Source organism: Nelumbo nucifera, chromosome 2, assembly GCF_055504915.1.
Source record: "Nelumbo nucifera cultivar China Antique chromosome 2, China Antique-T2T, whole genome shotgun sequence".
Taxonomy (NCBI): domain Eukaryota; kingdom Viridiplantae; phylum Streptophyta; class Magnoliopsida; order Proteales; family Nelumbonaceae; genus Nelumbo; species Nelumbo nucifera.
The window spans coordinates 13,314,583-13,458,761 of NC_142650.1; the positions used below are offsets into that span (position 1 = coordinate 13,314,583).

The window sequence follows — 144,179 nt, forward strand, 5'->3', positions numbered from 1 at the left end:
CACCCCGCTTAATTCTTCAAATTTTCAAACTAAAGACTTTTATTTAACCCTTAAATTTACTCCCAATGGAAGGGTGGTTTTATTAATCAATATAAATACATTAATGGAATCTAATAGTACATTTTGCTTTTAATCACATTAATGGCATTCTTTTTAATTACAAGAATGCCACTCTCTCTTACCAATTCTTTTTCTTACTTTTTTTTCTTTCAAATTACAAGAATGTCACTCTCTTTTACTTTTTTTTCTTACAAATTACAAGAATGCCACTCTCTCTTTTTCCTTACAAATTACAAGAATGCCACTCTCCTATCAACTCTCTCTCCTTATAAATTACAAGAATGCCATTCTCTCTCTTGCCATCTCTCTCTCTCTCTCTCTCTCTCTCTCCTTATAAATTACAAGAATGCTACTCTCTCTCCAACTGAGGGAGACCTCAGCTCGGCATCTCGACTACTAAGGGACCTACAATCAAAGGTAGTCGAGCTCGAGCTCAAGTCTCTAATTCGAATCGAGCTCGAGCTAGAGGACACCTTGACCAAGCTAGACAACACCTCGGCCATTGAGGGAGACCTCGACTCAGCACCTTGACAACTGAGGGAGACCTCAGTTCGACACCTCGTCAACTAAGGGAGACCTTAGCTCGACATCTCGCTTGCTAGGGAAACCTCAACTCGACACTTCAGCAACTGAGGGAGACCTCGGTTATTGAGGGAGACCTTGGCTCGACACCTCAGCTGCTAGGGAGACCTTTGAGACCTACAATCAAAGGTCTCATGAACCTGATCGAGTGTGTACATAGGGTGTTACCTCGGCTCGGCACCTCGGGCATTGAGGGAGATCTCGACTCAGCACCTCGACAACTGAGGGAGACCTCAACTCGACACCTTGTCAACTAAAGGAGAACTCAGCTCGACACCTCGCCTGCTAGGGAAACCTCAACTCGACACTTTAGCAGCTGAGGGAGACCTCAGTTTGGTACCTCGACAATTGAGGGAGACCTCTGCTTGGAACCTCGACTTGGCACCTCGGCTGCTTGTGACCTGCAATCAAAGGTAGCCAAACTTGAACTTCCGAGCTTTTGGCTCGAGCTCAAAGTCTCTAATTTGAATCGAGCTTGAGCCTAATAGTTTATGAGCGAGCCCCTGCAATGCAAGGGCCCCTCTGCTAGTAGTTCTCAAAATTAAAAAAAAAAAACTATGGGGAGTGGGGGGCCATAAATACCTAACCCCTCTAGAAAAACTATATACAAAGAGATCCAACCCATCTATACTATAAACAATTGAACAAAGGACAAAGGGTAGAGGTTTTAGGGTTAATGATATGGTAACGCTTTTCCAAGGAATTGGTTTTAACATCCACCATGAATTAGACCATATAGGAGCAAAAATCAGTTTGGGAAAATAATCAATTGAATCTCAATACTTTGAACTATGAAGTTTTCACCAAACATTGTCTTTTAACAGGTTTTCTGCATGAACTCTACCTCCTACAACCAAAAACAGCAAATGAAAGCCCTTCTGGATGGACTCTACCTCCTAAAATCGAAAACATCAAATGAAAGCCCATCAAAGGGGCACTTCATATGGAGTTGGGATATGCTGATTATAAACACATTCCTGACCACATTCATCTGGCTGCACATTGGGAGCATCCTTGTACTTTGTATCAATATTGCAATTTGTGGTCAGTAGATTCAGACTCCATGTAAGTGGAGTTGGTTGATTGAACACCTTTTGTTAAGTCAACTATCACAAGGGTTGCATTTTTACTTAACAAATACTAAAACCTCTCCTATTAGCGAGGTGAAGTCATTGGATAAATATTACTACTACATATTATGTGTTTGGTTTCCTTTATGCTTAAGTAAACGTTTTGTACTTGTATGACTATAAAACTGAGAAAAGTAATTAATAAGGGCGTTTATAATACATAGGCACCATTAGGCACCACATCGGTAAAGGTTCTTATGTGGCAACATTTACTCAATAAACGTAAACGAAACTAAATACATACTTAATCTCCCATCATGATTTGTTTGGATGTGATGTCTTTGTCTTTGGTATTATCAAGGTTCAAAATATCGATATGCCCAATACGTCGGTATGGGCATATCGGGCGAATCGATAAAGCTTTTGGTACTTTTTTTTTTTTTACATTTGGTTCAAGGGAGCCGGTTTAGGCCTCCTCTACACCCTGAATTGGTCAGACCCCCGATACACCCACTGTAGAAGCATATTGAAGGGGTCCCAGAACGATACGTATCAACCGATATAGACTGATACATGTCGATACTTTGAACCTTAGGTATTATTTTGAAAACCCAATGCTCAACAATATTTGGATAGAAGATGACTATTGACTGTTTACTGTAAGATGATGATCCATCTTGAAGATGTGAACAACTCATCCAGCAATGCAATAAAGCGATGATAGATAATTATTCTCTTTATGTAGCATATTCTCATATTTGGAGGTAAGGAAACCAGCGGCTGACTGGCTTGCAGTTGCAGACTTGGGAGTTCATAATAGTGTAATTTTCTTTAAAGATGTTCCGTGGGACCTTTCCTACATATGTACCATGAACATATGGGGAAGGGCTTCTCCTCGTCAAGTACAAGATTAGAAATTGTAAAGTTAAATAATTTTGCATTTTTATGAATCAGATATATTTGTATTTGCATTGAACATTTTTTTTTGTATTTGCATTCTTTCCAAATGGAGCCACAATTGGTCCCTTACAATAAAAAAAAGGGTTAAATACTTAAAGTACTCCTATGGTTTAGCAAATAGATAATAATTTATCCTAATGTTTGAAGAATTACTTAAAATACCTTAAGTCTTCTAACATTTGACATTGAACAACAAAAAAAAGAAATATTGAATTTATCTTCCATTATTTCTCAAATTTTCAAAATAAAATTCAATTAACAAAAACTGTACACCGTTAATAGAAAAACACAAGCTATTTTGCAAATCTGATAGCAGGGAAAATCTATGATGTGAAAAAAATATGGTATGGAAAGAGTTTTGACCAATCAAAACCCACTCATGAATTTTGATAAATAACACCTGATTGGCTATCACGTTTATGATTCCAGTTGACTAATCAGAAATTTTTTAGATATCATATACAGCCAAACTGGACTTGAAGTATTAGGCCCAGGCCCAACAGGGACTAAACACAAAACCTATGCCGAAGTCTGGCATTTCTAAGCCGAGCTTATCTACCCTTAGGCTGAGTTTGGAAGGAGTATAAATGCAATTTGTATTTACGCTGTACATATTTATATTTATACTCCTTTTAAACTGAACCTAATAATTCCAAGAGTGGCAAAATTAAAAATATTAAATAATATGTGGGTTAAATACTTTAACGATACCAGTTGATTGATTATGGTGTCTTTCGGGTGGTATCATAGTGGAACTGGAACCCTTTAAAAATAAATATCTTCAAGTTTTCTCCAATAGCACAGATACTTCCCATCCATTAGTTCTCCCGCATTTCGTTCAAAAAATATTTTATTCTATTTTTTCTTCACCATCTCTAACCAATGAAACCCATCTTTGCTATCACTTGCATCTCCTATTTTCCACCACGTGATTTATAATATTTTCTTTCCCGTATTGCGTTTTGTTGCTGTAACAGTGAGGGGGCAACCGTAAGGAGCATAGATATCTGGCAAGGCTTTTAAAACCGATTCGGACACTGAATCGGTCAGGGGTTTGGTTCCTGGGTTGAATGGTCCAACTTTTGAATCAAATGGATGGCCTGTTCTGAGAAAAAATTAATTTTTTTGTAAAAAATAGGTCAAAACTATTGAACGATTCGAACGGTTTAACTGCTTGGATCAGTGATTTATTGACCAAATCAACGTTTTTTTTTTCTGGCAAAAATCTGGTTTTGGTGAAAAGCAGAACCAGTCACCTGACCAGTTCCCCGTTTTTCTGGTCCGACTATCCGGTCCGGTCTGATTTTGAAAATCATAATATCTGGCTTCCAATTTGAAACCACCCAAACCCTCAATAATGTAAAGTTAATTTAAAAATTGCAATTAACTCCAAGATAAAAATGAAATAAACAAATGAGAAGGATAAGCGATTAAAACTAACAAAGCATGGCGTGTTATATCAGCCTCTAAAATTTTAAGAGACTCCTTGAATGAAGACTTGGCAAGCTGGTTATACAAGAATCTTTTTATCTCTGGGTTTCTTCAAAGAATCCAATTACTAGCCCGTGCAAAATGAATGTGCAAATCAAGTATGATAAAGAAAATATAATTTGGTATAAAAATATCGACTTGACCCCAAGTTGGGAAGGACTTCCATTTAAGCCATTAGAAAGTGTGGTTTGATTGATATTTGATAATTTATGATTATTTCTTTGCTATTACTTTTTCATCCATTTGTATGTGTATTCTCAATTATCTTTCATGCCCTTTTTTAAATTGTCTCTAATTTGCACTCTTCACTACTTCATCACAAAACATAATTCAACAATTTGTAATTTACAAACCATAAGTCAAAAAATTGAAAAAAAAATCTTAAAATTTTATTCTATATGAATTTTGATGTATACAATTGTTTATATATAAAATAATAAAATGAAAATAAAAAATTAAAATAAAATAGTACAAATAAAAATAAAAATTAAAGTATATATAGGGGTGGAAAATGGGTGTGTTGGGTTGGGTGAGGGTTGAGTATCAACCCACCTATATTGACTCACTAATCCTTTTGTCACCCATGTTAGAGGGTCAGAGTGGGTCACAATTCACAACCCACTTTGACCTTGACCCACCCTAACTCATCCATTTGATCCTTGTAATTCAATTATTCAAATCAGACCTTTTTTTTAACCTTTTCTCTATTCCAATTGCATAAAAAATACTATAAAGACAAAAAAATTATTTTTTTTCAAATAAAAATAAAATTCAAAATTGTAAATATATAGTGTAAAACATCAGAAAATGTAAAAAAAATTAGAAAATAACAAAACAGTTAAATAAAAGTATAAAATAGAATTTGTAATAAACATAGAAATTGAAGAAAATACAAAAGATTGCATTGAAGTATAAAAAATTGCAAGAAAATGCAAAAACAAATTGTAGTAAAATGCCAAAAAGTTACATAAAATGCACAAATTGATGGAAATTACTAAAAACATATAAATAATAAAATTATCAAAAAAATATATTGTTTGGCCAAAAAACAAAAAATTGCAGAATAATAAATAAAATAATAATTCAAAAATTTACATATTTCAACTAAAAACAGTAATCACATAAAATAGAAAATGATAATAAATATTTCTAAAAATTATATGTTTTAGGTAAAAATATAAAAAATTACTGAAAACACGAAAAATGATGGAAATTTTCAAAAAAATATATATTCAGTCAAAATTAGAATAAAAACATTATTGAAAATAATCACAAAAAATGATAAAATAATAATCATCGCTCCTCATTATATATATTAACTAAAAATGATTTATCAAAAAAAAACTAAAACACAATAATCATATAAAATATACAAAAATGAAAAAAAAAAACTCAAAAAATTGGTTGGGTTGATGCCTCCTGGATCAGATGGTCCCGTCTCACTTGCTGGCATCCGTTAAATCGTTAGTGCCTTTGTGTTTCTCTTCCATCAGTTAAATCACTAGCATCCTCTCCTCTGTCCAATCGTTGGCATTAGTTTGTTGAATGCAGGGAGAATGGATTGAGTGAAAAGCAATGACTTGAGCAAGGAAAATGTTGGTGGCAAGAGTAATCGTTGATGATCCTAAAGCTTCCTTTTGCATTTGAGCAAAACCCTACACAGAGGAGAGGAAGAAGAAACTGTCGAAGTTAAAAACTCTAAGAATCCGTTTGGTTTGTGGGATAGGGATGAGAAATAGAGGGAAATATTCTAAGAATATTCCTTTTTCTCTTATTTATTTTGAGGGAAATAGAGGGAAGGGATGAAAAAATGGTGGGATGCGAGATCCCAAAATCATGGAATCGGGGTCACACTGTTTTGGTGCGACCCTGGTGGAAAATCTCGAGAAACCATTGTTTTCTTCATTCGTGGGATGGACCTTCTTCTTCAACTGTACTAAGTAGATGAACCAGTGACCACGAACAGCAAAGGATCCAGTGACGACGAGCGGTAGAGGATCCAATGATGACGACGAGTGGTAGAGGATCCAACGATAACGACGAATGGTAGATGACTATGAACGGTATACAAACCGGGTTGTGATGACTATGAACGGTATACGAACCGGTGACGATGATGAACGACGACGAACAATGCCTTCCCCATTCGAGAAACCACAATTTTCTTCACCATATACCGGCAAAGAACCACTGTTCATTGCCTTCTCCATTTGAACAGAGGAGGTGGTGGTGGCACGAGGAGCAGTGGCAATCTGCTACCATGTTCTCTATCTCTCCCTCCATCTTCCTCCATCACCTTCAAACAATGCCTTCCCTATTCTCTGTCTCTCCCTCCATCTTTCTCTTCTCTCTTCTCCCTCACCTTCTTCTTCTTCTTCTGATTCTTCCCGTCTTCCTCCCATCTTCATCTTACATGAATCAGGCGAATAACCAAGTCATAATAGTGCTTTTCCTATTATTTTCCCATATATAAAACCAAACAATTGAAAATTAAATTTTTACACTTTCCCATTCCATCTTTTCCCATCCCACCCAAATCTTCCCACAAATTAAACGGAACCTAAGTGAAAGGGAAGAAGAAACTATTGAAGCTAACAACGTTTTAAGTAGGATCAAAGGGCAACCCTCAACCCAACTCACCCAACCCCACCTTGACCCTTTTCCTCAAACCTTAATGGGTCATCCGACCCATCTTGACCCAACATTAGAATGGGTGGGTTTGGAAGTGGGTGGGTCAATATTGGCACACGAGCCTTAAAACCCATGCATTTCATAGCATGAGGATATGAAACAACCTAGTTGCTACAGTGGTGGACCATATCGGGCATGGCCCACTTTAGGGTTCCACATTTATGAGAGATCAAACATTGGAATAGAAAAAAAAATGATAAAGATAAAAATTGGAAGGATATAACTCTGGTTGACTAGTATGTTAATAGTTTGTGATGAGGGTGGATTTGGCCCTATAGTGGCATCATGACACATGGCATTTCGGAACCATTGGATGACACTCAGACACCACCTATGTGATGGCTTGCCTTAGCCAAAGTAATGGAGTCCGAACTGGTGACCTACCTCCCCCGCCAATCTGGAGACCTGGAACCTAGTGGAAACCTAGTTGGAGATCACGTCCACAACTCAGGGTGGCTAGTAGTACCTCGTCTAGGGCCAACCTGTGGCACCTCGACACCAGCCGAAGTGACCTCGACATGAGGAGTGACCTCCTTCGAGGGCTTGCCGGTCTAATTGAGGTCCAGGTAGTGACCTACAAGACGTGCTTGCTAACCAATTCTACATGCATATCCCGTCACTCTCAAGTTTCTCGGAAGTTGGCCCCTACACCGAATGTTCCAGAGGAAACCGAACAAGGCGCGAAGATTGGTTTATGTGCACGGCTAACTCCGAGGACTTCAGACCAGTTAGGCATGACCTCCCGGAGATCTCAAACGCGATGCGAGAAGCCCATGCCAAACAACGCCTATATATAGACCTCACCTCCAACTTCACAAGGAGGTACGGATTATTGCTCACAAGCTTAATAGCATATTAGCATTCAATTTGCACAACTCAATACTAGCTTAAGCATCGGAGCGCCCACGCCAGGTAAAAGCAACCTGGACACTAGCATTGTTTCCTTGCGGTTCTCTCTAAAGAACTACATAGCTTGGAAATCCTCTAGATCGACATTCGAGTTACCAACAAACTGGGAGTTGTCAAAATGCCCATCATCAATTGGTATCGTTTGTGGGAAATGCAACAAAAAGCTTAAGTTCTCACCTCCTAATTTGCTAAATTCACACCTTCTAATTTTCACATTTATCAACTCATTGGCATTTTTGAGCAACACCTACATCAACAACGAAGTATCAGTCACTAGGGGGCAAGAGCATCCATGACGAACCCTGAGAACCCCTCTGTGACAATCAGGCAAGTTCAGTGCTCCTAGCACTTCCTAGAATAGCAACCGTGTTGAACCCAGCACTCCCATTACCCCAGATGAATACACCGCTACCTCATGTGAACGCCCCTCTCCCCGCGGTAGAGCCATCAACACTTCCCACCGGGATTGAAGCGTGATAGTTTTATGAACTAAAGCATGAATCTCCAGATGTGGGCATGGGAGGAGAAGTTCGATGCATTCATGCCACCACAGAATAAGCAACAATAGAATGACCTCAACAACTAGCAGTCCGGCGACAAGCACCTTAGAGTGAGGCTGCCCCCGCAAGTCAAGCCCTTCGTGGTTCTCGCGGGACTTAACGGCCAACTGATTGCGGAGTAGCCCCACCGACCTCAACTCATTCTATATTCATTTTCAACAACAGTCAGCCCGGACGAAGCCTCATCAGCTATGTTTTGTGAGGTCGCCTCTATAGATCGAGCCCTTCGTGGCTCCCACGGGAGTTGGCGGCCAACGAACCGTGCGAACGCCCTTGCGAGTCGAGCTTTTCAAGGCTCCCATGCAAGTTGGCGACCTATAGTTAGTAGAGATGTCCCCGCAGGTTAAGCTCCCTGTGGCTTATCGTAAGAGTAGATGACCAGCGTCTCCGAGGGCTGATGCAGTGTAGCCGTGGCATCCATCCAATGCCGACAACAACATACATATCAACAAAACCCATGAGTAGGACCAAATATGAATGACCAGCCTGGATGAGTTTCAAGCGATTTGGCCCAGATTGTCTCCTAGCCTGAACTTCAAAGACCCACTACTGATTGAGTTCTGTATGACTCCTATGAGAGTTGAAAGTGAACTAAATGTGGAACCGGCCTCATAGGTCGAACCCTGTGGTTTCCATGAGTAGGCGACCCACAGACAGCACAACCACCCCCTCAAGGTGAGCCCCCCACAACTCCAGTAGGAGTGGGCGACCAGTAGTTCTGAGAGAAAATGCAGTACATGTATGTCATTGACCCGTAAGTGCAGACCCAGGAGAGTCAATTCCACGTGATGGCATAAATGCAACCACATTTAAAGCTACTACAGAACGACCATCCGCTTTGGTGACCTGGTCAAATTGAGGTCTAAGGGAAAGCCATACCACTTTTTAGCTAAGGCGCCCTCAAGGCAACTTCAAAACACAATGGCAACAGGTATACCGATCTAAGCAGGTCGGCCCCCCATTTATCTAGCTCGGCAACATGCTTAAATCAATCTCAAAGGATGTCGGCATTTCACCGCCGACCCTAAAAAAAGTAGAGAAAAAGAAGCAAAGGGAAGATTAGTTCACTTTCAACACCGTGGCAGACATGCAAAATTGGTCAATCTCTTCACAACCGACCTCCACCTCGATTTTAGGCTCCGCATAGACCTCACCAGCTACTCTTTTGAGAACCGGCTCGAGAGATGTTGTAGCTACTTGAGTGGAGCGATCTAACAAGGTAGTCACGCAGTTGGAAGCCCCTCTTGAATGGCATGGCGAACTTTGCTCTTGAGGTATTAGGTTGAATTGCAAAACTCTTTGATGGTTGCATCCCTAGTAAGGTAGATGTCCTCGAGGTGCTTACTTCGCCTCTCCTCGAGCGAACGAATTCGCTCTTGTGCACCCATAATCAAGATGGTGAGGTCCTGCATAAGGTTGCACTTAGACTCTTCTGACTTGAGGAGAAAACTAGACCAACATCTATGCCTACGAGCTCATCAAACTAGTCACTCCGAGGCCAAAGGAACAAGCTACTCCCTTCGCCAAGCTGACCACAGCTCGGGAGAGGGGGGCAATTGATGAGGGCAGATTTGGCCCTCCAGTAACATCATGACACATGGCATCTTGGAAGTTGGATGACACTCAAACACCATCTATGTGATGACTTGCCTTAGCCATAGTAATGGAGTCCAACCTGGCGACCTGCCTCCCTCGCTAACCTAGCGACTTGCAACTTGGTGAAAACCTATGTGGCGACCTCGTCCACAATTCAGGCGGCTAGCAGCACCTCGTCTAGGGCCGCCCTGTGACACCTCATCACCAGCCGAAGTGACCTTGATGTGAGGAGCGACCTCCTTCAAGGTCTTGTCAACCTGATTGAGGTCCAGGTGGCGACCTGCGAGACATGCTAGCTGACCAATTCTACATGCGTATCCCGTCACTCTTGGGTTTCTCGAAAGTTGGCCCCCGCACTGAATGTTTTGAAGGAAATCGAACAAGGCACAAAGACTAGTCTACGAGCACGACTACCTCTGAGGACTTTAGACCGGTTAGGCACGACCTCCCGGAGATCTCAGGCGCAATGCATGAAGCCCACGCCAAACAGCACGTATATATAGACCTCACCTCCAACCTCACAGGGAGGTATGATTTATTGCTCACAAGCTTAATAGCATATTAGCATTCAGTTCGCACAACTAAGTACTAACTCAAGCATTGTTTCCTTGCAGGTCCCTCTAAAGAACTACATAGCTTGAAAATCCTTCCAGCTTGGCATCTGAGTTACCTACAAACTGGGAGCTGCCAAAATGCCCATTATTAGTTTGTATACTCATTTTTATTGTAGAAACTTTGGTTGATAGTGTATGGTCCATTTAATGATGGTTTAAATAAATATATTAGAAAACAAAAAAACATAAAGGGTAAAAAGGAAAATGAAATCAAGCTTTTTGATGAAAAATTGTTACCATCCTCTTATATTGTAAGGCATGAGAAGAGCAATTAGGGATATAGACTCGACAGTATTTTGTCTTTGTTAGTCATCATTGAAAATGTTTTCTTGGACCCTAATAAGGAAGAAACCAAAATTTGGACTCCTTCCTCAAGTACTTTCCCTTGTGCTTCTTTTTTTAAAACCTTAATTCAACCTCCTGTTCCTCTTGGGTTGTCCTTCTCTTTTAAAGAGATTTGAAGCAAAGCCCATTCCTCCTCAAGTTTGTAATTTGTATTAAGAATCTTTCTTAGAAAGAATTAACACAAATGACTTGCTTCAGAAAAAGAGACCCTATTCTTATTTATATCTCAATAAATGTACTCCCTACAAAGTTGATGGGAAACCTAATTACCACCTTATGATTACTTATCTGGTTGCTAAAACTGTATAGGAGTAGGCTTTCTCCCTTTTTAGGTGTATTTGAAATCTCCCTTGTGTAAAGTTTGCTCTCTCCTTCGTTCTTCAAATGACCTAAAAATAAAAAGAATATTATGTGGAGAAGCATTAAGGCATGTGTTGGTCCTTGAGGGAAGAAAGAAGCTTATGAATTTTTTCAGATAAAAAAAAAGAACCATGGAAAACTAATCATAACTGATACACTTAAGGGTAACCCATTGGCTGAATGATGTTCTCAAAGTATTAAGTGATCGACTTGTTGAGAAATTTCAAAGAGATAACTACCTTAGATCAATGTAAGAGGACTCTTAGTCCCCTCCTCCCGCTGGATTCATAAAACTGAATTTTGATGGTAATAACTTAAGGAATCTAGAGCCTTCTGAGATTGAAGGAGTGTTCAAAAAGAAGATAAGAGTTATATTCCATATTTTCAGGCTCATTTGGAAAAGGTGACTCTCTTAGGGCTAAGATTATTGTAGTTCTGGAAGGAATTTAAAGAGCAAGAGAATTGAACATCAAACATTTAGTCCTTGACATTGATTTTGAGGTAGTTATTAGATAGCTAAAGGAAAACAACAATAGTCTGTAAAGCTACAACAATGAAAGGAAATAATTCAATAAAGATATTGAGGTGTAATACAACTAGATGAAGAGAATTGCTAATTCATTTGCCGATGGTTTAATCAAGCATGGGGTGAATAGGAAATCTTTGCTTTGGGCTAATTTTTAATTTTCTTCCATGTTAGTGGGGAGTTAAGACATTTTACCTCCCCCTAATTTAATTTAAGTTACACAAAGTTTCACAGTTTATTGTTATTGATCAAAAAAATTTTTATTATATTCTATAGGTATATCCTTGACCTGGGTGGGACGGCTATAGGAATTAAGAATTTGTTGCCTCTTGTTTTGCTCAAACAGAATTTGTTGCCTCTTGTTTTAAAAACGTTCTAAAAATTTAAAATGATTAATGGTTAAAAAAGCTTTCCATCTTTCCGTCCATACAAAACAGCAACTGCCCCTTGGAATACCATCATTTTTCAAATGTCAATGATATAGTCGGTGAATTTCGAAAAAATTAAGTATTTAACCCAAATTATGCCGATAGTTGGTTTCTGTGCAGGCGACAAGCCCAAGGTTCTAAGTATCCATACACCAGAAGTCCAGAACGCACATTTTTTTTTTCATATTTTCACCCTGGGGGTGGGGGTTAAAATTATTATTTATCACTTAAAAGGAAGACTTTGTAAAAACTAAAAAGACTTGAAAACAGTTTTTCGAGGAACCGACCAATATAATACATCACCTGATACCGGACGTTTCGTAAGTATGCCTGATAACGGACATTTCGAAAATTTGAATCTTGCTATCATATTGTGCTGTTAATACTTTCAAAAGTAGTTCAAATATTTTGTTTTGATCTTTTAAATCCAATCAAGACATTTAAAGTACAGTAAAAGCAAATTTAAAATCTGAACATATTTACAATTTTTTTTTTTGTTTTTATCCAATTATGGATATCCTTTTTAGGCAAGAGAACATAAACTGTAACTTGATTTCTTACTGAACCAGAGTGAACTGTACAATCTGGAGCCTTGAGGAAAAAACAAAGCAGTTATGAACCTGTCAATCCATGGAAGAGGTTTCAGATAACAAAACAAACGTATTCTAAGCAAGTTAATTTCAGCTCACACGTCTGCAGGAGTGTTTCTGTGGTCAATGAGATGATCCCACAACAATTGAAGTTTCCTTCATAATCAGAGGTGGGCGACTTTTTTATGTGGGACCATCTCATTGGTCTAATGAGGAAACATTCTTACAGACATATCAACCATCTTTGCTCGTAAGATAACGTCCATTCTTGCTCCTTGTCTCTCTATTTTGACATACGTGATCAAACCTCACCATTTAGAAGACAAATAGCTACCCCTATTTGATGACCGTAATGGTCAAATAGCTGGCCACCATTGCCTTCTTCGACAAGGACGCCTCCTGTAACAAAATTGGAAAAGTGGGGGATACCAATGCTAATTAAACCAAAAAAAGAGAAAGGCAAACATACTAACCATAATATGCTGCACAGCACTGCTTTTTTTTCCAGGACGCCAGAATCTCAGATCCATGTGCCTGAGCTATGCTAAAAATATACAGACAAGTAGATTTTTCAGCACCAGAACATCCACTCTCCATTCTTAGTTGATCTGGCACAATTTCACCCTTGAAATATGCACACCAAATGCTCAGAAACCAGCATCTCCGCTGAAGATTGAAACCCCGCCTCAATAGAGAGCCTTGAATATATTCTCTTAATAATCTTAAATAATGAAAGGTATATCGATAGTTGTTTGACGAAGGACTTCAGAACTCCGATCAAGGCCATGAGATGCCACCTATCATGCAGGATCACAAATAATTGAATATAAAGTAAGTGCATACAATTTGACCATCAAAACAAGAAAAATCAAACACATTCAAAAGTCCCCCTTCACTCAAAGCATGTATCTGTGAGAGAGTATATCCTTCAAGTAAACAATTTGCTAGTTGAAGTTGCTGGAATCTGAACAGCCGAGCCAAGTAGTGGCTCCGAAGAGCTCAACTTTAAACCATCAAGGTTTGGTTTCTAGAAGCACAAAATTGTCAAAATAAACCATAAATGCAAGGGAAAGATGATCTACTTACCATATAAGTAAGAGCTGAATAGCGTTCCTCACTCAAATACAGTGGCTTCCCTCTTACAATTTCATGATCCTACAACAAGAAATTTAGACAATGCACGTAAGACAGTTACACTGAACAGAAAGGAATAGCAAAGAAGGATTTGTGTAGTCAAACCCTTATAGTTTGAACAAGGCTTAGATGATGATATACACCAAATATAGTAATTGTGGCACTTATAAGTTAAACCATATGAAATAGGATTACCCAAAGCAGGTCATAATGGACCAAAGCAGTAACCAAAATAGCTGTTACAATGCATATATACACTAAAATGTTATCTCCAAATCTAAAATTTTAGACCATATATAAGTAGTTAACTATTAATAGTGTTACTGATACAAGACATTTATAACATAACATTTCTTAAAACACATAATGTTGACTTCATATCTTAAATGAACCGGTATGGAACATTTTAAGGGGATTTGAAGTAATCCCAGATACACACACACACAAATACACATACACATACTAAAACCCAGATGTCATTGCAATTAAATGATAATCATCAGATGGGAGAAAAGCAGAGCTTGGAACCAAATCCCAATGGTCTATTTACAGTTTAGTCCTTTTCTAGAGCAATGCCAGAAGGGAATAATGTATATTTCCCTTGGTACTGGATTTGGTCTTGGGCTGACAAGCATGAGAATGCGGGTTCAAGTCTGAGAGCACCCACTTTGTGACCAAATAAATAAATCCCAAGGTAAGGTCCATATCCAGTCTACCCCTCCCAAGACCCCAAGATAGCTGGAAACAAGATTGGGCTATGTTTTATATCGCAACAAAGGTGTGTTTTCATTTAGACAAGCATATCTCAAAAATTCTCACAATTGACCATCTGATTTTAAGGGAGATTAAGAATGAATGCATCCTTGGTGGTTCTTAATGTAGGACAGATAGGGAATACTACAACTTTCAGAACAAGTGGTGGGATGAATATCTCAGATTCAATGGTTTCTGTATTTCAGATCCGGAATCAGATAAATAACACGGAAGAAGAAATATGTTTGTGGAAACACCAGATAGAGAGAGAGACCTCCCAAACATACCACTTCCCAAGCATAACTACAACATAGAAAGAATGTACAGTGTGCACACACAGTATTACACCAAAACTTACTAAGTCAACAACAAAATTTTATGGAGCAGCTCAATGTTTTTTTTTCTTTTTTTTAAATAAATGAATAAACATTTTATTAATCCAGTAAATTAGAGTTACAGGCAACCCAAGAGAGGCACAAAATGCGATCTTTCCTTAAAGATTGATCACAGCATTACAAAACCAGATGAGCATAATTACAAGGTGCCCAAAATAAAGAATCCTGAGAGACCCCCTGTTTAGCAATTGACTCAGCCATCGAGTTTGACTATCATATTTCTTGTTTAGCCATTTGACTTTTTCTAAAAGATCTCTATAGCCCCAAATCACAGAGTCCAGATTCAGCAACCATCCCACCACCACCTGAGAGTCCCCTTCAACAAGCAAATGTTCTATCCCTAGCTGGTTTGCAAGATGGATTCCTTGTACAGAAGCAAGCAGTTCAGCCCTTATAGTCTCCCATACCCACAGGACCTGAATATAAGGAGATGATAATACCGTCTTTATTTCCCAAAATTCCTCCTATACCCGAAGGTCCAGGGTTACCTCCGCTACTCCCATCAAAGTTCAGCTTAATAAACTCCTCCCCAGTTGCCATCCACTGTACCAAAGGTCTGTTCTTCCTGGTAGAAGTATTAACAACTGCTAACCAACTCCTCCAATGATCATCAAAGGAATAACTATTGTTAAAATAATTTAGTTATTTGTGTTAGGGTCTGTTTGGATAGTTAAAGCGTTTTATATTTCTGTTATGACTGTTCACTTACAGCAGGGGCACAAGGGTCTTTTCCCTTCTTATTTCTGCCGCCCTATATAATATAATAAAAGCTGGCGCCGCCAGTACTGTTCTATTGCTCCGAACTTTTTCTTCTTCCTTCCTTCTCCTTTCTCTCTTCTTTCCTTCTCTTCTCTACTTTCTCATATTTAAATCAGATTTATTGTCAAGATGGTATCAGAGCAAGGCTGTTGAATCTGGGCGATCAAGTTTTCTCCCTTCAAGTTGCTGAATCATAGGCGGAACAGAGGACTGAATCTGGGCTGATCAAATCAGATCTGCAACTGGTACAACCCTAAAGTTTTCTTTCTTCCTTTATTTCTTTCCTTGGTCGTGTACCAAGTGGAGAGCGAATGAATCCAAACCACTGAATGTCGGCAGACTTTTGTGAGGGTTATATCTTTTTATTTGTTGGATCGTGTGATCCTGTAAATGTCAGCAGACTTTTGTGAGGGTTATATCTGTTATTTGTTGGATTGTGTGATCCTGTACCTATGAAAAGGTGACTGCAGGTCGTAGATGACCTGTTTTCTCCACTCGTTAGTCTGATTTCATGTGTGTTAGGATCTCTCTTATTGATTAATGCTGTGGTGGAACTTACACGTTATTGATTAATGCTGTGGTGAAAATCAGTCTCGTCATAGTTCTTCTTCGGAAGTTGGTGCTGTTTGTTTTTTCTGTGCTCAGATTAAGTCCAGAACTGAATTGTTGTGTGTGGAGTTTTTTGTCGATATAAGGAGGGATCCTAAGTTGAGAGTTCAGATAAAAAAAACTTGTGCTTACCATGTCGTCTGAGAATTCTGCTACTTCAGAGATTCCAGGGAGCAACAATGGAGTGAGTGGGGGAATGGATATGAGTTTCCCCATGGCTGTTATTCCCTTTGATGGTCTGAACTACCTTGAGTGGTCTAGGGGAATAAAACTCTGGGGAAAATAGGATACATCAATGGGAGAGTGAAGGAACCGAAGTACGGAAGTGCTGAATATGATAGATGGAACCAAGAGAATAGTATGGTGATATCATGGCTCTTGGTTTCCATGCTGCCACAGGTAAGGAAGACTTTTATGTGGGCTGAAACTGCTTGTGAGATATGGGAACAAGCAAAGTCCACCTATTCAGAGCAGAGACACTATGCCAAGATATATCAACTGCAAGCTGAATCCTCTACTTGCAAGCAGGGGGAGAAGAGTCTCTCAATGTACTATTCTGATTTGGCATCGATATGGAAAGAACTTGATCGCTACCAGAATGTGAATTGGAAGTGTGATGAAGATGCAAAGGCGTATAAGTCACTTGTATCTCAGCAACAGGTATTTGCCTTTCTCCTAGGGCTGAATCCTTCATATGAGTCCATCAAGGTGCAGATCTTGGGTAATAAAGACTTGCCATCAGTTCAGGAGGTGTATGCCTTAGTGCAGTCAGAAGAGAGTAGAAGAAGTGTGATGAATTGTGTAGAGGGGGAGTCAGTTGCCCTAGCTGTCCGGGGAAATTCAGATACAAATGTCAGAGGTGCTTTTAAGAAAGGTGACTCTCAGAAAAGAACAGATGATAAGAGTAAACTTTGGTGCACTCACTGCCAGAAGACACAACACACGAGAGATACATGTTGCGATCTCCATGGAAAACCTAAATGGGCACAGGATTTGGGTAAGAAGTCAACACCTGATCAGGGCAAGAAACCAAGAATCAGAAAAGTATAACTCAGCTAATATGGCATTGACAAAGACTAGTCCGTTGGTAACTCAAGAGAGGCATCCCAGTTCTGACCCTAAGGAAGAAATTATCAACTCCTTTCGTGACCATTTGGAATTGTATGGTAGGACTCTCCACCAGATGGATTCTGGTCCTATTCCCTCTACCTGTTTCGCGTCGACATCAGGTAATGCTGCCACTGCCTTCCATGTGTCATCTCATACCACTAATTCTCCTTGGGTTATTGACTCCGGAGCCTCAAACCACATGACAAGTAAGTCAAATTTATTTCAAACATCTAACCTTCTCTCTGGGAGAGATAAGGTGAGACTAGTTGATGGTTCTTTCTCTACCATAGCTGGCCAAGGTACCATACCTCTCCCACTCGGCCTTACCCTTTCTAATGTACTGCATGTTCCAAAACCACAAAGACCGGTAACTCACTCATTGAACTGTTCAGTCACTTTTTTTCCATCTTCATGTGTGTTTCGGGATTTGGCCTCGAGGAAGACGATTGGTACAGGAAGCATGGTGGATGGTCTCTACGTGTTGGAGAATAAAGCTGGTCTTGTTGCTACAGAGTCCATGAGTTTGTCAAGTGAGAGTCAAGCCTATTTATGGCATAGTCGTCTAGGTCATCTTTCTTTTGAGTCATTAAAAGTTATTTTCCCAAAGTTGTTCAAGTCCTTGTCAGTGAGTCAATTACAGTGTCAGACATGTCAATTGAGTAAACATTGTAGAAGTTCTTTACCTTTGAGAAATAAAAGATCTGAATTTCCATTTCATATTGTTTATTCTAATGTTTGGGGCCCTATTACTCTACCCACTGAGGTTGGATATAAGTACTTCATTACCTTGATTGATGATTACTCTAGATACACTTGGGTTTACCCTATGCGATCTCGGGATGAAGTGCCAAAAATTGTGAAAGACTTTCAACGCATGGTGCTCACTCAGTTCCAAACTGAAATCCATATCTTCTAGTCAGACAATGCAAAGGAATACTTCCATAGTGATCTCACGGAGTTTTTTGCTTCGAGTGGGTCACTTCAGCGAAGCTCTTGTGCCAGGACACCCCAACAAAATGGTGTTGCTAAACGAAAAAACCGTCACCTTCTCGAAGTATCTCGTAGCTATTCATATGAATGTGCCAAAACGTTTTTGGATGGATGCAGTTTTGTGTGCTACATACATCATCAACCGTATGCCATCTCGGTTACTAGAGTATAAGGCCCCACATCAGCTTTTGTTTCCTACAGCTCCGTTGTCCACCATTCTCATGCGTGTTTTTAGGTTTCGTTGCTTTGTCCATAACCTGTTCCCTACTCACGGTAAGCTTGATCCTCGAGCTATTCCTTGTGTTTTCCTTGGTTACCCTTTATCTCAAAAGGGGTATCGTTGCTATGATCCTACCTCTTGCAAATACTATGTCTCCATTGATGTATCCTTCTTTGAGAATCAACCTTTCTTCTCAGTTTCTCCTCAGGGGGAGAGTAGGGTTGAAGAGAAACAGGCGACTCAAACTCAACTACCTCCTTTACCCGATCCTCCTCCATTCTAGGTTTTTCATCGTCGCCATAAAAGCCAACAGAGTTCAAGAGCCGTGGAACCTAACACTATGCAACCAACATCATTGGATTCACCAGAGGCAGATCCGTCTCATCAGCCAGGTACACTTGCTCCTATTGATATGCCTGTTCCTCTAAATGTTGATTCACCTGTCATCAATGATCTTGATATTCCTATTGTTAAGAGAAAGGGTGTTAGATGTACCACTAATCATCCTATCTCTAATTTTGTGTCCTATGATCACGTTTCACCTTCATTCCGTGCATTCATCTCTTCTGTGGATAGTGTCCCCGTTCCTAAGAATGTGGTAGAAGCTTTATCTAGACCTGAATGGACAGATGCAATGCAGGAAGAAATTGATGCATTACACAAAAATGGCACTTGGAAGTTGGTGGACCTTCCTGAAGGAAGGAACCAGTGTGGGTTGCAAGTGGGTGTTCATAATGAAACACAAGGCTGATGGAACTGTTGAAAGGTAGCAAGAGGTTTTACATAGGTATATGGAGTGGACTATGCAGAGACTTTTGCTCTAGTAGCCAAGATGAACTCTATCAGGATCCTTCTTTCATTGGCAGCAAATCTTGATTGGGAACTTCACCAATTGGACATAAAAAATGCCTTCTTGAATGGTGACTTGGAAGAGGAAGGGTACATGACCCAACCTCCAGGTTTTTGTGCCAAAGGCAGTGAACAAAAGGTGTGCAGGTTAAAAAAATCTTTATATGGGTTGAAACAATCACCTCGGGCTAGGTTTAGTAAGTTCCATTTAGCAGTTCAACAGATGGGGTTCAAACAATGCCAGTCAGATCACACTCTATTTGTGAAAAGAGTTGAAAGGAGAATTGCAGCTCTTATTGTGTATGTGGATGACATAGTGATCACAGGAGATTGGGAGGCTGAAATACGGAGACTAAAAAAATTCTTAGCCACTCAATTTGATGTGAAAGATCTAAGCCCCTTACGCTATTTCCTTGGAATTGAAGTTGCCCGCTCTCACAAGGGCATCTTTATTTACCAACGAAAATATGTACTAGATCTACTAGAAGATACAAGCAAGTTGGGGGTAAAACCAATTGACTCACCAATTGAATCTAATCATCATCTGGGAGACTGTCAGGGAGAGTTTTTGAAAGATGTGAAGAAGTTCCAGAGACTTGTAAGGAGACTCTTGTATTTGTCTATGACCAGGCCTGATATTGCTTATGCAGTGGGTGTCCTTAGTCAGTTCATGCACAATCCTAGGACAACTCACTTTAAAGCTGCAGAGAGGATCCTTAGATACCTCAAGAAGTTTCCCGGAGCTGGTTTGTTGTTCCAAAAACATGGTCACTTAAAGGTGGAAGTATATACTGATGTTGATTGGGCAGGAGCAATCGATGACCGAAAGTCTACCAGTGGGTATTGTGCCTTTGTAGGAGGAAACCTGGTCACATGGAGAAGTAAAAAACAAAGTGTGGTGGCTAGATCTAGTGCTGAAGCAGAATATAGAGCGATGTCTCATGGGGTTGCTGAAATCATGTGGATAAGAAATCTGTTAGGTGAACTGGGTTTTGCAGTGAGCAATCCTATGTCACTCTACTGTGACAATAAAGCTATTGTTGAGCAGGAGAAGGAAAAGAAGAAAGGAGGAAGAAGAAGAAGAAGAAGAAGAGGCAACTGAGTTAAGGCCTCAAAAGAACTACTTCAGTTGAGTGAAGCATTGTATTTATACTATACTGGCCGTACAACTCAATAGGTCTACAAAATTACAAAAACACCCCTACGGGTACTAAACCTGTGTACAATACATATAATACACCTGTCAACACTCCCCCTCAAGTTGGGGCATAGATATCAATCATGCCCAACTTGTCACAGAGACCTTGGTGTCTGGAATGGTTTAGCCCTTTTGTAAAGATGTCTGCTAGTTGGTCTTCAAAGCTGATGTATGGAGTGCATACTTTGCCTGTGATGATTTTCTCTCTGATAAAGTGCTTGTCAACTTCAATGTGCTTTGTTCTATCATGTAGTACCAGGTTGGCAGCGATACTTATAGCTGCCTTGTTGTCACAGAGTAGAGCCATGGGTTTATCAACTGGAAAACCCAACTCTCCCAATAAATTCTTTATCCACATACCTTCGGGTACTCTGTGTGCCATTGCACGGTACTCAGCTTTAGCACTAGATCTAACTACCGCGGTTTGCTTCTTACTCCTCCAAGTAACAAGGTTCCCCCCTACAAAGGTGCAGTAACAACCAGTAACAATTATGTCATCCACATATACTATTAGGGCAGCCATTTTACCTTCTACTCTTTTTACAAACAGTGTGTGATCTGACTGACATTGCTTGTATCCCCTCTGCTGAACTACAATATGAAATCTGCTGAACCAAGCTCTTGGTGATTGCTTCAGCCCATATAAAGACTTCTTCAACTTACACACCTTTTGTTCACTTCCTTGAGCCAAAAAACCGAGGGGTTGAACCATATAAACTTCCTCTTCAAGGTCACCATTCAAGAAGGCATTCTTGATGTCAAGCTGATGTAGATTCCAATTCAGATTGGCAGCAAGAGAAAAAAGGACTCTAATAGAGTTCATTTTGGCAACAAGGGCAAAGGTTTCTGCATAATCAACCCCATATACTTGAGTAAAACCCTTTGCCATTAAACGAGCTTTATACCTCTCCACGGTTCCATCAGCCCCATGCTTAACAGTGAACACTCATTTACATCCAACTGGATCATTTCCCTTAGGGAGATCAACAAGTTCCCACGTGCCATTCTTATGAAGAGCATCAATTTCTTCCTTCATGGCCTTCGTCCATTCTGGTACTAAGAGAGCTTCTGCCACATTCTTGGGAATAGGGATACTGTCAATGGAGGTAAGAAAAACACGAAATGAAGGTGAGATGTTCTCATAGGCAACAAAGTTGGAAATAGGGTGTTTAGTGGTACACGACCTAACACCTTTCCTGTGGGCAATGGGAAGGTCAAGATCATTAGCAACAGGGAGGTTGGGAGTCAAATTACCTGAGTGAGTATGATCTTCCCTCAAGGAATTTGATGGCATTTGAGGTATGACTTCTGGATTCTCCACAGCTCTTGAACCTGGTTGGCCTTTACGACGACGAGAAAAAACAAGGAAAGGTGGAGGATCAAAAGGAGAAGGGGGAGAAGGAGTAGGAAAAGGAGGAAGTTGAACCAGTTTCTCCTCATGCCTACACTCCCCCTGAGGAGAAACAGGAAAGAAGGGCTCATCCTAAAAGAAGGTAACATCCATGGAGACAGAGAATTTCCGAGAAACAGGATCAAAGCAACGATACCCTTTCTGAGAGAATGAGTAGCCAAGAAATTTGCACGGGATAGCACGAGAGTTCAATTTCCCCCGGGTGGGAGATAGGTTTTGGACAAAGCACCGACAACCAAAAACACGAGGAGGAATAGAAAGAAGAGAGGCCTTAGGAAAGAGAAGCTGATGTGGGGTTTTGTACTCTAACCAACGAGAGGGCATTCAGTTAATGAGGTATGTAGAACAAAGGACTGCCTCAAAACAAAATCATTTGGAAACATTCATGTGTAGTAAACCCCATGCCACTTCAAGAAGGTATCGGTTCTTCCGTTCAGCCACACCATTTTGTTGTGGCGTGCGGGCACAAGAGCTCCGATGAAGTGAGCCATGTGAAGCAAAGAACTCCGTGAGGTCACTACGAAAAAATTCTTTTGCATTGTCTGATTGAAATATTTGGAGTTCGGTCTGAAATTGGGTGAAGACCATCCGCCGAAAATCTTGGATAATTTTTGGTACTTCCTCACGGGTTCGCATTGGATATACCCAAGTGTATCTGGAATAATCGTCAATGAAGGTAATGAAATACTTGTAGCCACTCTCAGAAGGTAAAGTAACAGGGCCCCATACATCAGAATGCACAATGTGAAAAGGAAACCCAGATTTACTATTTCTTTGAGGAAATTGAGTTCTACAATGCTTGCTCAATTGACACGTTTGACAAGAAAAATTAGAAACAGACACAGACTTACACAGTTCTGGGAAAACAACCTTCAAGGACTCAAAAGACAAATGACCCAGACGACAATGCCACAAATACATTTTACTCTTTCTGAACTGACTTAGACTCTGTAACATGAAGGCCAGCCGTATTCTCCAGCATATAGAGTCCATCAACCATACATCCCCTACCAATCGTCCTCCCCGAGGCCAGATCCTGAATCACACAATAGGAAGGGAAAAAGGTCACCGAACAGTTTAAGGAATTTGTAACACTATTGACTGAAAACAAATTCATAGGGAATTTTGGAACATGAAGAACATTAGAAAGAGTAAGGCCAAGGGGAAGAGAGAGTTCCTTGACCAGCTATGGAAGTGTATGATCCATCAGCTAGTCTCACTTTATCTCTTCTGGAAAGAGGGTGATAAGTTTGAAAGTAAGAGGACATACCAGTCATGTGTTTTGACGCTCCAGAATCAATGATATGGAGAGTTAAGGTCGTGAGAAGCAACATGAAAAGCTATGGCAGGATTACCTAATGTGGATGCAAAAGAGGTGGTGGGAGGAGCATCCATCTGGCGAATTGCTCTACCATAAAGTTCCAAATGGTCACGGAAAAAGTTTACAATATCCTCCCTTGGGTCAGATCCAGAGTAGCTATGTTGGCCATGTGGTGAGTCACAGTAGAAGTAGAGGGCTGATTCTCCCGAGTAACCATATTGGCCATGTGGTGTTTCTTGGTACCTTGTTGCCCGGGTCTTCTAATTACATCTGAGCCTTGCTTCTTAGGTAAATCCTGAGCCCACTTTGGTTTCCCATGGAGATCCCAACAAGTATCTTTGGTGTGTCGGGGCTTCTGACAATTAGTGCACCACAATTTTTCCTTATCTTCTGCTTTCTTCTGGTTATCCCCTCTCTTGGAAGAAGGTCCACCACTAGTAGAGGAACCCCCCTTTGCCGCCAACACAATTGCATCCCCTCCGGTGCTGTTCATCAAGTTGCTTCTGCTCTCTTCAAACTGGACGAGCATAGACCTCCTGAATTGAAGGAAGATCCTTAGAACATAGAATTTGTACTCTGATGGATTCATAGATAGGATTGAGACCATGTAAAAAAGCAAACACCCTTTGCTGTGAGACAAGTTTCTTGTACAATTTTGCATCTTCATCACACTTCCAATCAGCATTCTGGTAATGGTCCAACTCCTTCCAAATAGTTGTCAAGTCAGAGTAATAAACTGATAAACTCCTCTCCCCCTGTTTACATGTAGATGAAGCTGCTTGCAATTGATAAATCTTGGCATAGTGTCGAAGTTCAGAATATGTGGATTTTGCCTGTTCCCGAATCTCATTTGCAGTTTCAGCCCACATGAAGTTCTTCCTTGTTTGCGGTTGCATGGAGATCAAAAGCCAAGACATAACCATACTGTTCTCCTGATCCCATCTATCATGTTCTGCATTTCCAGAAGGTGGTTCTATGATTCTTCCATTTATGTAGCCTATTTTTCCCCTTGCAGTTATGTATAGCTTGATCCCCCTTGACCACTCTAGGTAGTTTAACCCATCAAGAGGAACAACAGCCATAGGGAAGGATAGGTCACTATTCCCACTCATTCCATTCAGCATTGTGGAGATTCCGGACGTAGCTGAATCTTCACTATTCATGATTCTAGGTTTAGAAGTACACAAAACCAAAGGCACACTGCCTTACAGAGCTGCTACAGTCCACAACTAGGCACTTGCAGATTTTCGGTTTCACAGAGAACCAAGCACAAACACTGCAGCTACAGTACAAGGTTGTATGACCTACACTGTGTAGGAGTCCACAAAACAATATACGAACTGCACTTGCAGCTTCTCAGCTGAAAAAAAAAAACTCAATAGGAACAGCAATATGAGTGGTGGTTCACCACACCTAATCGGTTGATATCCACTTTCCAAGGCAGCCGAACAGTCACTTAGGGTCCAGGGGTCATCAACAGTCCCTTAGAGAGCTGAATAGAGCAACACACAATCGGAGGAAGGGGGACAGTCCCTACTCAGATTTTGGGACATCAACAGTCGTACAAGAAGAGAACCATAAACAAAAAAAAAAAAAAATTAGTTCAGTACCTAGGTCACCCGAACTATGAATAGACAGTACAGTCATGGACCCAAACTTCTCTTCAGATCAGAACCTTCCTTCGTACATCTAGGAAGGTTTTCTACAGTCTTCTTAGCCGAGCAACTCCAGTTACCAGCACCTAAGGCTGAAGAAGAAAAAAAAAAACTTGTAGCAGAACCCTTTTCTGCGCTAGGAAGTTGAACAGTCAGCCTTCTTGTAGCAAAACCCTACTCGGCAGTGGAGACTAGCAACAACACTAGAGAATGCTTCCTCTTCCTTGTCTTCGAGCATCATAACTATAGCTTCTATGCAGCAGTGGAGAGAGACCTCAGCTGGTTGTTATCCAGGCCTGGACGGTCCCGCTCTGATACCATGTTGAGAAGGAGAAGAAAGGAGGAAGGAAGAAGAAGAAGAAGAAGCAACTGAGTTAAGGCCTCAAAAGAACTACTTCAGTCGAGTGAAGCATTGTATTTATACTATACTAGCCGTACAACTCAATAGGTCTACAAAATTACAAAAATACCCCTGCGGGTACTAAACCTGCGGGTACAACTCAACAGCTGCCATCAATATTGCTACTAATTCAGTCCTGCATGATAGGACGAAACACATTGAAGTGGACAAGCACTTTATTAGAGAGAAACTTGTAAATGGAGAAGTGTGTACTCCATATGTCAGCTCAGAAGAACAACTTGCAAATATCTTCACCAAAGGTCTTCATCATGTGCGGCACAATGATTTGTGTGACAAGTTGGGCATGATTGACATCTATGCCCCAACTTGAGGGGGAGTGTTGAAATAATTTAGTTATTTGTGTTAGGGTCTGTTTGGTTAGTTAAAGCGTTTTTTATTTCTGTTATGTCTGTTAATGTACTCACTTACAGCAGGGGCACAAGGGTCTTTTCTGTTATTTCTGTTATTTCTGCCGCCCTATATAATATAATAAAAAGCTGGCGCCGCCAGTACTGTTCTATTGCTCCAAACTTTTTCTTCTTCCTTTCTTCCTTCTCCTTTCTCTCTTCTTTCCTTCTCTTCTCTACTTTCTCATATTTAAATCAGATTTATTGTCAAGAACTATCAAATAGATTTAATGTTTTCAACCACTGAATTGCCCTTGTCAGAACACAACCCTTAACTTTCTTCCCAAACAGTCCCCAAGATTGCTGCTCTGATACACTTCCACATAGTTCTCCTTCGCTTTGTGTGCCACTCAATAGACAGACTAAACAAGCTAATACCAAATGGCAAGTTCCACCTACACTCAAACAGCCCAAAAATCCAATTCCACAAAGCTGCAGCAAAGGAACAAGAGATCAGTAAGTGGTAACAGTCCTCACTCTGAACTTTACAACGGACACACCAATTAGGGGATAAACACCAATTTGGTCTCTGTTCTTCCTGGTAGAAGTATTAGCCACTGCTAACCAACTCCTCCAATGATCATCAAAGGAATGACTATCAAATAGATTTAATGTTTTCAACCACTGAATTGCCCTTGTCAGAACACAATCCTTAACTTCTGAAACACTTCTTTCCTTTTTCAGAAAAAAAAAATCCAGTATTTCTTTCTTCCCAAACAGTCCCCAAGATTGCTACTCTGATACACTTCCACATAGTTCTCCCTCTCTTTGTGTGCCACTCAATAGACAGACTAAACAACAAGCTAATACCAGATAGCAGGTTCCACCTACACTCAAACAGCCCAAAAATCCAATTCCACAGCTGCAACAAAGGAACAAGAGATCAGTAAGTGGTAACAGTCCTCACTTTGAACTTTACAATGGACACACCAATTAGGGGATCAACACCAATTTGGTCTCTTCCTTTGCGGGTTTTCAAAGGTATTAATCTTACCATAGTAGACTTCCCAACAGAAAACAACAATCTTTGGGGGGATGGGTCTAGTCCAGACTTCTTTAACTGGGAAAACCCTGGGTGCAGGAGTAAAGGGATTTGAAAAAGGAGGAGCAAGTAAAGTTGCCTTCGTGTTCAACAAAAAATACTATCACTCAATGACACCATGCCCAAAACAAATGGCATTTAGCTTTCCCAGTTTCCGTCTGATTGATGAGATTAGTCTCTATGGATGGGTAATAATCTATCATAAAAAACACCAATATCAACCCCAAATAAGTTTTTAGCCACCCAGCTCTAAGTTCCAAGGGCAACATCCTCTTCAATTTCCCCTCATTATTAATGATTGGTCACTCCAAGGTAACTAAAGTAATCATTATATGGTATCTCCTAATCATCAATAACCTGTTGGCACTACAGTTTCTACTAAAATTGCAATACATGTATACCATATTGATGGGACCCTCACCAGGAAAGACCTTTCTCCCAAAAACTGTCCCAGATCTTGCCAGTTTCTTCCTTTCCTCTTTTTCTCATTCATGATGTGCATTAGTTGCTTGCCCCTAAACTGCAACACACTGGTCAATCCATTGTAAATTCTCATGCAGATCTAGTTTTTATCAAACTCACAGCAAAAGGTTATACTAGGAAAGTTGGGAATAACCACTGCAAAAGTGGTTATTCCCACTCTCAAACAAAAGCACTACTCCTCATACATGTGTCTACCACACAAATGGTAGTTACCTCAACTCTCAAAAAAGTTAATGGGGCCTACCTCCACTAAAAATAAAAATAAAAATAAAACAAAAAACTCATTTCAAATATTGTAAGATCCATAAAGTGGGATGTTATTTAGAAATAAAACTTTATTCAATCTGTTAAAATTAAATAACAAATCTATACATAAAAAAATCAAATAAAATAATGGCCTAAATTAACAACATAAAAAATGGGTATCAAACAAAGTTGATTAAAATACATAAATAGAAAAGCATCCCAAAAGTGGTTCTCCCACTCTCAAACAAAAGCATTATTCCTCATACATGTGTCTACCAATTCAAATGGTAGTTACCGCAACTCTCAAAAAAGTTAATGGGGGCTACCTCCACTAAAAATAAAAGTAAAAAAAAAAAACAAAAAACTCATTTCATATATTGTAAGATCCATAAAGTGGGCTATTATTTAGAAATAAAACTTGATTCAATCTCTTCAAATTAAATAACAAATCTATACATTAAAAAATAAAATAAAATAATGGATATCAAACAAAATTGATAACACAAACAGAAAAAAAAAATCAGACTACTGGTCCTATACTTAGAACGGGGAAACTTGATGATAGTTTTTTCGGGGAAATTTGGTGATCGTTTCAAACAATGTTTTAAAACGTGGAGACGTGGCGCGAGGTGTTCCACTACCTAGAGGCATGAGGCGTAGTTCAGAACACAAGAGGAGTAAGCCTCCTTAAGAGGAGGGGGGTTAGGAGGAGAATGAAGAGGGAGGGGGGATCTCATTTTTTCTTTATTTTTAATAAAAATCTTTTATATTAACAAGAATAAAGATGCATAACATTAGTTGAAAGGGGGGTTGGGGGCAAAGCCCCCTAGCTGAAGGGGCAAGGGGCAAAACCACTTTCTTTCCCCTTATCTTTTCTTCCCTTCCCTTTCCTTCTATTTTCTTTCCTTTTCTCTTTTTTTCTTCTCTTTTTTTTTCTTTCCCTTCCCTTTCTTTTCATTTTTCTTTTTTTTCTGTCTTTTTATATAAGATGTGCATGAGGCGTAAGCCTCTAGCACGCCTCATGAAAAAAGCGCGCGAGGCGTACACCTCTTGCACCTGAGGTGTACACCTCAAAGGTGTCAGTGCCTTCTTGTAACAAGGTTCTCTTCGTCGCACCATCAAGTGCCATCCACTGTGCCTTCAGCCGCAACTCCAACGTCCAAGTGTGTGCCATGGGTGGGCTAAACATGTACTTTTGTATGGGGGGCTGCCAATGGCAATATTGTAATATTGTAGTATGCTTTTTCATCTTTTTGACGTTTCTTATTGTCACTCCCCCAAAAGCTTAACGTACTCTTTGAGGGGAGGTAGGTAGTCGAGTGAGCTCATAAGCGTGTAAAGGTTAAGCACGAGATCCCCTCGACACTGTACTGTGTGCTTGTGCTTACCACCGATTTATGCAATACAAGTAGCCTTTTGCTAATTCGTGTGCCTTCTTGTTGCCTTTGTGTGTGTGTTTGCTTTGTTTCGTAGGCTTACTCGCCCATTTCGAGTGCCGCACGGGGCCCCAGCGATTATCCCCGTGACAGTTGGTATCAGAACGGGTTGCTCCTCAACGCTCGTGACCCTTGCATAGCAACACTAGTGGTGGCACAATGAAGCACAACAAGGAACTCACCGACGAGATTAGGCATGGCCTTGCCCATGCGAGGGAGACTGATGAGTCTCTAGGCGTTGAAGCCACTACAGAGAAGACCCCAGGGGGTCGCACATCCAAGACAAGCAAGCTTGACAAGTCAGTTGACGCGCTTGCTGCCTTCGACACACGCATCCTTCGCTGTGAAGTGACTGTTGGGGAGATGCGTGACCGAGTAGAAGAAATCCACTTGAATGTGGAAACAATTGAGAGCTCCGTGGTGGAGCTAGAAGCCCGTTTAAATGGCATTATGAACGAGGTCCAAGACGTCCTGAATAGAACCCTCAAGGAAGTCCTTGGAACAAAATCCCGACAAGAAGGGAGCTCATCTCGATCCGACATCCAAGACCAGGTGGATGAGATGAGAGCTGAATGGGTGGCCATGAAAGTGGCCATGGCCTCTCCCTCCGACCTCCAGACTCAATTGGATGATCTTAGAGGAGACATGACGCTCCTCAAGAGACTAGTGGCCAGCACTCCAAGCCCCTCCACAACACTGGCTCCTGCTCGTGTGAAGATTCGGGAGCCTACACCTTATGCCGGCTCCCGAGATGCTAGAGAACTTGACAACTTCTTGTGGCAAATGGAACAATATTTCCATGCCGCTGGCATTGATGATGACCTAACGCAAATTCGTACGGTGATTATGTATTTGACTGACATTGCTATGCTATGGTGGCGCAGGCGATGCCAAGACATTGAACGGGGTACGTGCACCATCGAGACATGGGCTGATTTCAAACGAGAACTAAAGCGGCAATTCTACCCAGAGAACGTAGAGTACCTGGCACGGAAGAAGTTGAAATCACTCAAGCATGAGGACTCACTCCACGATTATGTTAAAGAGTTTTCAGCCCTTTCCTTGGAGATCACGGACATGTCCGACAAGGATCTACTGTTCAACTTCATGGACGGACTGAAGCCATGGGCCGAACTAGAACTCCAACGCCGCAACGTGCAGGACCTCGCCACGGCAATGGCAGTGGCGGAGCAACTCAATGAGACCAGCTTGTCAGATGAAGAAACCCCTAAGCCAGAAAACCCGCGTTCCCCTAAATCGAGTGGGGGAGCAAGTCCTTCACGCCCTCCGTACGACAACTCCAGCTTCAACAAGCCAGCGAGACAAGACTATGGGAAGAAGCCACAAGGAGAGCAAGGCCCTCAGCACCGTTACAAGCCCAGAACCATTGGGTCCCCAATTTCTTGCTTCCTTTGTGGGGGAAATCACTTGGTTCGCAACTGCCCAACCAAGAAGAAGATCAATGCCCTTGTCGCCAAGCTCAGTGATGACGAGCAAAGTGATGAGGAAAAGTCGGTACGGGCGCCTAGAGTGGGCGCCCTTCAACTCTTTAACGCCATGGTGAAGAAAGGGCCCAATCATGAAAGGCCGAAGAAAGCCCAAAGGGGGCTGAAGTATGTAGACATCCTCCTCGGCGGGAAGCAGACTCAAGCCCTTGTTGATACAGGGGCCTCCCACAACTTCATCTCAGTTGCCGAGGCCAAGCGACTCAAGCTGAACACTATGAAAGAGACAGGGTGGATCAAGGCCGTGAACTCCGGGGCAAAGGCGATTGAAGGCATGGCTCGTGGGGTTGACCTCCAAGTTGGGCCGTGGACAAGCAAGATTAATCTTTCAGTGGTACCCCTGGATGACTTCCGAGTTGTCTTGGGAATGGACTTCATGAGACAAGCAGAAGCAGCACTCCTACCTCACATCAACTCTTTATGCATCTTGGACGAGCGCTCCCCTTGCATGGTACCAGTTACGACTTCTACTAAGGTTCATGGGAAGCAAGTTTCTGCACTACAACTTTATCACGAAGAAGCCTTGTTCAACACCAACCTGAAGGAAGCAGAGAAGTTCCCCACTCCACTGGCGGAAGAAGCCGCCCCTCAAGCCAACAACTACAACAGCAGCAGGAAGCAGCAGGCCATCCAGCCGTCTACACCTCTCCAGCAACAGGGTTCGTGCGTGTCAACAACCACCAAGCAAAGCAGAAGACCCAAGGCCGTGACAAACTTTGCCCACACCTACTGCCACAACCATCGGGGAGAGCGAGTGCCACCTGAGCCATTTAGGGGCCACATTCACATTATCCCTCAAGATAAATCCCGTAGTAGCCTTGCGAGTCACCCTTGGGGAAGAATGCATGGGAACCAACACCCAAACAATCCAAAATACCATTTTGACCTAGCCTTGGCCACCAACCTTCCTACCACCATCAGGAACAAGTCAAAATCCTACCTTGAAGCAGCCAAGCAGGGACTTAACTTAGGGGCTAGCCATAGGTTTTCCCCACCATCGAGAACATCCACTAGCAATCTACCCAACCTACTATCTGGGCCTTGGAAGAAACCCGGTTCGTGGAGCAGTCGAAGAACCTTCTTTCACCAACAAGAAGTTGAAGCCTCAAGCAGTAGTTGGAAGAAACCCGGTTCGGGGAGCAGTCGAAGAACCTTCTTTCACCAACAACAAGTTGAAGCCTCAAGCAGAAGCTAGTCTTCGAGGACGAAGACTGAATTGAGTGGGGGAGACTGTAACAAGGTTCTCTTCGTCGCACCATCAAGTGCCATCCACTGTGCCTTCAGCCGCAACTCCAACGTCCAAGTGTGTGCCATGGGTGGGCTAAACATGTACTTTTGTATGGGGGGCTGCCAATGGCAATATTGTAATATTGTAGTATGCTTTTTCATCTTTTTGACGTTTCTTATTGTCACTCCCCCAAAAGCTTAACGTACTCTTTGAGGGGAGGTAGGTAGTCGAGTGAGCTCATAAGCGTGTAAAGGTTAAGCACGAGATCCCCTCGACACTGTACTGTGTGCTTGTGCTTACCACCGATTTATGCAATACAAGTAGCCTTTTGCTAATTCGTGTGCCTTCTTGTTGCCTTTGTGTGTGTGTTTGCTTTGTTTCGTAGGCTTACTCGCCCATTTCGAGTGCCGCACGGGGCCCCAGCGATTATCCCCGTGACATTCTGGCATACGCCTTAGGGCATTTTGGGAGTGCCTCGCCTAGAGGCGCACCTCCAAGCGTACGCCTCCCACGCCTTTTAAAACACTGCTTATTTCTACAAAAATATTTTTTAGAAAGAGTAGGCCACATTTTTATTAATAAAATAACAATAAAAACTAACTCAAATCTTAGTTTTCTCGATTGTTCCTTTGTCAGTGAAAGGTTTCACCAAACAAGAGAACATCTGGTGGAACTTGACACCATTCACCAATACAAATATATAATGCAATTTACCCATTAAAAAACTAATAATATACAATAGCACTTAGAGATCAATCTACTTACTTCTTCACCAAAGGCATCCAAGTAAGGAGAGGGCCAAAATGACTGTCGTGCATTTCTTTGCAGTAAGATTGTTGTTTTCTATTGCAAGAGCAATAATCATTAGTCATTTTCAGGCAGCAAAAAAGCATTGTGTTTTACCTACCCAGGACTTTTATCAAGAAATGTCTTCAAGTAGACCAGAAAACTGAACTGAATTAATGTTTAAAGCATACCCTGATCAAGAGAAATACTCCAAATCCAGCACCACAAGATATTGCATGAGTTTGGCACGTGCGTTCCCTTGAAGAATTGCCAATGAAAAATGTCAAAGTTGCATATACAGAGAGAGAGAGAGAGAGAGAGAGAGAGAGAACAATATACGAAACCTGCAGCATTGCTTCCATGCTGGACAGCACAGTCTACCACATAGCAAGCATAGAGCAGGATCATCCTGAACACCTCCGCAATCAGGGCACTGCCTTTTGATATACCTGATAGAGTAAAATGAGATTAAATAGTGTAAAAAGGAAGCAATAGGTCTTCCATTTCAAGAACAATGTTGAAACTAACCTCTGCAAAAGATCTTGATAAACATGAGGAAGATTCATCAATTTAAATGGAACAGCTGGAGTAGAGTGCAATGAGCGTCCATAACGACAACCCTGGAATTCCTTGCAGAAATGACTGAGCCATTTCACACCTAGAACATGCAACATTTCATCTCTGAAAACAACATCCAGAGAGGGAATCTTAAACATGTTCTCCAGTTCTTCAACCTCTTTAAGTTCTAAGAGAAAGCCACTAGTGCTTTCCAATGCATCATTGTTCACATGTGAAGATAATGCACCCAACCCATGAGATCTATCGGAGAATGGTGTTGGCATCGAAGAGCTTAGCAATTTCCAGAGCAATGCACACCTTCGCAAATAAGGAGAACTAAATCTGCGAACCATATCTTTAGGATGGCAGGACAAATCAATATAGTTTGAGACAAAGTAATCTTGAACAACTACAGATTCTCCCTTAATCTTGCAGAGGTCACTAACCAGGCAATTTCCCTTTGCTAATTGACTGATATCCACATTAAGATTTCCATGACATGTAATTATTGCCTGCAAAACAAAACATCAATGTAGAAAAATTCAGACTAAAATAAAATCTTAAGAAATCCAACATTTTCCATAGTTTCTGGAGTGTTGTAACAGACCTGAATTATACAAACAACATAGAAGAGATGCACAAGAGATAAGAAAGATTCCACGGATGTTAGAAATGGGGATGGAAGGCAAAAAAGAACCCACATCAACGATGAAAAAGGATCGTGAGCAAGGACAGGATCTGCAGCTCGTTTCCAAAACTGGATATCAGGATATGGTACTCTTTTGTCAACATGTTTCAGGATAGATGACATACTACCTGCCAAGTATAATGTCAATGGTAAGATCAATAGAAGGCAAGAGAGCAAGAGGAAAAAGCACTGTACAGAATATAATATTTTTTTCCCAGAATACATGAATAGCTTTTAACCATTGCAACAATTAGAACTAGTGAAAGCAAAATCAAAACAATTCAATATTTATACAACTAAGCTTTTGATTAAATTGTTATGCAGATGCCACTTCTATCAGCAATGCAATAAAGTCAGAAAAAATTATGTAAATTTGTAACAACACACAAAACTAAACCAAGTATCATTTTTTTCATACCGAACCACCACAAATTTTAGAATTAAAAAAAAAAAAATGTTGCTGTCCAAAACCCAAAAGCAAGTTACTTTTTCATATGAATGTTAATATTATATGTTTTTCTACTTTTTCATTTATCGAAGCTTTCCCTCCATCGTCTCCTTCCCTTCTCAAGCATTTTTCCTCTTTGTTTGTTTCTACCTGCAACTATACTCTGTAAAAGAAAACTTAGGAAGCAAATATCAAAGACAATCGGAAATCGCAAAGGGACTTCACATCGCTCAGACGTCGGACGTTTCAACTTCAACTTCTATTGGCTTGAGTGTTAAGGTAAGGTCTTGACAAGTTCATTGATGAAGGACGATAGAGCATTGCTTGTGAGTTGGGCAAGGTTCAAAATACGAACTCTTACTGTGGTCTTGATCCTCCCGTCCACAGCTTTGCCAGTGAACCCACCCATGCAAGTGTCCTCATTTGTCAATGCCGCCCTGAATGTTTCCCTCACAAACGCTCACTCCATTTCAACCATGATAACAGAGCTACCAAAAATCCACGGAATGAAGCCTACAGAGGCTGCAGCAATACAAGACTGCACCAAGACCATTGGAGACTCGGCCGATGAGCTGCAGAGGTCTATGGCAGAGATGAGTCGTTTGGGGGATCCCAACTCGGTCTTTCGGATAAGCAACATCCAGACATGGGTGAGTCATTGTATAGCTCATTCTACAGTGTTTACAAATCGTAGGTCATAGATTCACAAGAAACTTGTTTATCCCACTCGCTTTATTTCTTTGTCAATTGTTTTAGATTTTTATAGGTTTTTTGTTCTCTTTCATTTCTTGTTTTTTGTCTATCTTTGTCATTCATATGGCATATCATTACAGAGATTGTTTCTTCGTCTAGTTTCAAAGTTGGTATTTTCAGTGTAAATGCAAGGAATTAGTTGAATTCGAATCACATCAAATATTCGATTATATAATCAAATTCGAATTTGGTTTGTAATTTTAAATATTCGTCAAATATCGAATCGAATTCAAATAATTATTTTTGAATTCAAATTTGGTCTGATTCGATTCAAATTTGCTCCATTTACAGGCCTACATGCATCATTTTACCATGAACCTACCATCATGAGAACCAATCTAACATATCAATGGTAGAACTGCAGACTGATGTTTCTGCTACAAGATACTGCTCCTATAGAAGGAAAAAGGTAACCAAACACAGGCATAATACCACATTGGCTCTATGTAGACCGAACTGATGCAGGCAGTAAACAATATAAAGAGTACATACATGATTAAAGCATATGGCACACTAACCAATGGGCTTCAGCAGTATTGAAAGTTGAAAAATAAATAACATCAATGATACTTCTTCACATTAGCAGATGTCAAGAGACAAAAGGAATCAAACAAAATCATACCTCTTCTACTACCTGAGCTAGCAGAAAATTCATCTATGGAGACACCAGAGCAAATAGATTCTGCCATAAGTTGAACCCCTCTAAACCTCAGAAGCACCTGAAGAAAATTGTCACTCCGAGTTCTCTGGACAACTTGGAGCAATAAGGACAATATAAATCTAGTAGAAGATTCAAGTTCGTTATATAAAGGTATAAGCCCAGGGGTTGAGCTTCCTGCATGCATGTAAGATCTTCCACCTCGAGCAGCAATTTCTGCAGATATGAGAGCGTATTTAAGAGTATCCCACAAAATCATTGAATGGATTACTCTGCCAGATGCTGAGAACTTGTCATGTCCATCAGGAGAATACATTTTACAGAGAGAGTTGAAAACAGGTTCTAGAGTTGGTCTCATCCTTTTGCCACGCTGCGATGAGAAGGCTTTTACAGTGTTGCTTTTCCCAACCATATTGGCCGCACTTTGAAGGAGAGATAGAGCTTGTTGAATAAGAAGAACATTCGTTTCTAAACATGATATGATTGACAAACCAGCAGTTTCTGTTGAACTAAGGTTTGATGACATCATCCGCTCCCTAACATTGCCACGATAATCAGGGAATGTGGGTAAGACTGAATTTGCAAGTCGGCGGCAAACAGGACAGAGGAATTCTCCCTGAAAATAACAAAAATAGAGAAACATGGTACAATAAATAACCATTATATTTGGTGAAGGAAATAACACAGTAAAGAGAAAACATGTACCTGATCCAAATCCACAATGTGACCACCTTCGAAGACAATTCTCCTAAGATATCTATACGAACAATTTAAGAGCATAATTTTAGAACTCACTTTCTGAGCATATAATGTACTAGGAAATCTTCTAAGTAGAAAATTTATTCACTTAATCCACAGAAAATGGCATCATGATACAAAAATCAACTAGGTAAAGTACAGTAATTCTTAAAGTTGAACTATTCATAAAGAGATATTATATATTTTATGCATATAAAAGATTCTTCAGGCTTTTGCAGTTCAGAAAGTAAGCAAAATCCTTTTCTCCTTTGCAAGTAAAAAAAAAAATCAGTAATTAAATGGATACATGCTACAAATAAATTGTAATGTATTTATATACTAATCTTCATTTTCTAGAGCCCGTGCAGGTGCAATTACAATGTGGCTCTCTCTCAAGGTGCCATGGTTGAGTATAGATAAGTAAAGGAAGGGGAAATTGTTAAAAGACATGTAATCCATGGGGCAGGTGAAGTTTGTCAAACTTGTTTTGTCACCTTGAGACATACATTCAGATTCATATCAGACTCATTTGAAGACCAAAAGGGATTGAAATTTTGGATTCAGCCCTAACATCATAGCCAGTCCTGAACATATAAAACAGAAACCTAGTCCATAATAGCCTCAGATTTCCTTCCCTAACCAAATTGCACCCCTGAAACCATGAATGTGGCAGAAATGTGAATGCTAAGATGGATGAGTGGGAAAGCTAGAAAGCATAGTTGTCAAGGCAACAAAGCACTCTTGAGGCTCGCCTCACTCAAACGCTAAGCAGTTTTGTATACTATGTTATAAAATGCTATTACATTCTCAGTTTTTTGAGATTATACATATAAAATAGACATTACTAAACTAAAATAATCATCTTGTGTGTTATATACTAATTTCTTTTTATTGTTTTCTTATTTTTTTAGGGTTTAATAAACATAGACATTGCTAACTGCTGTATTGAACCCTCAAAGATTTCAAAACCTGAACCCCAACAAGGAAGAACTTAATTTTGTCTAATAAACACATTTTCTTCTTTTCTTCAACATCTTCCTCTTCATCTTCTTCTTCTTCTTTTTCCATAACAAAAATAGGGTTTCAGCCCGTATATTTTTTTTTTTTTTGAATTTTCTTTTCTTTCTTCTTTTTCTTCTCATGAATATGTTGATTTTCTAGAGACTTCAACATGAAGTTTATACTTTTCTTATGAAAATTATGGATAATTATTAAGGAAATATGGTTATGGAACCTAAGGATCTACCCTAGGATATATGTTTTTACGTAAAAAAATCCATCGCCTAGGCGACTAGGTGACCAAGCACCCCTTGTCGCCTAGCTTCACCTTGGTGCCATGAGAACTATGCTAGAAAGGATAGGATTAGGAATGAAGTTGTCCATAGGAACCTAGGAATAGCTCCAATAGGTGATAAAATGAGAGATTGTAGACTAAGATGGTCTGGGCACGTGCATAGAAAACCACCAACTGCCCCAGTTAGAAGTGATTTGTTACACATTAAAGGGGCTAGAAGAGCTCAGGGTAGACCAAAAAGGACAAGGGTAAGTAGTAAGAAATGATATAAGAACTAATAATTTAGCAGCGGATATGAATTTAAATAAAATCGATTGGCAAAACAGGATTCATGTAGCCGACCCTATATAATTGGGATAAGGCATGGGTGATGATGATTATGATGAAATAAGCAGATCCTCTAAATCTTCAAATCTAAGAAATACAGAAACAAATGAGTACAGGCAGTGGTAGCGGAAGACGTCATGCTACACATAGAACACCTTTTTTAATAGTCTTTTAATTGATAATAGCTTTTTAAATTGTCAACCAGGAACCTTATTATTTATGAACAGGATACAAATAAAATGTTAAGCCCCATATGGATTGAACGGAAGTACGTAACACACAAGCTATGAAGGCAGAAAAAATTATAGCAAGCACATAACCAAATCAAAGACTGCTGTTTAAAATACATAACACACAGAATATCAGACATGGAATGAGCTATTAAAGGATGCATGATCTCCAATATCAAAAGGGTAAAAATAAAGTACTCCTCCCAACTGGTTCAAGGGGAAAGATACCAGTTTGCTAAAGGAACTTGCCTTTCCCTAAGGGATGATAAGTAACGCTCACGACACTCCTGATGCACAGCATGCCCACATGATGATATATGAATTCCATCACAATCTGAAGGACCAAATCCATCAAATGCAGCCAAGTAAACTGTTGACATAGTGAATGAATTTTCATTATGAGAGTGAGCTTTTCTGGATGCAGCAGTAGTTTCTGATGCCTCAGTTGAAAGGGATGCTATATATTTTGCAAGCAAAGGGGACTCAGCATATCTGCTTCTTGTTAAATGCCCGGCATGTGAGGTTGAAAAATGCTGATCACCCTCCATGACTTTTGGATATGAAAGGATAGTGCACGCATCCCTTTGAATAGAATTATAGACTTCTTCTTCCATCATCTCAAGGGAAGATGCAGAACTCATATTTGTATCATGAGATGTACTTGGCTGTTGAATATTTCTTGGAGCTAGAAGCCGGGCCTTAATGAAATCCATGAAAGCATCAGCCTCACTGGATTGCACATCGAATGCAGACTCATTCACTTCATCCTGAAGAAACTGCACCAAGTGAGAAGATGAAATGATTTCTGAACTACATAGGACAATGTACTACTAAATGCATCAATCACCTCATTTTTGGCAATATGACAGTGCTTGTCTGATTCATGAACTTGTTCCCATGATGGAGGTCCTCTCTCAACAAAACTTGCAAGTCTAGATTTCTTGTTGCAAAGACAAGAATAACAAGTTAGAGATATTTGAACACATTCAAAGATACAAAAGGAAAGTAGTATTAATCCACTAATACTAAAAATAATAACCAAGACTACCAAGTGTTTCAGAAACCACTCTTCTAAAGGGCCAACAATTGGAAAAATTCACCAAATAAACTTACCTGGAGAAAAATCAAGTAAGATACAGGGCTCTTAGAATCTGGATCGCGGCAAAGAGAACAAATAACTGGAGCTAACTCTTCAGATGTGTAACCATCATCAGAGACAGAGAGCTTTTCATCAGATTTTGAAACATCCATTGCATCACTAGCTGTGGAGTAAAGGTTTTCCATAAATTTGGACTGTGCAGCTCTCATTTTTTCCTGCATGTCAAACTAGTGAGCCTGGAAAACTAATCAAGGTAACATGAGATGAAACTCTTAAAAAGGAAATATGCATATTGTACATCACAAAGTTGTTGACAAAAACGCGTTAAGAATTCACAATCTACAAACAGGACAGTCTGATAAGCATAGTCAGCATATACAAATTCCAATTATCTCCCGATTGCATCTGGATTGATATTAAAAATAGGCAAGTAAATAATGCATGCTATGCCTACCAACTATTATGAGCGCATTTATACAAACAACTTGCCAGAAACTAGATTAGCAAAAAAGTAAATATTTCTTTTAGAAGAAGAATTTGTGGGATTCATTCTCTGAAAATAATATAACCTAAAATAATATGACCAAAATTTGATAAAAAGAACCACTTGACGCCACCTAGCTAATCTAAATAAAATATCAACAAGACAAATCTCACCAATATGGCAGCCTGCCGCTCTCGAGCCTTTGCTTTACGCTCCTCAGCCTCAGAAGCTGAACCAATATTAATTCTACTATCTGGAATTGGCTGGGACAATTGACAGACCACTTCAGGTGCAAGCCTTTGTAATTCAGTCATGCAACCAGCATCAAGCTCAGCAAACTTTTTCAATAGACCATCAACAAACGAAGAAAGATTACAATGACCTGCTTCCATGAAGTTGTGTAGACTTTCTTTCTGATGCATCCTCATGACTGAAACAAGTAATGACAGCATAGTTTGATGACTCCATGATTCACTTCCCTTAGTTGTTCCCAAATCAATCACTTCAGTAGCAAAAGCTAGAACAGGAAGTGGATCCTCCATGTGAGATGAAACACTCATAAGTGGTTGATCACCGGATTGTTTCTGCTTATAGCAGATGTCTAATGCTAGTGAAAGTAAGTGCAGTGCTGTAAGAAGAACCCCATCAGGAGCACGTGATGCAGATATTTTATCTGTGAAAACTGCATAGTATAGAACTGCACGGACAATTTGAAGGACTGTTTTTGAAGTAGCTATTCTAGAAACTCCACTGAGAGGAGGATAAATCTTTGTCCACCGAGGTACCTGAACAGTCAAAGCAGAAGCCTTACAGAAGCGCAAGTATCTTTCTTCTGCGAATTGGAGGTCTCTTAAGTTCCATCGAGGATGATATAAGTCCAGCTCCTTCCAATACGTCTTTCGTAGTGAATATTTTCCCTGAAGGTAAAGAAATACCATGTTGTCTCACTAAATTCAATATTGGTTGGAAATTTCTAGACACTTGACTAAATGAAACAAACCTGCTTCATGCCAGATGGCTTGAAGTACACTGCAGTCGAATCCAAAATATTCTGAAGTTGATCATTCTTAGAGAGGTCACGAGGGAGAGATTTCACTATCTGACTATGAGTAGCATCTCCGATAGATAGGTTATAAATCAACTCTCTTCTCAAACTTTCAGCAGCAGACATCCCACAAAAGCGCCGTTCCTTAACTATCTGTATGATAAGAGTGAACATTGCCTGCACCAAAAGTGGTTCATACCTAGAAAACAGAAAAAAAAAAGGCAATGTAAACATTTTTCCTACAAAAGGATGGTTGCAATCACATAATTTCCACAGGAAACCAAGAAAAATAGACAATGTACTCATTTGATAAAGATTAATGCTAACTATTAATAAAAGATAATTTCATATTACTATGAAAACTAGGGAATTAGCCTAGGAGTCAGGTTAAAAAAATTCATCACCTAGATGATGCTAAGGCAGGCACTAAGCAGATAGGCACTCCCCTATTGCCTAGCTTTACCTTGACACCTTGATAACTATACAATATTATATATTCTTTGCTTTACTTATGAAAAAAAATTATAACTTTGCTTTGACTAATTTGGGGTTTTTCTTTGCTTAATCATATTTTTTTATAATAGATTTTTCTTCCTATTATTGTTATTTATCTTCAATTAGCCATTGTTTTTGCTTCAACGGTTCAACCTGATGGTGATTGTGTGGTCATAGGCTTTATGGTTTGACATTAATGCTACATTCAGGTATTTTGAACAAGTTTTTAGAGTTTTGTTATTTTTTTATTTTTTTATTTTTTTATCGATAACACTTTCATTAAATCATCAATAGAAGATTTACAAGAGGAAGAAAAACACACTTATCTTCCAAGAGCAACAGAGAACCTCAAGAAAAAGAGAAAAGAAAAAAAAAACACTAAAGTTACAGCTTAACCCAAAACAGGGAATCCCTTTCTGCCCCTTGTTTAGCTAAACCGTCAGCTAGGGAATTTTCTGATCTTTTAACCCAACATGTCTTAACTTCCATCTCTCGCACCAGCCACTTGAATTTCCTCCTCTCATTATTGTACTTCCATAAACCATTGTGCTCTTTAATCAACCACCCTATCACCACCTCTGAATCCCCTTCAATTAAGAGTTTCTTGATGTTCAGTTCCTTTGCTTTCCGGACTCCTTCCATAACTGCAAAGATCTCAGCTCTAAGGGAGTCACCCACTCCAATTGGGCTCTAAGGGAGTTTTGTTATTTTTTGATAAATATTTTTGAGGGTTTGCCTTTATGTGAAACTTGTATGGGTCAAAAAGTCTATTTTAAGAGGGCTATAGGTGTCATTTAGGAATTACAAAGTACATCAAAAGTAATAGTTAGTTTCTAGGCTTGTTTTCTTGTTGATTAAGAAAGAACTGCCACATGTGATCTCAATATATTCGACCACCCTCTCTACACATCAAAGTTGAATATTGAGAATTACATGAAGATTCAACTTTGTTTCTCTACTGGGTTTGATGTTCAACAAATTTTGCTCCTTTGGTGTGACTAGGGTTGTCAAAGGACTCTGTATGTCCAATTCCCAATCCAAATATCTTGGATTCAGATGATCATTTACATAATTGGATTAGAAAAGGGTTTTACAATCTTGCATTAGATGCAGATTTAACCCAATCAATCTGATGAAAACACAAGTTTAATTATTTTATAATAATATATTGATTTAATATATAAAATTTATATAATTATAAAAATAAAAAATATATAATCTTACATATTATAGTTTATATAAATATATATATATATATTCAATATTTCATATTTATATTAATTTATTATATAAGTTTGTTATCAACAGAAAAAAGTATTTTATTAAAATTGATGAAAGATGGAGTTAAAACATTCAATTAACAGGACTGTCTATCCAGCTCATAGAAAGCCCAAAACAGTTGCTGCCTCAAAGCCCCTTGCTTAGCAAGGGAATCAGCCATCCCATTTGCTGTCCTTCTCACCTGCTTTAAGTCCTTTGCAATACTTTCCACTTCCCTAAAAGCATGTCTGAGAGTCCAGGGGATGTCTGTTGCAACCAGACCTGTTCACAGGCCAGGCTTCGGGCTCAAGTTTACACTATTTCAGGCTTGATCATTGGCTGGGCCCATTCAAATTTTGGCAAAATCCAAGACCAAGCCCAGCCCATGAACAGGTCTAGTTGCAGCTTGTCCAAGAGATAATTAGTTTTGAGTTCCCTTCCACCTCGATCTGTCTACAGCCCAATTGTTTTGCTAATCTTAGACCCCACAGAAAAGCCATCAGTTCAGCTTTCAAAGAATTTCCCATTCGAATAGACCCTAAATACAAAGCTAATATCCTGCTTTCAGAGTCCCTGAAAACACCTATTCCTGCCACACTCAGATTTCCAAAAGAGCTTCCATCAAAGTTCAGTTTTATTCGGTTGCCTTCTAGAGGTTCCCAATCCATTCTTATCCTGTCGTTTACTCTAAACCTTGTCCCAAGCTCTTATTATCTCATTTACAAAGAAATTCTGAAAACTTCAAGACTTTTACCCAATGTACAACCTTTATATTTATGCTGTCTATTACCTCCTCCAATGATTTACTCTTCCCATTGAAAATTCTTCCATTTCTCTCTTCCCAAACTATTTCTACCTTTACAACTCTCCACAAAATCCTCCCACTTTTCTTTAGTTGCCTCAAGAAGTTAGAATTGAAAATACCAAACACATCTTGAGGAAGATTCCACCTGCAACCAAATGCAATGCACAAAAGAACAAGAGATTAATAGATAGAAGAGAATTTTGCCACTAGCTTTGCACAAAAAGCACATATGAGGATAAAGGCAAAAATTAGGCCTTCCCTGCAGCATATGACAAGTATTAATCTTTCCAAGGAAAATTTCCCAACAGAAAGCTTGAACCTTATGTGGAATAGGGTTACTCTGAATTTCTTTCACCAGAAAGTCAAATCCTAAAAAAATAAGCAGGCGACGTTTCTGAAAAGAGAGGAGCAAGTAAAAAGACCACCGAGAGGGGCTGACCAAATCCTAGTGCCCTCAATGTTTTAATCCATGAACACTGCCTCCAAAAGACCAAATAAGTGAATAAGAGAAGCATATTCATTTTCCCTTAGACCTCTTTTGAAACCTAGGTCCCAATTTACCCCTTGGGGAGAAGGTATTCCCAGTTTAGAATCAGTACTTTAACTTTATTTTAAGAAATATAAAAGCATATGCAAATTAAATCCAAATCTAATCCGAGTCCAGTACGATATGAATCCAATCAGAGATCCCAAAGTCCAATCGGATTTCAGATTGGACTCATGTTTCAGTTTTCAAAAGTCAGACCAGATTTACATGTTGCTGAATTCGATCTGAGTACAATACAGCCCTAGGTATGACTTTGCATCTGATTCAAGAAGAGAGGTTTTATTCCTCTACTAATGCATTTTTTTCCTTTTTCATAAATCTTTTTTTTCCTTTAGATTTTTTTAAGCAGGAGTGTAAAAAATATTTTCCCGTAACTAATGTGATGTAAAACATATTGCATTTTTTATTCTATGAGTCACCTTTGTACCACGCCCCTCAAAGCAAGCCTAAACAAGTCCATGTTAGGGTCTTAAATTCTTATTTCTCACATAAAAAATAATGATTTTATAACTTCAATTGCCTTTTAAGAAGATATTTTATTGGAATGAATGAATGAACAACATTAGCAAATAGGGGGTTCTCGGAGAATTGTTTGGGCTTGCTTCGAGGGGTGTGGTCGGGGTCCAGGGGTGGAGCCCCCGGCCCAGCCGTTAGGCTCAAAAAAAGCAAAAAGCGCAGAATTTTAAAAAGGTGCATGCCTGGGCTGAGGTGCAAGACGCATAGACACATGCCTAGGCACACCAGGCGTGCACCTAGGACTTGGGTGAGGTGCATACCCTTAAATGCACCTCGCTGTGCGCACCTGAAGCACACCTTTTACATCATTGCCCAAGTATGCCCAAGATGATACTCTTTCAAAATTATTCAAGTTTGAATTGGATCTTATCCATCAGATTTATGTAGGATTCGAATTGAATTCAGATTGTAATTGCATATTCAATAGTATAAATAAATTAAATTAAAAATGATCAAAATATTACATAGCATTAATAAAATGAACTAAATATTACTTTGATATTATTTTTATGAATAAAATTAATTGAAAAATATTTGCACTAAACTTGGCAAAGAAAAGTGTAGTAAAATCACAACATTCAAATAAATTTTACTAATAGACACAATATAAATTTTAAGTATATAATGACCATGTACATTTAAATCAAATAGGATTATATCAGATCGAATAGGGGTCAATCCATATTAAATGGATCCAATTTGGATCACCCTTAATGGGATCGAATTCAAATTCATACAATTGGATACTGTTTGCAGCCCTATCTTTCTAGCATTCTGCTTTCAGCTCCTATTTCAGCAGTTATTGAACACCACTAGCTAAGCCCTTGCTTCCCAACAGTTCTTAAGCATAACCATGAACCCCCAAGAAATTTTAGGATTACAGATCTGTATATTTTCCAATCTCATGTGAAAGAGAATTTGCAGGAAAAAGAATATTAATGCAGTGCCATGAAAAATTGAGAATTATAGGCTGGTTAGTGCAACTCATATAAACATTTTAATATTTTAAGCAAATTCATGGTCCTCAAAAGAATTTGTAACATGACATTAATTCAGGGTTAGTGCAGCCCAGGTAAGTATAACAATACAGGAACATGATCAAATTTCTGACACTTAGTGTACATATCATTCCCAAATATGCTATTAAAAATTACAGAGACAGATACATCTATCTATACATTTTGGTTAAACTAGCAAATGTGCACATACGTTGCATATGCAAATTTCAGATAACAATAATAATTTCAGTATCCTTATCAAAACCCATTAAGTAATTAAAGCTTGGTGTGTTGGTTGGTTTAAATTTTGGGCTTAGACCTAGGCCCAGCCTGAAGACTGAAAATCAAGCCAATTCATCTAAAATTGCAAGTTTGGTTGTTCTAGGCTCAGACTGAGCCTACCCAATTTGCTCATGTATGGGTCTCTAGCCACCAAATAGATGGAAAAATAGTATTCTTCTTTAGTTAGTTTAAAGCTTTACTCTATTTCCATTATTAATAAAGATAACTCTTATTTATATACTTATTTTGTTTAATATGTTGAAATATAAAATATTAGATATATGCCCAAATGTTTTCTCAATTTTTTGTATTTTTTTAATAGATTTTGTTATTTAATTATAACAATGTGGTTGACCAATTTGGCCTAAAAGGTTGAACCATTGACCCACCACTTGAATAGGAAAATGGTTTCATTTAGACCTGGCAAAAAGTTGACCCAACTCGCAAACCCGACCCAACCCAACCCGAAAAAACAGGGTTAGGGTCTCATATTTAGCTACCCGAATGTGAAAATGACCCAACTCGACCCAACCTGAAAAAAATTGGGTTGGATTGGGTTGGGTCATGGGTCAACCCGTTGACCCGATTGTCAAGTAAGTCTAATTGGGATTATTTATGCATTGTTAGAAGTTTCCACTCTTTAATTTTTTCTATTTAGTCTTTACTTTCTATTGTTTACTCTTTAACTTGTTAAATGTTCAAGTTTTTTATTTTATATTTGGAATTTTAAGGTTAATTCTTTTAATTTTGACATTTTTCATGTAATTTTTCTTTATTTTTTGGGATGACCCGAATTGACCCATGGGTCAACCCTAACCCGAACATTTAGGATTAGGGTCTAGCATTTGATAACCCAATCTGAAACTCAACCCAAAGCACGTTGACCCAACCCGAACCCGACCCACCCAACCCAATTGCCAGGTCTAGTTTCATTTCTAGGTCAGTATTAAATTTTGCATTTCATTTTCATCAATAACAAAAATACTTCTTATTTATTTGTTTAACATGATAAGATATAATAGTAGAGATGTGCCTAATTTTTTTGCAATTTTTATATTTTATTTATTTTTAAACCTTTATTATTTAATTATGAGACCATTGGTTGACCCATTTAACCCAAATAGTTGAACTATGTACCCACCATATAGACAAAAGAACAGTTTAGTTTTCTTGCTGGATTTGAACATAGTTTTTGTATTGTTAAAATTATTAGATATAGATTTAATTAGTAGAATTTATTGGTGAGAAGCAAAAATACTTCAAATAAAGATTCTAAAGAGGGAAAATGGGAGTTAAGTTAGTCAACAACTTTTTTTTTTATCAATAACACTTTCATTAATTCATCAGTAGAAAATTTACAAGTGGAAGACAAACACACTTATCTTCCAAGAGTCACAAAGAACTTCAAGAAAGGAAAGAAGAAAATACAAAGATACAAGGATACTAACATTACAACTTAGCCCAAAACAAGGAATCCCTTTCTGACCCTTGTTTTGTTAAACCATCAGCTAGGGAATTAGCTGATCTCTTAATCCAACATGTCTTAACTTCCATCTCCCGCACCAGCCATTTGAATTTCCTCTTCTCATTGTTATACTTCCAAAGATCATTTTGTTCTTTGGTCAGCCACCCTATCACCACCTCTGAATCCCCTTCAATTATAAGTTTCTTGATGTTCAATTCCTTAGCTTTCCGGGCTCCTTCCATAACTGCACATATCTCAGCTCTAAGGGAGTCACCCACTCCAATTGGGCCTGAGAACAAAGCAGAGATGACCCCATTCTCATCTCTAAAAACACCCCCGATCCCTGATTGTCCCGGGTTTCCCCTACTACATCCATCAAAGTTTAATTTCAAGAATCCACTAGGTAGGGGGGTCCAAGCCACACTCATTACTGACTTGGTCTGCGTGCAACTTGCAATTTCACCCCACTTCCTCAACATGTCATCCACAGTGTAATCTGTGAATATTTCCAGAGATTTCAGCCACTGTACCGCCCTAAATTGTATGATAGTCCTCAAATCTGTTGTCCCTCTCTGAGTTTTTGAGAATATCCTGGAGCTCCTTTCTTCCCATAGTGTCCAACATACTGCAGCCCTTAGTCCTCTCCACATTGTCCTTCCCCTTTTTAACCGCCACCTGAAGAAGGAGGGGGCAAAAAGGCCCTGCATGTCTGATGGGGGATTCCAGCTGCATCCAAAAAAGGAGAAAGCCCAAACCCACAACGACCTCGCGAAGTGGCACGACACCATTAGGTGAAAACCAGTCTCCCCGTCTGCTTTGCACAGAACACACCACTGAGGTGACAAGCAAGTATTGGGTCTCTTCTTTTGAAGTAGATCACCAGTGTTGATTCTTTCCAGATAGGCTTCCCAACAAAAACTACCAACCCTAGGAAGTATAGCTCTGCACCAAACCTCACCAACAGGAAAAGGGGACAGGGTAGGATTGGTGGACTGACTTAAGACTTTGAAGAAAGAAGCACAAGAGAAAATGCCATTGGGGTTAGGTGTCCAAATTCTAGAATCCGCCCTAGTGGGGTCTAAGACAACGTTATCAAGAATTGCAAGAAGGCTCGAAATACAGTCGAAATCTGAATCCCTCAAATCCCTTCTTAGACCCAAGTTCCACCCAATCCCAGAAGTGGAAGAGGACGGGGTGGTGAAAGACGAGATCGGCTCATTTTTCAAATCAGAAAGAGCGTACAAAGACGGAAACTGATCCTTTAGAGGGGCGCTCCCCACCCAGGTTTGTTCCCAAAATTTTATGGAATTACCGGAATTCAAGTCATACCTGATATTAGGAATGAAAAAAGGTAGCAGGTCTTGAATGGCTTTCCAAGGAGAATTACTTGTGATCCTAGCTCTGATTCTAGCGTCCCATCCGTTGTGCTCCAACCCATGAATACTTGCCACTAATCTAGCCCATAGCTTCTCCTTCTCCAACGGAAACCTCCACAACCACTTCCCCAACAATCATATTCCTTCTCCTAATACTCCCAAGCCCTAAACCACCACACGACTTACTCCTGCACACTATTTCCCAGCTAACTCTATGATCCCTCTTCTCTTCTCCGGGCTCCCACAGGAAATCTCTCAGTAACTTCTCTAATCTGTTAGCAATCTTCACTGGGATTTTAAACACCAACATGAAGAAAATGGGTAAGTTAGCAAGCGTGGCCTTAATTAATGTAATTCTCCCGCCAAGAGAGAGGTAATTCTTTTTCCAGGATACCAATCTTTTTTCAAACATTTCCATCACCGGGTTCCAAAAGCTCTCTCTCTTGGGATTATCACCTAATGGTAATCCTAAATAGTTCAGAGGCCACCCCGTGACTTCACACCCCAGCACTTCAGCACTCTCCCTGATCTCTCCCTCCTCCAAATTCACCCCCACTACACAGCTTTTCCCAAGGTTAACCTTCAAGTTGGACAGTTGCTCAAACAGTTGTATCACCGACTTGAAATTCCTGATAAAACTCACATTACCACCTTCACAAAACAGAATCGTGTCATCAGCAAACTGTAAATGTGTGAGGGGGGTTTCCATCCTCCCAACCCTCCAGCCTCTAATGAGGCCCCTAGAATCTGCTCGTTGAATCAATTTCCCCAAAACCTTCGCAATTAAAATGAACAAGAAAGGAGAAAGGGGGTCTCCTTGTCTTATACCCCTACTAGCTGGAAAGAAATCTACCACTGTCCCATTCACTAGCACTGAATAATGACAATTCCGGACACAGCCCATGATCCACTTACACCATCTAGCCCCAATCCCGAATTTGGTTAAAACTTTCCTCAAGAACTCCCAGTCCACCAAGTCATAAGCCTTTTCCAAGTCCAGCTTACAGACCACTCCCTTCTTATCCCTCTTAAAGTTCTCCACACTCTCATTAGCAGTTAAGATCTGGTCTGTAATTTGTCTTCCACTCACAAAAGCTCCTTGATAGGGTTCAATGATATTCGGAATTACCTTCTTCAGCCTCAAAGACAACACTTTTGCAATGATCTTGTACAAGCTATTCACCAAACTTATTGGCCTAAAATCCTTCGGGTGGGATGCATCTTTCTTTTTGGGAATTAAGACTATAAATGTTGAGTTCACACCCGGATTGACAATTCCTCTCCTGAAAAACTCCTCAAACACCCGCAAGAGATCATCTTTCAAAATATCCCAACAATCCTAATAAAAAGCCATTGTAAACCCATCCGGCCCTGGAGCTTTTGTTCTATCCATAGAAAACACAGCCTCCTTGATCTCTTCTATATTAAAGCTTCTTTCCATCCTTCTCCTGTTCTCCACCCCTACATCTGGCCAATCCAAACCTTCTACCCACACCCTTCTACTCACAGGCCTTCTTAGAATAGATTTGAAATGCTCCACACAAGTCCTGGCAATCTCCTCTTGCTGTACTAACTCAACTTCATCTACTACCAATTTGGAGATAAAGTTCTTCCTTCTCCTACCATCTGCTAGAGTGGAAATACCTAGTGTTTCTATCTCCCTCTTGCAACCATTTACACAGAGATTTTTGCCTCCAGCTAATTTCCTCCTTGTGCAGGCAATCCTCTAACTGTCTTCTCAATTCTCTCCTGAGGTCATTGTCTTCCTCTCCAAATTCTCCCTTTCCTCTTTAAAGTCAAGGCTTTCAATCTTCTTCATCAAGTCTCCCTTTCTTTCTTCTGTCCTCCCGAACTCCATCAAGTTCCACTCCTTAATTCTTGCTTTCAAGAATTGTAGTTTCTTATGGAACTTTATCCCCTCCCACTCCACCGACGGGTTACACTCATGCCACCACTCCCTCACTTTGTTAGTAAACCCTGGATGCAGTAACCACATATTTTCAAATCTAAAGGGGGTAGGACCTCCACACCTTCTTTCCTCCTTGCATAACACTATGGGCCAGTGATCCGAGGTCACCCTTGGGAAAGCTCTAGCATCCAAGGTTCCCCAATGTTCTTCCCAATCCAAAGAGAACAGGAATCTATCCAGCTTAGAGCAAATGGGTCTAGATTGGAGATTTGACCATGTAAATGCCTTATGTGCTAGGGGAATCTCTTTAAGCTCAAAGGCATCCACAAGACTGTTAAACTTCCTCATGCTTTTTGTCACCCGCTGGTTAATCTTATTGGACTCTTCCGAGAACCTTATCACATTGAAGTCCCCACCCTCTAACATCAGCCAGTTCCTCCCACAGCTCCTTTCTCTCTCTGTAATCATTCGGTCCGTAAACATTTGTTAGCACCCACATATAATAATCCTCTTGCTGCTTAAACTTCATGGAAACCGAGTACTTTCCGATCAACTCCTCCATCCCTTCAACCACATCCCTCTTCCACATTGTTACAATCCCCCCGGAAGAGCCCCACGATGGAGCCGCCACCCAACTAATCCCCCTGGCTTTCCATACACTCCTTGCCCATTTGTCACTAAACTCCATTCTCTTAGACTCTTGCAACAGCACAATGTCTGGGTCATACCGTCTTATTACCTCTTTTATTGTTGCTCTCTTCTTCGCACTCCCAATTCCCCTCACATTCCAACTAAGAATCTTCATTCCGCTTCTTTTACAAACCCCTGCCACCTATCCGCTACTTTCCCCCTTTCCTTTTACCTCGAGCTTCTTGTCTCCTTCTACATCTCTCTTTAGTCTCTCTACTTCACTCAACCTCCACTTCTTTGTTATGATCTGCATCTTCCTCTTTTGTAAACTTTCTTTCAACTCGTTCAAATCCTCCAGCCTACAACCTAACTTCCCTACAAATTCTGCTATCGTGTCTTCTCTCACCGATTCCACCACCCCTACCCTTCCTACAGATCCCCTTCATCTCTATCCACCTACCTTTCCTTCCTTTCCTCTATTCCCACCTCAGTTCTTTCCTCTCCAACCTTCCTCCCCTTACTGTTACCTCCCTCCTACCTTGCTTTCTCCCCGTAAACCTCTCCATCTCTACCCTCATTCCTGTCCCTCCTCTCCATTAACCCCTCCTCTCTTCCTTCCTCCCCTTCCCTCCTCCATATCAGCTGCCCTTCCAAATCCTTAAACACTCTTTCAAAGATTTCCCACACTTGTCCACTTCTATACCTTTCTTCCCGCACCTTCCCACACTCCTTCCTTCCCCTCTCCCTCTCCTCAGAGAGCGCGCCTACTAGCTCGGCTGCATATTCATGGGCTACAGGACATGGTACAGGAACGGAATCTGGAACCAAAGACACAGGAGACACATTAGTAGCACAAACCGAAATCACATGGTTACCTGGGACTGAAGGGCAAACTAGAATAGGACTGCTCCCAGCCTCCTCTTGTTCCGAAGTTTCGTAAATAATTATCTTCCTGAGTTGGTTGGGAAGTACTTCTATCCTTTGGTCAACCTGGTGATCTTTCCACTCTACCCCTGGGTCACCCCTAGATAGCATATTCCTGCTCTGCTTCCGGTTCTCCCGGTTTTCCCCTTCTGATAAACCTTGCGCACTCTGTGGTCTTGGGAATGAGATAATCCGATTGCAGTCTTCACCTTGGAATAATCTTGCAATATTCCACCCTTCCATATCACCTCCAGCACAACTGCCTTCATCATTTACACTGCCCACGCTAGAGCCATCGACAAAAAGGTCCTCCGGTTCACCATCGTCTTCACTGCACTGCACCCACCCTTCAAACTTCTCTTTCTTCTCTTCAGTTCTTCCCCTAGTGAAACTTAGCTCCGGCCTCTCTGAGAAGCCTCGCACGGGGCTAAGCTCCTTCAAGTTGCGTCGGGAGACCCACTATAATGCCCTCTTCTTTCCTGGTTTAGACGCTGCGCGCATTCCCCCTTTTGGCTCGCGACTGGGGACGATGATAGACCAAAACCGAAGTCTATCTTAGTCGAAACCCCAGTCACGTGTTTCTTTAGTGGCTCACGCGCCTTATAAACAATCTGGGTCGGGCCCGCTAGCCTGTTTGGGCCTTTAAGAATACCCTTTGCAGCCCACATGGGCTTTTGCTTTGGCCCATTTGTAAGCACCCGCGAGCTCACGTGACTTTTAAGAAGGTCACGCGCATCCAACCCCGACCCCGGTTTGGTTCTAATAGGTTTAAGTTCAAATCTTCCTTGGCCCAGCCCCTTTTCCCTATTCAGAACAGTCTTGGTGCCAATTACAACCTGTGCAAAGGACCTGCCAACCTCCAGACTGCTCGCTTCTTCCACACGCGAAAATCCCACCCCCTGCCTACTACCCTTTTGTTTCTCCAGCAAATGTTTTTCCATTTTAGTGAAAGTGCTTTTCTTGTTTAAATCCTCCAACCCTTTCTTGCCACGCAGCTCTTCTTCTTCAACCTTCTCATCTCCCTCCATACGAGCCTCTTTCCAGAGCATTGATTCAGTGGATGAAGCCAGCCACACTGAGTAGCATTGCCTCTCGACTAGCACCTCTATCTTCCGAGGTATCTCCTCAGGTTTTACTCCATTTAATAAAATGGAAGTTGAACGAAGGTCTCCCCAAAAAGCCCCTCCTAGTGATCCTCCACACATCAAAGCAATGGCTTCAGCAGTTTCTTGCTTCCACAAATGAAAGGGAAGACCTAGCAAACGCACCACCACTCCATCTTCAACAAAGAAATCTTTGGAGTTTGAACCCAGACACCATCTTGATACTGTGAAAAGTTAGTCAACAACTTAATGAGAGGGAATTGAATGAAGTGAGAAGTAACAGCTTAAATTACATTTTCTGCCCTCACAGTTGGAGGACCAAATTCAAAAGCAGAGGTATTCTAGTAAAAAAAGTCCACTAAGCTCATTTATTTAATATACAATAAATATATGATTTAATGGGGGGAAGGGAGTTAATACCTTAAATATAGGACTTAATAAGAGGGAATGGATTGAATTTAATATAAGTAGTTCAAATTAAGTCTTTGCCCTTATAATAAAGAGGGACCAAATTCAACAATAAGGGTATTTTAGTCAAGAAAAATTCTAGAATCTAGACCTACTTTCCACTTTTAATAGTAGCATATATTAGTGATGTTGTGTACATATTGTTCCCAAATCTATCATTAAATTTTCCAAAAATGCATGCATCAACCACACATAATTATAACATATGCATTTAACACACATGGAAGAAGTTGGTCATGGCACATACTCATTAGACCGTTCCAAATTTAGAGAAAGATAGCTTGATAAACCAAAGCGCTCCAGAATTCTTTTAACATATGGGTCTGGTGGAGCTAATGCAGCACAACATTGCAATAGAAATAGATCAAGTTCTAAACCCTGGTCAGACCTGTAAAACAGAACTAAGGAAGTCAAAACATCAGAAGATCAACACCATACAAGAAACACTGACCAACCAATGCATACTCTGTTTCAAAAGAAAACATCATTTGACATACCACCGAACCGAATTATACCAATCAAAGCTGAACATTGCAGCATCCCCATTCTTCCGCCACATTCCAGCACACACCTGAGCACAAAATACTCTTATCCGTAGAGGATGCTCCATTATAACGGCCGAAAATCCATATGGGTGGCAGCCTCCAAGAAAATGTCCAAAGAAATCATGATCAGGTCTAGGCAATTGAAAAATATTACTAGCATTGGCGTTGTCCTGATCTCTGGATTCACCATAGCATTTTCTCAATGCCTTTTGTATCAGCAAAGAAAGCAATCGATGAAGAGGGATGTGAGCAGTTACATCCTGTGAACTAACATCATAAACTATATCAGGCCAATCTGACAAACTCAATACATGTAAAGATTCCAATTCCATGGTATGGTCTGCCTCCAAAATATCTTCATCAATGTCCCTCCCTGAACTGGAATTTTCAGGATCCCTTTCACTAGTGTCCATCATGTCATGTCCTTGGACTCCAGCTTGTTCATTCTCCAGATCAACACTTCTAGGAAAACCACTATAAAAAGGAGAAGAGTTATGCCTAGCATAGATTTCACTTGAAGTAGTAAATCTATTTCTATATGTAGGTGTCCGGTAGAAGATATTTTTGCCCTTTCTAATCCTAGAAAATGTTTTCCTCAAGGATAAGAGACTGCTACCAGTACAAGTTTCAGTGTCTGGAGACAAAGAACTAAGATAAATCCCTGATCTAACACTATGTCTCAACCAATTTTCAATAGCCTTCAGACACTCAAATGTTAACCAAGATACAGGAGGTGGAACTGAAATAAGGCTACCAGTATCAACTTTTACTTTGCCCCATTTTAACATCTGATCCATTGTACTATTTCTTCCTGTTGTACTACACACAGAACTTTCTTGTGACAGTCCTACTTTTGGATGCTGTACACCATCATTGTCATCCAAATCTTCTTTATTCATGTAAGAGAGAGGTCTATCCATTTCCCTGGCATCATCAGAAAATGCCCCTGCAACAAACAGTGAATGTATATTTGCAATTGAGTGTCCCAACACAAAAGGCAGATTGACATTCTCATTTTCTTCTTCTATATGAAGGCCCGTCACTCTCTTCTGAGGATTCATCCCTTGCACAAAAGCCAAAAGTTTCATCCAAGTTGTTAAAACATCTGGCTTCTCACGAGTTATATACTTGGGAACTTCATTATGGTTCATGACATAGCGTGTATCTTCAACCAAACGGAAAGTTGTCTCATGCAAATTCGCCCATTGGCTGACCTACAAAATAATAATAATAATAATAACAACAACCAACTGCTTTCCCTATCAAGTGATAGTTAAGCTGTAAAACTACAATAAATGTAGAACCATCGGACATGCATTCAGAAGCAAAAAAGAAGACTCCCATCTATTTTTAAGTACACAAAAAAAGAGCAGCCCAGTGCACAAGGCTCCCACCAATGTGGGGTCTGGGAAGGAACAGATGTACACAGCCTTACTACTGCAGATACACAGAGACCGCTTCCAAGATTTGAACCCTGGACACCCAGGTCACAATGGAGCAACCAAACCATTGCACCAAGGCCCACCCACATCTAGTTGAAGTACATAAACAGGGCAAATGACAACAATAACATACAAAGTCACAAAAACAAAGATGAATACCAAGGGCTGGTGTTTTCCCCAGGACAACTGATGCACACCATGGAACAAAAGAATAATAAGATGAGAAACAGTCAGACCACCCCTTGTAAATAAATTTATAAAAGTAGCACATTCCATGCATGAGCAATATACATGATCAAAGTGTTGTCATTTTCCATGCAAGTATTACAAATTTTCTAAATAGTGAATTAAACAAAATATAAGTATAAACAAAGAAAGAATTAAAGATGATACCTTGCATAGTTTTTTTCTTCTTTTGGGTTGGAGGTTTGGGGGGAGGTCGGATTTAGCTTGCAAAGTCTACAAAGTATCATTAGTCAATAGTGACATGGGAATGTGATTGATCACAGTATCATAAAACTGATTACAACACTGCCACCAAAATTGTGGTTAGTATGAAGCTAAATTCATCATCATCATCTAAGCATCATCCTAACTATATGGGATTGGCTACATGAATCCTGTTCTGCCATTTCATTCTATAATCTATTCAGTGCCATATCCATTGTTAAACTAAAGAGCAGCCGGTGCACGAGGGTCCCGCCAATGCGGAATCTTTTGAGGGACAGATATACACAGCCTTGCCCCTGCATGTACAGAGGCTGTTTGCAAGATATAAACCTTGATCACCCAGGTTGCAATGGAGCAACCCAACCATTGGGCCAAGGCCCACCCTCATATCCATTGTTAAACTATGGGCCCGTAAGTCATTTCTTACTACTTCAACCCCTCTCCATTTCTGGACTGCCCCCAGCTCTTTTAGCCCCTTCAACTAGTAACAGACCACCTCTTAATGGTGCTGTAGGTCTTGTTCGGTATCCAAACCTTCAAAGACAATTGCTCTATAGAGAGATGAAGTGTGTCAATCTAATTGAAAGAACAAAAAAAACGGAGGATAAAACCTGTTTAATCAGATACAGGATAGTGGAAGGAACATGCAGATAGCAAATTCATGGTAAAATCTTGCTACTGTTCACTTTTCAGAAATCAGGTGAACAAATTCCCTCAAAGGGAATTTGGGGGAACACAATACCACCAAGGCCAGGAGCATATAGTTGGTTTCTGTCATTAGCCAATATAATGACAACTAATTATTTACAATCAGGAGAATTCCCCCCGACAAGCTTTTGTTTAGTGTGCAGGATAGTTCAGGGGGATATGCTGCATTTTACTTATAATTATAAAAGAATGCTATGTAAAATGAAAGTTGGCCCTTTTTTAGACTAGCCACAACTACCTAACACCAAACATGTCAATTTACATTCAACACTAGGTGATGATGATCCCCCTCAAACAGGAGTTCCTTGTTTACCCCTTGCTTTGTTAATGAATCAACCATACCACTTTCTGATTTATAGAGCCAAAGAAAGGTATCATCCAGTTCCCTTGCTATTTGTTATATTTCCTGCAATATGTGCAAATGTTACCAAGTTCCTTGGCCAGTGCTGCATTAATTTATTCATTGCATTGTGACTGGATCTGTGTGTGTGCTTTCTTTTTTTCCAGCTATTTACAATGTGTGGTTCCACTTTGCCTATTAAACTGATGATGATGGTAAAAAGTAAAGATTGTTTAAAACACAATTCCTTTTTGCAGTATGTTGGGCTTGGGGTGTATTGAAGGAAAGAAATAGAAGAACTTTTTTAGAGGAAAAATATCACAAAAGGCTAGTTGTTCTGTTTGCTCATTGGTGCTGGACCGGCTAACTTTTCACCTTGAGTAAGAAGTTTTTGGAAGATTGTAATTTACTGATAATTTTTTGTCAATTATGATTATGGTATCTAAGGAGAGTTTAATCCTTTCATATTAGCAAGCTGTAAAAAGTTGTTCTATATTTCCACGACATGTTTCCATTTCCACAGGTATAGACATGAAACATTACTGGAACTTATTCCCCTAAAGCGTGCCTAGGCACACAGGTAAAGCACATTTCAGGGCCTACACCTCACCTAGGCCCAGGCACAGCCCCTTTATAAAGGTGTGTGCCAGGTGCACTTGCCCCTCAGCCCAGGCATGTGCCCTTTTTTTGATAATTGAATTAGATTTTATTATCAAAAGATAAAGACTGATACAAGCATACCAACAGGAGCACGAGATGCAGCCACACCCTTATACAAATAAAGCTGAAAACTGAAAATCACAACACAACCCAGAAAAGAGAATCCCTGGCAGCCCCTAAAAATCTGCCATTGCATTAGCCAATCTGTTCACCCATTGTATCCTAACTGTCATATGCAATGTCAACCACTTGACTTTCTTGAGCAGATCCCTGTACTTCCCCAGTAACAGAATCTGCATCCCTATACTTCAGAAGACAGAGCCTTCCTCATTTCTCAAGACCCCACCTACTCCTGATAAGCCAGGATGACCCTGACTGCTCCCATCAAAATTCAACTTTATAAACCCTTCCAACCAGTAAGGAACTTATTTCTTCCTATAAAGCTATTTGCCACTTCCAACCAGTTCCTTCAGAGGTCATCAAAGGTTTTTAAAAAAAAAAAAAACTGGAAGGCAAGTGCCTTCTTTATTTTCTGCACTTTTTATGTTTTTTAAGCATGTGGTGGCTGGGCCGGGGTCTACACTCCCAGACCACTGACCAAGCCCCTTGAGGCAAGCACAAACAAGTCCCCCTATTTGCCAATGTTGTTCATTCATTCATCCTAATAAAAGATATTATAAAAAACAATTAAAATTATAAAATCAGTTTTTGTAGGGATTAAGAATTTAAGACCCTAACATGGACTTTGTTAGGTTCATAGGTTGGCCTCAAGGGTCTTGGTACAAAGGTACCTTGTAGAATTAGGAATAAAAATGTTTAAAATCATATTGGTTATTTGAAGTAATGCAATTGAGGAAGATATAAAGAAGTTGAAAGTTTGACATGCTTGAGCATGTTTTATATGTTATTTTTGCATTTTCACTTTGTTTTATATGTTATGTTTATCTATTTTAATTTGGATAATAGGATTTTCAAAACATTTAGTTTAAAATTAAAGCTAGGGATGCAAACGGATTGGATCAGATTCGAATCAGGGTATATCCAAATCCAATCCGATAGCACATATCCGAGGTCTATCTGATCCAAATTCATTAAGGATGTTGGATATCCGGATCTGATCCAATTCAATTTGAATTATGAAAAGGTTAATAAATCATTAAAATAAAAAAAAAAAAACATAAAAGTTTTATACAAAGAAAAATAAAAAACTAAGTATTTTTTAACTATTTTCATCATATATATATATATATACATGCCTTTTATAAAAATGCAATTTAAACATATTTATAAATAAATATATTAATATATACATGCCTTTTTATAAGTAAATATGTTTATAAATATATACATATATATTGGTCGGGTCGGATTGGCTAGGTGTGATCCGATCTAAAAATTCAATTGAGGGTTATCTGAATCCGACAAAAATAGAATCAGATCATGATCTGATCCATTTGCACCCCTAATTAAAGCTTTCTTTTTTAATTAATACCATTTACAATATTTTTAACTTATTTTGAATTTTTTATTTTTTATCCAATTTGTGCATTTTTTTTAAATTTTGTGCCTTGCTTCAAGAAGGTGCACGCCTTGCCTTGCACCTTGGATGAAAAATTCCCTTTGTACTTTTTTTTTGCCTTGCGCTTTTAAAACACTGGGTGATCTGCAAATTCCCTAAAATGATCATTTCCAATACCCTGGATTAATTCCCATGGTGAAGGGAAGATTAAAAAGGATGTTGCCAAGAATTAGATTAAGGTAAATAAGCAGATATCTACATCTGAAGTTATTTTTGATCAATGTATGCAAATTGGATTGAAAATGATTTTTTTCAAGATGAAGTATTAAATTGTATTAGAAGTGATAACCAAATACATCATCCCATGTACAATATTGTATGGAATCATGTGTTGAACAATAAAGAAGCCCATGAAGAGGCGCTGGTGCTGCAGCCTCTCTCAACTGATTTCAAGGAAACTAGAAAGAAAAAACAACCATTACAGCTGAGCCCAAAACAAATCTTCCCTATTTGCCCATTGCTTAGCTAACCCATCAGCCAAAAAATTTGCTGATCTCCCCACCCATTGTGTAATAACAGACATATTCCTTGTCAGCCACTTGAATTTTTTGACTTCATTCCTGTAGCACCACATAGTATCCTCAGGGTTCTTCAACCACCCCACCACCACCTTGGAATCCCCTTCAATAATAAGCTGTCCTACACCTAGTTGATTTGCAAATTGCACTCCTTGTAGGGCTGCTAACAGTTCAGATTTGACTGAGTCCCCAAATCCCAACACGCCTGAATAGAGAAGTACAATCTCTCCAGCCTCGTTTCTCAGCAACACCCCTCCCCCACTCCAGAGCGCCCCGGATTGCCCTGACTGCTCCCATCAAAATTCAGCTTCAATGAGCCTCCAGGCAGTGGAATCCAACTTGTAAATGCCTTCATCTTCCTAGAAGATCATCTTGCTACTGCTGACCAATTTCTCCATAAGTCTGAATAGGAAAAATGATGGAAAGGTTCTTAAGCCTTTACCCAATGAATTACCCTATTCAGCACACAATCCTTCAGATCTTGGCTGCTCCTCTCCCTATCTTGGAATTCTAGCATTCCTTTCTTCCCAGATTGCCCATAGCAAGGCTGCTCTAGCGCATCTCCACATAAATCTCCCTATTTTTAGGGGCCAATTGAAGGTAGAAGGGTTAAAGATCATACATACTTCTGCTGCATGTTACACCTGCACCCGAACAACAAAAAAAGCCAGACCCATAATTTTGCAGAAAAAGGGAAAGACATCAGTAGGTGGTAACAATCCTCGCCGTGAGCTCACAAAGAGTACACCAGTTGGGTGAAATACAAAGGAAAGGTCTTCTCATTTGTAGGTTATCAAGGGTGTCACTTTCCCATGAAACACTTCCCAACAAAAAGCCATTATCTTAGGGGGAACCGGCCTATGCCAAATTTCCTTTGAAAAAAGACAAAAAAAAAAAAACTGTTTAGAGGAAAACTGACCAAGGGACTTAAAAAAAGAAGCACAAGAGAAGGTCCCTTTGGACTGAGGAAGCCAAATTCTACTGTCTGGCTTAGAAGGATCCAAACAAACTTGATTCAAGAGACAGATCAGATTAGAGAGAGAATTAATTTCCTCATCCCTTAACCCCCTGTGAAAGCCAAAATCCCAATTCAGAGCCAAAGGGGTTTTCCCCATATGTGATAAAAGTATGAGAAGACCTCACTTTTACAAGGAGGAGAAAATTGAAGGATAGAAGTCCTTTGAAGGGGTATTTCCAATCCAAATATCCCCCAAAACCGAACAATGTTTCCAGAACACTATGAGTGGCTTTCCAAGGTGTTGTCAAAGTAGCCCACCTAGATACACCAACAACCCACCCATTCTCTAAACCGCCATGAATGCTTACCACCACTTCACACCATAATCTCTCTCTCTCAAGACAATCTGTGATAGTCTTAACCTCCCTATCCTCCAAATTGATGCCTACTATAAAACTCTTTTCCATATTTATTTTCAAATTGGAAATTATTTCAAAGCATCTAATCAACTCTTTTAGGTTTGCTACCTTCTCACTGGCATCCCCATCATAGAAAATCATCAGGTCATCTGCAAACTGAAGATGGGTGACTGGGATCCAACTTCTACCTATCCCCCAACCCTCATAAAATCTTCCCTTATAAACTGAAGATGGCTGAAGACAAACAATTTCTTCTACTTCTCTAAAAGCCCTTCTTACAAATTCCTCTCCCCCACCCAAAAAAAAAAAAAGAAAAAACAAACCCAAGCTTTACTTACTTCCAACTCCTTGTTCACCAGAGTCTCCAAGTCAGCAACTTTTTCAACTTCATGGGTTTCATAAATCATCACTTCCTCTTCAATTGAATCCCCATTTTCTTCTTCCTCTCCGCACTCCTCTTTGTCCTTCATAGGTTTAGTTCTATGCATTCTCTTTCTTTTATACACCTTTTTGACCCATTGATCTTAGCACCTCCTTTTCCTTCGCTTCCTTATTTTTATGAATAACAGTAAATTTTATTAATTCATAATCTGATTTAGAGTTGTGAATTCATACAACATCCCAGGGAGAGGCGCGAGCTGCAGCCCCTCCTTGAATCTTACAAGTAAACTAGGAAAGAAATACAGGAATCACAGCTGAGCCCAGAACAATTCTTCCCTATTTACCCCTTGCTTGGCTAACACATCGGACAAAGTATTTGCTGATCTCCCCACCCACTGTAAAGAGACCAACATATCCCTTGTCAACCAACTGAATTTCTTCATTTCGCTCTTGTAGCGCCATATAGCATCTTCAGGATTTTTCAACCAGCCCACCACCACTTTGGAATCCCCTTCAATTATTAGACGCTGTACCCCCATCTGGTTTGCAAATTGCACCCCTTGTACAACAGCTAATAGCTTTGCCCTGATAAACTCCCAAGGGACCCGAGTAGAGCAGCATAATCTCTCCCTTCTCATTTCTCAAGACACCCCCCCATTCCGGATAATCCTGGATTACCCATGCTACTTCCATCGAAGTTCAGCTTCAATGAACCTTCAGATGGAGGAGACCAACTTGTAATTGACTTGTCCTTGAAGGGTGAACACCTCACTACTGCTGAACAGTTTCTCCAAAGGTCATTAAAAGAGAATTGATGAAAGCTTTCCAAAGTCTTCAGTCAAAGTGTTGCCCTATGCAACACACAATCTTTCAATTCCTGACTGCTCCTTTCCTTTTCCTTCGCTTCCTTCCCTTCCAATCCCTAGCCCATCTCTTTCCTTTTTCTCCCCAAGGCTCGCTGTATCACCATTACCCCCCTTGTACCCCCTAAAATATTTAAATTTTCAATTTCAACCTTCTTAAATCCCTCCACCTTACCTTTTTCCCCCCATCCTCGATCATCACATTCTCCAAACTTCCTCCCCCTTTATCTTCTTCTTCCTCCATAATAACCTCTCCATCTAGTTCCTTGAAAAACTTTCCCCCCTTTATAGAATAGTGTCCCCTCGCTTCGGTTGATTACCTTGAACTGAACCGTCCTCCAACTAATCAAGGGCTCTTTCCCCAATACTAGCACTATTGGAGACAACAACGCTCACCACATCATGCAGCTCCTCCACAACCAAGCTTTCTCCTTCCAGAGATCGCCCATCTTCCATCGTCTTGCTCGACCCCATCTGATCTTCATGTGATCGTTTCAAATTCGACTTCTCTTCCTCATAAGTAAATTGTCTTATACCACGCAAATTCATTTGAGTACGTTGAAGAAATATAGATCACCTTCCTTACGTACATTTACTTTTTCTGAATTCCACTCCCAACCTTTTCTACCACCGCCAACATCTGAGGAGAAGACAAACCCCTCTTAAGGCTCACAATTCATCTATCATCATATGTGACCCAACAAATTAATCCCCCCTTAAGCCCACTCATGTGACCCATAAAAGGATCACATAAAACAAGTTGACCCGCTAAATTAGCCTGGTTGCCTTGCACCGGTTCAAAAAACCTAATATTTTTTCCATTAATCCTGGTTTCCTCTCCACATTTCAATGCCACATCTCCCTCATTACTCTTGCCAGCAAATTGCCTCAACACTCTCATGTGCCTCTTTCCTTTCCCTATAAATTTTCACATTGGAACTGCACCCACTTTTTCTATTCGACCTGTCCCTTGACCTTCCATTTCCTTAAGACTTCCATGCATGTTTGAGTTCGCCAAAGGCATCCTGCCAGGTAGCATCTTGTTCTCCGCCATCTCATATTCCTCCCTAAAACCCTCCCTCCAAAAACCAGCTTCCTTGGAGGTTAACAGCCAAATCGGGAACCACCTACCATTGCAAGCAAATCAATTTTTCGTAGAATAACTTCATTGTTTAACTCCATTAAACATTGTCGCAAAATGTACATCCTACAAGAAGTTACCTGTTAATCAACTACCACATAAGGCTACAATAGACTCAAAGATTTCTAGTCTCCAAGGATGAAAAAGCAGACAATGGACTCTCACAACCACAACATCCATAATCTTTGAGATTTTTCGCATTAGTTCTTGGGCACCAATTAGAAACCAATAGTCAGACCTGCCCTAGACTGAATTGAAATCGCCACCATGTCCAGAATGAGATCATCCTCCACAAGATCAATCAAAGCCTTATTCTTCTCAAATGGAGTAAAAATCAGTGATCCTTTTAAGCTTTTATCTCTATTACTAATGCATCCAAGTATGCTCCAATCTTCAACTTTAAGTTTTGCCTCTACCACCAACTTCTTCCCCCAGTTCTCCATCAGTTGATTGAAAACTACTTTTTGCCTTGTCGAAACAAAAAGTTCTCCACTATTGGCCTTAAAACTTCTAGGCAAAGCCATAACTTCACTATTTCCTACTGTCAAATCCTCTGCCCTTTAACAACAGTCGCCTTCTCTTCTGTGAATTCTACAAAACTTTTAAGAATCTTGCTAACAGCCTTCCACCCTAAATAATTAGATATGGCTCCCTCACTGTTGCTCCACTAGTTCATTTGTAGTCATAGTGGTGTAGGTCAACGGTAAGGGGATTGGCACTAAGGTGGTTGCCTAAAAGATGGCAAATGGCATGCCGTGGGGTAATCAGAGGTTGTAGAGGAGAAAGGCTTTCAAATCTCATATCAGAAACCTAAGAAAGACTAAGGCAAGAAGAGTCTCTGAGAGCCAGAAAGCTGTAATTGTCTTATGTACCTCTTTGGCGGTCCCCTATTTATAGTTTTCCTAAGGGTCTTTTCCTTCCAAAAAGTTCATTCTAAACTTGCTTCTAGAAGGTTAACCCCATTTGCACCATCTGTACTAGTTAGGGCGCCACCACTTGTCCCTTTAAGGTCTCAGTACTTGGGTTCTCACCCTTCCTGATGCGCCCACGTGAGATCACAGGCCATGACACCCCTTACTTGATTTGGATGTGGACGTATTCTAATGATGTGTGATATGGCCAATTATTGACCTGAGGGTCTACAATTTGTATTCCTAGCAGAGTGTTCTATTGAGAAACTACATATTACGTATTTTTTTAAGATAAATAAAAATAAACTTTATTAGATTAAAAAGGAAAAGGAGATTACAACAGGGTGACAAGGAAAATAACAGACCAGCCCTAACAAAGCCCCTAAAAACAGATAAAAACCTACAGACATACCAAAGCACTTAAGAAACAAACCATATTCAAATACTAGTATCACAACAAAATCACAGAGGTCCCTACCACGAACCCCTAAAACAACTAAAACACACAATAGACTAAAAATCCCAAAAACCCAAATCCTGCCAAACATCTTGAAACCAAACAATCCAACTGATGAAAGGCTCAACTTAAACTTTATCCATTTTCTCATTATGCCCCCTGTCTAATCTTGAAATCTCGTCTTGTCTGGGTAACTTTCTTTATCTTTCTCCCTTTCTTTTTTAATCCTGCTCCATACATTCCCAACTTCAATATGGCAAAAACATTTGAAACTTGTCTCTTGATTGGTTTTCTGTTTTCTAAATCTTCTTACTGCATTAGAGCATTTCTCCACCCTTGTAGAAACTTCCCTTTGAGCATTAAATCTTTCTAACTCAAATATGGCGTTATTCTCAAACAATTGTTCAGCACTTAGGTCTTCTCTACAACTCCCCTCCTCCACATCTCTAACCATCATTAAGCTTCCAATTTCCTTAGTTGTCCCTGAACCAGAATCAGCTGCCCCCTGAATCTTCTCTTTCGTCTAGAAGCTATTCTCTTCCACCTGCCTAAAAGCTTCCTTTGCGTAATCCCCCCTGCTAGAAGAATAAACCCAACAAAATACTGACCTTCACCACTGTGTTCACCACCCTTTACATATCTGCAGATTTCTCTACTTCGTGAGTCTCATCAATGGCTACTTCTTCCTCCTTTGTACCCATTTCTCCATTCTCTTCATCTGATCCTGCATCCTCTTACAAAGGTCCGGTTCTATACGTTTGTTTCCTTATATAGACTCTTGATAATGACAATTTCTTTTCTCTATCCTCTCCATCGATGGTCTAGACTTCTTCCCTAAAGACCCGGAGGCCACCATTTTCCACCTCAGACCCTGTTTGAACTTCATCCCTCTCTCCCCTCCTCCATGTACATTCTCCCCCAAGTTGTTCTCCCTTCCACCCTCTTTTTTTCAGATTCCATCTCTTCCAATATCTTAAAGTCATCTTCTCCAGAATTATCATCTTTTTTTGTGAAAACTTCTCCCATCTGAGTCCACTCCATGACCTTGGAATCCAATATTCCAACACAGCATCCCTTTTCTAGTATCTCCCTCACACCTAGTTCAATCTCATCAAAGGGAGCCAAAGTTTGTAAGCCTAAAGTATTGGAGCAGTCATCTAAACTTTCATTGTTATAGGGAGGCTTCTTAGCTCCATCGTTTTCAATATTAAGAGGAGACTCGTCAGGATTATCCTACTAGTTGTTCTAGTTGTTAAAAGGCCCTTGAAACCCACCTAGTTCAGGCCACTCGTCCCTGGGGCTGGGATCTGAACTGCTCTATTTTCCCGGTTCAAAGTCTAGCCTAATTCGGTCAAAAAAAAAGGATGGCATTATACTAAACACCCCCTTATGTTTCTCGTGCTCAATGTCCCCTTTCCCAAAAACATTTAAATATTGGAACCTTCCCGAAGAGTGAGCATTATTCGACCCTCACTTCGCCCCTTCTTCTTCCAAACCTATCACATTAAACGAGTGTCTATCTTCCAATCTTTGCCTGCCACGTGGTCTGCACCCTATCTCATCAGCTTCATCTTCAACCTCTCGCCCTTCCCCCACAGCGACGCTTTGTGTTCCGACGCAATCCAAATCTTCGTCCAAACTGTTAGGAATTATCCCTATATTTTCCTTATGCAAATCAAAGAGATTTTAACAACAAATAGCAAGCGTGCAGTAATGAAACAGGCAATCAAACACAAAGCAAGCAACAATAGTAGACACTAAGATTTACATGGAAGACCCCTCAATGTAAGGGTAAAAACACCGGGACCGAAATCCAAATCATCCACTATCAACAATAATAATGGGTACAATGTTTTTCTACCTAGTCACAACTAGATGATGAACATCAAGAAAGCTCTTGGATTCCAACAACAAAGCATCAACAAAAAATGGATGACAAACAAGAAATCTCTCACCAAGAGTGGAAGCACATCAAGGAAGCAAGAAGAGATGCTGAAAAATGGATTTGTCTTCTTCGTTTCAGCCCTTGTAAATCTTCTTCTTCTTCCCAAAAAAACTTTCTTCTCAAGACCCTTTTCTTTCTCTAATATTTTCTCTTAGAGAGCTGTTAGAGTTGAGAGAGTAGTGAGTAAGCTATTCCAATTCCTTGTTTAGCCAATGACGTGTTGGCTTGCCTTGCAAGCTAATGCAAAAAAGTCTTTTTACTTTCCAACCCCTTTTCTTCTTTTTTGTCTTTTTCTTCTTTCTTTTTTTTCTTCTCTTATTGGTGGGTCCCACCTCATATGGAGGGAACCCCAACACAAACTCCATCTGAGAAGACATCAATAGATGGAAGGTCTTCATTCGGCAATTTCCACCACTACGTAGCAAAGATTTGAGATGTTACAGGATATGAACATCCCTCCTATCACCGTTACTACCTTCTCCAACACGGGTTTCTTCCAAAGATTAAAAGGGAGCACAAACAATCTAATAGCAAAATCTTTATCACGAAATACTTTGTTGTTACAGGTGGCAGTCCATTTCTTCACTAGAATGACACCTGACTAAGTTTCCTAACCTATCAAAATCCATTGTTTTTTCATCAACACGCAAGATTGCTCGTCTTCTATCAAAAGGGAATATAATAACTCCTTCCATTTGAAGTTTCTTTTTCAGACTATCAGAATAAATCCCCAATTCGTAAACTCCCTTCTTGCTTCCAAGATCCTTCTTCTTTCCCACCCATCTTCATTTCCTTCCAACATCAACCTTTGCACTTTGTTAATGCAAGTTGCACTTACTTCTTGTTCCTACCTCTTTAACTTTATTACTTTGGCAGACTTCTCCCTTGGATAAATTGTCTTCCTTCAACATCAGATATTCATGCTACATATAAGTGAGCAAACTCCAACCCATCCCCTGTTTTCCTTTTGGAAAACAAACCATTTTTCTATTACCTCCAAAAAACTCGATAACAGCCACAAACCAGCCATTTTGGTTATATCTCAATGCTGCCTGGAGGACAGATGGGATAATTTGGGACATCGGAGGGAGAGGAGTAGATCAATACACCGTTTTAGGAGAAGGCGATCCAGATCTTACATGTCCCCTATGGAGGTGCTAATCTCGAGGCAACTAATTTCAAAGGAACCTGAGAGGACTAATCACGTGGCAGCAAAAGCAAGAGGGATAAGCAAAATGCAAAGAGCATATAGAGGGTCAGACACACAGGGGGAATCCTCTTGAGAAAGAGGGGAGAGACATTAGTGTGGGAGTCCAAACATCATGCCGGATCTGGTTGGACCAAGTCTAAGCCAAGTTGGAGTCGCTTCCTGTGAGTAGACTAGTGTCTAGTTGGATTGTGGGAAGGAAACAACAATGGGAATTAGAACACAGAGAAGCAGCGTAGAGAGGAGCACAAGGAAGGATTTGGGAGAAATTAGGGAAGACGGCGAAGAGGAAGCTTAAGCCCGAGGAGCAGGCAGGAGTAGAAAGGAGAAAGCCTACAAAGGAGGAACCCTAATCTCTGTGAGTGACGATAGCATCTTACCTGTTGAGGAATAGGTAATACAGCCGCTTACGATGGTGTTGGCAAACAAGAACACAGACATCAAAGAACCTCATGCAACGACAACTATTTTCAAACATAAAGGGAAGAGTGGTAAGTTCTGTTGAAGTCACCAGTTGGGTTCTGTCGAAGTTATTGAATATAGGCGATTTCCTAGGGGTATCAATGAAGGGTCTAAAAGGAGTGACAAAGGAGTATCTGATGCCAATTGAAAGAAAAGTCTTGGAGGGAAAAGGGAGAAAGAGATACAAAACAAAAAAAAAAAAATTATTTAAACTGGCTTGGGGATTAAATGAAAAGGCCAACAACGTAAGTCGGAATAAGAAGACGGGTAAGGAGTGGTGACTAGGTAGAAGGGTCGTGATTGAGAAGTTGTACATAATTTTCCTATTTTCACTAGTGGTGTACGTATGGATTCGATTAAATTAGTGTCTTGGAATATAAATGAACTAAACTCAGGTCGTAGGAGGGTGGTTGCAAATGCATTTTTGAAGAAATGGAATTCAAGTATTCTGTGTCTTCAAGAGACGAAGATGGAGAAGATAAACCAGTTAGTAATGAGAAGTATATGGGGGGAGCACAACTGTGATTGCCTATGCCTGCATAAGGAACAGATGGGGGGGATCCTTGTGGTATGGGATACAGAGCTAGTATCAATCAGAGGCAAAATTATATGATAGGTCAATTCTCAGTTTCACTATTACTGCACTCTCAAGACAAGGATTAGGAGTTGGTCTTGACAGTGGTACATGGACCTAATGAAGAGGGGTTGAGAAACTCTTTCTAGGAGGAGTTAAATGATATAAGAAAGAATTGGAGTCACCCTTGGGTCATAGGCGGGAATTTTAACACAATCAAATTCTCAAATGAGAATATTAGAAAATAGGAGGGGAATGAGAAGTTTCATGGAGTTCATGAGCGGGAGTTTCAGGAAGAAGCAACCTTGGTCAAACTAGACAGATTTGTGGTGTCTACAGAGTGGGAGGTACAATACCCAAACCTATCCCTAGAAGCTTTGCCAAGACCTATTTCAGATCATGTACCAATCTTGTTGAACTGTGGAGGCATAAGAGGAGACCGCCCTCCTTTCATATTTGAACACTCATGGTTTGAGGAACCTGGTTTTTTGGAGTTGGTGGCTGAATGGTGGGATAGTCTGTCTTTTGAAGGGACGACAAGTCACATTTTATCAAAAAAATGAAGGGACTAAAGCAAAAAATAAAAGAATGGGATAGGTGTGTTAAAAGAGAATGAGGAGAAAAAGAACCAAGTGTTTGGAGGTAATTACTGAAATAGATGGAGAGGAGGAAGTTGGAAGAATGATAGGAAAAAAAAGAGCAAGAAGGGAGAGGACCAAAACAAAGTTCGACAAGTTAGCTTACAAGGAGGAAATTAAGTGGAGGCAAAGGTCAAGGTGTTTATGGTTGAGAGAGGGTGATAACAACACTAAGCTCTTCCACAAGATGGCGAGTGCTAGGAGGGAAAATATAACAAGAAAATGGAAATTCAGGGTGTGGAAGTAGAGGAGGAAGGACAAATAAAAGCACAAATAGTGAGACTATGAAAACCTATACAAAGAAGAGTGGAGATTTAGACCTACTCTAGATGGGTTTCGTTTTGAATCACTCTCGGCAAAGCAAGTCAGTGACTCAGTGAGTTGGAGAAACCATTCACAGAAGAGGAAGTGTGGGATGTGATAAAGGGCAGTGAGGGAGACAAGGCACCGGGACCTGATGGTTTCACAACGTTATTCTATAAGAAGTGTTGGGAAATTGTGAAGCTGAATGTTCTAAATGTTTTAAGAGAATTTCATGAGAGGGGAGCATAGAAAGAAGCCTAAACCACAAATTCATCACTCTAATCCCAAAGAAGAAAGGGGTTGTAAAATTGTCAGATTTCAGACCAATTAGCCTTGTTAGCAGCCTGTATAAGATCCTAGCTAAAATCTTGGCAAACAGAATAGCAAAAGTGATGTCAAGTCTAATAGCTGAAGCTCAAGGTGCTTTCATAGGAGGAGACTATCAATAGATAGGGTGCTTATAGCAAACAAAGTAATAGACTCAAGAAGAAAAAGTGGGCTCACGGGTTTGCTATGTAAGGTGGATATGGAGAAGGCTTATGATCATGTGAACTGGCACTTCTTGAGTATATCTTGAAGAGAATGAATTTCGGGGAGAAACGGAGAAATTGGATAAAGGTTTGCTTATCATCTACCTCTTTTTCAGTTCTGGTAAATGGGAGCTCCTATGGGAGATTTAAGAGCTCTAGGGGACTAAGGCAAGGGGACCCTCTATCTCCCCTTTTATTCATTTGTGTGACTGAAGCTCTCTATAAGATGGTAGAGAGAACACGAATGGGAGGACTGTTAGAAGGTTTCAAAGTGGGCAGTGAAGAAGAGGAGGTAACACTTTTCCAATTTGCAGATGACACCCTTTTCTTCTGTGATGCAGCTTGGGATCAATTATGGAATGCTAAGGCAATATTGAGATGGTTTGAGGTGGTAACAGGTCTGTGAAATAACATCTTGAAGAGTGAATTGATGGCTGTCGGGGAGGTGACAAACCTGAAGGAGTGGGCAGATGACTGGGGCTGCAAAGTGGGGAAACTACCCTCCAAATATTTAGGCATGCCTTTGAGGGAAAACTGCAAATCAAAGGCCATCTGGGAGCCAATTCTAGAGAAGGTAAATAGAAAATTAGCGTCTTGGAAGACCAAGTACTTGTCCAAAGGAGGAAAAGTCACTCTAATTAAAAGTGTATTGTCATCCCTCCCTGTATTCTATTTATCTTTATTTCCAATCCCAGCCAAGTGGGCGGCAGGGCTGTAAAAGAGAATGAGGAAGAACCTTTTGTGGAGAGGATGGAAGGAAGAATCAAAATGTCACTTGGTAAACTGGAAGAAAATCTGTAGCTCTAAAGAAAATGGGGGCCTAGGGATCAGATCAGTGGGAGATGTTAACACTGCATTGCTTGGAAAATGGCTATGGAGATTCAATGTGCAGTCAAAAAGCTTGTGGAGAAGGATAGTTGTGGCCAAATATGGGTCTAGTAGCAGAGAGTGGGAGACAGAAAGGGTTAGATCAGCATACGGTTGTTCAAACTGGAAAGCAATTCAGAAAGTTCAACATCAGTTTCTGAAGGGCATCAAGTATTAAGTGGAAATGGCTAGAGGGTTCTGTTCTGGAAGGATCTCTGGTGTGAAGAAGGACCTTTAATGACTTTATTTCCTGATTTATTTGAAATAGCAACAAATAAGAATGCTACCGTAGCTGAGTATTTGGAAAGACAGAATGGACATTGCATATGGAACCCCCAATTCAGAAGGAACCTGAACGACTGGGAGGAGCGGTCACTGATCAGCATGCTCCAAATTCTATATGATTCAGCAAAGTCTGGGAAGACAAAAGAGTGCGGAAATTAGAGAAGTCGGGTAGCTTTTCTGTAAGATCCCTTTTCAAATTTGTAGCAAGGGAGGAGACAACACCATTTCCAAGTGACAGGATTTGGATTAAAGCTGTCCCCTCTAAACTGGCCTTCTTTGTCTGGTCAGCAGTGCTGGACAAGATCCTTTTTTTTTTGAGAAAATTTAACCAAGATCTAATGAGAAAAAAAGGGGGGCAACAAATGGATATATACTATATACAAAACAGGGGGGGGAACCCCTGCAAGTTACAAAGGAGGAAGCTTGTCACTATACAGATGCTCCAAATACACACCAAATTTAGCTAGGCCATCTGCAGTATGATTGTATTCCCTAGGAATCCAAACTAAGTTAACATCCAATCCATCCAAAAAATCCCAAGCTTCAGTCAGATAGTGATAAAGTCTCCAAGGGACCCCTTTTTTGTCTCAACCATTTTATTGTATTTGCTGAATCACCTGCAATGATCAAATTCTGAATTCCCAAATTCTTAATTATCCTGATTCCGGTGAGAACAGCCATCACTTCAGCCTTCGTGGAATCGGCCCAACCAATTGGGCCACTAAAAGTCCAGCAGATTTTGCCCCTTTCGACCCTTACTGTACCACCAATACCTGCAAAACCTGGATCGCCCAAGGCACAACCATCAAAATTAAGGATTATCGCACCTTCACTGATGGAAACGGGATGCCTCAAGGGAGTTTGCTGAGGATGAGGCAGAAACAGAAAGGGTTGAATATTTCTGATAATATCATTGACTGAAAGTCTTTTAAATAGATCTGAATTCACCAACCAAAGGATGCAAAGATAGGTAATATCTGAGATTAACTCCTCCAAGGTTCTTCTTTTATTTTCGAAGATACGGGTGTTTCTTTCATCCCAAACGCCCCACATTACTGCATGAGGCACTGATTGCCAAAAGACTTTACCCCTTTTGCTAAGCCCTATTCCTTGCCATTGATTAAAGTTGTCCATAATGTGTTTTGGAAAAGCCCAGCTGTACCCTGCCATATTCAAGAAATGGGACCATATCCTTTGAGTGAAGCTGCAATGAAGAAGGATGTGGTCTGCAGATTCACCCTCGCTGAGACATAAAATACAAATACGAGGAGAAATGGAGCGTCTTCCCAAAAGTTTTTTTCTGAAGGAGATCACAAGTATTAACTTTTTGGAGACAGGCTTCCCATACAAAGAAGCAAATTCTTGAGGGGATGTGGCTGCACCAAATTTTCTTATAAGGAAAAGAGGGATGCTGATCTTAAGCAGTCAAAGCCCTGAACATAGACTTAGAAGAGAATTTGCCATTTGGGTGAAGGGTCCATATTCGGGTGTCAGAATGAGAGGGGGATATATAGGCATCTTTGAGGGTTTGGATTAAAGCTATTAAATCAGAGATTTCCGAGTCCCTTAGGGGTCTTCTAAGGTGGAGGTTTAAAGAATTCAAGGTAGACTGGTTTGGGAGGCAATCAGAAATAAAGGCTTCTTGGACACGGGTGAGGTTAAACAGCCTAGGGAAAGAGGCATCCAGGGTAGAATCCCCCCACCAAAGATCTTTCCAGAATTTAATTTTAGAACCATTTCCCACTTTATATCTAATAAAAGGAAAGAAAGAAGTATGAATGGAACATATACCTTTCCAAGGATTGATGGCCTACTCAAATGGAGATTGCAATCCCACCCGTTTGTATTTCATCCATATTTACTTGAGATGACAGCAGTCCAAAGAGCATTAGGTTCTTTCAGAAATCTCTAGAGCCATTTGCCTAGAAGAGAGAAATTTTCCTCTTTAAGCTGTCCAATACCCAAACCGCCTTCCTCTTTTGGTCTGCATACTTGTTTCCAGCTGACTAAATGGTTTCTCTTATCTCCACCACCTTCCCAAAGAAAAATCCTTTGAAGCTTCTCAATCTGATTTTTGACTTTGGTCGAAATCTGGAAGACAGAGAGAAAGTAGACCGGCAGGTTTGATAAGGAGGCCTTTAAGAGAGTAAGCCTACCCCTTTTGGAGAGATAACACTTTTTCCAAGTCAATAGTTTCTTCTCGCATTTCTCCAACACAAGACTCCTAAAGTTGAGGGATTTTGGATTCCCTCCAAGAGGCATCCCAAGGTAGGTAATGGGAAGATTCTCCACTTTGCACCCCAATAAAGATTTGAAATTTTCTAGAAGATCACCTTCCACTGAGTTGATAGCCACAATACTGCTTTTGCAGAAATTAACTCTCATACCAGTGAGAATCTCGAAACATTCAATTACCATTTTAGTGTTTGAGATGTTGGTTATAGAGGCATCTAAGAATAGGATTTTGTCATCGGCGAACTGTAAGTGAGAGATGTGAAGTTTATCCCTACCCACTTCAAAACCTTTCACCAAATTGAAAAGAATTGACTTGTCAAAGAGATAATTAAATATATCCATCACCAAAGTGAAAAGTAAAGGGGAAAGAGGGCAACCTTGTCTTAGACCCCTGCTTGCCTTGAAATAACCTTTCGCTTCACCATTTATCAATACTGAAAACCATGGAGAGCCAATACAACCTTTAATCCACCTGATCCAGTTTCTCCAAAAACCTCTTAGCCTTAAGCAATCAAGAATGCAGTCCCAATCCACTTTGTCGTACGCCTTCTCAAGATCAGGTTTCACAAGGACCCCCAAATCCCAGAGGATTTTCTGTCTTCCACACACTCATTTGCAATAAGAATGTTGTCCACAATTTGTATTCCTTTAACAAAAGCAAACTGATTTGGAGAAATTAGATCTTCGAGGACTTCTTTAAGTCTGTTGGCCAGAACCTTCGCCAAAATTTTGTACATGCTCAACCAAACTTATAGGTCTTAAGTCTTTAACTTCCAAAACCCTCCCTTTCTTAGGGATGAGGCAGAGAAAGGTAGAGTTAAGGCCCTTGTTAACAATGACAGATGAATGGAAGCCCCTGAAAAACTCCATGAGATCTGACTTTACAATTTCCCAACATTTTTGGAAGAAAAGAATAGGGAAGCCATCCAGCGCTAGAGCCCTATCACCGTCCATTCTGAAAATAGTCTTCTTGATTTCTTCCTCTTCAAAACTTCTTTCCAACCAATCCCTCTTTTCAGCTGAAAGGGTAGTGCCATCCCAATTAAATATTGTGAATTGATTTTCACTATCCTTGGAGTAAAGGTTTTTAAAGAAATAAAGGAAAGCTTCAGAAATTTCCTCAGGATTCTCCACTTCTCTCTGATTAAGATTGAGCTTAGAAATAAAATTCTTCCTACTTCCTGAGGCATAGGTGTGAAAAAATATGGAATTATTGTCCCCTTCTTTCAACCATCTCACTCTTGATCTTTGTCTCCAATAGATCTCTTCCCTTCTAACTAGTTGCTCCCATTCCTTTCTTAATTCTGCTCTTTTATTTCTGTTTTAAGGCATTGAGGGTCCCATTTTGCTCTCTATTGTCCAAGTCCTCTAATTCCGAAAGTATTCTTTTTTCTCTTCTTCAACAGCTTTAAATTCTTCTCTTCCCCAAGCTTTAAGATTTTTCTTCAAAGCTTTTAGTTTCTGAAGAAGTCTGAATCCAGCCCAACCCTCTACTTTGCAGTCTTCCCACCATGTTGCAACTTTTTTACTGAAATCTTTGCGTTGTAGCCAGAATTTTTCCAATCTGAATGGGGTCTTTCTTTTAAATATTCTTTCGGTGTTAAGTAATATGGGCCAGTGGTCTGAGGTACATCTTGGACAAAGTTCTTGACACAGATTTGGAAATCTCTCCATCCAATCCTGAGATAATAAAAATCTGTCAAATCTGCAGCTTATGGCATTTTCTTGCATGTTTGACCAGGTAAAAAGTCCATTGGTAAGAGGGAGATCACAAAGATTGTGTCTGACAATAAAATTAGAGAAATTTGGCATGCTTCTGGTTGGGGTTCTACCATTAAAATGTTCTGAACTGAACCTGGTGACATTGAAATCACCCACTAAACACCATGGTATGTCCTCCTCCTCATGCAGGGACTCCAACTCAGCCCAAAACCTCACTCTATCAGAGGGAGAGTTAGGACTATACACACCAGTGAGGATCCAGATGAAGTCATCTTTAATGATAGTGAACAGAACCGAGATTGAGAATTCACCTCTGTCGATCTCCAAGCCTGAAATGTCATGTTCCTTCCATGCTAGAATGATACCTCCAGCGGACCCCACAGCTGGAACAGCAATCCATTTTCTACCCCTTATTCCCCATATGGCTTTCATAAGTCTTCTGTCGATGACTTCTTTTTTTGATTCCTGAAGGACAATTATATCTGGATTTTCTCTCTTCAATGTTTCTTTCACTAAGCTTCTTTTGAGCTGACCTCCCAAACCCCTAACATTCCAACTTAGTATCATCATTGAGTCACTTTGACAGATTTCCCCTTATTCATCCTATTTCCTTTTGAGATGCAATCCCTTATACCCCACTGAAGCCTTTTTAGTTCTTTTTTAGGACCTTTTTTTCTGTTCTCCTCCTGGGCCTTTCCAGATTTAGTCACCTCTTTTTTTTTTTTTTTGATCAATAACATCAATTTCATTAAATTAAGAGAATAGAGGGAAAGGAATACAAAAGGAGATAAAATAACTTAGCTCCCCAAAAATCAGAAAACTCAGGGAAAGCAAAGAAAATTAAAAACTAGCCCAGAAAACAGCCTCCCTATTCACTCCTTGCTTGGCCAACCCATCCGCAAATGAGTTGGCACTCCTCTTCACCCAGCTGTACTGAATCTCTATGTCCCTACTCAGCCATAAGAACTGTTTTTTCTCATTGTTAAAGTTCCACAAACCACTGTCCTCTGTCTTCAACCAATTAATCACCACCTTCGAGTCACCTTCCAGAATCAAACGGCTAATATTTAGATCTTTTGCTCTTCGAATTCCTTCAAGCGCTGCAAGGATCTCAGCCCTAAGAGAGTCACCTTCTCCAATAGGGCCAGAGAATAAAGTAGTAACAATCCCTTCCTCATTCCTGAAGACTCCTCCAATCCCAGAGGGCCCTGGATTCCTTACACTGCTGCAGTGAAAGCAATCTCTTTCCAGTTTCTTAGCAAGTCATCCATAGGACAATCTGAAAACAACTCCAAAGATTTAGTCACCTCTTTATTAAGGATTCTCTCATTTTCATCTTCTGTCTTTTCTCACAATTCCCAAAGTTCTGGCTATATTGTTCATTCCCAAATTCTCTATCTCCTTCCTGCCTCTGCTTGGTGGAACAACTGTCTGAATTGGAACAATCTGCATTAGGTAGGATGGCAACTCATTTGAACCTGAAAGAGTGGAAGGGGAAAAAAGACAGTGAGATGTAGAAGCAGAGAAAGAAAAAAGAGGCTGAAGAAAAGACAGAACCGAATGGGGGGGCGGGGGAACTCCCTGAGTGCGATTTATGGTTTTGGTCAGGAAAGGAGGATGACAAATCTCTCCCTTGTCTGCGAACAGGGGGGTCTGATTCTGAAGACATTCCGTAGCCTGGATCGATTAACTGGGTCTGTTCGAGAATCTCCCCACATCCCCAACTCCCTTTGTCTGCAAATAGGTCTTTAACTCTTTTAAGAGCAAACTCACGAGGGTCTGGATCTGCTTCAATAGCATACGAGCTGAGGTCGTCCTCTGTGTCTTCTTCACTGGTAGATGGCATGCCAGAGCTCACGGACAGAGTTGGAGCCATGAAAACTTTACCCAGATGCTGGCCTGAACTGGGAGGAGTTTCGGGAACCCCCTAACTGAAAGTGGGGGTTGCTGGTGGGCTTACTAGATGGGCCGGAAGACTTGTGTGGGCCTTGGGTTTGAGAAGAGCGCCCAAATTTTCAAACCGGCTGGGAGTTGGGACAACATTAGCAAACCAGGAACAGGGGGGAGGGGGGGTTTGAGATTTGAGACTTTTAATAAGGGGTTGCGCCTGTCCAACTTCTTCACGTCTTTTGAGCTCCACTACGCCTTTAGATTTGGAGGAGAGCTCCTGCGCAAATTCACGAGGAGCCACCACCGACTTTCCGACTTCTCTGTGCATGCCTCTGCTGCGACCAGATCTCTGAACGACAAAGGTGGAAGTGCCACATGGAGGAGAGACCTTTGAATGAGTTGACTCAGAGAGACCGGAAGGTGACTCGTACGTCTTCTCCACCTCCACAGAGATGTAGAACCATACGTTTCTATCCAGAACTGGGATTGAACGAGGGATGGCATGAATACCACGGTTTTTCACCCTGATTATGGCAAAACTTAACTCAGAGAAATTCAAAGATCGGGGATCTATGTCTTCAAGACCTTCACAAGTGTCTCCTATTAGAGAAAAGATTTCCTTCGTCCATAGGTGGAATGGAAGCCCTCTCAACTCAAGCCAACCATTGAACCTCAACTGATCAGGGACTACAATAATCTTTGGCCACCAGCGTTCAATTTGAACCCAGTCACCAAAAACGAAGATTGCTTTGAGCTTGGTCCAAGAGATAATCAAGTCTTCCGAAGGAGCAAAGCCAACTGCTTTGTTTTGTTCAAAAGGGCGCAGTTTCAACATGGATTCAGAATGCAAATTTGCAGACAGTCCGGCTTCAACTTCAACCCAACTTAACGCAGGTGTTTTCGTACAGACGAAAGCCAAACTCCAATTTCTAAATGGCTTTCCCTGATCTAGTCAGAAGAGGTCCACAGGTGGCAGATTTGGATTGCCTATTATGCAATGGTAATGTGGAGTCTACTGGTCACTTACTGATTCTATGTGAATTTACTCATTGGATTTGGTTAAGGATAGTAGGTGTGTTTGATGTAAAATGGTGCTTCCCAGATGAAGTGAAGGGTCTCTTGAGGCATGGCATCTAGAAGGTTTAAGTAGAACTGGAAAGGTAGCATGGAGCATACTTCCTTCAGCAGTGTTATGGGCTGTGTGGAGTGAAAGAAACAGGAGACTGTTTGAAGGGATTCAGGCTTCAAAGGAAGAAACCCTACGTAAAATTCTGGGGATGGCTCATTCTTGGTTGGCAGTTCACCCTTTGTTTAGAAATAGACATCCTAGTTATTTCTTTGATTCAAATCTCCTTTTTGTAAGGAAAAGCTAGTTGTTTTTTGGGTTTTGGGCGGTAGGGAGCAAATTGTATATCCTCTATTCAGTTTCTCATTGTACAGGGTTTCTTTGTTGGCTTTTTGTTTTATAGAAATACATTACATTACAGTTCAAAAAAAAAAAAAAAAACTGTGTAGCTTCTCCAGTTAGGAAAATAGTTGTTCTTCGTTTTTCTCTTATTTTCAGAACTGAACGGTTTTTGCTCTTTCCTTCTTTTTTTTTTGGTAATTGAATGAAATTTATTAATCAGCGGAGAAGAATAGTACAATGTCCCAAGGAGAGGCACGAGATGCAACCTCTCCAGGTTAGTTAAGTACAGCTTCCAATATATTATAACAACTTACAAAGTAGCACAAAAAAGGACCTCCCTGGACACTCCCTGTTTAGCCAGAGAATCAGCCATGGTATTAGCTGACCTACTTACCCATTTTACCTCAAATCTCATATTCCTAGTTAAGCACTTTACTTTTTTGATGAGGTCTTTGTAGCCCCAAATGGTAGCATTCGGGTTTAGAAGCCACCTTGTTACCACCTGAGAATCCCCTTCAACTAGGAGATGCTCCACCCCAAGCTGGTTAGCGATCTGAAATCCTTGTACTGCAGCTAGTATTTCTGCCCTCGTAGAGTCCCCCACTCCCACCGGTCCTGAGAATAAGGAGATGATGTTGTTGTCCTTATTCCTCGGGACACCCCCTATACCTGACGACCCAGGGTTACCTTGGCTGCTTCCATCAAAATTTAGCTTGATGGCACCTTCTGACGGCGGATCCCATTCTGATAAACGTTTGTTCTTCTTTGTAGAAGCATTAGCTATTACTAACTAATTCCTCTCCAAGTCGTCAAAAGAAAATTCATCAAAAATCTCCAAGGTTTTCAGCCAATGTATTGCTCTTGTTAGGATGTAGTCCTTCACTTCATCTAATCTTCTTTCCTTCTCTAAGAAAACTCTTGCATTCCTTTTCCTCCCATAGGGTCCATAAGGTTGCCGCACTAACACATTTCCACATGAACTTGCCTCTTCTAGTGTGCCATACAAAAAAAAAGATGGGTTAAACAACATACTCAAATCAGTTGGCGGAAACCACCTACCTACCTCCAAATAAACTAAAGCTCCAACTCCATAAGTCTGTAGCAAAGGAGCAGGAAATCAGCAAATGGAAACAGTCCTCGTTCTGGGCCTTGCACAAGAAACACCAATTTGGGGAGAAGCAAAGAGAGGGTCTCTTTTTCTGCAAGTTTTCCAAGGTATTAATTTTCCCATAGTAGACTTCCAACAGAATACAGCAATTTTTTGAGGGATGGGTCGGGCCCAAACTTCTTTGAAAGGGAACCTTTGGGAATTGGGGTTGGTACTAAGGGATTTTTGAAAAGAAGAGCAAGTGAAAGTACCTTTAGGAAGAGGAGTCCAAACTCTTTGATCAGAAGAAGTGGGGTCCAAACAAACAGACTCTAGTAAATGAAGAAGCTCAGTGATACAAATCGACTCACCATCCCTCAATCCCCTACGAAAACCGAAATCCCATTTTAAAGAGAAGGGACTTAATGGGTTCGAAAGAAAATTTGCAATCGGCTCATTTTTGTGAAGGGATAGGGAAAAAAGCAAGGGGAATCGATCTTTGAGGGGTTGAGTACCTACCCAAACATCCTCCCAGAACCTGATAACATCACCGAAACAGGCACCATACCTGATAAAACTGAGGAAGCGAGGAAGAATACCATGTATAGCTTTCCAAGGTGTTGTAAGGGTAGCTCGACGAGATATCCCAGCATCCCAACCATTTCCTGAGCAGCCATGAATGGTTAACACCACCTCATCCCATAATCTCTCTCTCTCGGGGCCATCTCCATAACCACTTTCCTAGGAGGGCTACATTCTTCAGCACTATATTTGCTATCCCTAGACCCCCTTCTTCCTTAGGTTTATTAACTATCTCCCATCTAACCAGATGATCCTTTTTCACCTCCCCTGGTTCCCACAGAAAGTCCCCCATTAAGGTCACCCTAATCAAGGTCACCCTACCCCCTATTGAGATGTAATTCTTTTTCCAAGCTGCCAATCTTTTATCAAATTTTTCCACAATAGAGGCCTAGAAACTACTTTCTTTAGGATTAGCTCCTAAGGGTAGCCCTAAGTAGGTCAAAGGCCAAGGAGAGGTAATGCAACCTAAGCACTCAGCAATGGATTCAATCTCCCAATCCTCCATATTTATTCCAGCCACACAATTTTTATCAAAGTTTATCCTCAGATTGGAGGCCAACACAAAGGTTCTTATTGACTTCTTAAGGTTGTCCACCTTTCTCAAATCATTCCCTTCACAGAAAATAACAATATCATCCGCAAATTGAAGGTGAGTTACTGGACTACCTCTCTTCCCTATTCTCCAACCGAGAAAGTGGATCACCTTGTCTTAAACCTTTGTTGGCTAGAAAGAAATCCTTGACCACTCCATTCACCAAGACTGAATAATGACAAGAACTTAAACATCCTCTTATCCAATTACACCATTTGTCCCCAAACCCACATCTTCTTGACACCTCTAGCAAGAAACTCCAATCCACTAAATCATAAGCCTTTTCCAAATCCAATTTGCAAACAAAACCTTTTCTGCCAGATCTCCTCATCTCTTCCACACTCTCATTTGCAACGAGGATCTGATCTATGATTTGTCTATCCTGTACAAAGGCTCCTTGTGCTTGGCTAATGAGATAAGGGAGAACTGTTTTGATCCCCCTACAAAGCACTTTTGCCAAAATCTTGTAGACGCTTGTCACCAAGCTTATTGGCCAAAAATCTTTGGGGTGTATGGCGTTAGTCTTTTTAGGAACTAAAGCTAGAAAAGTGGCATTGATTCGAGGACTGACAATATCCCAACAGTCCTGATAAAATGCCATTGTAAATCCATCTGGGCCCTGTGCCTTAGCTCTGTCCATGGAAAAGATAGCTTGTTTAATTTCCTCTTCTTCCTCAATCATTCTTTCTAGCCATCCCCTATCTATCTGGTTCAAAGTTTGCCAATCCTCCTCTCCCACTGTCAACCGATTCTCCAGGGGTCTTTGGAATATTGATTTGAAATGGTCCACAATCCTACTACCAATATCCTCTTGAGAAGTAATCTCAACTCCATCAATCTTAAGCTTTAGTATCAGATTTTTCCTTCTTCTCCCATTAGCCATAGCATGAAAAAATTTGGTATTCCCATCCCCTTCCTTGATCCACTTATGTCTAGATTTTTGTCTCCACGATATCTCCTCCCTCAACAAAACCTCCTCTAATTCTTTTTTAAATCTCCATTTCAGTTCTCTATCTTGCACATCCATTATCCTTTGAGATTTTTTTGCATCCAAGTCCTCAATCTGAGCCATTAATCTAGCTTTTGCTTCCTCCACTATTCCAAATTGATCCCTATTCCATTCTTTTATTTTGCCTCTCAACCTTATTAATTTTTTATGGAATCTAACCCCATTCCATTTCACTTCCCTCATCTCTCCATTCCACCATTCCTTAATCTTAGCCAAAAAATCTGGATGTAATAACCACATATTCTCAAATCTGAATGGTCTAGGATCATTTCCAAAAGGTTCTTGTCCTACTTCTATGGAGCAGTGATCAAAGGTTATTCTAGGTAGTGCCTTAGCCACCAATCCTCTCCAGTGGCTCTCCCAACCCTCACTAAAGAGAAATCTATCAAGCTTCGAACAGATTGGGTTTTCTTGGAAATTGGACCAAGTAAAGATTGCTTGTAGTAGAGGAAGTTCTCGTAACTCACAAGAGTTAATGAAATCATTGAACTTCCTCATACTAGTCATGATGGCTTATCTGGAATTATTTGATTCAGTTGTGAATCTAATTGCATTAAAATCCACCCCAAACACCAAGGGCCTTCCCATAAACCTTGAATGCCATGAAGCTCCTCCCATAACTCATTCCTCTCTCTATAATTATTTGGCACGTACACATTTGTTAGCACCCATATAAAGCCATCTTCCACCATCCTGAATTTTAAGGATATAGTGAAGTTTCCTATCAGCTCCTCTATTGGTTCTACAAAGTCCTCCCTCCACAAAGTTACTATTCCCCACGAAGGAGCTGAACACCATCTCACCCCTCTTACTTTCCAAATCTCTCTAACCCACCTCCTATCCAGTTCAGCTATTTTTGTCTCCTGTAGCATCACAAAATTAGGTCTTTCTTTCCTAAGTAACTCCTTAATCAATCTCCTTTTTCTAGCACTGCCCAAACCCCTCACATTCCAACTGATTATCTTCATTAACCTTCATGAATAAGCCCTCTAACACTATTTCCTTCATTTGGAAGCCTTTTTCCTTTCCCCTCTTCCACTGAATTCGATATCCCCTTCAATGTCCAAAATTAGTCTCTCTACTTCAGACCTTTTCCCCTTTATTTCCTGTTTCCTGCCCCAAACTGTTGAGGTTAGCGTATGCTTCAAATTTTTTGGACTCTCCTCTATCATTTCCTTTTACTGTATATATTCCTCCAACAAGGTACAAATCTACTCCCAAATCCATTCTAGTTCGTCTTGTTTCCTTACTACCAAACTAACTCCATCCTCAGTTCGAAATCCCGCCTTATCAATCATCATTCCCCTGCTGCCACTTGGTTGGTCTGGTTGAGATTCCAGGATATCTATTACAAGCTGAGAACCCATATTAGTATCTAAAAACAAATGGACAAGCTTACTTGAAGGTGGCAGAGATGATTGAAAATGGACCAGCTATTGGGTATCAATTCTTGGAGTCAGAACCAGACCCATTCCCTTTTCATGACTCAGTCGTGGAAGTGAACTAGGTTCAGGCAGTACTTTTTCACCCCCTACAGTCAAAGATGCATCCCTAGTCTTTCCCTCTGCGTGAATCCTTTGATAAGGTGCCAGATCAAATTTCTGTCTCTCTGGTCCAACGTCCTGACTATGTTGTGCAAGCGGAGTAGAGTCGTTTATTGGCGGAGATGTAAACTGCCGGACCTCTTCAAGTGTTCCCATCTCCATCTGTTTTTTGTTCGGAAAACCTAGACTGATAGAAATCTGTTCGCCGCTGTTGAGACTTAGAATTCTTTGTCGTCTGATGTTGCCAGAGTCTTGCATGTCCATTTCCTCCTCTGGAATAAATTTCCGTGTTTAAACTTCCCTCCTCCAAAATATCTTTTGGTTTTTAAAGGTCAATACTTCCCAGACTAATAGTTCCTCCAGATTCTGAGTCTGAATTAGAGAACTCTTCGTCATCTGTCAATCTGTCCGAATCTGAGTCAAGTAACTCATTTCTTTTCACACACCTCGGGTTACGGCGATCCTGTGCAGAACTACTCATCTTCATCGATGGGATCCACTATAACAAACTGGAAACTTTCATTGAGCTGTGTGAGTGAAGGTAGGAGCTCGAAGAAGATGATGGTAGACCTTGTTTGTTGTCTACCTGAGGTACTTCCCCTGTCATGTGTCCCTTTAAGTCATCACGCACCGACTTGATTCCTGGGCCAGTTAATTTTGGCCCACTTAACTTTTTGGACCTGTTGGGCCCAGGAATAAGATTTGAAGTTGGATTTGGGCCTGTTGGGTGATCCACCATACAGCTTCCTAGCAAAAGCCCCACCTGACCCGATGGTTTACCTCCCTCCAGTTGTACTGTATCTAGATCCTTTCCTTCATTTGAATCATTCAATATATTATGTTTGGCGCCACAAGCAGCTACCTGAGCAATGGTTCTATTGGTTGTCAAACCTTTACCTTGTGTCACACATCTCCTAATAGTCTCCTGACCCAAATCTTTTGGACTGCCTAAAGGTAGAGTTTCCATTTCAGTGAAACTTCCTTGTCTCTTTTTTCCAACCAAGTTCAAGTTGCCACGTAACTCCATTTCCTCCACCTTTTCGTCTTCCTCCTGCCTTGCCTCCCTCCAAAGGTTAGCTTCAATGGATGACACTAACCAAACTGGTAAGAATAGTTCATCCACAATTACAGTCACCTTCCTCGGTATATCTTCTGGTTTTACTCCACCCAGTAGAATGGCTGCACTTCGCAGATCTCCCCAGAAGACACCATCAAGGCGAGCTCCACACAGCAAAGCAATTGAGTTTGCAGTTTCTTGATTCCAGAGATGGAATGGCAGCCCAACCACTCGAACAGTAACATTATCTTCCACTAAGAACACTTTCGAATTTGAAGAAAAAGACCATTTATAGACTGAAAAAATCCCCAGAACATCTTGGATACAACATGCTCTAACATTTACCTAGTTTTCGAGAGGGTCCAATACTGCCTTAGCAGAATCAAACAGAGTTAAGATGAAGGTGCTTCTTAGCTCCAGTTTGAGCTTCAGTAGTTCTACAACTTTCCACCAATCTGTCACCAATCCTCCAGCTTCAACCACTAGTGTTCTTTCCCATTTTCCTACTATTCCATCTGCTATCCAGGAAGGATCCCTCCTACTGTTTGCCATGGTTAAAAATTTCTTTTCTGGTACCTCTTCCTTATACATGATCTGTCTTCTAGTTTCTGGTCTTAGTTCCCTTTCATCAATTTCCGATAGTTCTTTTTTTTCCAATTCCCTTCTATTTACGAATTTTGTTAGTATCCCAGCTATCTTTATCCATCCTTTGCCATTCTTCCCTTGAGGGAAGCAAACCATCTGCTTCCTTCCTTTAGAAAAATATTCAGTGAGAGATATGAATGCACCCTTTGCATTCCCCTTGTTCTCCATCACATACCTCCTACTTGACTCTGAGGACTTTTCTTTCCATTTTATCTGTTTCCCTTTGGTTGCTGCATCAAAGACATATTCCTTCACCCAGACAACCATGTCTGAGCCTTCCACAAGAACCGTAGCCCTCTTCTGTTCTCTTATTTTCAGTCCCATTCTTCCTTTGATCCGTATTTCTTCAAAGAGAAAATCTTTGGCCTCTACCCTCAAAGCTGACCTCCATTTTGCTTTCTCCACAAAGCCTCCTTCCACTAAGCCTCTATCCACAAAGCCTCCTTCCACTCAGCAACACTTGTACTTGAAGCTGTTGGAACTAAGAAGTCCAACACTTTTACAGCCCAAACCTTCTCCCAGTCCAATTAAAACATCAGAGAAATCCAACAAATTGGTTCTATCAATATCTTCATTTGTATTGTAAGATAGTGCCTCCAGACCATTTACAGCCCAGATCTTCCCCAAACCCAATATTGGGCCCAGATCTTCCTCAAACCCAAAAACAAACTTCTTCACTTCAATCATGGTCTCGCCTTTCCATCTTCTCACTGGACTCTCCATCTTCCAAAGCAAACTTTAGGCAATGGATTTGGACATGACAGTGCTTGGATCTCTGAAAGTCTGAGGAATAGCTTGAAGTCAATGGAATGAGGAGCAATTATCATTATCCATAAGCATTCCTCTTTTGGATGCAATGTAATGTGAGTGACTCCTATCACATTCCAAATTGTGAATTGTGACCACTTAAGATCAATACTTTGCGCTATTTTCCCCATCGCATCTTGTGCAATGTATAATTATCAATCACCCCCTCTTACACCTGGGTTTCTTGTCAAGTTGATATTAACAGCCCCAGTCATCTTCTAAGTTACGAAGACAAGGTAATGTAAAGCTAAAAGCATCAGATTACCAACCTCTCTAGACGGTTAGACTACACATAAAATTGCATTCGTGAAATAGAAGATTTTATGTGAACGAAATTTTCACAATAAGAACTCCTGTTGAAGAAGTATGGTGTGACTCGATAAAACTTTAAGAACTTTGAACTGAAGATTTGCGTGATTAATCTGAAATTCAGAATGAAGCACACCAAACACAATTATTTTAGTTATCCCTTGTGCTTAGTATAGACAAAGACAAAGATGTGCCTTGTACCAAAGTATTGCCTAACCCATGCTAGCCACCCACTTCATTTGCTTTTATACCAACTCTTCTTGGGAAATCAGACCCCAGTATAACTGATTTCTATTCACCCGTTTGTCTTGCTAACCTATCTGCCAAACCACTAGCAGATCTTAGAATTTAGGTATAACATCATTATACTCATCAGCTACTCAATCTGTGTCAATATGTATTTGTACCTCCGTCAAGAACCAAAACAGTTCATGTTTAGCAAGCTCACAACCATAAAAGTCCCTTCAATGATCAATCTCTATACCCTAGAGATTTTAAAAGTTTCAGCCCATTTTAGAACAGCCATAAGTTTCACCCTAGTTGAATCTTCTTGTCCAATGGATCCAGATTACAGAGCCAAACTCGCTGCTTCACAGTTCCAAAATGCTCTCCCTACTCCAAATCTGCTAGGATTTCCCAAATCGCAAGGGTCAAAATTCAATTTGGTAGAATTAGTAGTTAAAGGGGACCAGGGACATTTGGGAGGGGCCCTTGTATATGAAGAGCCACCACTGATTGTCAACTCCTGATGATATTATTAATGGAGAAAGGGACAGAGGCTCCACAGATTTCAACATGTTGCCATTCTTATAGCAAATGCTTCTATTAAGGCATCTTTGCTTCAGGATTCCCCTTTAAATTTCCAGCATTCCTTTCTTCCCGCATGGCCCAAAGGCTTCTTGTGCGGGAATAAGAAAAGAGTGTTGAACAAGCTATCAACCTTCCCCACGGAGTCCACCTACAAGGCTACAACCAAATAAACATAAAAAAAAAAAAACGTGTAAATGTTGGATACAAAAAAAAACAAGACACTAGTAGGTGAACCATAGTTTCCCAACCTGTTCTACAATAAAACATATGTCAGGAAATAAGTGTCTTAGGACTTTTCCTTTGCAAAGTTTCATAAGAGCCAATCTTGAAATGAACTACCTCCCAACAAAATACCCTAATTTTGGGAGGCACAGGTCCACCAAAAACTGCATCTACAAGGAAAGCACCCTAAAAAGGGGTATCACAGGTGAGCTTTAAAAAAAGAGACAAGAAAATCTGCCACTGCAATCGGCCGTCCAAATTCCGCTGTATGATTCAGAGACAAGAATAGAGATACTCTCTAAGGAAGAAATAAGAGATAAATCTTCAGATATTTCATAAACCCTTATACCCGTTCTGAAACCTAAGTCCCAAATAATACCATGACCCAATGAAGAAATACAATTGGAAATTAGTTTCTCTTTGCACACAGAAATGGAATAAAGAGCTGGAAATCTGTCCTTTAGAGGCAAATCCTCTTTTTTTTTTTGATAAATTTAGTGGCAAATCCTCCTCCCACCAAAGGACTTCCAAAAATTGAAAGAAAACAGGGAAGGAGACAACAACTTTCCAAAGGGAAGTGAAGGGCACTTAAGAATTCAACCCTGCATCCCTACCACTATCACCATTTTTTATTTTTCAGGACAAAATGAATTTATTAAGAAAATAAAAACCATAGAACTTCTACGCTCATTGTAAGAAGAATGTAGGGGAATAGCATAGCCAAGGGCTAATACAAGATAAACATGAGTACATCAGTAGATGGTCATCAAACTAAAACCCTTGTACAAGTGCCCTGGGCATGATGCACCCCAAACCTGATAGATCACCCTACCCCTTCCCTGGCAAGCAAGTCAGAGAGGTCATTGGAAGATCTTGGCACCCAGCTAAACAAGCTGTTCAAAACTTCAGCCAAGCAGCGAGGGACCTTGACTCCTAGTGAAGCAAGTATTGGATGGATTATCCTCAAGGCTAATGAGACCACATTTTGAGCTTTAGTGGACAAATAGGAGAGGCTGACAGCTGACTACACAAAAGAAGAACCTAAAGCCCTCCTAGTTGGACTCAGTTGATAAATCCCTCCAATCACATTGATAACAATTGAAGGAGATTCGAGAGATGATATCTTATGGTGTCAGAATGTGGATGATAGTACTTGATGTATGCCACATTTCCTCAGTGAAATTAGAGAAATCCCTTCTCAGATGATTGCCCACATTGGATGGACCCAAAGGAATCTTCATCCTATGGCTGACAGATTAGTTAAATCAGGGATGGAAGATCATTTTTGCATGGTAACAACACTATGTCTAGGTAGACTTTTGGTTGGGTTGTGTCTTTGCTTATTCTTTTTGAGGAAAGGTAACAAATATTCATTACCCAAAAAGGGTAAAGGATGTACATGAGATGATGTGCAAAGGGCCTTGCCAACCAAAAGCCGAAGAACAAAGCCCATTAATTAATTGACATTGTATTTGCACTGTACAATGAGTCCCTTCCCAACCCAGATTTAGCTAAACCATCGGCCAATTGATTCAATTGAATTCTCTGGGGATCCATCTGTAACAGCAAGACAAAAAGGTGGATAACTCTTGGATTTCAAGTAAAAAATAGGAGAGTTTCCAGGGGGCTGAATCATGAGAATTATCCTATTTTGTGGTAATTTTTTAGTCCTCTTCAACTACAAGGGAGCTGATCTGCTGGGATTTAGCAATTCTAAGGCCTTCAAGAAGAGCACTCTTGAGCACGAATCTCAGCTTCAGCTGCACCTGCCACTATAGTTGGTCTACTAGACACCCAAATCAAGCCACCATTTCAGTTGCACAAAAGGCCCCCAATTCCAGCTTCAGGAGGAGCATCTTGAACCTTGTTGAAGCTACCATCAAAGTTTAAAGTATAATCACTCTCCCATCTTGAGACAGTTGTTTTGAAGACAGATCTTCTTCCTTGGAGACTTTACAAGGTCAAATCCAAGGCCTGCTAAATATATGGACGGTGAACAGCAAGGCCTTGTTGGTTATAACCTAGATAACCAGCAGAGAAACTAGCCAGAAGTTATGCTTACTTTGCTTATCACTGTGCATTGCACTATCCTCTTACATACATTCCTTTTTTGCTTTTGTTCTTTATGAAGTTATTCTTTATAAAACCTATCAAACAAAAGTTATTCTTTATAAAAAAAGAGCAAAAAAGAAACGGCCTTTAGTTTGATTCTCTAATATTATGTGCAAGGAATTACCCTTCAACCACACACTCATGACTTCATAATCACCTTCAGCAATTAAAGCACATTCCATACCAAGTCCCAAGAAGAAAGCTAAATTTCTTATCTCACTGAGAGCTCCTAGGAAATCTCCTTCCCTAATTGGACCGTTTCCTGAAGTATCTCTAGGAACACTACCCACAACAAATAAGCCAGATTTAACAAAGAAGCAGTCATCAATATCAAGTTTTATTGCTTTCTGGGGCCATCCATGCTTGTATTGCCTGTCTCCTCTATGGTGCCTAACCAGTCACCACTTGTAAAGCTCTAACAATAGTCCATACAAACACCATTGATTTCTCTAGCAGAGATACAATAAGCAACACACTGCAACTACATCATGATGGCTATGACGTCATCCTTATTGCCAAAGATTTTTTAACTTCCATTTCAAACATTCCACAAAACTGCTGCCCTTGCAAAAGCTCAAGGAATAGTGACTCAAATAGCTCCAAAAGGATGTCTTAATTTTTCTTAAACTACCCTTGATTTAGATCTAAACTAATTAGCTTAATTCTCAAATAAATTTGATAGTTCGAATCAATCAATTCTGTTACAAGTGACCTCAGTCTGAAATCTTCATATTACTTACCGAACTTCCATAATAAATCATGTTCCTCAAAAAGTTAAACCCAGCCAAATTAAATAGCTATACTCTTCCCATTTTCCCCCCTTAGTAGAATATCCCCGAAGTTCCAAAAGTCCTAAACAAGATACCCCATACATGCTATTGCTAACTAAATTGCTACTGCATGATTTCTTGGATTTCTAAGAAACAGAAACTTTGTTCATTAACATGAAACTCCTACCACTAGGCCATTCTCTTTCTTTAGGTTTAAATCCTTTTATAAACTTCACATGTAAACAACACTTAGAGACAAATATATGGTAGGGTTCAGCTTTTCAGGTTGGACCATGATGCACAAGTCTTCAATTTAGCAATTAATTTTTATATTAGGTCGATATTCTCAACTTATCCCATCCAAACACCCATAGAATCTAACCCCACTAAACCCAAGTTGGGTGGAATCAGTCAGTTGGCCAAGTTGTATGCCTATCTCAATGCCCAATAGACTGGGGTTCCCAATCGAACAACCGCCAAAGTCAAGCTCAAATTCCACCTAGAAGGATATCTCTATTCACAAAAAGAATCAAAATGCCAAAAAAATCAATTAGGGGTGTAACACGGGTCTGGTTACTTGGTTAGTCCAAAGCCCCCAAAAGGTCAGGTTGGATTGGGTTGAAGGCCAGGTAAGGGTTTTGCTGAGTTAGGTTACAACAGTAGTTGTACTAGATACTTTTAATTATTCATTTTCAATAAACTATTATTCTACTTAACATAAAAGGGGTTGTGGGTTCAACAATTCAGATCAATTTAGGATTGACCTCAACCAGACCTAATCCAGCTGCATTTGCACCCCTGTATCACATAATAGCCCATTGTGATTTATGACAAGGAACTTATCAGAAAAAAACGGTTTCTGACATGGAACTACTTAGCTACCAGAGCCCAATCTAAAATTAGTAAAAGGACACTGCTACAATGTGATATGATAAGTGCAGCTTTTTGGTCAAACACCATCCACTCCTAACATCCAAAAACACAACAAAGAAGTGCATAGTTTTTTTTACTCTCGTACAAATGTGAATATGAGCCCATGAGCCTTTACTAGCCTAGCATTAGTCATAGCGATGCAATAATGCGCAGGCATTGATTACATTCACTTAGGCTCAGTTTTGGAAGAGTGCAAATCCAAATGTACAGTGCAAATACAAGGTTTAGAAATACCATATAGAAGGTTTTGCACTGAACATTTTGTATTTGCATTCTTCCAAAACTGAGCCTCAGGGTTTGTTTGTTTGAAGTGCAATTTCATTTGAACTAGTGCAAAAGTTTGGAAGTGTGTGCAAATGAGTTGAGTGCAAATTGTGATTTATTTTTTTTTTTTACTTTTACCTTATTTTGTTTGTTTGCAATGCAAATTAAGTAAAATAAACCTGAAACAAAGTAAAAGTATAATCCAAAACAAAATTCAATCAGAATTCACACTTTTTTCATTTGTATTCCCATGCATTTGAACTAGTGCAAATGAAATTGCACTACAAAAAATAAAAAGAAAAATAAAGAAAAACAGAGCCTTAAGTGCAATTGGGTAGTAGTAAAAATTGTAGCAGAACTAGCAACAGTTGAATGGGATGCACTACATCTCATTAACTGCACAACACATTAAGATCAAGTATCCTACTTATCCTTTCACAGAACACTCATATCAACTTCCAGCTTAAAATATTTCACTGGAAGCTGCTCCAAGGGGATAGATTTGGGATAGATTTAAGTAGAGAACAATAACCTAAAAGTAATTGAACAGAAAGAAGGAAATGAAAATATCAGTATAGTACCTGCAATTGACCATCTTCCCCACTGCAAGAAACAAAGACTTCTCCCAAACATCCCAAAAGCATGCCCAGTAGGTTCACTTCTTTCACAAGGTTTGGTGTTAGAGTCGACACTGTGAAAATTTGCACAGAGAAAACTGCTAACAATGGATACTTCACAAGAACAGTATCACTACACTCTTTTACAGCTTCATTGATGATGGCAGGATAGTAATTAATAAATACTTTGGCAAACTCATACTTAAAATTGGGTTCACCCAGTAATTTCAAGAGTAATTCATGGAGCTTCTTGACAACTGATTCGTCATCCAAGAACCTCTCCGCCCTCACCAGAACATCCAACAAACCAACCAATGAGAACACTCTCTTGGAAACAAAACCAAGTAAGCTTTCACTGTACTTGCAAAATTCAAGAAGCATCTCAACTATCGCTAATGTTAACTCATTTCCAAACATTTTGCAAACATCAACATGACCACCTACCCTAGGAGTTCCCTGGAGAGAAGCTTCCCCACTGAGTAGCTTATCTTTCCAACACAAGAGAAGCGCATCCAGGATAGGCCCAGCAGAATTTGCAATCTCCTCTGGGACAGGTTGAATCTGTTCAGTGCCTTTATGCTTTGAACAAAAGCCCTCTCGCTTCCATGCAGTCACATCACCACAATCACAGCACCCACCACCAGTGTAGATGATAGAATAATCATGGTCTTTGTGGTTCCCATTCTGGAAACAAGGAACACATATTGCACATGTAGGGTCGTTCTCACAGGTTCGGCAGCGGTATGCTATATCATTTTGCCCCCAAACAGCCCCACATACCCCACGCTGGCCACTGCTCATGTTTGCCAGACTCTCTAGGGAGGAATGCGGTTCACCCTCAAACATTAACCACTGCAGCCATGACATGCTTTCTTGGAATTGATTTTTAATGCTGGAACCCCTCGAAGCTTCTCCAGCCTTGGTTTTAGATTCCGATAAAGCTTCCACTACTTTTACATCAGAAGGTAATATAGCATTTACCAGTTCAGTTATGTAGGACTTGTTCACCTTCACCAAGGCAACTAACCCTGGCTGGAGTTGATCTAGTTGCTCGGCAGGAACTCCACACCTTAGAAGTCTCTGGTATCACATATTTAAACAGGCAGTAAGGTCTTATACACACAGAATGCAGTTGCTATAAATGTGCTTAAATTTCTAAAGAACAGAATACAAATAGATATTAATTGAAGCCCCAAAACAACAAATAATCCTCTAAAATTATTGTAGCGTTATAAAGAGAAAACCAAACTATAATAAACAAAAATTCAACAGAAAATCTACCCGATGAGAAGACGCAATTTTAAGAAAAATCATAGAAAAAGCAATGATCGAAGCTGGTGTACAGGTAAAAGTTCTATAATTTAAATAGATCAAAGGGGAAAAAAAAAAGTTAAAGAAAAAATCCTTTAGTTGTACAAGAAATAATAGTAACAGACAACGCAAACATGGAACTCGAAATTCAGAACCCAAAAGGCTTTTCTAAAGGAAGTCCACATCGATTAACAGCAAAAATAATAATACACGATTAAAGACACAACATTCAACTCTAGGTCGGCATCAAAATGCACAAGTGAGACGAAGAATCAATCCGAAGGCTCTACCTGTAGAATTCGATCCTGCGGAGACAAGTAATTAGGCTCCATCGGGGAATCGACCTCCATTCCAGACAGGAAAGGCAGCCAATCGACGCAACTCCAGTATCTGAATCTTGAGTTTCCACGCCCCAGCGTTGCAGAAATAGAGTTAGTAAACCAGGAATTTGATACTGTCGTCGAAATCCCTACTTATTCCTAGGGTTTATGTGCCTGAAATCCGCCATGAACCCCAATCCTTTGGGTTCCCACATGATACACCAATAACACCGACTCAGAGATAAATCTAAAACTTGTAGTCTTATACGACTCACTGACAACTTTCAATGATGATAGTTTTGTACGCTTATATTCCTCTAAATTTACCTAGGCAAATTTCCGGATTTACCCTGCCTGCAGTGTTTATTCATGAAGGTTCTCACTTGGTCAAACCAACGTTGACAAGAAAGAGACACCTCTATGGATTAAAAAAGAACGAAAAAAAGAAGACACCTCCATGTAATATGTACTGAGTGACATATCATCTTGTACGGAAGGTCAGGACCCACAACTGGCCACGTATAAAAGACAAAAAAATAACTTGACGGTTACCCCTTCGCAACGATGCTCGTTTTCACCGTCTCAATGAGATTGATAATTTGACTATTATGTGACATGCTTGCTCCGTTTGCTCGTTTGGATGGTTTTCCGCGGTTTTGAAGAGTTAAAATGGAAATGGGATTCGGTTAGTGCAAAGCCGGTTCAAACAATCATGCATTCCGAATATCTCCCATTAAATAAAGCATAGAACTACGGAGATGTTCCCCATGCAAGCAGGCTGTTCGAACAAACGGGTCTTGTATTTATTGAAGCCGAACTCGTTAAAATGTCGTAGTTTGAGAGGGCTTTTACACAATAACATTGCAATTAGGAGTAGATTCGAGACGAGCCGAATTGAGTTCGAGTTCGAATTCGATTTGAGGAAAAATATTTTATAAAAATAAAAATTTATAAAAATATTTTTTATTTGATATTTAAAAAATTAAGAATTATAATATTTTTATTATATATTATTCTCTCTCTATAATATATATATATATATATATATTCGAGCTCGGCTTGCGTGCCTCACGACTCGAGCTCGACTCGTTTATTAATTGAGCTTGTGAATTAGGCTCGAGCTCGACTCGTTTATTAATCAAGCTTGTGAATTGGGTTCGAACTCGGCTTGAAGCTCGATTGAAAATGAGCCAAGCCGAGCTTGAGCAACTCATGAAAAGCTCGGCTCGTTACCACCCCTAAATGCAATGTAGGCTTACAAAAAGCTATGAAGCTATGTTTGTTAGGCACCCAATTGATATGGTTTTGTCTATCAGTCGTATTAAAGAATTGACTCCAATAAATTGGTAGTTGCCAAACGTGATTCTGTTATAGGAATTAGATTGTTGTGTCAAATACTTTTTGGTGATTCTCTAGAAGAAAATTTTCACAATTTATTCTTTTTTGAAATGATTTTGAGAGTGAGAATCTCGAGAATTGATGCCAAATGGGGCAAATCCATTAAAAAAAAATGCTTACATAATTGAGATGAGTAACCGACTTTTCAATACAGCTAGTTTTGATAGCTTCTTTGAACTAGCTTACCGCTTGTTTGGGAGGGCTTTTAGGATATGACTTTTGGCCTTTCAAGTTGGGCCTCATATAGGAATGTCAAAAGTTGTATTTGGTAAAAATCCAAAAAACGAATATGAGCTTTAAGAACGCCCAAACCATAGTTCAAATATAAAACTACTTTAAGGCCTCGTTCGCTTTTCAATAAGTTATTTACCTAGGTAAATGCACTTACCTAGGTAAGTGTTTCGCAGGAAAAACTTATCCGGATAAGTGCATTTATCCATGTTCTTTTATTTCCCTGGTAAATAAGGCAATAACCATTTTAGCCATAAAAATTTATTATTAAAAGGGACATTTTTGTCCCATTCAAATGTTAGTGACTTTCCTCCTAGGTGGGAAAGTTATTTACCCACCTAGGAGATGGGTAGATACCCAGGAAAATAAACTTTCCCTAGTCCCAACATAAATCTGAAAAATGAACATGAGTTTCTTGGTCAATGATAATCAAAATCCCATTGACCAACTTTCCCCCTCTCAAAATCCAAGAAAATAATGCCCCCTAAGTAGTTTTCCAGAACACTAATGCTCAACTACTCTTGAAGGAGATTCAATAGTGGTTATTGGTAGCTTACAGGGAAGAATGGTCCCACCATTGAACATCAAAACTCTAATCAAGGACCGTTATGATGTCTGATAAAAAGAATGAGTCGACGATTGAATACAGATAAAACCTCAAAGAAATAATGATTTGGATTGGTTAGCAAAGAAGGGTCACTCTGTGTCTATTTCATCTCTAGGTTTTAGATGTAATAGTTTGTCTAAAGGTTTTTAAAATCGGACTGGATATGGAATTGTTCTGGGGATCGAGTCCTAGGTCAAACGATCTAATCGTTCGATTCGAATAAGTGGTTTTTTTTTACTTAAAAATTTTCAAAATAAATAAAAAATAAAAAACAACCAAAAATCATTGTTTGGGTTGACAGTTTGACTACCTGGGTTAGCGAGTCGCTACCAATAGTTTTGGCCAAAAAGTAGTTTTGGGGTGAAATGAAACCGATTCCCGATTTTTTCCAGTCTGATCCAGTTTTTAAAACCATGGTTTGGCTTATATCTACTTCGCTATGCCTGGGGAGATTCTCCCTAAGGGGTTCTTAATCTTCCAATTATTATAAAAAAAGCCCTTTCCAAACGAGCACTAAACCTTTGACCAGTTAAAGTTTAGTTATCTTATTTAAAAAGAAAAAATCAAAATGAAATATCACACCACCAAACCTCATTATCCTCCAACACCCGTATCTTTGAGGGATGAGTAGGGGTGAGCAAGAAAAATTGAAAAAATCAAAAAACCAAACCGAACCGATGAACCCAAACTAAAAATCCTTGTTAACCGAAATGATCAATTCATTTTTGATTATGCATTTTTTAAAAATTGACAATTAATCAAATCGACCGTATGCATATATTTCTATATATCTTATGTCTATATATGTATGTTACATATATATTTTAGATTTTTTATATATTATAAATTAATAAATATACATTATATATAAATATATATTTATAATATATAATATATTATTTATTATTTAAAATATAATATTATATATATATACATATATATACATAGTTATGTATATATGTATGTATTTCTAATTTTTTATTATATATTTATATAATATATACTATAAATATAAAAAACCAAAAAGCGACGAATTAAACCAACAACTAACTGAACAAGTCAACTGATTGGCTTTGTTTCAATTCGATTACCGACAACCCTAGTTCTATTTAAAGAATAGGCCCACGGTTTAATTAAACGAAGAGCACCCCTATTAATGAGTGAACTGCACTACCAATGACCTAATAGAGGGTGGCTTCAAGTTTTCGATAAAGGAACTCCGTGCAATATTTGTAGGATAGGACAAAGAAATGTGCATGTCTATCAAGTATCACCCACTTATGGAAATATATATCCAATATTACCTATTTTATAAGCACCAACAATCTCACTCATCGCTCAAAAGCCACTCAAAGTAATATTGGCCAAGCAAAGATTTCATGCTTCATGGCAATAGAATATTTATTACAAGGGTCGGTGACAATTACCCCCTAGCGATAAAGACTCTCCTAAAAGTTGTTAAGTCAGATGATGGAATACGTTAAATTATTAAAATATCCATATAAATTGCCATATTTTTTTTTTCATTATTTTTTTCTCTCAAACTTTGATTGACCCAAAAATACATTTTCTCCATACAAACCCAACTAAATTAACAAGAATCATTTTACTAATAAAAAAATAAGTTTCTTTAAATCATTGTTTGATTTCACTAACATGAATGTCTCTTTTTATCTTAAAGCATAAAAAATATCCACTCCTTTCTCCAATAAATAAAGAAAAACCAAATGAAACCTTTAAATTTATATTTATTAGAAAGAAATCTCTACCATTTCATTTGAATATTGAATTTAGCCAATAATCTGTAAGGGTTTATTAGAGCAATTGAGAGGACTTCAATATTATATTTAGAAAACTAATCAAACCACAAATCATTCAAATAAATAAGAAAGGGTAGTTTAGGAATTTAAAAAATAAACAGTTGAATGAAAATCCTTTAGAAAGTTAACTGATGAAACTATAACGGAAGGAGGTATTTATCACAAAGTGAAAGTTTAAAGGGTCTTTATCGTAAATAAAAGTTCAGGGGTAATTTTCATGGACCCCATAGTACAAAGGGATCTCTATAATTTACCGTTAATTATATGCAACTAAACTTCTTAGGGTCAAAACATCAAAAAATATTTTCACTTTTCTCAAATTGAAACCTATTTGAGAATAAAACAAAAACCATAAATTTGACCAAATACGATTGGATTTGCATAAGCTCAAAAGGGAGTCAAGTTATTGGGGTGGGGGTTAAGGACCCCCAGACTTTTTGTAAAAACTGTTTATTACTATTTCATTAGTAAGGCCCAAGGGTGAATCCACGTAATAAGGTGGGGTTCTCCCCCCACCCACCCGCCCGCCCATCCGCCCAAATTTTTGTAGTTGAGTTTGATTATGATGCTGAAAATACATCTTATACTAAAAAAAACTTAAAAACTTATAATCAATCAACCAGTATCATAAAAATGGTAGTCAATTAAGAGATATTTTATCAAAATTCACAAGGGTCTTGATTGGTCGAAGCCCTTTCGGTATATCATGTCTTCTTGGCATTACAATTTTTTCCTTTTGTGATTTTGTACTTTTGTTAGACTTAGGAAAAAAAGGTTTTTGACAATCACCTACTAACTAAGCAAATAGTAAAAAAAGGTTTTTTACAATTTGTGACTTATTTAATGTATCAATGGTTCAATAATTGTTTATTGTTAAAATATTTTTAAGATTACTTCTATGAAGTCTAAGTTAATTAATAAATAACTAGTAACTAAGCAACTAGTAAGTATCATATAGAATTTATTTCTACAATACAACCTATGTAGTCTGAACTACAGAAGAAAAGTTGTATAAAAAAGAAGATGGGATCAAATGAATGTACCTTAGCTACTTAGAAAGCACATGTAATGTAATTCAATAGTGAAAATCACAAAATATAAATTATTGGAGCTCAAAATTGCAAATTCCTATAAAAAATAACAAATTGAGACTTAGAAGAGTGTTCTTTATTTCATAATTCATATTCAACTTAAAAGATGAATTAATAAGAACTTTCAATCATAAGAAACTAAGATATAGTTCCAAAAAGAAAGAACTTTCACATTAGGCTGCATTTGTTTCTCGTGTAAATGCACTTTTATATGAATGGAGTTCAGACACGATAGTTCGGTGAGAGTGTAAAATACCGATCGGCCATTGCAGGCATACAGCGGGAGATTTATCAGAAAGAAATGGTGTCTGCCGCTGTAGCTTATAACGATAAATGGCAGCGACTAACTCGGTTTTGAAAGATCCCGCAGAAGACGGGTAGGAGGACTGAAGAGCACTAAGGGCTATGGGAGAGGACACCTTAATGGCAGAGTCGAGGTTATATTTAACGAGCGCGGCGTGAACGTTGCGCATTGCTGCGACTAGGAACTCGGTTCTATTGTGTGGATCCACGAAGACTTCGTTCCCGACGGCAATGGCGTGGATTTGGGTGGATGGGCAGTAAGCGGGGATGTTTTTTCTGGACCCAAGTGTCGGTATAAAACTGTCGCTTGGCAGCTGAGGAGAGTTGCCCGTTGGGTAGGGTAACAACGACGCTGATTCCTGAACCGGCAAGGGCTCTGAGAACGGTAGCGTCGGTGTCGTAGAGCTTGACTCGGTTGAGACCCTGAGACTTGAGACGTTTTGGTAGCCTTTTTTACCTGCAAAAGAAACAATGGAGACGATTAATAAGAAGAACGGAACTATGAAACGTTCAATGCGCTAGTTTCTATGAGAAACAGAGCATGAATGAAGAAGAAGAAGAAGAAGAATAAGAAAAGCTAAAACTTTCTTGTGGCTGGTTTTATTCTATTAAACGCTCTGCCTCAGGGAGGGGAGAAGGGGGGGAATAGGTGGGAATGAGTGAGGGTCTCCTCTCAAGGGTGAGTGAAGACTGAAGAGTTCAGTGAGGAGGGCGTCAGGGTGTAGTGGAGACCGGAAAAAACATCGAGTCAGGTGGCAGCCATGGTGACGGAAAGAGAAAAAAGGGGGGGAAGAAGGAGAGAGAGAGAAGGAGAAAAAGAAGAAGAGAGAAGGAGAAGAGAGAGAGAGAAGGAGAAGAAGAAGAAGAGGAGAAGGAGAAGAGAGAAAGAGAGCGAGCGTGCGAGCGAGCGAGAGAGAGAAGGAGAAGAAGAAGAAGGGAGAAGTAGAAGAGAGAGAGAGCTACCGATGTAATAAATTTCGATGTATTTATTACATCGATTCTCGATGTAAATTTAAATTAAAATGTAATTTTACACCGATGAATCGATTTCGGTGTAAAATTACATGTTTATCAAACGCTAATAAAATCGAATCGGGGTGTAAAATTTATCCAGATTCGATTTTTCACCCCAAACAAATGTAATCTTAAGTGGTCATTCAAAACAAAACATAATTCTAATAAAATTTCAAATCCAAATAACAAAATATAGTTCCAAAATCCAAACAACAAAAGGTCTTACAAATTTATTTTTATTTTTCGTTTCTACTTTCCTTCATAGTTTTGATTCATTTACTTATGTTCTATCTTCTTGATTTTGTTTGAAGATTTTACCAAAGTTCGATCCATTTTTTCCAAAATACAATATTGATAAGGGTAAATTACAAAGACCCCCTGTACTATAGGGTCTATGATAGAAATTCTCCTATACTTTGTTTTGGGATAAAGACCTCTATACTATGACTATGAGACAAAGACCCCTTTAGTTAGCTCTTGTTGAATTACACTGTTGCAATATTTTTTAATCCCCATATTACCCTTATAATAAGGATAATTAAGAGAAAAATACTATTTATCTTCCCCAACCTCACTATACATAAACAGCACAGGTGGTACCTCAAATTCCTTCACATTTCTCTCTCTCTATCTCTCTTTCTCCCCTGATTTCTCTTCTTCCCCTTCCCCTTTCTTTTTCCCGCTTTCCTCTGTTTTCCGTTCCTCTCGACCATAACTGCCACAACTCGTTGCAGGTTGAAGGCACAGAGGTCAGGGAAGCTCCCTTCAAATTGTAGGCTTCGTTGGAGAGGAGACTCTGGGCTTGAAGGTGGAAAACTTGCTTATGTAGTTCTCTCTCTCTCTGACATTCAGTCACCTAAAAGAAAAGTAATTAATCAGATATTTCAAGGAATTTCTGAATTCAAATTCTCTGTTTGCTTTCAGGTGGATCTTGTTGGGGGTTATTATGATTCAGGAGACAATGTCAAGTATGGTCTCCCCATGGCTTTTGACCATTACAACCCTGGCCTGGGGTGCCATCTTTTATCGTGCAGAATTACAAGTAGCAGGGTAATTGCACAATGTACAGGACGCCGTTCGCTGGGGAATATATTATTTTCTCAAGGCTAGTTCCAAACGCAACACGCCGTTCGTTTAGATTTATGATGAATTGGAACGTTTTGTTTCTTGATGAAAAGGTGGGAGACCCAGTTAAAGATCACTAGTGTTGGGTGCGACCGGAAAACATGGATTCCCCGAGAATACTTCTAAAGATCGACAGCAACACCCCTGGTGCAGAAATTGCAGCTGAGACAGTTGCAGTATTGGCTGCTTCCTCCACTGTTTTCAGGAAAACAAATCGTTCGTATTCTCGTAAGCTCCTCAACAAGGCAAAAGTGGTAATTAAACAACTACATTTCATCATGGGGGGATGTTGTTTCTTTTAATTTATATGGTTTAACAACCACTTAATTTATTAATTGGACTTGTTTTATTCTTTATCTTGTTGGTCATTGATGTGCAGCTCTTTCTGTTTTCAAAAGGAACCTTTGATGGAGAGTGCCCATTCTATTGCTCTTATTCTGGCTATAATGTAATTTCTCCCTTTTTCTCTCTGTGTCTGTTTCTGTGTCTCTCTTTCAACATCAACATAATTGGGTTAAAATGCAGGATGAGCTGCTGTGGGCAACTTCGTGGTTATACATGGCTACCATGAAGCCAGTGTTTTTAGAATACATTCAAGAGGAAACCATCAGTGCAAGTGTTGTTGAATTCAGCTGGGATCAAAAATATGCTGGAGCCCAAATCCTTCTATCTGCAGTACATTAAAAGATCTCTATCCTTCTAATTATTTTAATTCTCCTATTATTTCGGTGTATATATATATATATATTTTTTTTTTTTCATTTTTTTTGTTTTTAATTCCATGTCTATTTTGAAACAACCAATGAGATGCACTTTACCAATAACCTAAATAATCTATTTTCCTAAAATTTATTCTAAACTACCTCCCCCACTTTCCCCTAAATTATCTCTTCCTATTTATCTTCTAAATTATCTCTAATTTAGTAGAGAGTTTCTCTCCTAGATTATCTCTAATTCCAATTTATCCTCTCCCTTACTTTTTATCTATATCTATCTAAAGAAAGTTTAGATTAAAAAATTTAAGAATTATTTAAATATTCTAACAAAATTATATAATAACTTTAAAATATTTATTAAAAACACAAAAAAATAATTTTATATTTTTACAAAATATATCACAAAATTATGTACTAACAATTTAAATTATATTTTTTTGGATTATCAATTTAAATGCTTTTCAAATATTTAATAATATGTAATAGCTTTAAATAAATAAAATTCAAATAACAAAAAAATTTAAATATTTTATAGATTATTTAAATATGTAAATAACTAAATATTTATCATAACAATATTTTAAATAGTTAAAATAACGAAATTATCTAATAAATAATTTTATATTCTTACAAAATATATCACGAAATTATGTACTAACAATTTAAATTATGCTTTTCTGGATCAATTTTAGTGTTTTTCAAACATTTAATAAAATGTAATAGCTTTAAATAAATAAAATTCAAATAAAAAAAAATTTTAAAAATTTTATATATTATTTAAATATTTAAATAACTAGATATTTATCATAACTAGTTTCTAAATAGTTAAAATAATGAAATTATGTAATAAATTTAAAAAATTTCTTTAAAGCAAAAAATAATTATAACATAATATTGAAATCAATAATAATTTAATATATTACAAAATTAATAATGAAACTATGTAATAATAGTATAAATTATGATTTTATGGATAATTAAATTCCATAAATAACTAATATTTTAAAATTTAAATAGTTTACATATTATTTAAGTATTTAAATAGCTGGGTATTTGAAATAACAAAATATTTAACATAAATAGATTTTAAATAGTTAAAAAAATGAATTATGTAATAAATTTAAAATTTTATGAAAAGTAAAAAAATAATTATAGCATAATATTTAAATTAATAATAATTTAATATTTTTACATAATATTGTAAATAACTAATTTCACTTATATCAAGTAATAATTCGAGAAAATAACTTTCAAAAAAATTAATATTTATTAATAATAATTTTAAACTCTTAATCTGTATTTATTATATAATTATATATACTAAAATTAATATTTGTTATATTTCAGTAATTATTTACTGTTTTTGTGATAAATGTATTTTCAATGATTATGTATAAATTTATTTTGTTTTGTTATTTAATAGAAAACTTTCAATAATTATTGAAGATTAAACTACTATTAGTGAAATTTTTAAATTTATTTTATTGTACTTATTGTGTTTTTGTTATAACTTATTGATTAATATTTATTAGAGATTAAACTATTATTTGACATTATACTTTTTATTAGCTAAGTTAATATATTTTTAGTATTTATTGTATTTTTGTAATTATTGTAAATTTTCATTATCAATATATTTTCAATAATCGTGTGTTTTTGTTATAAAATTTTAATAATTATTAGAGATTAAACTATTGTTATTTATCAGAGATGAGACTATTAATTTAGCTAAAATTATGATTGTTCATGAGTTGGTTCGGTTTGGTCGTAGGCTATTTGGCCAACCAAATTGACCTGGTCAGGTTGGGGAGTTGGTCAACTGAAACCGACTGACTTTTTGTGAAAATCGACCCACTCAAGTTGTATCGGTTTGGGTCGTTTTTTTGTTTGGTCAGTTGGTTCAAAAGATTTAAACTTAAAAATTAAATTAAATTTTAAAAATTATAGTGCAATTATTAAAAAATAAATTTTAAAATTAGATTTATGATATAAAATATTTTAGACTAAGAAATATGAGAAATTTCTCACTTTTCCATATTAAAATTTATATCCATGGTTAGGTCGTTCGATTTTGGTTAATTTACAAATGGCCAAAGTGAAATTGATCCAACTTGGTCAAATTGGGAAATTTTGAACCAAAGCTGACCTAAAATACTAGAAAACCGACCAACTTAGGTCGAGTTGATCGGGTTGGTCGGTTTTATGAATAATTATTAATTATTTAATAAGTTGAAAAATATAAAACAATTGTGTACTCTTATGTGATTCTATTAGGGTCATTTACTAGAACACATCTTATAGTTTTACATATTTACTTAAACCTACCTTATAGTTCTCATTTTATTAAAACATCTCATATATTTTACAAGTTATTTACTTGATAAATCTTTCATTTATGAGTGTTTGTTTTGCCATTAGGCCCATGATTTTTTATTTCAAAAATACCCTTAACACTTTTTTTTGTACAGAAAACAAAATTAACCAAATATAGCCAATAGAGTGGTTGCCCGTGACTTACAAAGGGCAAAAATGGTATTTTTTTATTTTATTTTGATTAAATTTATTTAAATGAACATTAGGGTCAACATTGTAATTTTCCACTGTCATCTAATGAAAGATTGATTAAATCCATTGCAAATTATAAGTAGTGTTTTAGTAAAATTTTAACTATAAGGTAGATTTTAGTAAATCCATGAAATTATAAGAGGTATTTTAGTAAATAACCCTTTCTATTATTTAGCTTTCGCGTAATAAATCCCGTGCATCGCACAAGTCCCCACTAGTATATATATATATAATAGAAGCTCAGCTCAGTTTTCTCTTTTGGAGTTGTATTTTGGAGGGGAGAAAAGTCTAGAATTCAAAAAGTAGGCTGACAGCTTTGTATGTTATGTGCTTCCTGAGAGCCCCTATAAGCAGGTCTACTTCACTCCAGGTTTGTCCCTTGCTACCTAGAGTATCTTATTCAACACACACCACCATAAGTAATCCACTTGAAGCAGCAACTGATACTAGTACTTTTGAATTTTTAGGTGGGTTGATTCAGCTCAGAGATGGAGCCAACACACAGTATGTTACAGGCACTGTTTTCTTGTTTAGTGTCTACAGAATGTGCTTCCTAAATACAACCAGAAGGTGGCATGCGGGAACAAGGAGTTTGACTGGAAAGATCTCATGACATTCGCCAAAAAACAGGTAATGAGATTAATCTCTCTTTGGTCTCTCCTCTCTCGAAGTCTCACGCGCTAACATGCCCAACCTGGATCAGATTAACCGAATTCTTCTTCTGGAAATTAATTGTAGATGGATTATTTGCTTCGAAAAACCCATTAGGTAGATCATACATGGTTGGGTTCGGCAATAACCCACCGAAGCAGATGCAACATCAGGGGATGTTGAGAAGTGTGTACCAATCCATGTCGCTGTTCCCTGTCCTCTTCTTTGTAGCAGCCAGCAGCGAGTAACTGATCGATGACCTCCTTGGTGGCATTCGCGTGCTTGGTCGTGCCTTCTACGTCCTGGGCCTTGAGCCCTTCTTTTGCAGCGTGTAGGGTTTTATGGCCGAGAGGAAAGGAAAATAGAGTAAAGCGGGAAGAAGAAAGGGGAGGAGAGAAAGGGGAAGGGGAAGAAGAGAAATCGGGTGAGAGAGAGAGAGGGAGAGAGGGAGAAATGTAAAGGAATCTGAGACAGAGGGGATTACCGTCATTGCTATTCATGTATCGTAAGATCGGGGAAGATGAACAATGTTTTTTTTTCCAATTGTCCGAATAGTTATTATAAGGGTAATATGGGGATTAAAAAAGTATTACAACGAAAGGCTAACGGAAGGGAGCCATTGTCTCGTAGTCATAGTAAAGGGGGTCTTTATAATTTATGCTATTAATAATGTAATTCTGTAGGCAATGGTTAACAAAGAGACTAGTTAGGAAAGCTAATGCTTTAATGAGTAATTAGTATGATGTGGAATCTTGAACCCAGTTGCATTGACGTTCAATTTGGGGTAAACCCAAGCTGTTTTTCTTGAAATGGTGAATTTCTGCATTACATGGTAAAGGTTACAAAGCCAATTATAGAAGAAACCAAACCATAATGTCCCAACGCTGAATACGGTGAAGGACAAAAAATGGAATTCATTCGTGGAGATGGAATCTCGATAGGTGCTCTGTTTTAGACTTTTAGTTTTGTCTAACATTAGTTAGTTAGATACCGACTCCTTTATCATCGATGCCTATGTTTGGTGGAAAACTTATCCACTCTGTTTTAGTTTTGTCCATTATATGAAACTCTTTCCTTCGTTGATAAGAATAGAGGATTCCCTTGAGCTGTAATGCTAGCACCGTTCAAAGAGGGGATTCGAGACCAACTCTCAGGGAAGGCACGAAATAAAGAGAAAGATATAGTAATTGATTGATATTCATTTAGTGGATGATTCAGAACATATAAAGGACCGTCTCAGATCGTTACATCAGAAAGCCATGACAGAACGGTAATTGTAAATACAAAATATATGATTGCAAATGATTGTAACAACCCCAAGTTGGCTGATCCTTGAGCTGTATCATCCAGGTGAATCTCGCATTGTTGCCATGTGTCCTTTCCTATGACCAGTTCATAAAAGTCCACTCTTTTATCATCCAAATGGAGTCGTTTTAGCCTCACGGGAGTTCAAGGAAGGCTTAAGAGGGCCCACCGATACCCAGAAACCAGCATCATATTGGCATTAACCATTTGACTTTCAAGCGGTATTCAGTGAATCGGTGGTGTAGAAATTTTCTAAAACAAATGCAACCATCCAAGCGGTGTTCAGTGGGGAGAGGAAGAAGGATTGAAGACAAAGTTACAACGATTTCACAAGTCACAGCGATTCATAGAAGAAGAAGAAGATGATGATGATGATAGATGACTAACCTGTATAATTCGACTTAGGTCCCTCCTCGAAGATTGAATATCGAGGAAGCCACTAGAGAGTACAGACTAAGAGTTCGGTGGGAACTGAGAAAACCCCCTGAATTCGGTCTGAGAATGAAGGTTTGCTCGATGGAAGCCTAAACTTTTGCGGCTTTTACTTTTCTAATTTTTTTTTTTCAAATTTACCCATCATTAAAACATTTTCCCCACCCCAAACCATCCAGGAGTAAGTCCTAACTAAAGGCCTACGCCTCAACCCAACCGAGGCTTAATCTCCTTATCCTGTGATTGAGTCTACTGAGGTCAAGCGAAATCTGGCTGCCTTGATTTGAGACTTCCACCTCTTGCCTCACTTCAAACGCCTTTTAAAACCATGGTTTTACCCGCATTTCACTCTCCAATACCCCTCCACCTAATGCCTCAAAATAATAATAAAAAAAACATTTATTGATTTCTTCACTTGAAAAAAAGCCTTTTATAATCAACCCAAACCTCCCGCCCTCTCTCTCCCCTTTCATCTCCTCCCACCCTAGCTCCTCTATTCCCTATATCATCTCCTTATTTTTGCCAAGAAGACCCATGGAAAACATAAAACGATCCAAGGAGTTCTTTTCCCTCTCACTCTCTATTTGATTTATTGTAATGGATTCCTACTTGTATGGCTTCTCTTTCACAGGGTATTTAATATAAAGTTAATTATAATTTTTTTTGCATTACCATAAAAGTAAAAGATTATATATATATATATATATATATATCTCAACCCTCTCGAGAAAATCAACTCTATCCTAGATCCACCACATGATTAACTTCAAGATTTGTGTTTTTAAAGCCTACAAAGCCCCAATTGATTTTGTGCTTTGGGATTTAAAAGTGTTTTGACATCAAATTCTTATGTTTTTAAAAGTATCTATCACCAAATGATCAAAACACTTTGTTGGCTCATTTCCCATAACCCAAAAGCTCAAAAGCAAAAGTTTATCCAAATGGAGCTTAAATTTTGATATTTTTTCTTCTTCAAATGTAAACATGAGAGATCCCACAACAAGAAAGAAGTTAATAAAAAATTATGCCATAGTCTTGATTTGAAAAAACATAAAAGTTGACAAGTCTCTAAACTGCATATTGGTAATTACTAATGGAGGCGACTATTTGTCCATAAAATACGATATTTTTTATGTTGATTAATCTATAATATATAAGATAAATACTTAGGGTTTTGTATAAATCATAAAAGTTAAATTTGAATACCATATATCTTATATATGGTAAATACTTGCACACAATGCTTAGCTGTTGCTTTTACACCAGTACTATATCAAGTGGATACTTTGCCTTGGGTTTCATGCATGTAAATTGTTAAAGCTAAATCCAAATATCATATATCATATAAATGGTTAATACGTGCATATGAGCATATCATGTTCTTACACTTGTGAAGAAAGGAGAAAGATGAAAGTGGGGTCCAAGATAGGCTTTTGTCTTTTCTATGGAAATGGCTTTTTTATAGTTGATATTATAACCATAGCGGTTGTTTGTGGGCCACTTTTGACATGTTGAACACTAGTTTTGCTTGAAGCCTTTGTTTGTTTGCAGTGTAAATTTGAATTGAATACAAATTTTGCACCCAACTCAATTTTACATCCATTTGTTTGTAACTATGATTTGCATTCCTATTTAATACAAATTTGCTTTGTCTTATTTGCACTCATGAGTAATACAAATTTTGCATCTCAAAAAACTGTTGCAAATTTTGTACTACTTTTTTACTACTTCAATTAATTATTTCTAATATAAAGTGTGGACCACATCATCTTGCTTCCTACCTCATTTCCAAACACATAACCTTCCTCCTACCTCCATTCTCTTTCATCTAGGTGGGAACTGCACTTTTCTTCATATTTTACTTCTCACAAACAAGTAAGACATAATCAAATCTAAAGAAAAAATATCCAGTGTTTACACTCTTCCTATTTTCACTCTCATGTATTTACACCAATGTAAAATTTGCACTACAAACAAATTAATTGAGATTAAGGAAAATTTCCTTCCGATTAAAAGTTCAAACGCACTGGATCTAGAATTGGGGCTCATTGATAGTGTTTGTTTGGATTCTCATAAAATTAGAGTGCAACCTAGGCATGTTGGGTAAGATTGAGAGGCAATCCAATCCAACCCTAAGACTTGGGTCTTGGGATTAGGTTTGCTTTTTGGTTTCCTTATCTTCCCACTAGCTAGCTAGCACAGAGAGATCTATTGCTCTAATTAGAGAAGAACAATAACTTATTTATCACATGGTATGGAAAAGAGCTTTGACCAATCAAAGAATCCTGTTGAATTTTGATAGAATACCACCCAATTGATCACCTCTTTTATGGTACTGGTTGATTGACTTTAGATTGTTTCAGTGGGGGAGCTAGGAATTTTCTCTTGGTGGGACCAAGTTAAATAAGAAAAATGAGATAAAGAGTAAAAGAGGTAGGGTGTGTAGGGAAATGGGGTGGGAAGGTTTGGGTCTATTAGATTTGTTTGATATCATGTCTTTCAGATATCATAGTCAAACCCATTATATATATATATATATATATGGGTAGGGCCATAGTCATCTTCTTGTTATTGGTTTTGATCTCAACAACTTCCTTTACTCTACTTTTCCAATGCGAAAATCTATTTTAATGAATAATTCCACTTTTTTCAATCGAATTATATTTGGGTTTTCTATTTCTTTGTTTGAATGTGGATTTTTGGGTTGTGGCTTTAAGTTGAAAAACCATTGAATCTTGTAGGCTGTAGCAAAAGGAATTCTATGCTATTCAAGGAAGTTGCAATTACGACTGGAAACAGAAGGAAATATAATTGCAAGGGGAATGATAGTTGAAGGCATGTCTCAACAAGTCTTTGAACCTTAAAATATCTTCTTATTGAACTTAGAATTGAATTAATCATGTCTCAACAAGAAACTCTCTTTCATTATTTAGAGAGGTTAGCCTCTGTGTTTCGAGATTTCATTATGATTGTCCCATAACAAGAAAACAAGAAAGAAAATAGCATTGCTTGAAAGAATGAGAAAAAATGAGAACCAAAACTCCACACTACCACTATTGTGCATAATGTGGAAAACATTATCACAAGCTTCACTTGTTTCAAAGGTCCTTAAGGTAGGAGAATTGGAGTTGCACCTTTGTAGTTTGAAGCTTCCTTCGAACACAAAGAAATAGAAAATACGCTAAGGTTGTGTTTGGCTTGAAGGAAAAGGTAGGGAAGAATGAATTCTCGGCAAGAAATGAATATCCAAATATATATATCTCACTCATTCTTGTTCATTCTTTTTCAGAATCGACAAGAATTAAAAGATTGAGGCCATTGGCAGCGAATCAAACATGGCCTTAACAAATATATGCAATTTTATTTCCTTTCTTTTGGGTAATTAAGGCTGCGTTTGGAAACAATGTAAATATGTAGATAGTAAAACGGTTCATATAAATTATAAAATTGGATTAGTTTTGCACAGACAAATTTACCTTCTTACCAAAAAGACTTTTAGCTATAATAGATGCAAACATGAATTTCAATAAAGTATATGCTTTTTTTTATCAAAAGCCCACTTGAATGCAAATTTACTTCTTTTTTATTGATGTACTTTTACATTTTATTATCAATATAAATATACATTGATTTGTCATTTGTCAATGCATAAAAGTAATGTTGCCAAACATAGACAAAAGTGAGCCAGAATACAAATTTACCCTGAACCAAGATTTACACTTCATTTGCATCATTTTCAAACGCAGCCTAAGCTACAGTTTTACATTCATAACTTGAGTTTACTCAGAAATGCTATCTCCCAGTAACTCGTGGGTGATGAAGCTAATAATGACTCGATGAGAAGTAGTACTGAAAACCAGAAAGGTCACATACAAATTAACTCATCATTTTGGATCTTGGGGAGACAAGTCTGATGGCCCTGATATTTACATTCAAATTTTATTTTGGACTAATTAATGTGATTTATATTAATTAACAATTAATTATTGTATGATAATTAGCTCCACACAGAATAAGGATTAGCTACATGTGTGCTATCTTTCGTACGTCCATCGATCGTTTTTGTTATTTGACATACAAACAGAAAAATGGTCATTATTTGTTAACTATATGAGATGTTGGGATTATTATTTACAGGTACGCAAACACACCAACCAAATTATATTAAAGATGGGAAGAATTGAAACAACCAAATGCTGTGGAGGACTACGTACATGTGTGGCGAAGAAAACGCTCATAGCTTCGAACCAGCAGAAGCGTAAAAAACTAAAAGTAGTTTGTCTCTGGCTCTTAGTCATCATGAGAATATTTCAATTTGTAGGAAGGGGATGCTTTTCAGAATACTGATGATGCATGATCATATTTCTATTATGTTCTCGGTCGAAGATATCTTTAAAGCCTTACAATTATATAATAGACAAGAGAACGGATCGATGCCAACTTCCTTGCATGCATATATAGAATATTCAACCCTGAAATTCAGATGTGGAGGCTAGGGCTTAGGCAAAACCTATGATGTATATATACAATCGAAATAGCTACAATATAATTCAAACACAAAAAAATTAACAGATGCATCACAGTGATTTCTATGACTTTGTTAAAGCCCTTAATTTTTTTTTTTGGGTGTGTATAAATCCTTGTCAAAGCCCTTAATGGTAAGTAGGTTTAATTTTGTCACATGTGTATATATATGTAATTGGTTGAAATTTCGATTTAACCTGCAACAAATATTATTTGATCAAAAGGCAGTACCGTAGTTAGACTCATAGCAATACCTAGCTATTTCCTGCTTTTTAAACTTCCCAATTCACACGTACGTTATGAATAATTAATGGAGGCCCTTAACATGTTGAATTGGTTATTTGGCGTAATTAAGCTGGTTGTTGAGGAGATGATCCTTATGCTTTCACTACTAGCTAGTGGTAGTGGTGCAACATACAATTACATTAATTTGGATGGGAATTAAGTTGATGATCTCCTGCGCCTTGCACAAAATTTTAAAGAGAGATTTTATTTGGTACTACGTCGTAGCTAGTATTTGTGCCAAATCACTTCGGCACCCTGCAATGGTGTTCCTGATGATGAGATCTACTTCATCATATCACAATATTTCAGCAGGTTGATATAGATACCACACTGAATTCGCCATTACCTACTATTAATAAATTTAAGGGCCCAAATTGGGTTGTCTAATTCCTTAGCTTAATTATTCACGTTTCCCTGGATTCTTGCATTCCCAAGTGGCGATATGTCCAACTTCAGTTATGTAGCTACACTGCTACAGCTCATGATCTGACGTTATGTGGTTACAAATGGCAATCTACCGATGTCTACAAGTTAAATTCTAGGGCTGGCAAAATCCTGGGCTCATGCTTAAGTCATGAGAGCTCCTTTTTATGCCTTTACCACCTGCTGCATCAAACCAAATATTTCTTCCAAACTGTTGATCAATATGGCTCTCATATATAATAACTATATATACAGAAAATCCTGAAGCTTCTAGTCTAGTAGAAAACAGGAAGATTAATATTAATTGTATTTTTAGATGAATGTTGCTAATTGAAGGACTGATCTCGTGCAAACAGTAGTAGTCATTTGTGAGATCAGAGAGCTCCCATTCCCAACGATCTCATTCTCTTTACCTTGGGAATTGGCCGGAATTTCTACTAGGTGGGCCTGCTTAAAGCATATTAATTCTCCTTAATTTCCTGTATGTTTTTGCCTAACCTCCGCCTCACCTTGTTTTGCCCATAATCCCACGGTCAAGAGCCTTCTGATTTGGATCATGAAAATGCATCTATGGTGATTTTCTTTATCTAATTTTGCAGTAGATGAGTATCGTAATCCCAACTCATCACTGCTATTCTTCACTAAAAGACTAAAAACAGAGTGTATTATTACTTTATTAGTGAACACAATTAATTCCATTTAATCCATCCTTGATTATCTTGCTAACTTGCACGTGCTCTCACTCAGATGCATGCACAGGCATCCACAACACTCAGCCGAAAGTATAGTGTATACCTTCTTCAACAAGCTCTCCAAACTTTATTATATTTCTGCCCTCCAAAGTCCAAACTCCACCACCCTAGCTACTCCCGACCTCTTCTCCTTTCTTCAGACGACGCAATGAAGATGCTTCAAACCGACGGTTTCATGCAGACCCAGTTTGATGTTAATTCGGATTCTGTGACAGTTTCCGATCTAAACTTGGACGATTATATCCTTGATAATGACCCCACTGTAATAGAATCGGGACCGGCGAAACCAAAACCAGTGGAACCCAGACCAGCAGCTGTGGAAGAATCAAAACCTGAACCAACGCTCCTTGCAGTTGGCATCTCAATTCATACACTGCCACAGTCAAAGTTGGGGACATGTTTTCCCCATCAAGTAGAGACGACGATGGGAGGGAAAAGGGCTCCCCATGAGTTTTACCCAGACGATTGGTACGTGGAGTATAGATGCCGTCTAACAGGAAAGTATACCGGCAGGGTTGACACGGTAAATTTTCTTAAAGCTCAGTGAACTGTTTATAATTTGATGTTTGAAGATCTGGAATATATATAATTAATTAATTCTTTGAAGCGATTTTCTCTTTGTAGATGTTCAGAATTTAATCCTATTATTTTCTTGTTCAATCTTCTTCTATGTGACAAAATGCATTAGTTTTATTATTTCTGTTAAAGAAAGAGTTCCGAAGATATGCATCAGATCGAGCTGCGTCAATGAACAGTCGAAGCAACTAAGACAATAAGTTGGAAGTTCCTAGAACAAAGATATATACAACCTTACGTTGGGCTTCGTTTCTGATTCTTGGAAGAGATCTAGCTCTATGATTAGCCAAAGCAGCTTAGTTTGATTTTATCTGCAGGTCTTTGGAAGAGATTAATTTACTTTCTGTGTCAATGCCAATCAACATAGGCCTTGTTTAGGTGCCACGTGAAATGGTTTCATTTCATTTCAATTTTGGCCTGTCACCAGATTAACCACAAATTGATTGATCATCTCAAGCTCTCAAGAAAAGCAGTCAGCATGTATATTGGATCAGGGTGGAAATGGATTTTGGAGGTGGAATTGATGAAGATGCCAGTTGCTCAAGTAGTTTCCAGATTCCATTATTTGGGCTCAAATCCATAGCCGGGTGGAAAGAAAAGCCTGCAAGATGGAATCTGTGATTCGGTGGATAATAGAGTGACTAGCCCTCAACTCATTAATTATCTACTGGTGATGGAAGAAGAAGCCGAAATCTGCAACTTTCCCTATTCTGTATTACTTTTTTTTTCACTATTTCCGAGCCAAACAGATGAAACATGCAGAGTAGAGGGTATAAATCCTTTTCCGTCCTGCTTCTCTCTCCGCCCAATCCAAACACTTCATTCGATCCACTTCCACTTCATTTAGAGTAGGGAATCCAAACATGTAGAGAGGGAAAAACCCAATCCCATTTCCACTTCATTCCACTAACCAAATAAAGTCTAAAGGATTTTATTTTCATGGAAACTGATGTAACCGTTTCTGGTCGCGTACCAATTTTTTCAGATGTACCAATTTTTTGGCTAAGTACCTCGTCACTTAACCTGCTCCTAGGTGGCTTGTGACTCAGAGGATGGTGGAGCTCCCTAGTGGCAAACTGCCTGGTGATGAGCTACTTGGTGGCGAACTCCCTGGTGGCGAGCTACCTGGTGACGAGCTCCCTGGTGGAGAGCTACTTGGTGACAAGCTCCCTGGTGGTGAGCTACTTGGTGACGAGCTCCCTGGTGGAGAACTACCTGGTGACGAGCTCCCTGATGGTGAACTACCTTGGTGGACTCGTCATTTGACCTGCTCCTAGGCGGCCTGTAACTCAGGGGATGGTGGAGCTCCCTGGTGTAGTGCAACCCGACTGCCCTTTGCATGAGGTGATTTCCTCTCCTTTGTAGGCGGCGGGAGCTGAGGGACCTGCGAGAACTGAATTAAAGGACCCGAGGGTATTTTCCCGGCGAGGACTCTTCGATGCCTAAGTTAGCATTCTGATTGTAGGGAGCTTGGAGGGAAATGAGAGAGCTAGAGAGCAAGGATTACCTCCATTTTTTTATTCTCTCCCTCCATTTTCTCATTCTCTCCCCCTTGTCTTTGGGGGTCAGAGTCCTTATATAGTGGTGTCCTATCAAATCAAGCGTAACAGCCTCTGTCAAGTCACGCGTAACCGCCTTTGTCTCTCTGCCGCAGCCGTTACTCTCAGAGCTGAGGTGGCGGGTGCAGGCGGCTGCTACGGAGTACGGCTCTGCCAGTCAAGGGACAGCTCTCAGGATTGGCAGACACGGCGCCGCCTAGCGAGAGACGTGGGCGCAGGTCTCCAAATCTATCAGGTACAGTTGTCAGGCAGGAGATCTTCCTACGATATGCCGAGCTGCCCCTAAGTGCTGAGCTGCCCCTAAGTGGCGAGCTCTTCGTAAGACACCAGGCTGCTTGCGGAGTGGCCAGCTGCCTGTGGCGAGCTGCCTATGCTGAGCTACCTGTAAGGTGCCGAGCTGCCTATGCCGAGCTACCCGAGCTGTACCGAGCTGCCTATGCCGAGCTACCCGAGCTGTACCGAGCTGCCTATGCCGAGCTGCCCGAGTTGTATCGAGTTGCCTATGCCGAGCTGCCCGAGCTGTACCGAACTGCCTATGCCGAGCTGCCCGAGCTGCCCAGTCGTCAAGAGGCTGCACTTGGTTTGCATGAGGTGCCAGGTATCACAATTTCACTGGAGGGCCAAATCCACCCTCATCAGAAACCTAACTTACCTGATCACTAGAATACAATAGGCTCCTTATAAATAATATGTTATAATAAATCCCAACAAAAAATGGAGGAACCAATTGGTTCCATGGTTTATAATTATTATTCTTAGTCTCTATTAACTAGTAACTAGTAAATCTTTAAGAAGATTTCTGTCTATTATTAGATATATTATTAGAATGTAATTTTTGTAGTTGAGATAGGATAGGTAATTTCCTTCAAAATAAAAAAGATAGGATAGGTAATATAATAGCAAAGCTTTTTACTTTTTTTACTAATTCATTCATTGCATCTGCAGAATAGGACAATTCTGGTGTTCATATTAGCTAGTTTTGCCCTAACAATTCAAACTAATCAACTTCTGGTAATTAATATAAAACTTGCATGCACAGTGTGGGCCAAACTATTCATCAACCACTCAAACAGGGAAAGTGAGATATTTAAAGTGAAAAGAATGCAAGAAGGGCATCACATTTATCTGAACTCATGATTATTATTTTCCTTTGATCACTTATATCATCGATTTTTCAGATTAAATCTTGAATGCTGGTTTATTCTGTAAATATTTCTCAATGCTTAGAAGTATATATATCTTGTTGCATTGTTTTTCTGTGTATTCATTTTACAATAATAGTTTTTAGACTCCAGCACCTTCTGGGGCATCATTAATTGATGGATATACAACTTGGGTCCACCTTGATCTCCTAGAATTCATAGCTAGGTTATATTTAAAACAGCTCATATGTTTTGTAGTATTACTACCATCAGAAGTTGTACTACATGTTTCGGTCATGGAGAACCGTCAAACTGTTCCTTAGTACTGGAAAAGTTCGAAAATATGAACCTAAAAAGAAGCAGACCATGAACAACAGTCCTGACATTATGGTGAGTTGATGACAAGTCAATTGGCCCTTTTTAATATATAATTGCATGTATGCATTTACAAAGGTTTTGTGTATATATAACGTCCTTTGCAGAGATCAGGTTGTAGTCAGATTAATGGGTCAACAATGCGCAGAGCCCATAAGAAAAGGAATCTCTCCAGTGAAAGTGTTGCAGAAAATACTATAGGTAGTGTTCTACCAGGAGGCTATGGTGATGAAGAGAGCCTCATTATCGTAGAAGAAGCTGCATCAGTTATAAAAGCACTCAATTACCTCAGCCACTGCGATAGGGAAGAATCAAGTTCTAAAGGTATATATCTTTCATTAATTCTAACAACTCTGCATTTCATACGTACTATGGCAATTGGTTTGTTTGTTTAGCATGGGTTTTGCTAATGCCATCAACCAGTCAAATTCAACTCGGCTTTAGGTTGGGAATTTCCATATAATTAATTTGGATTTAATTCAGAATAAAAAAAAGTAAAAAAAATAAAGAAAAATTGATTAACCCATCCATTAGGTGTTGTCTTGTTATTTTAATACTACTTAATCCAAATAAATGCATTTTTAAGGATAGAATCTAATCAATTTATTCGTTACATAATTGGAAAATAAAGCTAACAAAACTAAATTCTATTATTATATAAAAATTCCTGTTTTGATCAGCATTTTCTTGTTTACTTTAGAGAATTAATTTTAAACATGTCTCAAGGGATGTAACTATATAATTTTTCATGGTCTGCTATATATAAATACATGCAAATATACATAACCATGTTTTCCGGTCAAAACCTTTTTTTTTTTTTTGCCATACCAAAACTTGCTAGTTACAACGGGTTAGAAGGTAGAAAAGGGTTCCATTCCCCTCTCTCTCCTTCCTCCTCCTCATCATGATAGGGATTTACCTTGTTTTCACTTAGCAGATCTCAAAAACAAAATTGGGAAAGGTTCAAGTGAAGAAGCTAGCAAAAGTATTCATCATGAAGGAAGTGCAATTGCTTCCCCTTCCCCTCCGAGCTAATGAGTAAAGGGGTGACGGTGAGGCATTTGATGGTATGTGGTAATCTGGTGGTGCATATATAAGAAGAGACCTGTATTAATTCTTGTTCCTCACTTGCTCATTTCGTTGCCAAATTAGAGGAAACCAATCCTCTCTTGCGTTGAATATAATGTGGTACTGTGGCATCATTTATATTTTCTTCTGTTGATCAGCTTCCTAGTGATCATTTCTGTGTATGTATATAGACATCTCTATGTGCGCTTCGCCAAAGTAACATAATTTTTGTAGTGGGGATTGACAATCATGTGTTTTTTATTTGCGCATGGGAGTACAAATGTGCAAGGTGTAAACTCTGATTTGGTTTTGCTTCAGATTTGACTTTTCTCTCATTTGTTTGTAATAAACAAAAATAAGAAGTAAAATGATGTACTACCCACCTAATACGAAAATTATGGGCTGGGTCGGTTTGGGCCAGCCCAAAGCTGCACACCTAAATTTAGTAATTTATTATGACTGAAATTTGAATGCGACTAGGAACGAAATGATTTCATTCTATTTCACAATAAATAGGATGGGACCTTTTCAATTTGCAAAACGTAGTTTAGTTATATCTCTTCACCGTTAATGGGTGGCTAAAGCTTAACTTGTTTTTCAGCTACACGAACACAACCTAAACAGAAAATGACTAACATTTCAAGAAAAAGTTTCGGTTGTTTTCCTGTTCTCAGTGGAAGAGAAAATCAATTATTTTCTGCTATCTAGGAACCAAAGACGGAGACGTTTCATTAGGGATATTTTAATTTAAAAGGGATATCCGTCCCGGAGGGCCCAAAGCCATGAGAAAGTGTTTCTGTATAAGTGCAATGGCTTTAAGCCTATACCACACTTACTAGACAAAACTAGTAAATGAAGACCTAGAGGAATTGAATCCCATCCATTTCTGTAACTGCAATGGCTTAAAGCCCAGACACCCATTGACACAACTAGTAAATGATGGCCTAGAGGAATTTGGATCCCATCCAATTCTGAGTTTCTGACCGCAATACCGATGGCAAAGGTCTTATTGAACATATCCAAATTGCAGTTTTATCAGGGGCATTTGGAGAAAAAGAAATAGGACCTTTGAAGATAAGTTTAAAAGTTATCCAAGGCTTGTAGCAAAATATTTGTGCTTCTTAATCGGACTGGTCCGAAGCAATTCAACACTCCTATGAATTTTAAGGTTCAGTTTGTTTGCAGACTGCAGTGCAAATTTCATAATGACTTTTATAAATTCTGGTTTACTTTTGCTTCAGATTTGACTCTCTTATTTGTTTGAGAGAAACAAAATAAGAAATAAAATTATTTGATTCCCACCTCATATGAAAGAGATAGAGGTAAGAAGAGCATTGTTGTTTGATAGTGAGGTAAGAGGCAAGATGATGTAACCCCGACCTTAAATGAAAGAGAATAATTGATGTAGGAAGGTGATAAATTTTGCATGCACTCCTAGTGAGTGCAATTTTTTATCAGGTAGGACTGTAGGAGTGCAACACACATACAAAACTGAACCAAATGCAAATTTTACATTTGATTCAGATTTGCATTGCAAAAAGAGCTTACGAGAATGGATTCTGGTATACATTAGAGATTGTTTCATCAGGAGATATTTAATTTGGGATTTTGCTGTCTTAATTCCAATTAGCATCATCATTTTACTGTAATGTTTAATATGCCTTAGTGAAACCACTTTGCCTGCCTTGTAATCTGTTATTTAGAGGGTGTTCTCCAGTGAATTGTTTTGTCCCCAAAACAAATCAAAACACTTGGTATATATATATATTGGATTCTAAGACTTAGTCATAAAATGTGCCCTTGAATTTCTGGTTTGAAAAACATGTTTTCATCTTTTTTAAATCATACAATATCTAAACTCCAAAATTTGTTTGTTTAAAAACATGAATTGTTTTCTGAAACAAACCGATTTGATTTTGCTTCTCAAAACAAAAACATGGTTAAAGAACATGTTCTTGTTTTTTGCTGAAGTGGCAATTTAAAAAAAAAATGAAAACAAAAAATTTAACGTCGTAAAATACCCCCTTAATGATTTGTTTCTTGACCATTATAAAAAAAAAAAAAATCTGAATTAAGAAATGGAAGCACGAAATTATTATGTGATAAAACAAGAGCAACTGAACCACCGCAACTAAATCATGTTCATGATCAGACTGAAACATTTAATAAAACGGGACAAGCCACTGCTGCACAATCATCTCATGAGATCAGTAACGGGTCACAGAGACATCATAACATAATTACATAGGCAAATGCGTTATAATGCAAATTCCAAGCGCTCCCCCCTTGAAGCAACAAACCCATAACAGCTGAGGCAAGAATGCACACAAGATAAACCAGTGATCCAACATAAAGAGCAAGTTGGGAAAATAAGTATAGAAATGAAATAAAAGCCCAAGGGATGCAAGTAACAGACAGACCCGTCATTGTCTCTCCAGTCATAGACGATAGCCATAGTCCTACTCAACGGCCATTAGGTTCAGTAGCCCTGGGCCAACAGGTGATCTGCTCAAGAAATTTGGTGAGCCTCATGTGTTTTGCAGCCCATTGTTCAACCAACTTCTGCTCCTTCGCTTCAGCATCCCTCCTCAGGCTTGCCAACTGTTCTCTGTATTCTACTTCTATTTTCTCCAGAGTTGCTTTCTCTTCTTCCCTAAGAGCCCTAACTTTGGATTCTATCTCTTCCATTTTTTCCCTCCTCCGACATGCTTTTTCAGACTCCATCTGCAGCTCCACCCTTTTAAGCCTCCAGGACGCTTCCTTCTTATGTGCTGCCCAAGCACGGTGCCCCTCCTCCAACTCCCTACAGCATTCTGCAAGCTCAGAGATCAGCAGATTGTCACCACCTGTAGGAACTGCTCCATGTTGCTGCAAATTTCCCAAGACAAGGGGAGTGCTATCCCCTCCTCTTTCAGGTTGCAGCCATGGGATGGCAGGAGCAGGTGTAACAGTTGAGGGTGACAGAGTTAGGGTAACAGAAGGGGAAGGTGGCCTCACTGTAGATGTTGCATTGGAACTGGAAAGCCATGGAGGAAGCAAGGTTGGTGGAGGTGCAGACTGATCAGAGTGAAGGAAACCTCCATTGGAGGTGGCCATGAGAAATGATGCAGAAGTACGTTCTTTTACCAGCTTCTCTGCGAAAGTCTCAAGAATGTGATCGTACTTTCCTTCCTCAATAGGGTCAAAGGCCTTGGCTCTATCCTTTTGCTCCCTCTGCTGTTTCTCCTTGAACACTTCCCACCACTTGCCCAGCCTCTTGGCAGTACGACCAGGAATCTCAGCAGCAATCTTCTTCCACTTGTTGCCGTGCTTGGCCTGAAGACAAATGACAAGACGCTGCTCCTCCTCAGTGAGAGATCCCTTCTTGATACCTGGCTTGAGGTAATTTTTCCACCTTTCTAAGCAAGATTTTGCATCCCTATTAAGGGGTGTGTTCATGCGCTCGGAAACAAGATTCCATTCCCGTGGACCATACTGCTTGACATATGCACGTAACAGAGCATCCTCTTCAGCCCTCCAACGTTGCCTCTCCTTCATTTCCAGGAGCAAACATCACTGTGCATAGCATTGGACTCGGATTCTTCATAATGTATCTAAAAGCATGAGGCAAAGTGAGTTAGGCTCAACTTGAGGTTAAAAAAGGGAACATACTGTTGCAGAGCCATCTGAAACAGCAGAGTTTTTTTTTTGGGTCAATCTGAAACAGCAGAATATCTATTCACCAAAAAAAAAAAAAAAGAAACAGCAGAATATCCCATGAATGAAGTTAGCCAGATGAACATTCTGGTTGATGGTTGTATATGTTGCAAAGGAAAAGATTACAGGAGTTCAGCATGGAGTTAATAACAAAGTTTCCATAAAACTTATTTTACAGCCCCTGTCATGGTCAGGGGTTGTTGAAAGAAGACAGCACAAGTAACTAAACGGTTTATACACCAGCATCACAATTTCAGCCACATCCTAACTTCTTAGAGAATTACTGAATATAGAGACATCACATCATCATAAAGTACTGAATAATTAAATAAAGTAACTTGCCATCTACTTTCCTTCAGACACATCTGATCAAATTAATGTACTAACCACTGATCCAGAACAACAGATAAGGAGCAATTTCAGTTGCATTAGTGCAAAAGAGGATCAATATCAAAGGACAAAGTTCACTTTCAAACATAATGAATTATTGTTAAGAACCAAGCTATTTTACTGAGTTAGCTATTGATGCATTAACCATCTAGTTTGGGAATGAATTATTCCCAAACTACTAAAATGATGAAGATCGAAGCTATTTTACCCAATAAGAACCAACTATGACTTTAAATTAAAAAGTAAAACTAATTGAAGTAAAATCAAACAGAATGAATTATTGTTAAGATCCCACTACATAGGTTAAACAATTCACTGAAAATGGATAAATGAAGTGAAAGGAAATTAAACCTAGTACTCATAATACCATAATTTTGGCCTATTTTCTATTAGCTAAATCACCTAGTTGTACAAAAATTTTCAAAGAAAAGAAGAATGTCATTTGATTTCCCAACCTAACAGAATTTGACACACATTTTCCAGTCATTTAAGAATATAATGAACAAATATCATGTCAACAGTACATTTCTTAGATATTCATTGCAGACAATGGATGCTGATATACATCTCAGAAACTTGTTATCAAACCAATGTGCAACATAAACCAACAAAAGCTTAGCACAATTAACCACGTTTTACAGTATTTTGCTCCCGACACAACCATCCTGGACATTGGGCTCCTCATGGTTTCTCACATTCAAAAAAATAAATGAAAAAAGAAAAGAAAAAAAAAAATCATATAGAACCGAAAGTCTTGAAACTTAAGATGATCAACAGACATATTCAAGCTGTAATTTGCAAAATTAGAAGTTTTATCAACCTTGCCGCATATAGTTGAGACAAGGCTTAGATGAAGAAGAGAAGTTTTAACAGAATGCTACATCTTTAAGAACAAATGAACATTTGAGGCGTTCAAGGCTTTTATAATGCCAAAAATCAAAGAACCAAGCTTGGCGAATATTCAGAATGACTGAGATATTCTAAAACATTTTGATGGAAATAGAAGAAACTGCTGTAAGTAAAGCATGGTGCTATTAGGAAGCAAATGTTATGTAAGAAAATAGTACATTCTTGAAAAATTGCTTTATATACTTGGGATTTAGATTGGAGAAACCTACATTATCTTCTTCTTTGGTAATATTTACTTGTAGAAGCGAAGTATAGAGTTTTAAGCCAATGGAGACAAAGGAGAAAAGTAAACGGCTTATATACTTATATGAACAAAGGTAACTATTTAAAAGCTGAAAACAATCCAATTCCACCAAGACAAACAAATCTCCACATAGAAATTTAGAAAGTGAACAGCAAATACGAAAAAATACATATATAAAAAAACAAATGCTAGTGAATAACTAATGGCTACTCATATGCAAGTGACACGACAAATTAGAAAGAAAAAATCGAAATAAAAGGGGTCCCGAAAACACAGATTCAAGCAACATAAAACCCCAAATTACTTCAAAAAAAGGATGCTCGGAATCTTCTTCCAGAAAGCTAAAACACATTAACACAATAAAAATCAATTAACATCCTTCCCAAGTCCAATCATTAAAGAGAAGGAACCAAAACTAATAAGAAACAAAGAATGAAGGAACCGCTTACGTACATGTTTCTAACTATGCAAAGCTAAGCTTCTTCTTCGGCGCATCTCCAACCAAAGTTTTACCAAAAAAGAAGAAAGAAAGAAAGAAAATTACAATAGAAACTCAAACCCAAACTCTAGCAGGTTGAAAACCTATAAGAAAAAACTCGAAGTGGTGGTGGAATGAAGGCGCAGTGAGAGTGTGAGAGAGATTAAAGGGAAATTCAGTTTTAGAGGGAGAAGACAGTGGCGGAAAAGGAGGGCACGCGAATGGGAAGAAAATAAAGTCGGTCGTATTTTAACGTCCGTTTGTGACGTCGCTAAGGGAATGTGCTATCGTAAGCCCAGTGGTGCCACTGCCACGAGAGAGAGAGAGAGAGGGGGGGGTCTGAAATCTGAATACTGATGGGGCGTACGCTCGATTTCAGCGCTTAAAACCAGTTTTTTTTAGTATCGTCTTTCGCGGTTCCACCCCCTTCATCGCCAGAGTTTTGCGGGCGCAATAATCCAAATTTTATAATACTTTTAAGAGTCATTTATCAGAACACCACTACTTTTATAAATTTATTTAAATCTATTTTATAATTTTTATTTTACACTAATCTATTTACTTAATCGATTTTGAAAATAATAATATGATTATCAAAACTGAATGGAAAATGTTCAAGGGCATGGGCTCATGAATGTTTATTTCAAAATTACACCTAATACTTCTTTCTATAAAAAACAAATTGACCAAATAGAACCAAATAAAGCATTTGCTCATGTCTTATTATGGGCAAAAATAGTATTTTCATTTTTATTTTGTTTTGATTAAACTTATTCAAATGGACATTAAGATCAAAACTGTTATTTTTTACTATCATTTAGTAGAAAGTTGATTAAGTAAATTGATTACAAATTATAGGGGGTGTTTTAATAAAATGTAAACTATAAAGTAGGTTTTAATAAATCCATAAAACTATAGGAGGTGTTTTAGTAAATGACCCTAATTTTAACCGGGTTTGGTTTAAAAGAAATGATAGGAAAAGAAGCAGAAATAAGAAACTTATACAAACAGATTTTTCTATCTTTCCCTTTTTTTCCCTATCTTTTATTTCAAACCAAACAATCTATGATGCCGAAAGGCTTTGAAATGTTATTTGCAACAAAATGGAATTTATGCTGCTTTTGGTTGTAGTGCAATTTTTATTTGCACTAATACAAATGCTTGGGAGTGCAAACGAAAAGAATGCAAATTTTGGTTTAATTTTGTTTGGATTTTAACTTATTCTAATTCAAGTCATATTTTACTTTATTTTTACCGCATCAAACAAGTAAAATTTAAAACAAAAATAAATCAGAAGTGGTTTGCTCCCATATTAATTTAAATAGAATTCAAAAAACTCTAAAAAAGTTGAGAGTGGTTAACTTCACTTTTAATTCAGAGGCTTCAAGCTTAGCCACTTGCCAAACCATTCTTTCAAAAGTGAGGGTAATTAAATAAAAACAATTAAATAACCGTTTCTCATCTTTATAAAAATAAGACTTAATTTAATCTCTTAAGTTAAATAATAAAATATGGGTGTTAAACAAAAATAATAAACAGACATGAGTTAAAAAAACATATTAAAATACTAGCCTATATTTAGTGGAGGGATCATGCCTAGTTTCAAATGAAAAGAGTGAAAGCAAGAGGATGGTCGTTTTGTTTGGAAGGTAGAGCAGTAAAATAATGTGGTAACTAATTCATATAAGAAGAAATTAAGATTGAGAGGAGATACAAATTTCACATGAGCTTTTGGGATTCAAAATTGTAAAGTAAATGCGAAAATAAATATATGTAAAACTGAACAAGATGCAAAATTTGTACCAAGTTTTGCAATGCAAACAAAGAAAACCTAATGTCAAGGGCCCAGCCTTGGCAGGTGGCAGCCCCACTACGGTTCCTTGCCTTGCCCAAGATCGACCTTGTTTGCTATTGCTAGTTTTTTTTTTTTCTCGGTAAATACTAGCCAAGCACTCAAAGCTTCAAAGGCATGACATCAATACACTAAATCATGAAACGTCCATTTCTACACGTACCTTAGTCCTTAGCCATGGCAAGTCAAACATAGGAGCCCGGATCTGTTTCTCACAAAGCGGTCTCACACTGATTTTATAGAAAATTTAGATTAATTGCTTTAACTGTTTACAGGTTGTCAAACCAATGATGAGGTTGTACATCAGTATTGAATTCTAGGCCCCATGTATTTAATATTAGTGAACCTTATCATTAGTTTTACAGCCTGCTGAACAGTTAATGCGTTTCAGCTAAACCTTGCTCCCTCATCTGTTCTGGATGTATACATCGATAACATTTTTAGTACTTATATCCATTATTCATGGGGAGATATTCCCAATATATGATTGTGAGGTCGGGTGAGACCACTCCGTGAGGAATAGATCCCAATTCTAAATATATGTATTTCCCACAGACTTCACAGCATGTTATGGTCGCATATCGGGAACATCTACTGCACTTGTATCTATTATTCATGGGAAGATATTGAGAATATAAGATGGGATATGACTGTGAGATCGGTGTAAGGCACACTCTGTGCGGAGCAGATCCCAATTCCAAACATACGTCCTTAAAGCCATGAACCATGCAGCAAAACTGACTTGATATCAAACATGGACCTAGCTTTGGCTACATCGTGCACCCCACTTGCCCCAGTAAGCAGCTTATCCCTTGTCTTAACCAAGATCGACCTTGTTAGCATTTTTGGAGGACATACAACTGTACACTATGGCTCCCACTAGCCAAGCACACAAGTTACCATGTCCACACGCTTATAAGGCTGGCCACAAAACGCACAAGCTAGTGAAAGGAGCACTCAGGGTCCGGAATCAGAATCGGAATCGTCCATTTGGATTACAACTGTTTAGTTGGGGGTGGAATCAAAATTTCATTCCCGTTCTTGGTGGAATGGTAATATATATGGCAATCTTCAATATGAGGGAATGGTCTCCCTCCTCTAGGAATGATAATCTATTTCAGCCAATTCTGATTCCGATTTTGATTTCAGACTGAACTAAACAGGTGAAGGGAGATCATTCAATTCCAACTATGAACCAAATAGACCTTTAGTTTGTTTACCAACAATACAAAGTACAATGGAGAAACATTCAACGAAAAGTTATATCACAAATGAGGGGGATATTAGGGGTGCTCATGGTTTGGTTAATCGAACCTGGGCCTAAATTTGAAACCAAACCAGTATGACCGGTTTTTGGAAAACCGATAACCGAAACCAAATCAAAGCCAATCAGTTAACCAGTTGACCGATTTGGTTAATTGTTGGTTTTTCAGTTTTTTATATTTACAATATATATTATAAAAAATATATAAATATATAGTAAAAAACTAGGAACAAATATAAAATATTAAATCTTTAATAATAAATAATATATTATATATTATATATTATAAATATATATTTATATATATTATTAATTTATATATATAATATATACAAAAATATAAAATATACAGAAATATATATAATATATATAAATTTTTGGTTCAATTTCGGTCAATTTTTCAGTTCAGTTTGATTTTTCAATTTTTCTTACTCACCTCTAGCAAATATATCTGTTATTTTTAATTGAAATTTTGCAAATTGAAACAAATTTACCAAATTTGATTAAGGGTGCAAATGGGTAAGCAATTGCCTTACTTCTATCTTTTCTGTATACTTGTGTGTAAGGGCGCAAGCTATTCAGAGCCCATCCCCTTAACCTCTTAATCCGATGGCAGCTGGACCATTATTAGCTGGTGATTTATATAGTCAACCAAATGAAAGAATTATTTGACGGGACAAAAAGAGTGAAATATAGTCCATTAGTCCACCCAATCGAGTAGGCTCTTCGTACCATGTTGTTGTATTCATGTTGCAAGTCGAAGAAACTTACATAATTATATATTATTGTATGAAATCCAAGACAATTTGATTAAAATGTTTGAAACACATTGTATGAAATCCAAGACAAATTGATTAAAATGTTTGAAACACAACATGGATGCCAAAGATCTTCTACCACCAACAAAATGAGTCCAATATTGTCCTAGCAGGCGACTGAAACCGTACATTGGGAATATCTTTTTTGTTATTTATGTTCTTATGGGACCTATTAATTAGATTTGTTCATGGGTTAGGCTGAGTCGGGCTCGGACCGGGCTTTTATTCTTCATTAATGGAAATATGTTAGGCCCGAGCCCGGCCCTAATAAAAAGCCCGAAGTCCAAGCTCGAGCCCGACCTAATAAAAAAAATTAGATTTTTTCCCTATTCAATAATCAATATAAAGTAGAATTTATTTATATTAAAAAAGAATATAAATTCAAAATTTATTTACATTAAAATAAGAATATAAAGAAGGGAAAAAGGATGTGGAGAAGAAGGGTTCGGCTGGAAAAATAAGGGAAAGAGGTGAAAAAAAGAGGAGTATTCGACTAGGGTTTTTAGGTTTAATTATAGATCGGGTCGGGCCGGGCCGGGCTATTTTGGAAAATCCCGAGCCCGACTTGAATTTATTGTGGGTCGGGCTTTTTGGCCCGAGGTTAAGCCCGCGGGCCCATATACCTGTTCAAGCCCGTCCAAGGGCTAGGCCAAGTCGGGCCGGCCCGTCAGGCCACCCAGCCCATGAACAGGTCTACTATTAATGTGTGGTTGTAATGTCCTACAGACGAGACCGGATCTGCTCCTCATAACTGGCGCCTCACAAGCATATCCTACCATGCATTAGGAATATCTCGTGTACTTATTAATGATTATTCACGGGAGATGTTTTCAATGCACGGTGGATGTGTATGTGAGGTGCCCATTTGTGAGGAACAGATCTTGTCTCCCTGTAAACCCATATAGTTGGGATAAAACTTAAATGGTGATGATAATGATAATAACAAGATACATGGAAGCCAATACCAGATCTGCTCTTCACACCTGACGCCTCACAAAGACATCCTACCATGCATTAGAAACATCTTTCGCATTCATTAATTATTATTCACAGAAGATGTTCCCAATGCATGGTGGATATGCATAGGAAGCACCCATTTGTGAGGAGAAGATCCCGTCTCATGGAAGCCAAGGCAATTTATGTGAGTTCAACTTGAGACAACAAACAATAAATATATTTCAATGAACTAGACAAATTGAATTGGATCCGATTATTTTGTGTGCATAAAAGGTCAGAGGCCCCAAGGTAAATGCTCAAGTAAGTCAGGAGAGTAAATTGGTCGACTAGGCTAAACTAATTGAGATGAACTGATCGTAATCGAGTAAAAGAAGTAGAGAGCAAAAGAGCTAGTGGGACATGTGTTGGCCCATGCCCTTAAATACATGTTGGGGAGTGTAGCGCTCCTTGCGAGTGGGATACATGTCAGGTTTCAAATACCAACGTTCGAATTGTTAGAGGTGTGAGCCACATGCTGCGAGACGAGGAGCTCGAGGGGTATTGGTGCCAACCTTGGAGGAGGCTAAACTCCATTGGTGTCTGCCACATGTCCTTGTCTTATCTGATCAGACTTGTGATGTTTGCTTATACTGACGCGTGGGTTGAATGGTTCTGGTGCATCACCATAGCGTTTACATCTGCGCCCCACAAGCGGCATCCCATAACGTCCTATAATACATTCTTTCAGTGTATTGAAAACATCTAATAATAATATCAGAATCGATGTCAAGAGATGTTATTAGAACGATGATATGTTGTGGGACGTTGTAGAGCGCAAATATGAACTCGTCACCATAACCACGTTCGTCCAAACCAGAGAGATATATTGGTCCTCAGCTTGGCCATCCTTTTAATTGGTCCACTCGAGCCCGATTTTCACCCGCATCACCATGTAAGAAGGATATATGTTTTTCAACCACTGTTGAGGCTGCATTAATTGCCCACCAATCTAAACAATCAAAATGTGGCCTAGGTTGCATTTGCTATTACTTATTTTAACGATTTATCTCCTTTTTATAATTAAAAATTTTGGGTTCATAAAGGTATTTTAACAGCAATCAGGAGAAAAGATCTTAAAATAAGAAGTGCCAAATGCAACCTTAATTTGGATGCATGGGGAGCGTGTGGGGTATAATCCCGGATGGTTCGAGTTTCGTCATATAAGAAAATGGGATGATCCTATCAATTCAATCCGAGTACCCAATGTTGGATAAGATAAAGGGTCATTTATTAAAACATCCTCTATATTTTCATGAATTTAGTAAAACCCACCCTATAGTTTGTGTTTTGTTAAAATATTTTCTATAATTTGTAATCAATTTACTTAATCTACCTTCTATCATATGAAAGTGGAAAGTGACATTTTTAACCCTAACATTCATTTAAATAAATTTATTCAAAAGAAACTACAAAATAAAAATGCCATTTTGCCCTTAGTAAAACATGGAAAATCACTTTATTTTTCTCTATTTGGCCAATTTTGTTTTCTATACGAACATGTATTAAGAGTACTTTTGGAATAAACAATCATGGGTCTATGCCTTTGAACATTTTCCACTTAGTTTGTGTGATCAGGTTACTGTTTTCAAATGATAAAGCAAATAGTTCTTAAGGCTATGTTTGGAAAAGATGCAAATATGTAGAGTGTAAAACGGTTCATATAAATTGCAAGGTTGGGTTAGTTTTGCATGGACAAATTTACTTCTTACTAAACAAACTTTTAGTTGTAATAGATGCAAAAACGAATTCCAATAAAGCATATGCTTTTTTTATCAAAAGCCCACTTGAATGCAAATTTACTTTTTTTTATTGATGTACTTTTACATCTTATTATCAATGTAAATATGCAACTATAGGATTGATTTTGGTATAAATTTATCAAAAGCCCACTCCCTTTGTTTCTCCTGCTCCCTTTGTCTCTCTCACTCCCTCTACCTCTCGATATCCCTCCCACTCTCTCACTATGATAGTCATCTCTCAATCTCCCGCTCCCTGTCTCTCCCACTCTCTCAGTTTTGGTCTACAACCAAATCTCTCTCTCTCTCTAGATATCTATCGTTCTCCCTCAATCTTTCTCTCTCCCTTGTTTTTTTATTTTTTCATAAAAACTTATATGGTATTAATCCGACCATGTAAGTTAGTCAAGGGACCAACAACTTGTACAATCAAGTTATAAATTTCTATTAAGTTGGTGTAAATTTCATAGCCAAGAGTTTCTTATGATTTTTTATCAAATTGAAGTGAGGAATTTAGAATCATACCAAGTTGGTTTTATGTTCTTTAATATGGTCTAGTTAATACAATATAAATGTGTAAGAAGAATAAAAAAGAACAAAAAAAAGGGAGTGGGAAAGAAACTGAGAGAACGATAGAAATTGAGGGAGAAGGAGAGAGAACGATAGCTTGACAAAGAGGGAGAGAATGAGAGAAATTGACTAAGAGAATGTAAAACTAGAGTTTAGAAAACCAGATCGGATCAGCTAGTCGAACCAGTTGAACCATGACTTGGGGCCCTGGCTAGTTCGATCACACCCCAATAACTGGACTTGCTCAAAACATGCTAAAAATCGACTAATCGGTCGGTTTACCGGAAGACCGGTGAGCCGGTCCTGGTTTCACGAAACCGTCTGGGCCTATACATAAGTGAATTTTTAAAAAATGTTATTAACAAGATTTGAACCTAAGACCTTTTAGTTTCACAAATTACTTAATTGTCATTAACTCACCTCTTTCTTTATGCTTATTAATGACTACTTATTGTACATATTACATAATTATACACATATTTTAAAGAAAATATAAGTTTACGGCTTGAACCCTAGACATTTGTTTTAAAAACTAAGAAACTTACCATCCATCTATCATATTTAAGTATATTAAAAGTTATAAAATATATTATATATAGTATATATGTATATGCCACATCATCATGGTTTGATCCTGTTTAAACCTTTGACCCATAAACCTCTTCCCTCTCTGGTTCTATGCACGGTCTGGTTTTCTGAATATTATGTAAAACTCTTTTTTCAAATCATACAATCATTGAACAGAAAGAGAGAACTATGAGAATGAGAGAGTAGATGGAAAATAGAAAGGCAAAGGGAATGGGATAGAAAATAAAAACCTTTTTTTTTTATTTTTAAATAATCCGTATTATATTCAATATAAATTAAGAATCCCATATCGACAAAAGTCCTATAAGCCTCCAATATAAAACCGACTATCAAACTTATTGATTTTTAAACCAATCTGCAACGTTTTTAATTGTTGAGCGAAGGGAGTATTCTAATACATGTCGAATTACAACTATCCGTCGAATCGCTGCCGACGATTACAATTAACATGTAATGGTTGCAAAGAAAGAATGTCAACGACGGTGGGCTAGGAGGGTGAGCCATCATGGCCAATTGATGCGATAAAAAGGGAATACCGAGTACGATTCATCAATGGTGATTGGTGCCTTACCCCAGATCGTGAGTTGTGAGTACCTGTGCGTGCTTAGCGGAGGGGCCACGGATCTTCTTCATCCAAGTCTAACCATCATTAGCAGAAGGATTCTCGAGGTAAAAGCGCCACGTGGCAATATGTCAAAGTCTCGAGGGACTGTAGTCCGCGTTCCGCGGCGTAAGAAGACGAGTCGATGTGGACTCGACCTCTGCTCCTCGATTCAGATGTCAGCGACACGTTACGTCGTTTTCTCCCTTCCCCTTCACCTCCAGCAGCTCTACCTGGCTCTGGAGGTCCCCATTCTCATTCACGTCCTTCTCCCCCTACTCTTCTCTGATCAATTTTGTCTTGTATTTTCACACGACATTGTCCTCGCTGCTTGACCAACCTCGCCATTTGTCATTTGATTTGCCGTATGTAAATCGGGAACCATTTTAACGCGCGACTTACAATCAGGATTAATGGAGGATGGTCACAACTCCCTAGTTGAGACGTCACAGCCTCACTGATCACCAATAATAATGGGTCCCCGCCCTTTATCAAACCAAACTGTGGTTAGACATAGTCATATATAGTCCCGTTCTACAGCACCCAACGCATTTGATTTTGACACACAGAGGGAGGAGGGTATTTTGAGTATACTTTGACATGTATAAAACTTACTGTGTTCGAGTCGAGTCGAGGGATAATATTCTATTCTCTTCACTGGAGTTCTTCAGTCTTCAGTTATAAAGTAAAGGTTGCGGGTGGGAGTCGACTGTCGAGATAGATGTTATATATACACTTTTTATGTTGTAATTGCATCATTAGGATCCAGCCTGGTGAAATTGGATGCTTGGCTCCAGTTACTGCATCACTGACGATGCTGCACACTGCACAGACCACTAGGCTTCTACAGTGGAATGAGAGTTTCTTCTATGATTTCGCATCTCAAGACACTAGATTCCAATCTTATTTGCAGAAAGATACCCATAGCGCTGAAGCTCTAGATGTTAGCCAGTAATCTCTATTTGCTTTTGTTGGAGACTTGTTGTACAAAAGAAAAAGAAAAAGAAAAAAAAGGCTGCAATACAGAGAATGAGAGAATAATATTGGGATAGAGGGAGGCTTCGAGTTTCGACCTCACCTATACATGATCCCATCCACTCGAGCTCCACCCATCCTTTCTTTTCATTTTTTTTTCTTTTCTTTCATTCAGGTTCGTTCAGTTGTGGCGGTGTAGGGTCGTCATTCGGCAGTCGTCTCCAACTTGGTATATAACTATACTAGCGGGATCAGTGCATTGCATGCACGAGATTTATTAAAAAAAGCTAAACGATAAAATACATATTTTTAACTTTTTAAATAATTATTAATTATATTTTTAATCATTTTTTATAATACACAAATAGCAATAATTTATTTTAGTTAAGTTTGTTCATCGAACTGATGAAACTAACTAACCCGACCAATTCAATCTGAGTTGCTCAGTTTCTAATATTTTCAGTTGAAATTGAATTAGTTTTGTTATACCCATATGAAAATTGACAAAAATCAAATGACCTAATCACAAATATATATTAATATTTTTATATGCTAAATATAATTTTTTAATACGGGAAAGTGGGGAAATTCCCATATTTCTTAGTCTGAAATATTTTATATTATAAATTTATTTTTTTATAATATTAATGTAATTTTTAAAATTTAAAATTAAGTTTTCAATTTCACCTTTTAAACAATTGAGCAAACCAAAAATCAATCCAAACTAATACAATTTGATTTAATTGGTTTTCACTAATGGTCAGTAGATTACGGGTAACCAACTCCCCAACCTGACCATGTCAATTTGGTTGGTCAAATAGCCAACAACCGAACTAAACCAAGCCGTGATCAACACTACTAATTTCATCTAAATTAATATTCTAATCTCTAATAAATAAAAATAGTTTAATATCCAAAAATTATTAAAAATTTAAAGTAAAAATACACAATTATTGAAAATATATTTATAATGAAAATAAAATAAAGAACTAATAAAATAAATAATTACAATAATCACAAAAATACAAAGAATACTAAAAAATATATATTAATCCAGTCAATAAATATTGTAATCTCAAATAATAGTTTAATCTCTAATAAACATCAATGAACAAAATACAACAAAAACACAATAAATACAATACATATAATAAATTAAATTTTAAAAGTTAAATAATAGTAGTTTAATATCCAATAATTATCAAAAATTTTCTGTTAAATAACAAAACAAATATAGAGTTATACATAATTATTGAAAATATATTTATAATAAAAAACTATAAGTAATTTCTGAAAATACAATAAATTATTAATTTTAGTATATTAAATATATGATAAATATAGATTAAGATTTTAAAATCATTATTAATGAATGTTATTTTTCAAGAATTATTAATTGATGTAAGTGAAATTGGTTATTTAAAATTTTATTTAGTTATTCAAATAATATATTTGTTTAAATTCTATAATTTAAATTATTTATTGAATTTAATAATCTATAAAAGTATAATTATTCTATTATTACATAATTTCATTATTAATTTTGTAAAAATATTAAATTATTATTAATTTGAATATTATGTTATGATTTTTTATTTTAACACTTTTCATTTTATTACATAATTTCGTTATTTAAAATATTTAGTTATTTAAATATTTAAGTAATATATAAAATATTTAAATACACATTATTTGAATTTAAGATATTTAGTTATTGAAATATTTAAATAATTAAATATTTTTCTATATAATTATTTAGCTATTTTTAGTATTTTATTATTTAATATATTTAGTTATTGAAATATTAAAATAATATTTTATTTTTTAATGTTAAATTTATATTATTTGAATAATATTTAGTATGAATAATCTGGAAAATCATAATTTATATTGTTAGTACATAATTTTGTGAAGAATTTTGTACAAATATAAAACTATTAATAATATGAATATTATTAAATCTAGTGTAATTTTTTTTTTGTGTATCTAATAAATATTTTAAAGTTTGTACTAATACTACATAATTGCATTATTAATTTTGTATAAATATTAAATTATTATTATTTTGAATATTATTATGAAATTTTTTTTATTCCATAATTTCGTTATTTTAACTATTTAAAATATAGTTATGTTAAATATTTTGTTATTTAAAATATTTAGTTATTTAAATAATATATAAAATTTTAAAAATACTGATTATTTGAATTTAAGATATTTAGGTATTGAAATGATATTTTATTTTTTAATGTTAAATTTCTATTATTTGAATAACATTTAATTTGAATAATCTAAAAAATCATACTTTATATTGTTAGTACATAATTTCGTTATGAATTTTGTAGAAATATAAAACTATTAATAATTGAATATTATTAGATCTATTATAATTATTTTTTGTGTTTTTAATGATTATTTTAAAGTTTATTAGAGATAATTTGAGAGGAATTTTATAATTTATACTTTCTTTGGATAGATATAGATTAAAAGTGAAAAAGATGATAAATAGGAATTAGAGATAATTTGGAGAGAAATGATCTAGTGAATTAGAGATAAGTTAGGAGATAAATAGGAATTGGAGATGATTTAGAAGAAAGTGGGGGATTGTTGGAAATGCATGGGTAAGAGAGAGAGATTTTAGATGATTTTTTTATGAGGAATGAGAGCATCTCATTGGTTTCTTTTAAAAAAATGGCATGGAATAAAAAATAAAAATTTTCAAAAAAAGAAGAAAATTTCTTCACTGCCTTGTTTTAATATATACTAGCAAGGATCGCACGGGATTTATTAAACAAAAGATAAATAGTAGAAAGGGTCATTTTACTAAAATACCCTTATAGTTTCATGGATTTACTAAAATCTACCCTATAGTTAGTATTTTACTAAAAACCACTTATAATTTGCAATAGATTTAATCAATCTTCCATTAGGTGATAGTGAAAAATGACAGTGTTGAATCTAATGTTCATTTAAATAAATTTAATCAAAAGAAAATAGAAATGAAAATACCATTCTTGTCCTTAATAAGACATGGGCAACCACTCTATTGGCTATATTTTGCCAATTTTGTTTTCTGTATAAAAAGTGATAAGGGTATTTTTGGAACAAAAAATACGCACCTAATGGCAAAACAAATACTCCTTAATGAAAGGTTGATTAAGTAAATAAGTTGTAAAATATATGGGATGTTTTAGTAAAATGAAAACTATAAGGTAGGTTTAAGTAAATATGTAAAACTATAAGATGTGTTTCAGTTTGGTTTAAGTAAATATATGCGATGTTTCAGTTAGGTTTATTCATCAAATTTATGAAGTTGACCAACCCAATCAACTTGACTCGAGTTTGTTAGTTTTCTAGTATTTTATGTCGGTTTTTAAATCGCTCATAAGCATCATATTTCATTCAATCAAGAAATTGATACGAAAAAAGGCCGATGAGGCCAACCAGAAAACCCAGGAACAATTTCTCAAGAGAACAAAATAAGACAATGGATGAAGGAGGATCAAAAGATCTTCTGCAAACGAGAAAACGGTGAGGTCAAATCACCAACAGAAGAAAAACAAACACATCTCCAATCCGTCATAGACTGCGAACAAAGCTGATAGAGGGGAAATCCAAAAGACTGCCATCATCAGGAACTCACTATGAGTAGCATCAATTAGAGAACCGAGAACGGGACTCACCGTGAACAGCAACTGTTGGAGATCCGTGAACTGACAGAGGAGGAAAAAATTTGTTTTTTAATATTGTACTATAATTTTTAAAATTAAAATTAAATTTTAAGTTTAAATCCTTTGTGGGTCGGTTTTCACAAAAGGTCAGTCGATTTCAGTTGACTAACTCCCCAACCTGACCAGGTCAATTTGGTTGGCCAAATAACCTACGACCGAACTGAACCAACTCATGAACACTCATAATTTTAGCTAAATTAATAGACTTATCTCCAATAAATAACAATAGTTTAATCTCCAATAAGGCAATAATTATTGAAAATTATACCGAAAATACAAAATTATTGAAAATATATTGATAATGAAAAATACAATAATTGCAAAAATACAATAAGTACTAAAAAATATTAACTTAATCAATAAATATTATAATCTCAAATAATAGTTTAATCTCTCATAAATAGTAGTTTAATCTCCAATAATTATTGAAAGTTTTATGTTAAATACAAAAACAAATAAAATTATACATAATCATTGAAAATACATTTATCACAAAAAACAATAAATAATTACCAAAACACAATAAATATTAATTTTAGTATATATAATTTTAAAATAAATGCATGTTAAGAGTTTAAAATTATTATTAATAAATATTAATTTTTTTAAATTTATTTTCTCAAATTATTACTTGATATAAGTGAAATATGTTATTTACAATATTATGTAAAAATATTAAATTATTATTAATTTAAAATATTATGTTATAATTATTTTTCTACTTTTCAGAAATTTTTTAACTTTATTACATAATTTCTTTATTTTAAATATTTAAAATCGAGCCATGTTAAATATTTAGTTATTTAATATATTAATAAATTATTGAATTTAATTATCCATAAAATCATAATTTATACCATTATTAATTTTGTAATATATTAAATTATTATTAAATTAAATATTATGTTATAATTATTTTTATACTTTAAAGAAATTTTTTAAATTTTTTACATAATTCCAATATTTAAACTATTTAAAATATAGTTATGTTAGATAGTTAAATATTTTAACTATTACATATTATTAAATATTTAAAAAACGTTTAAAATTAATAATCCAGAAAAACATAATTTAAATTGTTAGTACATAATTTTTTGATATATTTTATAAAAATATAAAATTATTTTTTATCTTTTTTATAAATATTTTAAAGTTGTTATATAATTTTGTTAAAATATTTAAATAATTATTAATTTTTTTAATCCGAACTTTCTTTAGATAGATATAGATAAAAAGTAGGGGAGAGGATAAATAGGAATTAGAGAAAATTTAGGAGAAAGTGGGGGAGGTAGTTTAGGAGAAACTATAGGAGAAGAGATTATTTAGGTTCTCGGAAAGTGCATCTCATTGGTTGTTTAATTTGAATTTAAGATATTTAGTTATTGAAATATTTAGACAATTAAATATTTTCTATGTAATTATTGCTATTTTTAGTATTATATTATTTAAGATACTTATTTATTGAAATATTGAAAAAATATTTTATTTTTTTATTTTAAATTTCTATTATTTGAATAACATTTATTTTGAATAATCTGAAAATCATAATTTATATTGTTAGTGCATAATTTCGTGATGAATTTTGTAAAAATATAAAACTATTAATAATATGAATATTATTAAATCTACTATAATTATTTTTGTGTTTTTAATAATTATTTTAAAGTTTATATAATTTTGTAAAAATATTAAATTATTATTAATTTGAATATTATGTTTTGATTTTTTATTTTATTGCATGATTTCGTTATTTTAACTATTTAAAATATAGTTATGTTAAATATTTTGTTATTTAAAATATTTAGTTATTTAAATAATGTATAAAAATACTCATTATTTGAATTTAAGATATTTTGTTATTGAAATATTTAAATAATTAAATATTTTGTTATGTAATTATTTAGCTATTTTGTATTTTATTATTTAATAATATTCATATTATTTTTAAATAATTAAATATTTTGTTATGTAGTTATTTAAATAATTGAAATATTTTTAATGTTAAATTTCTATTATTTGAATAATAAGGAAAATCATAGTTTATATTGTTAGTACATAATTTCGTAATGAATTTTGGAGAAATATAAAACTATTAATAATATGAATATTATTAAATTTACTATAATTATTTTTTTGTGTTTTTAATAAATATTTTAAAGTTATTATATAATTTGTTAAAATATTTAAATAATGTTTAATTTTTCAATTTAAACTTTCTTTAGATAGAAATGGATAAAAAGTGGCAAAGATGATAAATAAGAATTAGAGATAATTTTGAGAGAAATTCTCTGGTAAATTAGAGATATATTAGGAGATAAATAGGAATTGGAGATGATTTAGGAGAAAGTGGGGGAGGTAGTTTATGATCATTTTTAGGAGAAGTGATTGTTGGGGAAGGAGAGCATTGGTTCTTTAAAATGACATGGAATAAAAAAATAAAAAATTCAAAAAAAGGAGAAAATTTCTTGACCGCTTTGTTTTAATATATATATAGATAGATAGATAGATAGATAGATAGATAGATAGAGAGAGAGAGAGAGAGAGTAGCGGGGACCCGTGCATTGCATGTGATTTGTTAAGTGAAAGCTAAATAATGGAAATGGTCATTTACTAAAACACCCCTTATAGTTTCATGGATTTACTAAAATTTGTTGTGATAAATGTACTTTCAATTATTATTTATAAATTTATTTTGTTTTGCCATTTAACAGAAAAAATTTAATAATTATTAGAGATTAAACTACTATTATTGAAAATTTTAAATTTAATTTATTATACTTATTGTATTTATTATATTTTTGTTATAACTTATTGATGAATTTTTGTTAGGTATTAAATTATTATTTGAGATTATACTATTTATTGACTAAGTTAATATATTTTTAGTACTTATTGTATTTTTTTATTATCAATATATTTTCAATAATTTTGTATTTTCGCTATAAATTTTCAATAATTATTAGAGATTAAACTATTCATAATTATTTATCAGAGATGAGACTATTAATTTAGCTGAAATTATGAGTGTTTGTGACTTGGTTCGGTTCGGTCGTAGGCTATTTGGTCAACTAAATTGACTTGGTTAGGTTGGGGAGTTGGGTAGTTAAAACCGGTTGACCTTTTGTGAAATCCAACCCACTCAAGTTGTATCGGTTTGGGTCAATTTTTACTTTGGTCAGCCGGTTCAAAAGATTTAAACTTAAAAATTTAATTTAATTTTAAAAATTATAGTGCAATTTTTAAAAAATAAATTTAAAAATTAGATTTATGATATAAAACATTTTAGACTAAGAAATATGGGAAATTTCCCACTTTTCCATTTTAAAAATTATATTTAAAGTATAATATTATATATATATATATATACACATGGTTATGTCGTTTGATTTTGGTCAATTTACAAATGACCAAAGTGAAACTGATCCAACTTGGTCGAATTGATAAATTTTTTAACCAAAGCCGACCTAAAATACTAGAAAAATGAGCAACTCAAGTCGAGTTGATCGGGTTGGTTAGTTTCATCAATTTGATGAATAAACCTAACTGAAATTAATTATTGTTATTTTGTATTATAAAAAATTATTAAAAGTAGTATATAAAATATGAATAATTATTTAAAAATTTAAAAATATAAAACAATTGTATAATCTTATGTGTTTCTCTTAGGGTCATTTACTAAACACACATTTAAGGATGGCAATTTTCCCCATCCTTGACGGAGGCCTGATTTCCCTGACTCGATGGGGCCAGGGATGGGGATTGTTTTAGTGGAGCGGGATGGGGACGAAGATTAATAGGAATCCCCAGTTAGGGTCGGGGATGGGGATTGAGGTCCCCGCCTCGACCGGACTCCAATTATATATATATATTAAATATACTATTATATTATTTATTTTAAATATATATATATATATATCAAAACATATTTAAAACATTATTTGTAATTTAGAAATTTTATTTATTTTAAATAAATTTACTTAAAAAATACTATTATCTAAAAACATTTTGGGGATTCAGGTCCCCACAGGGAACCCATCCCTGTCAGGGATCGAGGATGGGGGTTAATTTCAAAATTGGGGTCGGGGACGGTCAAGAAATTGGGGTTAATTTCAAAGCGGTCAAGAATTTTTCTCATTTTTTCTCATTTTTTGTTTTTTTATTCCATGTTATTTTTGAAACAACCAATGAGATGCATTTTCTCAATAACCTAAACAGTCACTTCTCCTAAAATTTATCCTAAACTACCTCGCCCACTTTCTTGAGAATTATCTTTAATTCCTATTTATCTTCCAAATTATATCTAATTTCTATTTATCTCTAATTTAGTAGAGAGTTTCTCTCCTAAATTATCTCTAATTCCTATTTATCCTCTTTCCTACTTTTTATCTATATCTATCTAAAGAAAGTTTGGATTAAAGAATTTAAGAATTATTTAAATATTCTAACAAAACTATATAATAAATTTAAAATCTTTATTAGAAACACAAAAAATAATTTTATATTTTTACAAGATATATCACAAAATTATGTATTAACAATTTAAATTATGTTTTTTCCGGATTATCAATTTAAATGCTTTTCAAATATTTAATAATATGTAATAGCTTTAAATAAATAAAATTCAAATAACAAAAAAACTTAAATATTTTATAGATTATTTAAATATTTAAATAACTAAATATTTATCATAACTATATTTTAAATAGTTAAAATAACAAAATCATCTAATAAATAATTTTATATTTTTACAAAATATATCACGAAATTATGTACTAAGAATTTAAATTATGTTTTTCCGGATAATCGATATAAATGTTTTCCAAACATTTAATAATATGTAATAGCTTTAAATAAATAAAATTAAAATAATAGAAAATTTGAAATATTTTATAGATTATTTAAATATTTAAATAACTAGATATTTATCATAACTAGATTTTAAATAGTTAAAATAACGAAATTATGTAATAAATTAAAAAAAAAACTTTCAAGGAGAAAAATAATTATAACATAATATTGAAAATAATAATAATTTAATACATTACAAAAGTAATAATGAAATTATGTAATAATAGTACAAATTATGATTTTATGGATATTAAATTCCATAAATAACTAATATTTTAAAACTTAAATTTTTTATATATTATTTAAGTATTTAAATAACTGGGTATTTTAAATAACAAAATATTTGACATAACTAGTTTTAAGTAGTTAAAAATAAAGAAATTATGTAATAAATTTAAAAAAAATTTGAAAAGTAGAAAAATAATTGTAACCTAATATTTAAATTAATAATAATTTAATATTTTTACATAATATTGTAATAACTAATTTCACTTATATCAAGTAAATTCGAGAAAAAAACTTTCAAAAAAATAATAGTTATTAATAAAAATTTTAATCTCTTAATTTGTATTTATTATATAATTATATATACTAAAATTAATATTTATTATATTTCAGTATTTATTTATTGTTTTTGTGATAAATGTATTTTCATTGATTATGTATAAATTTGTTTTGTTTTGTTATTTAATAGAAAACATTCAATAATTATTAGAGATTAAACTACTATTTGTGAAATTTTTAAACTTAATTTATTATACTTATTGTATTTATTTTATTTTTGTTATAACTTTTTGATTAATATTTATTAGTGATTAAACTATTATTTGAGATTATACCATTTATTGACTAAGTTAATATATTTTTATTACGTATTGTATTTTTGTAATTATTGCATTTTTTCATTATCAATATATTTTCAATAATTGTGTATTTTTGCTATAAATTTTCAATAATTATTGGAGATTAAACTATTGTTGTTTATCAAAGATGAGACTATTAATTTAGCTAAAATTATGAGTGTTCATGATTTGGTTTGGTTCGGTTGTAGGCTATTTGGCCAACCAAATTGACTTGGTTAGGTTGGAGAGTTGGTCAGTTGAAACCGACTGACCTTTTGTGAAAACCGATCCACTCAAGTTGTATCAGTTTAGGTCGATTTTTTTGTTTGGTTAGTCAGTTCAAAAGATTTAAACTTAAAAATTTAATTTAATTTTAAAAATTATAGTGCAATTATTAAAAAATAAATTTAAAAATTATATTTATGATATAAAACATTTTAGACTAAGAAATATGAGAAATTTTCCACTTTTTCATATTAAAAATTATATTTAAAATATAAAATATTAATATATTTCCATGGTTCAGTCGTTCGATTTTGGTTGATTTACAAATGACCAAAGGGAAATTGATCCAACTTAGTCGAATTGGGAAATTTTTGAACCAAGGCCAACCTAAAATACTAGGAAACCGACCAACTCGGGTCGAATTGATCGGGTTGGTTGATTTCATCAATTTGATGAATAAAGCTAACTGAAATTATTTATTGTTATTTTTGTATTATAAAAAATATTAAAAGTAGTATATAAAATATGAATAATTATTAATTATTTAAAAAGTTGAAAATATAAAACAATTGTATACTCTCGTGTGATTATATTAGGGTCACTTATTAGAACACATCTTATAATTTTACATATTTACTTAAACCTACCTTATAGTTTTCATTTTATTAAAACATCTCATATATTTTACAACTTATTTACTTAATCAACATTTCAGAGTGTTTGTTTTGCCATTAGGCCCATGATTTTTTATTCCAAAAATACTCTTAACACTTTTTTTATAGAAAAAAAATAACCAAATATAACCAATAGAGTGATTGCCCGTGTCTTATAAAGGACAAAAGTGATATTTTTATTTTTATTTTCTTTTGATTAAATTTATTTAAATAAAAATTAGGATCAACACTGTTATTTTCCAATATCATCTAATGGAAGATTGATTAAATCCATTACAAATTATAAATGATATTTTACGAAAATTTTAACTCTATGATAAATTTTAGTAAATCCATGAAATTATGAAAAATATTTTAATAAATGATTCTTTCTATTATTTAACTTTCGTTTAATAAAACTCACACTAATCCCGCTGATATATATATATATATATATATATATATATATATATATATATATATATATACTACCAAGGCAGTATATTGCTGAGAGGGTTATTGGGCTGGATACGTCCACCCGTTCTGTTCGATC

The 144,179-nt window shown here is 37.5% G+C and overlaps 1 protein-coding gene and 2 pseudogenes across 13 annotated transcripts; 1 reads left to right on the top strand and 2 right to left on the bottom strand.

Annotated features, from left to right (window-relative positions):
- Nucleotides 1-12,535: 12,535 nt before the first annotated feature.
- PRT6 (proteolysis 6) lies at nucleotides 12,536-94,688 on the bottom strand. 12 transcript variants are annotated; one of them, XM_088898970.1, is made up of 21 exons: nucleotides 94,219-94,534; nucleotides 92,582-93,697; nucleotides 56,200-56,265; nucleotides 54,317-55,578; nucleotides 54,067-54,207; nucleotides 40,997-41,240; nucleotides 40,170-40,913; nucleotides 39,527-39,727; nucleotides 39,261-39,353; nucleotides 38,663-39,180; nucleotides 36,530-36,581; nucleotides 35,789-36,440; nucleotides 33,885-34,093; nucleotides 33,248-33,789; nucleotides 33,064-33,168; nucleotides 32,911-32,977; nucleotides 32,699-32,776; nucleotides 13,869-13,937; nucleotides 13,256-13,579; nucleotides 13,095-13,181; nucleotides 12,536-12,812 (listed from the first exon to the last, which is right to left on the bottom strand). In XM_088898970.1, exons 1-19 carry the CDS (start codon nucleotides 94,276-94,278, stop codon nucleotides 13,505-13,507), a joined length of 6,294 nt encoding a protein of 2,097 aa, XP_088755096.1. In that variant the 5' UTR covers nucleotides 94,279-94,534; the 3' UTR covers nucleotides 12,536-12,812; nucleotides 13,095-13,181; nucleotides 13,256-13,504. The 12 variants fall into 12 exon arrangements, with proteins under 12 accessions (XP_088755096.1, XP_088755094.1, XP_088755100.1 ...); XM_088898968.1 differs by having other exon boundaries at nucleotides 38,663-39,189; XM_088898974.1 differs by lacking the exon at nucleotides 56,200-56,265 and having other exon boundaries at nucleotides 94,219-94,688.
- A 5,241-nt stretch (nucleotides 94,689-99,929) lies between these two features.
- Nucleotides 99,930-106,017, top strand: LOC104597347 (endoglucanase 16-like; annotated as a pseudogene).
- Nucleotides 106,018-120,346: 14,329 nt separating this feature from the next.
- LOC104597193 (transcription factor AS1 pseudogene) lies at nucleotides 120,347-124,150 on the bottom strand (annotated as a pseudogene). Its single transcript, XR_016082039.1, has 2 exons — nucleotides 123,903-124,150; nucleotides 120,347-121,803 (listed from the first exon to the last, which is right to left on the bottom strand). The product of XR_016082039.1 is annotated as a transcription factor AS1 pseudogene (transcript).
- Nucleotides 124,151-144,179: the final 20,029 nt, after the last annotated feature.

Bases quoted from the DNA above. Each gene is read 5' to 3' on its own strand.
- PRT6 (XM_088898967.1), bottom strand. From the start codon at position 94,278: ATGGAGGTCGATTCCCCGATGGAGCCTAATTACTTGTCTCCGCAGGAT. The intron at 56,266-92,581 runs GTACTATACTGA...GATACTTTGTAG, and splicing joins GGGAAGATGGTCAATTGCAG to ACTTTGCAAGCTAAATCCGA. The intron at 39,354-39,526 runs GTAAGTTTATTT...CTTTGCAACAAG, and splicing joins CTTACTTGATTTTTCTCCAG to AAATCTAGACTTGCAAGTTT.